The sequence below is a fragment of the Mobula birostris genome, chromosome 1 (assembly GCF_030028105.1).
Source record: "Mobula birostris isolate sMobBir1 chromosome 1, sMobBir1.hap1, whole genome shotgun sequence".
Lineage (NCBI taxonomy): Eukaryota > Metazoa > Chordata > Chondrichthyes > Myliobatiformes > Myliobatidae > Mobula > Mobula birostris.
The window spans coordinates 198400704-198544882 of record NC_092370.1 but is presented as its reverse complement, the minus strand read 5'-3'; the positions used below and the strand labels follow the sequence as shown (position 1 = coordinate 198544882).

The 144179-nt window shown below is 39.2% G+C and overlaps 2 protein-coding genes across 4 annotated transcripts; one reads left to right on the top strand and one right to left on the bottom strand.

Annotated features, from left to right (window-relative positions):
* Positions 1 to 48235: 48235 nt before the first annotated feature.
* Positions 48236 to 106537, bottom strand: exoc5 (exocyst complex component 5). Its single transcript, XM_072268261.1, has 18 exons — positions 106353 to 106537; positions 98688 to 98782; positions 92984 to 93131; positions 82844 to 83038; positions 81022 to 81086; positions 80531 to 80559; positions 79660 to 79769; positions 74403 to 74447; positions 74077 to 74217; positions 68216 to 68298; positions 63685 to 63894; positions 59882 to 60029; positions 59597 to 59705; positions 58014 to 58134; positions 56448 to 56534; positions 54613 to 54721; positions 52695 to 52910; positions 48236 to 50700 (listed from the first exon to the last, which is right to left on the bottom strand). Exons 1-18 carry the CDS (start codon positions 106377 to 106379, stop codon positions 50512 to 50514), a joined length of 2127 nt encoding a protein of 708 aa, XP_072124362.1. The 5' UTR covers positions 106380 to 106537; the 3' UTR covers positions 48236 to 50511.
* A 96-nt stretch (positions 106538 to 106633) lies between these two features.
* On the top strand, positions 106634 to 130807 carry ap5m1 (adaptor related protein complex 5 subunit mu 1). Of its 3 annotated transcripts, XM_072268248.1 has the most exons (10): positions 106635 to 106822; positions 108537 to 108640; positions 108983 to 109191; positions 109978 to 110205; positions 111710 to 111849; positions 120765 to 120850; positions 122420 to 122547; positions 123698 to 123794; positions 125111 to 125231; positions 128374 to 130806. In XM_072268248.1, the coding sequence occupies exons 1-9, from the start codon at positions 106755 to 106757 to the stop codon at positions 125191 to 125193; spliced, it is 1143 nt and encodes a 380-aa protein (XP_072124349.1). In that variant the 5' UTR covers positions 106635 to 106754; the 3' UTR covers positions 125194 to 125231; positions 128374 to 130806. The 3 variants fall into 3 exon arrangements, with proteins under 3 accessions (XP_072124341.1, XP_072124349.1, XP_072124333.1); XM_072268232.1 differs by having other exon boundaries at positions 108537 to 109191; XM_072268240.1 differs by lacking the exon at positions 109978 to 110205 and having other exon boundaries at positions 106634 to 106822; positions 108537 to 109191; positions 128374 to 130807.
* The last annotated feature ends 13372 nt before the right edge of the window (positions 130808 to 144179 follow it).

The following is a 144179-nucleotide window of genomic DNA, read 5'->3' as shown; positions in this document are numbered from 1 at the left end:
TGAAATTACAGGACTGTCTGCCCTATTTGGCGTCATTTCAGTTCAGACAATCACATTGCGTTTCAATTTGGCTAGTCTGCACAGTATTCTGTGGCAGACTAGGGGAAATATTTTCCATTAACTGGTATTATCCTTCAGCCTTGAAGTTAGTGTAACATAATCTTACTGACATATCACACACACACTTGCACTCTTCTGGAATTAAATTGAAGATAATAGAAAAAAGTCAGTTCTAGGGCTGGCCAGAATCCATTCCTAATAATAAGAGATCTCGGTGAACTCGTCTGATTGAGAGCTTTCAACAGAAGTGATGAGTACTTTCAGAGATGAAAGAAATCTAATGAAAAGTTGTGTCCAAGTGTATTTTCTCATTGCCATTATATTAAGTACATTCATGTTATTTATTTCAGTATGAATTGTTTCCATTTTAAGTCTCCAGCTCTTCAATTGATTGTAAAGCACCCATATGAATCAGTTGCCATTCTGTGTGGGCAGTGAATAAATTCAATTCTGCACATATTATTCCAAATATTTAATAAAATTAGCAAACTTTGTTGTTAAATGCAGTGAATTTCCCTCAGGCAGAACTGATGAGTGTAAACACATGACAGATTTCACAGGAATAATGTATTTTCTGATTTTTAGGGAAATTAAACAAAATTGAGTCAGAATTTGGAAGAGGCAGGATGAAATGATGCTCCGCTTCGCTTCTTAATATAGGATGAAAAACACAATGACTGATTCATTACTCCCCCACAAGGCAGGCTGAAGCACCATTTGATGAACCACTCAACATAGAAATGGTGAATTAGGAAGAACTTCAACTTCTTTTGTAAATCAAACATCAAAAATGTTATGCTTTGTTGAATCAGCATACAAATTAGCTATAATTAGACCTCCATGGCCTTGAAAAGGTAACATTGGAGATTTATTCCCTCAGAATTATAGTATCAATCTTTGAATTCATTGTGGTTTTAAAAGTTTGTTTGGCTTTCTTAAACTTTTCCTATAACCCATCTATTTCATTCTCTAAAATATTGGAAAGTTAGCTAAAAATCGGCAGGACTTCTTCACTTCTGCTCAATTGACTGCTTAGTGAATTTAATAACACAATATTGTCAGATGCTTTACAGTCCATCCAGTAGGCATCAAAACAAAGGAAAAGCACCTGCCAAAACCCAAAAAATGCTGTGACTTACTGTCGACTGCAAACTCTAGCCTAATGTTCTTAAAGCTTGCAACATGTTACAAACTTCCTGTTTAGCAATTCACGTACATTATTTATTCTCACAAGATGTTAAGTATTTAACCACAGCAGGCATTTGTTTGATTTCATTGACCAAAGTACTCTCCAATCAATGCTTCTATATATTCAGCACCTTACTTAGCTTTCCTTAAATCAACAGATTATCCTTTATTACAAAATGTCAGCTGCATTGAGAAACATAATTAAACTGAACTTCCATAATTTTGTCATCATAAATTGCATTTTGGTTATTAGATTTGGAGTTAAGATATACATACAAAATACATACAAATCAGCATCTGTAGCAAAACAAAATTTGTGGCATGTAGCTGATTCATATCCAACAAAGTTAAAATCTGCCCTGATATTTTTATTTAGTATTTCACTAAGAATATCTGTAAATTTCCATTTTTTATATGTGCAGCAATAGCACATCATTGCATCTTCCCTTTACACCGCTCTCTGTTTTGCTGACTTCTGTTTTCCTCTCTGTTGCCACCTCTGTTATGAGTTCTCCACATCACCATTACTGGAGGTATCTTTTGAAGTGAGGGCAGACACGCTTCCATGCTTGAGGTTTATTCCGCAAAACCAAATCATTCTCTTTGATCTATGCATTGGACAGCAGAACTGATATGGTGCCAAGTGTGGTATCGTCTGTCTCTGAATATTACTACATATGCCCATAATGAGATCCTAATAACTTCACCACCTCAAAAGTCAAGCTCTGCACATTGACCTCCCAGACTACAGATTTCAGCTAATTCAAGACAATGCAGTTCACATCTCCTACACAAAAGGGCAAACATTTGAAACCATATGAGTGTTTTTGACATACCCTGCCAGAAGTTGATTTTCCATTGTCTTCTTCACAACCATTGAAATTTTATTGCCAAATACTTTACCTTGATATCTTCTTTGCCATGAAAAAAAATCTTGTTTTCCTTCAATTACCAGTTGTTTTCCTTTAATTACTGGTGCTATGTTTTCAACTGCTTTCCAAAAACATTTTTTTTTAACATGGAATAAAACTTCCTTTACGATTTGTTACTGGTACACAACATGATTGAAAAGTTGCTGCTTATCAGAGTGTGGATTTGCAGTCGTCCCATTTTATCTGTCTCAAATTCTTTCCTCCTCCTTTCCCACTATGAATCTAGCTAACCAATAAGTATTAACCATTTATAGTTAACTCATCAGAAGCTGCTGTCCTGAGTGCCCAGCTTAGTGACAGGCTATTTAGATACTTAGGATATGACTGCTAGTCTTGATATCTTCATTCCATATCCACCAGTTATGTAATGAAAACTAGAAAATGATAGAAATACTTAGCAGGACAGGCAGCTTGTGAAAAGAGAAATGGAATTAATGTTGAAGTCAATGACTTTGCATAGGAACTAGAAAAGTTTGAGTCGTGGAAAAGGGGGTGAAATGGAGCCAAAAAAAAGGATGATACGAAAGGTGATCATGACAGTTGAGAGTGGGTAGTAAAGTCTTGTTAACAGAAGCTGACACTAATTAGAAAGAGTGAAGTCAACACTGAAGTTCATAAATAATACTGAGCTCTGGCAAGTGTGTAACTTGCCTAGACAGATGATGAGATACTGTTCCTTGATCTTGTGATTGATAGTCTTTGAATAGTGCCACGGGAGAGACATCAGACTGGGAATGGGATTAAAAACTGTAGAACTGGTAAACTTTATAATTTTGAGCTTCTGAGTGAACTTTTCAAATAATTTATCAGTTGATATACAATTCTTGCTTTAACAAAATTCAAAGAAAAACAATGTAGTGGTATTTTTCATATCAGTATTTCACAATCTTCATCAGATCCCATCTACTGTTAGTGTAGTGCTAGTCTTTACTTTTTCACAATTGCCACTGTGTCTGAGAACAGTGATGAATCTATGATAATCTATTTCAGCCTATCAAACTATCTGTTTGCACAGAAAGATATTGTAGAATGGGGAAAACAAATGCATTTTTTGCAACCTTTGTTTAAAATGAACTGTTGACAATACTGTAATATTTGTAATGTCTATTCAATACTGCGAATAGCGAATTTCATCAACAAATGTGTTTACAGTAATGCTAATCCTAACCACCTGTTCAAATACAGCAGCAAAAATTTCATCATATTTATGAAGCATCAGTGATTTCATTCCAGAAGCTTTGTCTTCCATATGAACAGCTGTTTTGCTGAGTACTTTGCATATAAAGTCTAAGCCAGTTTCTAATTGGACTTTATATTCAATATTGGTTACAACTAAATTGATACTTTGGAAGTAAAGAAATACTGCTAGTTATTTATAACTAATCAGGTTACAAAAGTATCTCAAAACATTTTGTACAATAAATTGCTTTGGGAATCATCACTGTTCTTCAGCCAACACATACAAAATGCTGAAGGAACTCAGCAGGCCAGGCAGCATCTATGAGAAACAGTCAACGTTTTGGGCTGACACTCTTCGGCAGGACTGGAGAAAAAAAGCTGAGGAGTAGATTTAAAAGGTGGGAGGGGGAGGGAGAGAGCCGCCGGGGAGGGATGAAGTAAAGAGCTGGGAAGCTGATTGGTGAAAGAGACAGAAGGCCATGGAAGAAAGAAAAGGGGGGAGGAGCACCAGACGGAGGAGATTAGTGGGGAGGGACGAATGGCCAAGGGAATCATGGAGGGAGGAATCCCTGCAGAAAGAGGAGACTGGGGGGCTGGAGTGAGGTAGAGATGACCTTGGTGGTAGGGTCCCACTGAAGAAGTCAGAAGTTGCAGAGAATGATATGCTAGATGCAGAGACTCGTGGTGATAGGTGAGGACAAGAGGAACACTATCCCTGTTAAGGTGGTGGGAAGATGGGGTGAAGGTGGATGTTCAGGAAATGGAGCAGATGTGGGTGAGGACAGCATCAATGGTGGAAGAAAGAAAACCCCATTCTTTGAAGAAGGAGGACACCTCTGAAGTCCTGGAAAGGAAGGCCTTATCATGGGAACAGATGTGGTGGAGACAAAGGAACTGAGAAAAAGAAATGGCATTTTTATAGGAGACGGGTAGAAAGAAGTATAGTCAAGATAGTCATGGAAGTCGGCAGGTTTATAAAAGATATATTAATAGGCAGTTTAGGTCTAGAGATACTGAGCTTGTCAATTTCATCAACTTTGCCTCCAACTTCCACCCTTCCCTTAAATTTATTTAGTCCATATCTGACAACTCTCTCACTCTCCCCTTTCTCAATCTCTCGGTCTTTACCTCTGGAGGCAAACTGTCCACCATTACCTTTTAAAAGCCTATTGTCTCCCACTCACCAATGGGTTTAAATATGTGCAGGTGATGTTAGGAGCAGCTAGGTGCCACAATTTCCTGTCCAGGACATCTTACACTTTGAACTCCAGCTGTCTCTGTATTCTATGAGCCAGGCCAAGATCATCTTCCTCATCTCTCTCTTGACTGAGCAAGCTCTGACCTGGGCACCACTAACTGGGACAATAAAACCACCATTTGCAATTTAAATGGGGATTTCAATGCTGAGATGTGCTAGGCTTTCAACAATCTGGGAAGTGGAAGGGAGGTAGGGGATTGGATACTTCACCTGCATCAAAGCTCATGCTCTGTGTTGGATGACAGCATGGGGTTCAGGACCCTCGTGACAGAGGGAAGCTTGAATGTGAAACACTACTGACCCACTACTATCACAGCCTCCCACATCCCTTGAAAGATCAGCTGTCTGCACAGGAGATGCTTAACAATCTCAAAAGTCTCATCACTCTGGCCTTCCACATTGACATGGAACGACTTTCAAGATCATCAGCCAGTTCCATTTCCAGAACCATTGCAGGCTGCAGGATCCTCATCATCAATGCCTCCAGAGCCCACAGAGGTAGGGAGAGCTCCCTTGACCTCCTGATACTGCAAGCATCGGTGGAGAATCAACTTGTGCCCTTACTACGGAGTAGCCATTCACCAACACATCAAGTGCCCACAGTGTCCAGGAGATGGTGCCACTAGGCAGAAACAAGGGGCCTTCTATCTGGTAAGCTCTCCCTGAACCCTCGTTCCAGCACCATAGCCCAATTCACTCCCTCTGTCCTCCTTAAACATCCCGATGGCTCTAAACATACAGGAGGCTGTGGTGGGTTCTGGTGCTGCAGACAACTTCCAGTAATTTTGGTAAGATGGCAGTGCATTTGATTGCAGTGGCCTCTCGAGGCCCAACCAAAGATGTTTTTGAATTTTTAAATGTCTTTTTTATAGTCACAAGACAATGTTGGACATTGAGAACTCCAAGTACTACAGGTCTGCCCCATCAGTGAGCTGCTCATTGGAGAGGAGGTGGAGAGCTGGACTTGGTGCAGACTGTGTTACTGCCTGCTACAGAGAGGCATCGGAGTTCGTGTGCTAAAGCGGTGGGCAGTTTAACAGTGAGTGATCATCTTGGACGTTTCTCTTGAATTTGTTTATCTACAAGACAGGTGGCGGGGGAACTGCATGGCCTTGGTTGCCGAGGGCTTACCTGTGGCAGCAGTCCAGTGGAGGAGACGCCAGAGGTGGCATAGCGTGGCATCCATGCTGGGTGGGGGGGGGAGCTGGCCTCTCCCATTGTTGCTGCCATCCAGTGACAAGCTGGATTGCATGCATGTATGCATTCATTTGCAGACTGTTTAGAACTGCTTGATCTTGCTGACAACACCTAAGCACCATCAATTTACGGTATATGTCACTCAGGGACTTGGGCTATATACCTGCATTTTTTTTTGTGAACCTGTTATGTTTACTTGCTATCTTATATGCACTATATGTGCCTTGTGCTGTGCATAATTTTTGTTATTGTGTTTTGCACCTTGACCCCAGAGGAGCCCTATTTCATTTGGCTATATTCATAACTATTCATGTAAGGTTGAATGATAATTAAACTCAAACTTTCTGGATCGGACTCTGTGTGTGCAGCTTGGACTCCCTACTGAGCCTAGCTCTCACCTCCTTCTACATCATGGCCATTGATGGACATCCTGTGAGGTCTGGGATGGTCAAAGACAAACACGGCCTGTTCACATGTGCAGCGGAGTGCACCGCAAGTCCATCTAATTCCCCTTGATCAACTCACCCAACACTACTCCCATCTGGGTTACCCTGGCTCTCCACTCACAACCCTCACTTTGCCCGGCCCTCTAATGCACTGCTGGGTTGGGGACCCACCTGCCTGCAACCTCGACATAGGAAACTCTCAACCTCATCTAACTCCTGCAGGAATACCACAACTTAGCCATTGCCTTCAGTAAAAGGGAAACCAGTGCCCTGCCACTTCGCAGACCACATGTCTGTGCGATCAACCTCCTCCCAGGCACCACTCCTCCCCAGGCTGTCTGTTCTCCCCCTCAACTCATGAGACCCAAGCCATGAATGACTACATTGCTGAAGTGCTTCAGTGTGGCTTCATTCAATTATCCCAGTCCCTAGCTGGTGTAGGATTCTTCTTTGTCAAAAAGAAAGATGTATCAACTACCATGGACTCAATAAAATCACTATTAAGAACTGTTACCCTCTCCCCTTGATGGATTTGTTGTTGTTTAGTCGTTAAGTTGAGTCCGATTATTAATGACGTCATGGACTCCTGCACACCAACCCTTCTTGTTGGAAACTGCCTCTCTAAGATCCCCCAAGGTCATACGCATGGTCTGAGTAATATTGTCTATCTATTGTAGCCTCTGTCATCCTTTCCTTCTTTTACCTTCTGTTTCACCTAACATGAGAGTCTTCTCCAAGGAAACCTGACTTCTCATGATGTGGCCAAAATATTTGGGCTTTTGTCTCATAATCAAGCCTCCTAGTGAGCAGTCTGGCTGTTTTTCTTCAAGTATTGACTTGTTGGATCTTCTTGCTGTCTAACAAACACTTTCCTCCAGCATCCAAGTTCAAAGGCATTGATTCTTTTGTATTCAGCCTTACGAATAGTCCAGCTCTCTCAGTCATACAACACAACTGGAAATACCATACACTTGACTTCTGTATACGGAATTTTGTATATGGATCTTCATATATGGATAGTACGTTCCAAATACTCTACGGGGCCAAGATCTTCACCAAACTGGATCTATGGAGTTCGTATGACCTGATCCGCATTCTCCAGGGGATGAGTGTAAGACAGTGTTCAAAACACCCACTGGTTACCATAAATACTTGGTGATGCCTTTCAGACTTTCCAACAGTCCAGCCATTTTCCAAGTTTTCATTAATAGGATACGCTACACATGTATGAGTTCATCTATCTCAACGTCATTGCATCTTCTCAAAGAACCCCCTGGACCATGTCAGCCACAGCTGGCGATCTTATAGAAGCATATAAAATTATGGCAGGGGTAGATAAGATAGAGGTAGAAAAGTTGTTTCCACTGGTAAGTGAGAATAGAACTAGAAGACATAGCCTTAGGATTCAGGGGAGTAAATTTAGGACAGAGATGAGGAGGAACTGCTTTTCCCAGAGAGTGGAGAATCTGTGGAATTCTCTGCCCATTGAAGCAGTGGAGGCTACCTCAGTAAGTATATTTAAGACAAGGTTGGATAGAATTTTGCAAAGTAGGGGAATTAAGGGTTATGGGGAAAAGGCAGGTAGGTGGAGATGAGTCCATGGTCAGATCAGCCATGATCTTATTGAATGGTGAAGCAGACTCAATGGGCCAGATGGCCTACTCCTTCTTTTTATGTTCTTATTTCAGTCCATCAGCGTTTCCTTGAAAGTCACCTGTACTGCAAGTTAAAATAATGCCAGTTCCACACCCCAGTCATTTTCTTCCTTGGTTGCATCCTTTCACCCCAAGGCATAACTATGGACCCAGATAGAGTGTGTGTTGTCATGGGATGGCCCCAACTGCACACCCTCAGACAATTACAGTGTTTCTTGGGCTTCTCCAACTTCTGCTCCCATTTCATCTGAAACACCAGTCTAACCACCACTCCTCTCTCCTCCCTGACCAAGTCTCCTACCTCACAGGTAACCTAGTCTGCTGCTTTGGGCCACACCTTCAAGGAATTCACAGGACACTTCACCACCACTCCCATTCTCCGTCATCCAAACACTTCTGGACCCTTTGTGGTAGAGGTGGCCGCATCTGATGTGGGCGCCAGGGCCATTGTCTCCCAGTGTGGAGTGGACAGGAAGATACACCCTTGTGTCTCCTTGTTTATTTTATTATTTAGCAATACTGTGCAGAATACCCTTTCGACCCTTTAGGCTATGCTGCCCCAGCAACCCTGACAACCCCATTTAAACCCAACCTAATCCAGGGCAATTTACAGTGACTAATTAACCAACCAGATACATTGATGGACCGTGGGAGGAAGTTGGAGCACCCAGGGAAAGCCCCTGCATTCCTTGGGGAAGACGTACAGATTCCTTACAAATGGCGCCAGAAATTAACTCTGGAGCACCCCGAGCTGTAATAGTGTCACACTAACTGCTACAGCTCTGGGAGCTACTGGAAAGATGACGCCGATAGGGGCTGATTCATTGCATGCAGCTCCAATGGGAATCATCAAATATTCCCATTCAACACTGCTACAGCTGAAATCCACAGTTACAACCATGGGTTCTTCAGTAAGCAAAGTCAATTCAATATGTATTAAAAAATTTATCATTCCTTAAAATTGATGGATCCCGGACTGCAGACTGAGGTCGCAAATGTAGGTTCCCTTTAAGAAAAAGGAAGAGAGGAAAGCGTGCCTGGCTGCAAGTAAAATTGAAAAGCAGAGGCTTTAGACCCCCAGTCCCGACTATCTGTCTGGAAAATAAAGCTATAAACCTGAGAGAAAGGTTGCTGTACCAGAAGGACATCTGGGACTGCTGTGTACTTTGCTTCATGGAAACGTGGCTATCCCCTGCTATTTTGGACACAGTGCTGCAGCTTGGTGGCTTCACTATTCATCATAAGGACAGGGTAGCTCAGTCTTTTAAAGGTAGAGGAGGTGGAGTATGCTTTATATTTAACTCATTGTGGAGCACAGATGTGGTGGATCAGTATCAGCACTGTTCACCCGACCCGGAACAGCTAGTGGTCAATTGTCATCTTTTTTATCAACCAAGAGAGTTTTCTGTCATCATCCTGGTAGTGGTGTACATTCCACCTCAGACTAACGTCAGGCAGGCACTGGAGGAGCTAAGCTCCATAATCAACAGGCATGAAACAGTGCACCCTGATGCCTTCCCTATCATTGTAGGGGATTTCAACCAGGCTAGCTTGAAGAGGTCTCTGACGAACTACCACCAACATATCACTTGTGGAACTGGAGGAGCCAACCCACTTGGCCACTGTTATACTGTCATCAAGAACGCTTACCGTGCCATCCCACGCCCACACTTCAGAAAGTCCAATGACCTGTCTGTACTTCCACTCTATGTATAGGCTAAGAACAAAGAGCTCAGCACCAGTGGTGAGCAAGAAGCAAATATCGTCAAAGGAGGCAGAGGTGTGATTATAGGACTGCTTTGAGTCAGTGAACTAGACAATACTCAGGGACTCATCTTTGAGACTGAATGAATATGCCACAGTCGCGAATACACCAGACATACACAAATCAAAAACTGTGGATGATCCAGGAGATTTGTAGTCTGAGGGCTAGATCTGTGGCATTCAAGACCAGTGATCCAGAACTATACAAGAAATGCAAATACAACCTATTGAATGCTAGCATAGGAGTGAAAAAACAATTCCAATTGAGGTTAGAGACAAAAATTGGATGTACGTTAGCTTTGGCAGTGTTTGAAGGTCATTACTTCTTACAAAGCAAAACCTAACATCATGAATGGATGTGATACTACACTCCCAGATAAGCTCAACATCTTTGCTGCATGCTTTGAAGGGAAAAATAAAATTACATCTATGCGAGTCCTTGCAGCATCCAGTGGCCTGTAATCTCTCGCTTTTCTTTCTTCAATGGCCTTCTGTCCTCTCTCATCAGATTCCCCCTTCTCCAGCCATGTATTTCTTTCATCAATCTTCTCAGCTCTTTACTTCACCCCTCCCAGTTTCACTTTTCACCTTGTGATTCTTCCTCCCCTCCCCCCACCTTCTAACTCTGACTGCTCATCTTTCCTTCTCCAGTCCTGCTGAAGGGTCTCAGACCGAAATGTAAACTGTACTCTTTTCTGTAGATGCTGCCTCATCTGCTGAGTTCCTCCAGCATTTTGTGTGTGTTGCTTGGATTTCCAACACCTGCAGATTTTGTCTTGTTTGTCTTGAAAAATTTTGTCTTGTTTGTCTTGAAAAATTATATGAGGTTTAAATTAAATATGGAAAACCATTCCACTGATTAATTACTTGAGAACAAAGAGCTAAGATTGTTACCAATCAAACAGGAAGGTTAGGAGCTTATTTTAAAATCAAACATGCATTCTGAATGGCAAAATAAATCTTCAGATACAGTGAATGGGGCAGAATTCATGGTGCCTTTGAAACATTTGAAAAGTACACTTTTAAAGATGTGAGAATAGAGGAGGAATGAGAGATAAGTCTGCAAGAAGCATTCACTGGCATAATGGATTGAATAGCCTTGCTCACTTATGTATCTACATGCCATTGCAGCTCAACTGAGCTGTTATATACTGAAACTATGAAAGGTGGACACAGCACCTCTTCAGATCTGTCAATCAATGATAAGTGAGTCATCTCGTCAGTTGTGAATCAGTTAGGATTAGATAGAAGTAGCTAAATTGGGATCTAAATGAACCATTAATCTTCTCCCTGTTGTAAATTAATTGAATGACTAAATAAATATAAACTGCAAGCAGATTCAAATGTAATCTGACTAATGGGAACTACTATACAAAACTGTACCTGGCAATTATACTTTTTAAGTGCAGCATAAGGTCGGAGGGCGAGTGACAGTGTTCAAAGAGTTTAACAGTGAGCTAATTCTAATAGCACTTCAATCGTAACATTTCTTCTTAAGAGTTGGTATTTCTGAAGTAAATTTAGCATCAATGTTGCCTGTTGAGTGTTGTTTTCTTCTCTGGTATTTAGAAATGCATTATCCAATATTTTATTCCAGTCTTTTACTGATGTTTTTATTGTTATTGTGTTCTTCTGTGCATCAGGCATATAGAGAATGTCAAAATATCAGGATGTGAAAGATGTGTGATCATTATCAGCATATTAATATTGCAGTTAATATGTGCATGCTTATTACAAGTAATGTGATTAATTTAATATCTGGCACAACACAAAAGAACATTAGATTGGACACAGTGGGAAGATTAATACCCAAAAGACTTGCTCATAACTATTAGCACTAAAAACCTTAGCTTTCTGTAGTGCTGTTTATATTAATAAACCAGCAAACTAAAGCCAAATCAGAATATTATGCAGTTCAAAGCATGAAGAAAGTGCATTTTTTTCACAAATTTATAATACTACATTTGCTTTTAAAGATCACAGATATATCTTGCTTTGGCGAATGACTTGAAGCAATCCAGTACATCTGACTGATGATTGTAAAATGATGCAAACTTTCCATCTCTTGCTCTTTGTGGCTTCTTCAGACACAGAATGCAAATAGTATTGAATATAATGCTACAAATGCAGCATATAAGGGACACAGTTCACGTCTGCAATGGACGTGCATGGTTGGAGCAGCTTGTGCTGCCTTTATCCAGTATTCACAGGACCAAGGCTGAAGAACTGCTCTCTTGTCTGATAGGCTGCTGTTGCAAACTTATGAGCCTGTCTGGCAAACTGCCCAGAACATGATTCAGTGTCTCATGCCAGCTTATTGCTTCTCATGATAAGTCCCCAATCATTTTCTTTTATTCCATTAGAAAAAAAAATCACCAAAAAACACAGGATAACAATTACATTGTTTGGACAGTTTGCTTGATAGCATAACAAACAATGTGTTAAATTATGCTTATTTGAATAGCAAGTGTTACATATGGATGGCAAAATAAATTCTGGAATTATTTTGAGACCCGGGAGCAGCTTTACTATCTTTCTCCCCATGAAAAACTCAAAAATATAAAGATCCCTCAGTATTCAGGAGTATAGGATTTCATCCATGTGCAGCAAGGCCAGCTATTAATAGATGAAGGATACACCAATATCAGTAATTTTTCCACATGTTAACAAAGTCACAGAAGGTTTTAAATGGTGACTCCACCATTTGGCAGAAACTGTGAATCACAAAATGGCTGTTCGTCATTTTAAATTCCCCCAAAATCTATGGTAGAATTAATAATTTTTTGTCTGTAAACCTACTAATGGTAAAACTTGGCAATTTATTTTCACTTCCAGCAGGAGAAATAAACAAATGTACAGCTATTTTACGATATAGGAACAAGATATCCGCAGATATAAAATTTCAGAAATTCTAATAAATAAAACAGATGTCAAGGAAACCATATTTACAGCAATTTACAGAACACAGAACATTTCCTGCCCTTCCACCTACTCCTCTGAACAATAGCAAGGTGCTCAGGTGTGAAACCAACCGCAAGAAGCATATCCATTGCTTATCATGGCATTCATTATGGCCAACAACAATAGTCTCATTCAGCCTATTAAATTTGCAGCAGTTCAGATTACATTGTTCCATCATAAATCAGGTGCAGTGCCTCACACTTCAAATCTAAAGTAAAATATTCCTTAAATAAAAATGTTTGCTATCAACACACACCCCCATGAGGGATGTTGACTGTGTCCCAACAAGAAATACAATGTGTGGAGAGAGAGAAGAACGTCTGAGATCACGGATCTCCCATCACATTCTTTCATGCCCTTTCACGAGAAAGAAATAGCAGATTGAGTTTTAGTCTGGAGTCTAATAATTGGATGGTGGGGGGAGGGGTGGGGAGGAGAATGGAAAGCAGATATGCATTTAAATGTTTCAGAGTTTACCTGTAGGAGTTTTCCAGTGGCAACCTACCTGATGGACTAGGCTGGGAAGCCTACTTCTTGACTGAAGTTTATAACAGTGGATGGTAGAGAAAATACACTCAAGCGATGACAGAAATCATGTGTGATGTCCGAATACAAAGTCATTTAAATTGTAGAAATCACCGTGTGATTGAGATAGAAAGGTTCACATGGTGATTGGAATAGAAACAGGAGAAACCAGGTGGTCTGAAGATAGTTGGCAGGTGCAGTTTCCGACTGGGACGTAGGAGAAGGAGGGTGGCAGGGCTCCGAAAGTAGTTGTAGGCATCACCAACAGATTGGTATTTATTCTATAGCTTGCTAGGCTAAGAAGAATAATTCTACTTCACCTGGTCCACTATTATAGAGCCATAGTCATTGAAAACTACAGTAGAGAAACATGCTCTTCAGCACATCTAGTCTGTGCCCAGCCATTTCTACTGTGTAGTCCCATCAACCTGCACAGGGACCATAGGCCTCCATACCCTTACCATCCATGTACTTATCCAAACTTGTCTTAAACATTGAAATCAATCTCATATTCACCACTTGCACTGGCAGCTCATTCCACACTCTCACCACTCTCTGAGTGAAGAAGTTCCTCCTCATGTTCCCTTAAACAATTCACCTTTCACACTTAACCTATGACCTCTGAGTGTAGTGTCACTCAACTTCAGCGGAAAAGCCTGCTTGCATTTGCCCTATCTATACCATTCATAGTCATAGTCATACTTTATTGATCCCGAGGGAAATTGGTTTTCGTTACAGTTGCACCATAAATAATATATAGTAATAGAACCATAAATAGTTAAATAGCAATATGTAAATTATGCCAGTAAATTATGGAAAAACATCCAGGACCAGCCTATCGGCTCAGGGTGACTGACCCTCCAAGGGAGGAGTTGTAAAGTTTGATGGCCACAGGCAGGAATGACTTCCTATGACGCTCTGTGCTGCATCTCGGAGGAATGAGTCTCTGGCTGAATGTACTCTTGTGCCCACTCAGTACATTATGTAGTGGATGGGAGACATTGACCAAGATGGCATGCAACTTAGACAGCATCCTCTTTTCAGACACCACCATTAGAGAGTCCAGTTCCATCCCTACAACATCACTGGCCTTACGAATGAGTTTGTTGATTCTGTTGGTGTCTGCTACCCTCAGCCTGCTGCCCCAGCACACAACAGCAAACATGATAGCACTGGCCACCACAGACTCGTAGAACATCCTCAGCATCGTCCGACAGATGTTAAAGGACCTCAGTCTCCTCAGGAAATAGAGACGGCTCTGACCTTCTTGTAGACAGCCTCAGTGTTCTTTGACCAGTCCAGTTTATTGTCAATTCGTATCCCCAGGTATTTGTAATCCTCCACCATGTCCACACTGACCCCCTGGATGGAAACAGGGGTCACCGGTACCTTAGCTCTCCTCAGGTCTACCACCAGCTTCTTAGACTTTTTCACATTAAGCTGCAGATAATTCTGCTCACACCATGTGACAACATTTCCTACCATAGCCCTGTACTCAACCTCATCAGTTTCATAGTTTTGTATACCTCTATCAACTCTCCCCTCAATCTTCTACATTCCAGAGAATAAAGTTCTAACCTATTCAATCTATCTTTACAACTCAGGTCCTCAAGTCCCAGCAACATCCTTGTAAATTTTCTCTGTACTGTTTCAATCTTATTCCCAAAGGTAGGTGACCAACACAGTACTCCATATTAGGACTCACCAATGTCTTATACAACTTCAGCATAACATCCCAACTCCTGTACTCAATACTTTAATCTATGAAGGCGAACCTGCCAAAAGCTTTCATAACAACCCTATCTACATGTGACGCTACTTTCAGTGAATTAAGGACCTGTATTCCCAGATCCCTTTGTTCTACCACTCACTGTGTAAGACCTACCCTGGTTGGTCCTCCCAAAGAGCAACACCTCACACTTGTCTGTATTAAACTCCATCTGCATTTTCAGACAATTTTTCCAGCTGGTCCAGATCCCACTGCAAGCCTTGATAGTCTTCTTCACTGTTCATTACATCCCCATTCTTCATGTCATCTGCAAATTTGCTCATCTAGTTAACCACATTATCATCCAGAGCATTGATATAGATGACAAACAAGAACCGGTCCAGCACCGATCACTGAGGCACTCCACTGGTCACAGGCCTTCAGTCAGAAAGACAACCATCTTCTTCCACAAAGCCAATGTCTAGTCCAATTTACTACCACATCTTGAAAGCCAAGCGATTGAACCTTCTTGACCAACCTCCCATCTGGGACCTTGATAAGTACCTTGCTGAAGTCCATTCGGACAACATACACTGCCTTGCCTTTATCCACTTTCCTGGTAACATCCTCAAAAAACTGTATTGGGATGGTTAAATACAACCTATCATACACAAAGCCGTGCTGACTATCTCTAATCAATCTCTGTCTATCCAAATGCTCATATATCCTGTCTTTTAGAATATCTTCCAATAACTCTCCCACTACTGATGTCAGGCTTTCTCAGCTCCTTTCCTCAACAGCTGAACAATATCAGTCAACCTCCAGTTCTCCAGTACATCACCTGTCACTAAGGATGATTTAAATATCTCTGCTAAGGCCCTTGCAATGTCTGCACTTACCTCCCATAGGGTCCAAGGGAACACTTTGTCAGGCCCTGAGGATTAGTCCACCTTGATTTATTTCAAGACAGTAAACATCTCCTTCTATGTAATCAGTATAGGGTCCATCACATCACTGCTGCTTTGCCTTACTTCTATAGACGCTGAGTCAAAAAATCCATTTGCGATCTCCCCTATCTCCTTTAGTTCTATGCATAGATTACTATTCTGATCTTTCAGAGGACCAATTTTGACTCTTGTAATCCTTTTGCTCTTAACATACTTGTAGGATTCTCCTTCAGCTTGTCTGCTAGAGAAACCTTATGCCTTCTTTTAGCCCTCCTGATTTCTTTCTTGTGTCCTCTGGTATTTCTTATATTCCTCAAGTAACTCATTTGTTCCAACCCACCTATACCTGCTATGCACCTCCTTTTTGTCCTTAAACATGGTCTCAATATTTCGCAAAAGCCCTAAACCTGTTATCCTTGCCTTTCATTCTGACAGGCACATACAAGCTTTGTACTCTCAAAATTTCACTTTTGAAGACCTCCCACTTACCAAGTACACCTTTGCCAGAGAACAGTCTGTCCTGATCCACACTGGACAGATGCGTTCTGATACCATCAAAATTGACCCTCCTCCAATCTAGACTCTCAACCCAAGGACCAGACATATCCTTTCCCATTATTAATTTAAAACTAATGACATTATGATCATTAGATGCAAAGCCTTTTCCCACACAAACTTTGGTCACCTGCCCTGTCTCATTCCCTAATAGGAGATCAAGTATTATGCACTTTCTCGTTGGGACTTCTATGTACTGATTCAGGAAACTTTCTTGAACATATTTGACAAACTCCATCCCATCTAGTCCTTTTACAGTATGGGAGTCCCAGTCAATATGTAGAAAGCAAAATCACCTACTATCACAACCTTATGTTTCTGGCAACAGTCTACAATCTCTCGACAAATTTGTTCCTCTAAATCCCGTGGACAGTTGGGTGGTCTATAATATTGCTCCATTAACGTGGTCATATTTTTCTATATTCCTCCGTTCCACCCATTAAGCCTTACCAGACAAGTTCTCCAGTTGGTCCTGACTGAGCACTGCCGTGACATTTTCCCTAACTGGTAATGCCACACCTCTCCCTTTAATCCCCCCTGCTCTATCACATCTAAAAGAACGGAACCCCAGAATATTGAGCTGCCAGTCCTGCCCCTCTTGCAACCAAGTCTCACTAATAGCTGCAATGTCATAATTCCATGTGTCGATCCATGTCCTGAATTCACGTGACTCTCCTACGATACTTCTTGCATTAAAATATACACAACTCAGACCATTAGTCCCACCATGCTCAACCTTTTGCTTCCTGTCTTTGTCTGAGGTCTTAACAATATAATGTTAACATAATCACTCCACTATCTGTTCTGGTACTCTGGTTCCCATTGTCCTACAACTCTAGCTTAACTTCCCATCCACACCCGTGCACACTAGCAAATCTTCCCACTAGGATATTAGACCCCCACCAGTTTAGGTGCAAACCATCCCATCTGCACAGATCCCACCTTCCCTGGAAGAGACCCCTGAGAATTCAAACATCTGAAGCTCTCCCTCCAACTCCTTAGCCACATGTTAAACTGTATAACCTTCCTATTTCTGGCCTCACTAGATTTAACAAATGTAGCGGTCCTAAGATCACGACCCTGGAGGTCCTGACCTTAAACTTAGCACATATCTTCCTGACCTTACTTTGCAGAACATCATCCCTCTTCCTACCTATGCCATTGGTACTGGCATGGATCATGACCTTGGGCTGCTCACCCTCCCACTTAAGAATGCAGAGGATTCAATCCAAGGTGTCCTGGACCCTGGCACCCAGGAGGCAATGTACTATCCGGGAATCTCGTTCTCACCCACAGAACTTCTTTTCTGTTCCGCTAACTAACTATCACCACAGCTCACCTCTTCTAACCCCTTTCCTCCTGAACTACAGACCCAGACTCAATGCCAGAGACCTGACTGTTGTGACTTACCTCTGCTAGGTCATCGTCCCCCAACAGTATCTGAGGTGGAATATCTGTTGTTGAGGGGGGTGGCACAGATGTACTCCGCACTGGCTGTTTAACACCTTTCAGCCTCCTGACTGTCACCCAGTTTCCTATGTCCTGTACCTTGGGTGTACCTCTCTATATGTCCTGTCTATCACCCCCTCCACTTCCCAAATGATTCAGAATCCATCTGGTTTCAGCTCCAAATCCTCAATGCGGAGTGTTAGAATCTGCAGCTGGATGCACTTTTTACAAGTGAAGTTGACAGAGACACTCAAGGTCTCCCTGCTTTCCCACATCCTGCAAGAGGAACATTCAACTATCCTGCTCTAGTTATGCAATTATAAAGAAGGAAACAATAAATAAACTGGAAAAAAAATCACCCAACAGCTTTTCGCCTTCTCTCCCTCAAACCTCTCCTCGCTGAAGCCTCAAAGAGCGAAAGCCCCAAAACCATCACTCTAACACTGTCCATTCCAACAGTGGCCGCTGCAACAAAGGCTACCCCACCTGCCCCGCCATATTTTAATTTGAACTTGTTAATGAACCCCAATTTCTGATTGGCCACTGTTCAAACACCAAAACTCCCATGAAGTGATGGTTTTTAATGCTCTCTTGCTGACCTGAGAGAGTCACCTCTTCACTCTCTCCTGATCTCTGAAACGCCACTGTTCAAGCACTGAATCTCCCGTGAGGCACTGCTTTTTAATGCTCATTCGCTGACCTGAGAGAGTCACCTCCTCTGTGTATTTATTGCTTCAATAATGTTTGAATAACCTTGTATATATACTGCATGATTAAGCATTCTTCTTTGTTTCAATAATTTATTACACGTTATATATAAAAGTAAACATTCTGTGAGCAATGACATTTTTCTAATCCTTTCCTGCTCAGACATATGTTTGGTGTAAGTCACTTTAAGAAGTCTGTGCTGAATCACCAACAGAATAGGAGCAGGAGTAGACCATGAGGCCCCTTATGCCCCAGCATTTCATGTGATTATGTCTAATCTGCTTCTTGCCTCAACTTTTCTGTGTCCTTTCAAAATTCCAAGTAATTTTATTATCAAAGTACAAATATGTCACCATTAACAACCCCGTGATTCATTTTCTTGCAGGCATATTCAATAAATCTACAGAATAATAACTATACTAGAATCAACAACTTTTGAGCAGCTGGTTACAGCCAGAGTGCAGAATTCAGGGAGTAGATGGGTGAACACCGAGAGAGGTAAAGGGAGAAAGAAGGCAGTGCAGGGTCCTGCTATGGCCATTCCCATCAGCAACAGATACACCCCTTTGGATACTGCTGAGGGGGGTGACCTATCTGGGTAAGGCAGCAGCAGCCCAACCAATAGCACTGCGGTTGGCTCTAAGCATCAGAAGGGTAGGGTGAAGTCAGGTGGAGCCAGGGTGAAGTTAGGGGACTCAATAGTTAGGGGGAAAAATAGGAGATTCTGCAGCAGCAAAACAGACACCAGGATAGTGTGTTGCCTCCTGGGTGCTAGGGTCCAGAATGTCTCTGAGCAGTTTCAGAATATTCTTGAAGAGGAGGGTGTGCAGTCAGAGGTCATGGTAAGTTGGTACCAATGACATAGGCGGGAGAGGGCTAGAGGTCCTGTGCGGTAAGTTTACGGAGTTAGGAAGGAGGCTGAAAAGCTGGGCCTCTAAGGTGGTAACCTCCGGATTACTCCTGGTGCCATGAGCTAGTGAAGGTCAGAATAGGAAGGTAGCGCTGATGAATGAGTGGCTGAGGAGATGGTGCAGGGGGCAGGGTTCATGTTCTTGGATCATTGGAACCTTCTCAGGGAAAGGGGTGACCTGTACAAGTGAGATGGGTTGCATCTGAACTGGAGGAGAACCAATATCCTGGGAGGGAGGTTTGCTCATGCTGTTGGGGAGGGTTAAAACTAGATTTGCAGGTGGGTGGGAACTGAAATGAAGAGGCACAGAATGGGGTGGTTGGCGTACAAGTAGAGGCAGCTTGTAGGGAGTTTGTGAGGAAGGATAAGCAGATGATAGAGCGAAGTTGCACTCAGCCAGATGGGTTGAGATGTGTCTATTTTAATGCAAGCAGTATCATAAATAAGGTGGATGAACTTAGAAAACATCAATACATGGAACAATGATGTTGTAGCCATTACAGAGACTTGGATGTCTTAGGGACAGAAATGACTGCTGAGTGTGCCGGGCTTTAGATGTTTCAAAAAGGACAGGGAGGGAGGCAAAAGAAGTGAGGGAGTGGCATTGCTATTCAGGGATAGTATCACAGCTGCAGAAAAGGAGGAGGTCATGGAGGAATAGTCTACTGAATCATTGTGGGTAGAAGTCAGAAACAGAAAGGGAGTGTTTTTTTTTCATAGACCCCCCCCCCCCCCCCCAGTAGTAACAGAGACATCAAGGAGTGGATAGGGAGGCAGATTCTGGAACTGTGCAATAATAATAGGGTTGTTGTGATGGATGATTTTAACTTTCCTAATATTGACAGGCATCTCCTTACAGCAAGGGGTTTACATGGGGTGGAGTTTGTTAGATGTGTTGAGGAAGGTTTCCTGACACAATATGTAGATAAGCCAACTAGAAGAGAGGCTGTACTTGATCTGGTATTTGGAAATGAATCTGGTCAGGTGTCAGGTCTCTCATATCAGAACATTTTGGAGGTAGTGATCACAACTCTATCTCCTTTACCATAGCGCTGGAGAGGGATAGGAGCAGACAATTTGGGAAAACATTTAATTGAGATAGGGGGAAATATGATGCTATTAGGCAGGAACTTGGGAACATAAATTGGGAGCAGATGTTCTCAGGGAAATGCATGACAGAAATGTGGTAAATGTTCAGGGAACATCTGCATGGCATTCTGCATAGGTATGTTCCATTGAGGCAGGGAAAGGATGGTAGGGTAAAAGAACCAACAAAGGATCTGGTTTAGAAGAAAAGCTTATGAAAGGTTCAAGAAACTAGTTACTGTAGATCTCTAGAAAATTACAAGGGTGCCAGGAAGGAGCTCAAGAATAAAATTAGGAGAGCTAGGAGGGGCATGAGAAGTCTTGGTGAGCAGGATTAAGGAAAACCCCAAGGCATTCTACAAGTATGTGAAGAGCATGAGAATAGGATCATTCAGGTGTGATGGTGTAAACATGTGCATGGAGTTGGAGGAGGTAGTACTTAATGAGTACTTTGATTCAGTATTCACCAGGGAAAAGAACCTTGGCAATTGTGGGGATGACCTATTGCGGACTGAAACGCTTGAGTGTATAGACATTAAAAAGTAAGATGCACCGGAGCTTTTGAAAGGTGTTAAGTTAGATAAGCACCAGGACCAGATGAGATATATCCCAGGCTACTGTGGGAAGTAAAGGAGGAGATTGCTGAGCTTCTGGCGATGAGCTTTGCATCATCAATAGGGACAGGAGAAGTACTAGACGATTGGAAGGTTGCAAATTCTGTTCCCTTGTTCAAGAAAGGGAGTAGAGATAACTCGGGAAATTATAGACCAGTGAGTCTTACTTCAGTGGTGGGCATGTTGTTGGAGAAGATCCTGAGAGGCAGGATTTATGAGCATTTGGAGAGACATAATCTGATTTGGGATAGTCAGCATAGCTTTGTCAAGAATGTTGATACTATACAGAGAGTGCAGAGGAGATTTACTAGGATGTTGCCTGGATTGGAGAGTGTGGCTTATGAGAACAGGTTAAGTGAACTTGGCCTTTTCTCCTTGGAGCGAAAGAGGATGAGAGGTGACTTGATAGTGGTGTATAAGATGACGAGAGGCATTGATCATGCGGATAGTCAGAGGCTTTTTCCATGAGGTGAAATAGCTAATACAAGGGGATATAGTTTTAAGGTGTTTGAAAGTAGCTACAAGGGGGATATCAGAGGTAAGTTTATCACACAGAGAGTGGTGGGTGCGTGGAATGCACTGCCAGCGACAGTGGGTAGAAGTGGATAAAATAGGGTCTTTTAAGAGACTCTTATATAGGTACATGGAGCTTAGAAAAATAGAGAGCTATGCAATAGGGAAATTCTAGGAAGTTTCTAGAGTAGGTTACATGGTTGGTACAACATTGTGGACTGAATAGCCCATAGATTTCTATGTTCGATGTTCAATGAAAGACCACCCAACTTGGGCATTCAATCAGAGTGCAAAAGACAACAAACTGTGCAAATGCAAAAAGAAAGAAAGAATTATAACAGATAAGTAAATAAGCAGTAAGTACTGAGAATGTGAGATGAAAAGTCCCTGAAAATGAGTCCCTTAGTTGTGGAAATATTTGAAAGATGGGGCAAGTGAAGTTGAGTGAAGTTATTCCCTTTGGTTCAAGAGCCTGATGGTTGAGGGGTGGTAACATGGCCCAGAATTTATAATCTTCCAAAAATTTCTTTGCCTGCTTTAAATACCTCCAGTGATCTAACCTCACAAGCAAAGAATTCCAGAATATCATCGATCTGTGTTAGAATAAATTCCTGTACAGTTTTGAATGATCACATCCATATTTTGAGACTCCCTCCAGTGGAAATACCTCAACATCTATCCAGACATGCCCACTTAGGATCTTATAGATTTCTTCTAAACTCTAGTGAATAATTTTTGCTCCCATTCCAGGAATTAATCTACTGAATGTTTTATGGATTCCTCACAATGTTGTATAGATACAGTATATATATTTTTTTAATGAGTGAATGAAAATTGTACAGTATGCAGTACTCCAGGAACAGCCTTAGCAATACCATCTCTCTCCATAGAGATAACAGTCTGCCTTTTGATTTCGCCTATTAAAATCCACAACTTCACACTTTCCTACATTAAATCTTATTTGCCAAATTTTTGCCCACCGCTCAATCTACCCTTACCCTTTCCTTATCACAGCATGCTCTCCCTCTGATTTTGTCTTATTATCTGTGCCCTCCACTATGTCTTTAATAGAAAGTAAATAGTTAAGGGCAGGTAGTTATAGATAAGGATAAATGTGGATGTTGTAGGAGTGTATTAAATTGGAGCATGGCAAATTATGAGAGCATTAGGCAGGGACTAAGGAGCATTAACTGGGAACAGCTATTTTTGGACAGGTCCACATCTGACATGTGGAGGGTGTTTAAAGACCAACTGCACAGAGTACAGGGCAGTTTGAGGAAAGAATATTGAAGTACAGATAATAAATTTTTATAACCCCTGTGAAAGGTTTAACACCTGATACAATGGAAAGTGTGAATGGAAATGGGAAAAATAAGGTTATATAGTGTGGGAATTTTAACACTCATAGTACTATGTAGGATTGTAGTGACACAAATGTGAATGGGACAGTGGTGGAAGACTTGCTGAAAGAAAAGTGTTTGATGTGCTTGAATGATGGTAAGAGTACAAGGATAAATCTATTTAACAACACTCTTTCTGCAATACATCATACACTGCTATCTGAGGATAGAGCAAATGTGTGTAACTGGGAAGTGTACAATGATACAACAGTGAGGGGTGACCATTTCCTCATCATCTGTACAATGGGAATGGATGTGTATCAGAGGAAAGGTTCTCATATCCAGATGGAATTTTAAAAAGGCAAATTGGGATGTAATCGATGACTTATGTGAAGTAGATTTCCTGATCATTTGGTTTCGAAGGATATCGAGTTGAATATCTTGGGCTCTGTATTCAACTCAATACCTAAGGAATCAATCCCCAGATTGTTGGAAGATAATAAAAGGGGAACTGTGGTAAAGTTTCTAGGTACGCGGATGGACAGAATGCTAACGTGAAAGGTGCACGTGAATGAACTTCTAGAGAAGTGTAAAAAGTCATTAATGTGCTCAGGTGTTTAGTTGGGTGCGATTGTGACGTGAATAGGAGGTCACATAGACAAATGTAAATTGCTTTAATCAAATCTGTCTTTGATTATGGATGTTTAGCTTATGGGTCAGCCTCACCAGCGGTCTTAAAGCCCCCAGATAAAGTTCAAGCTTTATTGAGATTATGTTGTGATGTTATTAAATCATCCCAATTTCAGCATCACTGGTAGAAATGAGTGAGCACCTTTACTTCTACACAGGTTACAATTAGGATTGGTTTATTGGGTTAATGTAAGAGACATAAAGATGGTCATCCAATATTGGCAACGTTAGTAGAGTTTTGGGAGCACTGCATTTGGAGTCGTCAGTTGGGGGTGGATGGGAAATGAATGGGCACAAAGTCTTGGGTTGTTTAATGTGGATTATGGTCTTAGTGTTTCTCTTTCTGAAGCTCACCCATGGTGTTTCCCTTTGCCAGTGGTTGATTTGGGTCTTTAGGGAAAAACAAGATGAGATGTGATTGGTTATCAGTGGCATGGAAAGTTCAGAAATATGTGCAAGGCAGATACTATGGACTCTTGCATTTCTACACAGAAGGTTCAAAAGAGCTCCATACAGGTATGTCTGCTTATGTTCCAAAGTTTCAGTTGACTATTAAGAAAAGATTATTAGACAAAGTGTAAGTATTCACGTCTGAGATGGTTGCTATCATTTTAGCCTTGGAATAGGTTGAGGGAGTACGACTTGATTATGTAGTTCTGTGCTCGGATTCATTTTCAGTTTTTATATCTATTAAAACAGGTACTTCAAATTGTAGGCCAGACATTCTTCAAGGGATTGGACAATATCGGTTGAGGCTGCAGGATCTATACCTGTGTATACATTTCATATGGGTTCCTGCCAATGTTGGAGTTAAAGGAAATGAGGTGGCAGACATAGTAAAGCCAGGAGGGGCCATGAAAAGACATGGCAAGTAGAATTAAAGAGAATTATATATATTAGGGTCAAGAAGATAACTAAGCATAGGGTAAGGCCACTCAAGATAAAAGGGGGGAACATTTATTTGGATGCAGAGGATGTGTGCAAGGTCTTTAATAGAGCACCTTTACATCAGTATTTACCAAGAGAAGGAGGCAGAGAATAGGGACATCATTGTCAAGTGTATTAATATGTTAGGGCATTTTGAAGTAAAGGAGGAGGTTGTGTTTGGTCTCTTAAGGAGCATTAAGAAGGTCCCCAGGACCTGATGGGATATACCCCATGATACTGAGAGATGCAAGTGAAGAGATTGCTGGGGTCTTGACCAATATCATTGTGTCTACTCCAGCCACAGGTGAGGACCCAGAAGACTGCCAAATAGCTAAGGTTGTTCCATTATTCAAGAAGGGAACCAAGGATAATCCTGGAAACTATAGACCAGTGACTCTCACGTCAGTGGTAAGGAAGCTACTTGAGAGAATGCTTAGGGATAGGATTTTATGAGCATTAGGAAAACCATGACCTAAATAGGGAGAGCCAGTATAGCTTTGTGCAGGGAAGTTGTGTCTTACAAACTTGATTAAGTTTTTTTGACGAGGTGACGAGGGTGATTGATGAAGGTAAAGCTGTGGTTGTCGTCTACGTGAATTTTAGTAAGGCGTTTGATAAGGTCCCTCATGGGAGGCTCATCCAGAAGATTAAGATGCTTGGGATCAATGGGGAATTGGCCGTTTGGATTCAGAACTGGTTTGCTCATAGAAGACCGAGGGCAGTGGTCAAAGAGACTATGAGTAGCAGAGTTCTGCAACAATCTGGGACCTCTACTGTGTGTGATGTAAATAAATGACCTGGATGAAAATGTAGATGGATGGATTGGAAAGTCTGCAGATGATCCAAAGCTTTGTGGTGTTGTGGATAGCATAGATGACTGGCAAAGAACACAGTACGTTATAGATCAGTTACAGATATGGGCGGAGAAATGGCAGATAGCTTTTTCCCAGGCCAAATGTGAAGCGTTGCACCTTGGTCAAATTTAAAGACAGTACATTGCTAAGGCCAAGACCATTAACAGTGTTGATGAGCAGAGGGATCTTAGGGTCCAAGTTCATAGCTCTCTGAAAGTGGCTACACAGATTGATAGGGTGGTTAAAAAGACGAAGTTTAAAGTTCAAAGTTCAAAGTAAAATTCATTATCAGAGTACATACATGTCACTGCATACAGCCCGCTGCCTGGATTAGAGGGCATGTGCTATAACGAGAGATTGGACAAACTTGTTTTCTCTGGAGTGGTGAAGACTGAGGGGAGATCTGATAGAGGTTTTATAAGATTATGAGACGCATAGATAAAGTGGACAGACAGTATTTTTTCCCCAGGATTGAAATATCTAAAACAAAATGGCATGCATTTAAGGTGAGAGAGAGTAAGTTCAAAGGCAACGTGAAGGGCAAATATTTTACACAGTAAGTGTTGGGTGCCTAGAATCCACTGCCTGGAGCGATGGTAAAAGCAGATACAGTAGAAACTTTTAAGAGATGTTTAGATAGGCATATGAACAATTTGCCTATCGTCACAATAGGTCAACGGTAGATGCAATCTCAATGGCTCCTCACATGGCTTTAGGCCACCTGGACAACACAAACACCTATGTCAGGATGCTGTTCATCAATCATAGCTCAGCATTTAATACCATCATTCCCACAATCCTGATTGAGAAGTTGCAGAACCTGGGCCTCTATCTTCCTCTGCAATTGGATCCTCAAATTCCTAACCGGAAGACCACAATCTGTACAGGTTGGTGATAATATCTCCTCTTCGCTGACAATCAACACTGGTGCACTTCAGGGGTGTGTGCTTGGCCCAGTGCTCTACCCTCTATATACACATGACTGTGTGGCTAGGCATAGCTCAAACACCATCTATAAAGTTGCTGATGATACAACCATTGTTGGCAGAATCTCAGGTGGTGATGAGAAGGTGTACAGGAGTGAGATATGCCAACTAGTGGAGTGGTGCTGCAGCAACAACCTGGCACTCAATGTCAGTAAGATGAAAGAGCTGATTGTGGACTTCCGGAAGGGTAAGACGAAGGAGCACATACCAATCCTCATAGAGGGATCAGAAGTGGAGAGAGTGAGCAGCTTTAAGTTCCTGGGTGTCAAGATCTCTAAGGATCTAACCTGGTCCCAACATATCAATGCAGTTATAATGAAAGCAAGACAGCGGCTATACTTCATTAGGAGTTTGAAGAGATTTGGTATGTCAACAAATACACTCAAAAACTTCTATAGATGTACCGTGGACAGAATTCTGACCGGCTGCATCACTGTCTGGTATGGGGGGGCGGGGGAGCTACTGCACAGGACTGAAAGAAGCTGCAGAGGTTTGTAAATTTAGTCGGCTCCATCTTGGGTACTAGCCTACAAAGTACCCAGGACATCTTCAAGGAGCAGTGTCTCAGAAAAGCATCGTCCATTATTAAGGTCCTCCAGGACCCAGGGCATGCCCTTCTCTCACTATTACCATCAGGTAGGAGGTACAAAACTCTGAAGGCACACACTCAGCGATTCAGGAACAGCTTCTTCCCCTCTGCCAACTGATTCCTAAATGGACATTGAACCCTTGGACACTACCTCACTTTTTTAATATATAGTATTTCTGTTTTTTGCACGATTCTTAATCTATTCAATATACGTATACCATAATTGATTTACTTATTTATTATTATTATTTTATTTTGTTTTATTCTCTTCTGGATTATGTATTGCATTGAGCTGCTGCTGCTAAGTTAACAAATATCACGTCACATGCCGGTGATAATAAACCTGATTCTGATTCTGAATATGAAGAAATTGGAAAGATATGGACATTGTGGAGGTGGAGGTATTAGTTTAGTTAGCCATTTGATTATGAATTTAATTAGCTTAGCAGAACATTGTGGGCCAAAGGACCTGTTGCTGTTGCTGTGCTGTACTCTTCTGTGTTCTATGTTCTAAGTCTAAGCCTGTGGGTTCTTGGACTGCTGATGAGGCTAATGCAGACTCTATCCTGAGTGGGGTAGATGGCGTTTGAGGTAAGGAGTCCCAAGCAATAGTGGGGATTGCGAGTCTGTGGGAAGGTTAGGAAATGTTAGAGTGGGTAGAGAAGGGAGACATTGAATCAAGAAGTTGGAGGGAGTAGACGTTTTGCCACTGAATCAAGACTTCACCCCGTCAGGACAAAGATAATGTGACCATTCTAACCCTCTGGCAATCCACTGAATTCCTTCTGGTATTTAAGGGTAACCATTATTCTCTTATTGTGACAACAATCTGGCATGTCAGAGTTGATGTACTCTTAGAACGTCAATGCGACTATACAGCTGAATAACAGAATGTTTGTAAAGTGCGTGAACAAGTTTTAGAAGAGTTTGCTTAGATACAACTAGTAATCTTACTTTAAATATAATGAGAAATAATTACTGTAAACTGTGCTAATCTTGACATGTTTGAACTAATGTTAACTGTCAATGATCTTTAAAGCTGTTATAATTGTTTGCTGCTCTATTGACATATTTGTGTAGAGTGAAAGGGGAGAACAAATTTGCAAGCTATTTGATGACCAGTCTTCCAGTCAATAACGTTGCATACAACAGGGCAGATTTGCTGCAAAGGTAGCAAAAAGCTAAAGTACAGTTAAAATATAAAGTATGAATCAAAATGGAAACTTTTTTTGTTCCTGTTTGAGCAGAATATAACTAAGCATACAATGAATGGAAAGAAATGAATAGTTTTGTTGCAGAATGTTCTAAGAATTTACACATTGAAAAAAGGCTTGCATCTACCACAACCTTTGAATATTTTCAGGTCCTTTACAATAATTTACATTTTTCAGCTGTGTGGCCAGTGTTGCAGCACAAGCAAGCCTTGAGTTAATTTGAACACAGCAGGGCCTGTAAACAACAAACAAAAGGTGACAAGATCATCTGTGTGCACCATGTTGGAAAGAGAAATATATTCTGTACCTGATAAAGTGGCCACTGAGCGTATGTTCATGGTCTTCTGCTGCTGTAGCCCATCCATTTCAAGGTTCGACAGGTGTGCTCATAGGCGCTCTTCTGAACATGACTGGTGTAATGCATTATTATTTCAGTTACTGTCGCCTTCCTGTCAGCTTGAACTTGTCTGGCTATTCTCCTCTGACCTCTCATTAACAAGGCAGCTTCACCCACAAAACTGCTGTTCACTGGATGGCTTTTGCTTTTCACATCACTCTCTGTAAACTCTAGAGACCGCGATGTGTAAAAATCCCAGGAGATCAGCAGTTCCTCTGATACTCAAACCACCCTGTCTGGCAATAACAATCACTCCATGGTTCAAAGTCACTTAAATCACATTTCTTCCTTATTCTAATGTTTGGTCTCAAAAACAACTGAACCTTTTGACCATAACTACATTGAGCTTCTGCCACATGATTGCATGTACAGCTCTAGATATTTGCATTAATGAGCAGGTGTACCTAATACAGTGACCACTGAATGTATTTGAGATGATGCTTTTGGAAGCCATTGAGCAATGAATCTTATGAGACTGGAGAACCTTCACCACTCAGAGTATAACTTAGCTTTACAATATTGCTTTCTTTTCCAGAATATAGTCAGTTATATAATGAAAATATATAACATACATGACTTCCACAGCTACCTCCGCTATATCTCTCCCAGCTTGCAACTGCAAGGATGTTTTCGTTAATTTCTCTATCTCCTCAGATGAGGACTTCTATCCTCAGGCCTCTTAATTGTCCTCTTTCATCTGGAAATATAACTTCCCCTCTGCTATAGTTGAAGCCCTCACACACATATGACCCCAAGATTCATTTTTTTGTGGGCATACTGAATAAATCCATAATAAAATAATAACCATAATAGAGCAAATGAAAGACTGCAGAAAACCTGGGTGTTCAACCAGCATGCAAAAGACAACACATTGTGCAAATACAAAAAGAAAGAAATAATAAATAAATAAATAAATAAATAAGCAAGCAATAGGTATAGAGAACATAAGCTGAAGAGGGCTTGAAAGCCAGTCCATAGGTTGTGGGAACATTTCAGTGAAGGGGAAGAGAAGCTGAGTGAACTTATCCGGTTTGGTTCAAGAGCCTGATGGCTGAGGGGTAGTAACTGTTCCAGAACCTGTTGGTATGAGTCCTGCGGCTCCTGTATCTTCTTCTTAATGGCAGCTGTGAGAAGAGAGCATGTCCTGGGTGGTGAGGGTCCTTGACAGTGGATACTGCTTTCCTGCAACAATGCTCCATGTAGATGTGCTCAATGGTGGGGAGGGCTTTACCTATGATGGACTGGGCCATATCCACAATCCTTTGTAGGATTTTCTGTTCAAGGGCATTGGTGTTTCTATATCAGGCTGTGATGCGGCCAGTCAAACCACTCTCCACTACACATATATAGAGGTTTGTTAAAGTTTTAGATATCATGCCAAGTCCTCACAAACTCCTAAGGAAGTAGAGGCACTACCATGCTTTCTTCATAACTGCACTTATGTGCTGGGCCCAGGACAGGTCCTTTGAAATGATAAAATCAAGGAATTTAAAGTAGCTGACCATCTCCACCTCTAATCATCTGATGAGGACTTCCTCACCGACCTCCAGTTTCGTCCTCCTGAAGTCAATAATCAGCTCCTTGGTCTTGCTGACGTTGAGTAAAATGTTGTCAACCACATTTTCAATCTCCCTCCAATGTGCTGATTCATCACCACCTTTGATTCGGCCTAAGACAGTGGTGTCATCAGCAAACTTAAATATGGCTTTGGAGCTGTGCTTAGCCACACAGTCATAAATGTAAAATGAGTACCGCAGGGTGCTAAGCACTCAACCTTATGCTGAATCTGCGCTGATGGAGTTTGTGGAGGAGATGTTGTTGCCAATCCAAACTGACTGGGGTCTCCAAGTGAGAAAATTGAGAATCCAATTGCACGGGGAAGTAGTCACGCAAAGGTCTTGAAGCTTATTGATTAGCTTTGAGGTGATGATGATAGTGAATGCTGAGCTGTAGTTGATAAAGAGTATCCTGATGTATGATTCTTTGCTGTCCAGCTAGATAATTTAGCATTATGTGCACAGGTATAGAAATATACAAATATTTAGAAGAGAAACACGAAAGAATAAAAATAAGTTACCTTAAACAGTCTAGCAGGAGGGGGTTAGCACTTCCCCAGCTATAGGTTGACTCATTATAGAATTCATTGGCCGAGGGTTAGAATGACCTCATATAGCGCTCTTTGGAGCACCACAGTTGTCTTAGTCTATTACTAAAAGTGCTCCTCTGTTCAGCTAAGGTGGCATACAGAGAGTGAGAAACATTGTCCAGAATTGCCAGGATTTTCTGTAGGGTCCTTTGTTCTACCACAACTTCCAGAATGACCAGTTTGACTCCTATAACACAGCTAGCCTTTCTAATCAGTTTATTGAGTCTGTTGGCATCAACCATGTTGATGCCATTGCCCAGCACACCACCACATAGATGATTGTACTGGTGACAACAGACTGGTGGGACATGTGAAGGAGAGGCCTGACAGATGACATGTAGATGTTCTAGGGTTGAGTGAAGAGCCGATGAGGTGGCATCTGCTGTGGACCTGTTGCTCTGGTAGGCAAATTAGAACAGATCCACTTCTCAGGCAGGAGTTAATATGTTTCATCACCAAACTCTCAAAACACTTCATCACTGTGGCTATACAGTAAGTGTTATTGGACAATAGTCTTTGAAGGAGGTTACCATGTTCTTCTTAGGACCAGTTTAAGTGAAGCCTGCTTGAAGCAGGTAGGTATCTCACACTGCTGAAGCACCAGGTTAAAGATCTCAGTGAGCACTCCAGCCAGATGATCAGCACAACTCCTTAGTACTTGGCCAGCTACCTTATTTGGGCCAGATGCTTTTCGTGGGTTTACCCTCCTGAAGGCTGCACACACATCAGCCTCAGAGACTGAAGTCACAGGATCATCGGGGGCTGTGGGAGTTTGTGATGGTTCATCCATGTCTTGATAGTCATTGCGAGCAGAGAAAGCATTGAGCTTATCTGGAAGCAAAAACCTACTGTTGTCTATGCCGCTGGATTTTACTTTATAACAGGTGGCAGCATTTAAGTTCTGCATCCTTTATTGATTCAGGTTTAGTCTGGAATTGTCACTTTGCCCATGAGATGGCTTACTGGAGATCATACCTGGACCTCTTGTAACTTTCTTAATCACCAGACTTGAATGCCCTCAGCAGATTGTGGATCTGATGGTTCATCCAGATCTTCTGGTTGGAGAAGGCTGAATGAATTTGTGGGGACACACTCATCTAGAACTGTTTTTATAAAGCCTGTGACAACCATGGTGTATTTATTCAGATCCACAGATGAGTCCTTGATCATGGTCCAGTCCACCGACTCGAAGCAATCCCGTAAGCTGCTCCTCTGCCTCTGGCAACCTCCTCATTGTTGTCCAAATCTCTGCAGCTTTGCTTTTTAGCCTCTGCTTGTATGCAGGTAGGAGAAGGACAGACTTCCTGATCAGGTTTCCTGAAACTTTTTCTGGGGCATGGAACAGTAGGCATTCCTTTATCTTAGTATGACAGGAGACTAGTGCATTTGGACTTCTGGTGCTATAGATTATGCGCTGATGGCAATTGGGCAGGGATTTCTTCAGACAAGCCTAGATAAGGTCCCTGACTATGATTTGGAATGTGGCGGGATGGACTGCTTCTTATTTGGAGATTGTATTTTGCAGTATCTCGGGCACTTGATTTTAGTCAGCCGTTGGTAGTATGTAAACTCTGATGTGTTAATAGGACAGAGTACCTGCATTCTGTCTACAATGAACATCTCAAGCTCTCCGTTGCAAGTCATTTCAACGCCCCTTCCCACTGCCTCAGCTTTCTTGTCTTCCTTGTCTGTCCTCAGCTTTCTTCATTGCTACAAAAAGGCTAAGCATAAATTGGAAGAATAGTAACTCATATTCTGGTTGAGTAGATATAACATAACAGTATAAACATTGAACTTTTCACTTTCAGGAACCCACATCCCAGCCGTTCTCCCATAATCACTGTTCTCCCTAGGTTTCTTCACTTCTCCCATCCCTCACACCATTATATACTGGCAACTTTGCTTCTTTCCTCTCAGGCCTGCTGCAGGATCTCAGCTCAATATGCCAACTTACAATTTCTCCCTCCACCAATGTTACTCGACCTGCTGAGTTCTCCCAGTGTGTTTGTACCACATTCCAGAATCTGTAGTCTCCTTTGTCTTCGTACAATAAAATATACATGTCTTTAGCTGCACTTTATATGCAAATATTATGTCTGAATGGAAGGTCAACAATGCAAAGATGTTATTATTAATTTAATTGCTCCGTTGAGTCTAGTTCATGTAATACAAACACTTACATGTAAGAGAAATCTTTAATTCCACCATAACAGCTTTCCTTGTTAACCTGGATACCACAATGAATCTGAAACATACTAGATCATTGGCATCTAGAACAGCTGTAAGACCTGTATCTCAGCTGTACCCCAGATCGGCACCCAATATGAACCAGCTAAATCTGACATTGGCCAACCCACAATGAATCCCTCCCACTCAGCACAACCCAGTGGCATAAAGGATATTGCACTTCTCTTGTACACAAGCTCCCATTTTAGTGAAAAGGCCTCAAAACGCTGAGGACCCTTCTGCTCATAAATCAAACCATACGGGTTGCCGAAAGAGGCCAAGCTTAGGCCACCGTCTAGCTGGTGGCAAATGTACCAAGCAGATTTCTGACATTCAGTAACACCGCAAACAATTACAAAGTACACTTAAGGGAAAAGTCAAACCAAAGTGAAGTACTAAAATATTTAAATAACGATAATCAAATACTTCTGCTCGTTTAAATTATTCACATTTGTTTTTGAATGAAAATATGGGAAAACTCACTGCATTACGGCCAAACTGCAGGAGAAATTTTTGAGTAGACTTCCGACTTTGTATGGGAGGGTTGGCAGAACTCACATTCCACAGCTGCTCTGAAGAATGCAGAATCTGAGAGAGGAATCACTGGCGAACAGTGACAATTGAAATTCAAGACTTACACTTTCAGACACACATGTGATCATTCGCCGTTTGCTTGGGCTTACAGATGGAATTGCCAACTGTTCCCCAAAAGAATTTTGAAAGGAAACCATTTAAATAACATAAATTCAGTTCACATAATTGCTCCTAATATTTTTCTTTCACCTTAGTCATTCTGGGTTTGCACTTCTGCATCTTTCCATTGGGTAATACATCCCTTCCACACTCTGGTACAATAAACCCACCCTCCTACATCAGCACTTACGTGATAAAGTGCCCTATTCTTTCAGTTCAACAGTACCCATGTAAAGCATTTCGGCATCTGATTTCCTTTAATCACTCTCACCGAGCTCCACTTTATCGTTCATCAACACCTATTGATGTTTTTGATCCATGCCTTCTAGATAATAGGCCATCCTTTATTTTCGGCCCCGATCTCAGTAACTTATTTCAGCCAAATGGATCTGGACGCTGTTTTGACATGTTTCGGAGATTATGCAAATTGTTTCCTCTGCAAAATAAGATTTTAATCCCCTACAACACCCACATTAGGATTTTCTATGCGAATTACAGACATACAATGACATTCATTACACTCCGTACTAATTTTCCTCCTTGAACTAGATGGCTCTCTAAAGAAATTTATCATCTGTGATAAATACAAATCAAACTCGACAACATTAATTAGCGTGTGAAAAGAGGCAGCAACTTTTTATGACATATTGACAGGACTGCTGTTTTTCATTTCATGTTCTGTATAAGCAGACTGGCTTTTCTATGCTTGATACAACAATCAGTTTTATGTTATTAAAGACACCTTTGAGCTCCAGGGGTTGTAGACTTTGTTAGCTCCATCATGGGCACAACCTTTCGCACCATCGAGGACATCTTCAAGAGGTGGTGCCTCAAGAAGATGGCATCCAAGGAACCTCACCATCAGGAATGTGCCCCTTTTTGCATTTTCTACCTTCAGGCAGGAGGTATAGGAACCTAAGGACTAAGATTCAACAATTCAGGAGCAGCTTCTTCCCCTCCATTGTCAGATTTCTGAATGGTCAATAAACTCATGAAGACCATCTCATTACTCCTTTCCTTGTACATTTTATTTATTGTGTAATTTATAGTACATTTACGTCTTTGCACTGCACTGCTGGTGCAAAACAACAAATTTCACATCATTAGGACAGTGATGTTAAACCTGATTCTGAATTCCCTAGCTATCAGCTGAAGTATTGGTATTTTCAGAGCACAGAAGCCACGGAGTAGAAAGGAAGGGAAAGTCCTTAACATTTGGACTGCACGGCAATCATTTGCCAAGCCATTAATCCTGCAAGTGTTTAATATGGCGAGCAATGTTCACCAACCAGGAATCCATTGGTTCAGGCTATTCCTAAACATTCTGGGTGTACAATAGTACAATTTGTTAAGCTAACCCGAGCTACTTTCTGGTTTGTTTGTTTTCAGTACCTTCAACTTTAGAACCTTTCATTGCTCATCTGCTCCAAAGCATGCGCTGTAAATCCCAGGTATCAGGGGTATTTATTTTTGCTGTACTTTTTTGATCCACTTTGGAATCAACTTATCTCACTAATGGTAGTCCAAATATTAGTGGGACAATGAAGGAGGACAAAACAAAAAATTGCAGGATCAAGAGGAAGAAGAGGGAAAGGAGGACTTGTGCTGGAGGCCCAGAGTCTTCAGAAGTCACTCATGGAAAACAACGGATGAAGAGTTTAAATTTTAGAGGTAGCACTGAACCCTATCATTTGCTCCAGCAAACAAGATCATTAGTCCCTCAACTCTTATGTCTTGGGATGACCCTCAGGTGCAACAGATAAAATTCTTGCAGTTTGTTTAGTTTTTTTTATATCACGTTTTTAATTGATTGCACAATGCAAGGAAGGAAACTCATATTTGTAAGTCTCATCAGCATTTAAAGAGCCATCAACCCACACTGCTTATGCTCACCAACAGCCTGGCATCTTTCTCAATACCAAAGGTGATTAATTCCTAAAAAGGTGGCTTGTTTGCTACCAGATACAGTACATATTAAAGGCACCCACCAAATAAGCAGCCAGCTATCATAATTTGTTCATCATGTTCCAAGAATTTTCCACCTTCATAACTGAACAGTTTGCCATGGATTTGTAGACAACTGTTATAATGGATATTCCCTCTGATGAGAGCTGTGATGAAAGCTGATTACCTGTTCAACGTTGTAGCCCCTATGCTTTGTGTAAAGCTCTGACATGATATGCTTTTCAGCTCCACAGATGCTGCTTGGCCCATTGTGTTTGCCCAGCATTCTGCTTTTCATTCTTGATTCCAGTGCCTGTGTTCTCCTGCCTTCATATAACACTTGCAGTCCTACAGTCCTCTAGCAGCACTGATAAAATGATCAAGAAAGTGGATTCACATTGTTTAGTATCTCTATCCTAGCATTTGTAAAGGGCACACTCTGTGCTGGTGAGGCACAGAGGTGTAGTAGTTAGCATAAAGCTATTACAGTGCCAGCTACTCAGGTTCAATTCCCACCGCTGTCTGTAAGGAGTTTGTATGTTCTCCACATGATCATGTGGGTATCCTCAAGGTGCTTCTTCCCACATCCAAAAACATACAGGTTAATTGATTACGTGCGTAATTGGGCAGCAGAGTTTCATTGGTCTGGAAGGGCTTGTTACCATGCTGTATCTCTAAACATATAAATAAATTTATCAGTCACCATAGATGCATCACGTTAGGACTAGGTGACTTGCTTAGATTGAGAGATGCTAACATTTAGCACCTTGATACCTTCCATTTTTAATTTAAAATAACTCTCCACCATTCTTCCACTATTGTAACAACATCCTGTCCCTTTGTGAGCACAGAAGCATAGTATGCATTCATTAACATGCATTCTGATTCAAATTTTGTTTTTCCTCTAATTGTCCTACAATTCTTCTAACCTTCCTAATGTTTAGGAAACAATGCTCTTTTTGTTATCTGTATAATTTCACTAATACCCTCTTTGCTCTTTTTTGCTTTCTTCTTTCCGTAGTGCGCTCTGTGATAACAATTTTATCTACGGTATTCCATCCAGGGAGTGGGAAGCGCAGAATCCAATATCGCTGTCATGATTGTACGTTCTAGTATCAATTGTTTGGCGACAATAAAGTATAAAATAAAGTAAGTAAGTAATTCCATATTTGCTATAAACTTTATGTTGTACCACTTTAACTTTATTTATTTTGTTCATCCAGAGACCCTCAGTTTCAGGTGATTAACTTTTCTCCTTTTTGGAACATTCATTTTATTATCAAAGTACGTAAGCAGAATACAACTCTGAAAACAAACTTCAGAGTTGTATTCTGCATACATACTTTGATAATAAAATGAACCTTTGAACTTTTGACCTGAAGTATCTCCTCGAGGGTTAGCCTTGCTATTTCTCTCAGTCAGTTTTTGTTCTTTTCGGTATGCGGAATCACTTGATAGTTCACAGAAATTGGTTACTTTCCATGTGGGCATTTTCACTTTTGACTTCCGGCTGACCCTTTTCATATTTTTTATTATCTCTCTCTCTCTATAGATATGTAGATAGATAGATACTTTATTGACCCCAAAGGAAAATTGTGTCACTGTAACATTACAAGTGCACAAATATACAAATATTAGAAGAGAAGCTATAAAGAATAAGAAACAAGTTACCTCAAACAGTCTAACAGGAGGGGGGGGTCATCATTTCCCCAGCTATAGGTTGACTCACAGAGCCTAATGACCACAGGTAAGAATGACCTCACAGCGCTATTTAGAGCAGTGCAGTTGTCTTAGTCTATTACTAAAAGTGCTCCTCCGTTCAGCCAAGGTGGCATGCAGAGGGTGAGGAACATTTTCCAGAATTGCCAGGATCTTCCGTAGGGTCCTTCGTTCTACCACAGCCTCCAGAGTGTCCAGTTTGTCTCCTATAACAGAGCCACCTTTCTAATCAGTTTATTGAGCATGTTGGCATCACCCATGTTGATGCCATTGCCCCAGCACACCACCGCATAGAAAATAATTCACTATTATCCAATGGTCTTTCATTGAAACTCTCTCCATTTTCCATTTCACTTATTAGATCCTGCACTGCTTCTTTCCTCAGTTGGCTTCCAAATCATTTTTTCCTATTTTGTACAATTTCTCATCCCTAAATGTCCCACCTTTTTAAACCATCCAGTATACATATGTGTATTAAGAAGTATTAGGCACCTTAAAAGCCAAAACTGCATTTATACCCAATCAACAAATAAAGCACAAGGTTAACTAGGGTGCGGATGAAGAACTAGCATTAAAGACATATCCATAAGCACAGGTGCCTGGTGCATTCTCTACACCAAGTCACCAAATCTAAAGACGTGGCTCAGCTACCTCCACTAACCTCTTTGAGTTGGCTTCATGCTAGCACAGATATTCCTTTTGTACTATCTACCTATCTCTTTGCCCACCTTCTCTGCAACATGAAAATCCACTTGTTTTTCTCCTTCCCTGTTCTGATGAAGAGTCTTTCACCTGAAGGATTAACTGTTTCTCTTTCCATAGATGCTGCTGACCAACTTAGCATTTCCAGTATTAGAGTATTCTCAACTCTTACTATTCTTGTACACAAGCATTTCTTAACTTCTTTGCAAACACATCACCCATTTGCGCGCTTCTAAAATAGTAGAAATAATGAATAATTTCTCTTTGTAATCAGTTACCCTCCATATCTTGAAAACCTTGATTATTCCTTAACCTATGCACCAGGGAAATAACTCTAGGTGAAGGGCTGCTTATATAATATCTGCACTGGGTAAACTGAAAATTATACTGTATAATAAAAAAACTTTCAAAAGCAACACATCTTGGTTAAGAAATCAATTTATTAAAAATTGGATACATTTCCCAGGGAAGGGTGAAGTAAAGATTCAAGTCTGTCACAGCGGAGCCTAGATTCTTTGGAGTTCAGATGAATGAAAAGTGGCCTCACCGGAACATGCAAGGGCTTAGTGGGGTGAATGCAGGCAGGATACTTCCTCTGGTTCAGGAATCTATTACCAGAAGTTCAAGTCACAAATTCAGGGGTGGGGGTATGCCAGACTAAGAGGAAAAAAATTCTTCAAAGTGCAGTGAATCTTGAAAATTCTCTACCCAAAAGGCTGAGGAAACAGTTATTCACTTCATTCAGAATGAAACCAATAGATCTTTAGATATTAAAGGAATCAAGAGATAAAAGGATAGGTCAGTGAAATGACATTGAGGTAGAAGATCATGATGATTTTGTTGAATGGCATACCATTGCCCCTATTCTTTGTGTTTTATATAAATATGGATAATAATAGTCAAATTAGACTGACATTAAATTCTTGCTGAGGTACTTGGGTGCATCTAAATAGGAAACATTTTCAATTGCACCTCCAGTATTCTCTGAAAGTTAACAGATTTTAAAGAATTTTAAATGTGTTGCTTTATATAATTCAGACATGAATGAAGGCGGAGGCATGATTTTAAAAAAGCACACTGTGGGTCATCCTTTGATATTTGTCACAGCCTCTAAATTTTACACTTCACACTCAAATTCTTAGCACAGTTAAGGCCGTAAGATATAGGAGTATTTGGGCGATGAAGTCTGACCTGCGATTCAATCATAGCTGATTTTTTTTCAACCTCATCCTCCCCATAACTCATAATCCCCTTACTGATCAAGAACTATCAATCTCAGCCTTAGATCTTAAATACACACAGTGACTGGCCCTCCACAGCCTCTGGCTGAAAACATTCCTCATCATCCTAATTTTAAAGGGGCATCGGCCCTCAGATAATAGACTCTCATACTAATAGAAGCATCCTCTCCAATCCTCTATCCAGACCTTCCAGTATGTGGTAGGTTTCAACAAGATCCCCCATATCCTCTGAACTTCATCAGTTTCAGGCCTAGAGCCATCAATTGCTTCATTGACAGTAAGTCAACAGCCATTATGCCAATGCTTCAGGCATATATTGTAAGTATTTAAAGTATAAACACAAGAAATACTGCAGATGCTAGAAATCCAAAGCAACGCACTCAAAATGCTAGAGTAACTCAGCATGTCAGGCTGTACCTATGGAAATGAATAAACAGTAGATGTTTCAGGCAAATCCTGAATAAAGTTCTTGGCCCAAAAAGTCTACTTGGTTATTAATTTTCATGGAAGCTGCCTGACCTGCTGAGTTCCTCCAGTATTTTGTGTGGGTTGTTAAGTATTTAAAGTTTTAAGATTAAGTTAAAATGTTAAGAACTGAGTGACTATTCCATCTTTCTGAAGGATTCCATCAATACTTATTTTTTGATCGATGTTTCCAGGTTATGAAATTATATTACTTATTTTATAGCTGCAGGAGGTACCATAGATAGTGATTAGTAGGTAACAAAAACTGGAATAGCTTTAAACCACTAGAGAAGTTAAAATTCACTCACAATAACTGCTATCTACATTATTATTAGAGATACCATAGAAATTTTAAATTTTATTGAAAAAATGTACTAGAAGTTACAGCAGTTATCAAAGTATGCCATCTATGGCTAAAATGTGAAATTACATGTGAAATGTGAATTTGGAGCACTGTGTACTAATACATGGAATGCCTACCAAACTTTGATAATCTCAAGTAATGATTACTCACGCTTTCAATATCGTGCAGCATTAATATAGCCATGCTGCATAAGTATTCGGCATATATAGAATACTCACAAATTGTTTTGTGCACATTACAAAATGGATGTTATTCTAAACTAGATAGAATTTGTACATACAAAAAATATTACTTTTAAAATCGGAAAGAACGCTGTACAAAATTGATGACCATCCTACACCTCTAATTTTATAAAAAAAAGGGAACAAGATAGAATTAAATTATTCCATATTTTCAAACAAGAGATGTTGGAAATCCAAGCAACACAAACAAAATGCCATAGAAGCTCAGCAGGCCAGGCTTCATCAGGATGAAGGCCCAATACATCGAATGTTTACTCCTTTCTATAGACGCTGCCTGGCCTGCTGTGTTCCTACTTTCAGTGCAGAGTTTGTCGGACTGAGCTGAGCTGGAGTCCAGCTGGCACCCAGTATCGAATGAAGTGATAACCCTACTTCAAGAGAAATGCAGTAAGTATAGTAATTATTCTGTATATTACACATTAGCAGTTAGCACAAATCTTGTGGCATCAGAGTTCAATCTCAGCATTTTCTGACAAAGGAGTCTTTGTACAACCTCCCTGTAGAATGCGTAGGTTTTCTCTGGGTGCTCCAGTTTCCTCCCTGAGCCCAAAGGTGTACTGAGTAGATTAACTGGTCACTGTAAATTGTCCTCTGATTAAGTTAGGGTTAAACTGGGATTGTTGGGAGTTGCTGGGCAGCATAGCTGTAAGGCCAGAAGGGCCTATTCTTCCCTTTATCTCCAAATAAATAAACAAACAGATTTTGCTTAAATACAAAAACACATCCCTGCTTGCTAAAGCTCAGGATGAACAATTATGAATGCTTCCTTCAGAAATGCAGCAAATCTACTGTATATGGTTGCAGAATATCAAGCATCACCTGCATATTTTATTCTTTCCAGGACAAAAGTGAAAAATATTTAAATACAGACCCAAAATTATATGTCAATATTTTCCTAGTGATATAAACATTTTAATAAAAATACAACTACTTGATAAATGCTTGCAGAGTAACAAGACTTCTTATATATCTTAATTTTTGACTAACACAAATAAAGCTTTATATGCTGATAAGTGATTGTAAGTGGAAGAAGCAATATTTCCTGGAAAATAAGTGTCATGATATAATTGACCAGCAAAACTGCCAGGTTCTGTTTGAAGTTCGGGTGTCTAAAGCTTTAGTAAAGACCAAAGAGACAGAATCTTCTCATTTGGGCAAGGTGCTGCATTTAAAGTGACGGTAATCCTCAAGTCAAATGAAATTCCAGCACAACGTGGGCAGGAATCTGGATGAGAACACAAGTCATTGTTATTTCCTTGCCTTAAAGGGAGAGTTATTCAACCACAAAATCATGGAACACAGATTTATTTGGCTAAGGCAAAGGGAACTCAGAGTAAATCTTCCAAGGTGCCAGTTTTAGATGAAAAGCAAACATAGACTCAAAAAGGATACAAGAGCTTATGGAGTGTCAGTTTAGGCCCATCAACACATCAAAGATCCTACTGGTTTTGTTATAAAAAAGATCTAACTGGCCTACTTATCCTTTATCTGAAGGAGTAGTGGCATGAATAGCCACTATATTGCAGTGGAATCCAACTTCCCTCTCCCATTTACCTCACCTTGTATCATAGAATAAGGGCTAAATCACAAATTGCTAACAGAGGCATTTTAGCAAATCTCTTCCAATCCATTTCAAGAGCCTTTCAGTGACAGAATCCATTGTGAATTCTCCAGATTAGAAAGATCCAATGTGCAAGCTAGGCAACTGTTCTATAATCCAGTTCTCTAAAGTATAGCTGGGTTAGTTAATGAAGGAGTACTGAGGTGCAGTCCTCTTCTGGTCTCTTACAAATATTGCAAAATCACAGTACAGTGAATAGATATCACTGTATTTTGAACATATATTTAAAACAGGGCATTTAAAGCAAGTACATGTGATTGTGTGTAAAAAAAATAAAAACCTGTTGGACCTATTATTCCTCACCTCAACGGCTGGCTTTACCTGTTAATAATCATTCACTCTCCGATCAAATGCATAAGATTTTGCATTCTTTACTACTTCTAGCATGGCATTCCATGTTCTGACAGCTCTATGCATTACGAAATGGATGGAGAACATGGTTTCAAATGTAGGCCCCCTCAGAACAAAAGTCCACAATTCCTGGAACTTACATTTAGTTCCAGGTTGTATTCTCAAATTTTGAATCAAAATTCTCACCCAAACTCTAAAACCAGCTTACAACATAGGCACAAATAATAGGACAATAGTTGAGGGAAGAGATTAGGGAATGGAGTTAAAAGAAAATTCCTTAAGTGTGATCATAAGCAGGTGACTCCAACGATAAATTTTGGTCCTGAAGAAGATTCGCGGCCCGAAACACCAATTGTTTATTCTTTTTCATAGATGCTACCTGACCTGCTGGGTTCCTCCAGCATTTTGTATGTATTGCTATAGATAACCTTGGTTCTGATAAAAGTTCAGTAACTTCAATGTATCAACTCTGTTTCTCTCCCCATAGAAGCTCCCCGACCTTAAGAGCATTCCTAGCATTTTCGGTTTTATTACCATTGCAGTCTTATTCAGCTGGAAACACTGGCTGAATAACAGAGAATCATTCTGTCCTGGTGAGTTCCTCCAGCATTTTGTGTGTTGTTTGGCAGAAAACATACAGATTCTATGTTACGGGTTCAAAGACAGAGTCTTTAATCTTCCTAGCACTTAATGAAAACTAACATCAGACAGATAGCAAGGCATTTAATAGCAGAGAACAATATGAAAGTTGATCTATCTCAGAAAGATGGTACAAAAGGTGGTACGCAGATGAGGAAACCATGTGAGACATCTTGAATGGTCAAACAAGCAAAAAAAAAGCATCTAACACTTCACATGCTTAAGATACTACAGGTGCCTTTAATCTGGAGCAATTCGCACAGAATGCTGGTGTAACTCAACAGGTCAGGCAGCATCTATGGTTAAAAATGAATAGTCAACATTTCAGGCCGAAACTCTTCAGCAAGACTGGAGAGGAATAGGGCAGAAGCCTGAATTAAAGGGTGGGGAGGAGAAGCATGAAGGAAAGGGTGATAGGTGAATCAAGGTGGGGGGGGGTGAGAGAAAAATGGAATGATGAGAGAAGCTGAGAGGTGCAAGGTGGAAGAGCTAATTGGCTGAAGGAGGAATCTGAGATTGTAGACCATGGAATAAAGAGAAGGAGATGAGGAACCTAAAAGGGAAAGTGGAAGGTGATGGACAATTCATGCAGGTGGAAGAGGGGAAAAGGAAGGGTTAGAGGCTACAGGGTTAAGGGAAAACGTTTTGGGAGGGTGAACAGAGGGCTGTAAATACCACAAATGTTGATGCCATCAGATTGGAAACTACCAAAACAGAATATGAGGTGTTGCTCCTCCAACTGGCATCAGGCCAAATGTGCTAGTAGACATGCTGTGGACAGACATGTCACTGTGGGAATGGAAAGTCGAATTAAAATGACTATCAGGAGACCTGGCTGTTGCAATAGATGGAGCAAAGGTGTTCAACAAAGCGACCTCTCAGTCTGCATCAAGTTTCACTGATGTTCAGAAGGCTGCACTGGGAGCACTGGATACAATAAATGAATTAATGAATTCATATGTGAAGTACTGCCTCACCTGGAAGGACTGTTTAGGGCCCTGAATGGCAGTAAAGGAGGTGGAATGGGGGCAGGTGTAACACTTTGCTCAGTTGCAGGGGTAAGTGCCTGGACAGAGACTGGTGGGGAGCAGGGGAGATGGAGTGAAGATAGATGTGCGGGAAATGGAGCTGATGCAGGTGCAAGCTGCATTGATAGCAGTGGAGGAGGTAATATCAGCATTTTTCTGAAAAAAAGAGGACATCTTGGATGTCAGTGGGATTCTAAAGATATCAGGCATACCTTTAGAATATGCACCGATGGAGACAAAGATAAAGATTTTAACAACAAAGCATCTGCTTTAATGGCATTCATCAGCAGAAACAATTCATGGAAAAAGGTCAGAAGTAGCTTCAATACTGCCAATACAACAGCTCATAATAATTAGTGTTAGTCAAAATAATTTAGTTTGTAGGCTAGAACTACTTGCTTCAAAAATGAAAACAAATAATCACCATTACCACAGTCTACAAGCATGTAACTGTGACATTCCAACTGCATCAAGAATATTATACAAAAGGGTGGTGTAGCAAAGGTTCACCTGATTGATTCTAAGGAATATGGGCAGGATGAGAGATTAAAACAAATTAGGATTATAGTCTTGAATTTAGAACACTGAGACATGATCTCACTGAAACATTCAAAGGATTTTTGGGGCTTTACAGGTTAGATGCAGTGAATTGCTTCTCCAAAGTGGAATGATTAGAATCCATAGTCACAGTCTCAAAATAATGGGCTGCTACTTCAGAACAGAGTTGAGAATTAATTTATTTTTCCAGGGGTTGTGAGTCTTTGGAGTTCTTTACCCAAGAGGGCTAGGGAAGCAACGTCACCAAGTATGGAGATACAGATGACAGATTGTTAGATATTAAGGGAATCAGATTATAGGTAAATTAATAAAAACTAAATATTTACCAAGTAATCTGAAAGATGATCCCGGTGAAACATGATGTCCTTCAAAGTTCTTGTTATTCAACCCCAATCCAAAAATCTTCGAATGGATTGACCATCAACAGATAGACTACAACTTAGGCTTACTTTGGTAACAAACATGCAGTTGTATTGTGAAAGACGATGTTTGGCTCCTGTGAGTAAAAAGGAAGTCTGTACTTAGAGCTTAAGTTGAATGAGAGACACATGAAGACAAGGCATAGGGATAGATAGCTTGCATTGTCATAAATTCATTTTTGTATTTACTGTGTTAGTGATGCCAGTAGCATTGCGACACACAGTCTAAAGACTAGCTTGAACTGTGTCCTTGCACCAAAAGATAGTGATTTTGAAAGATCAGCTTAGTTTAATCATTCAATCTTGAGTGTAAAACAACCATTCTATATTTCATGTTGTTAACCATTTTAGGTATCATTTTAGACAAGTAGCTAACAAGAATTAATAGTTCTGCAAATTAAGTTTTAATGACATGGACAACTCAGAACAGATTTAAGAAGTATGATTTTAAATTATTACATGGTTAATGATGTCAAAGGCAATACTGACAAATTTCCAATATGCATTTCATTACCCTTCCATCAAGACGTTGATTATTAAACCTACTTTGCAGACCTTTTAATATCAGTGAAATATTACATCTTGTAATCAATAGACTGGCTCCAAAAATACAAATGAACCTCAGTGTATTTGGCTTTTCCTTTTAAAAAAAGCTGTTTTGGCCATGTTCACCAAATCACTTTAGCAAAGTTGCTCTGGATTTTTTCCCCCCAAATGAACAATGAATAATATTAGAATTTTATAACTACTAACAACTTCTTTCAGCTAATTATGGAATTACAACAAATGCAGTTAGCCTCCTTTAGACCCCCTTGTATTCTGGCCCCATCTAAAAAATGCAAATACAATTAGTAACTATAGAAAATAATTTAATAGCAACAGCATTTAAAGAATTTTATCATTAATTAAATTAACCCAGAGGTAACGCAAGATACCCTAGACCACTTGGCATGCGCATCTAAGCCACATAATAATTGCAGAACATTTAATGTGCCCTAAAAACCAAAGGTGCCAGAAGTGGTATCAACTAGAGGAGTCCAAGCCCCAAGTTTTGCAGGGTAAGGAATAGCTGCTGTCACTGCAGTCCACTTGTGTGTTTCATGAAAGGCACATTTTAGGTAATCACATTACAGCTCAGGGAAGGAATAGGTGATTGAAGAGAATCAAGAGCAGGTAAATGGTGCAGGTGATTCCTGATGGCAACATGTTCTTCAATAAATACAGTGGAATCCGGTTAATTAGGCTATTGGTTAAATTGTGGCAGCTGCTTATTTGGACCAACTCTTAAAGAACAAAAACTAATTGAGAAAATAGCCGGGATTCCCTTTGATTACTTAGGACACTATGCCACTTAATTGAGACAGGAGACTGTTGCCGAACAGTTTCTAATCTAGAGTCAATTGCATGAACATGTAGCTGCTAGACACTACACTGTGCTTAGAGCAAGCATTTTTTTAAAATAACATGAGTTGCATGGGTTTGTTTAAAAAGTGGTGATTTATGTCACTGATAGCTGGTGAGAAATAAACAGCAAGACAATTCAAAGCTATTTTGTTTCTTGAGTTTTCAAGCACTTAGGCTTGGAGATGCCAGAAACAGCAGTGAGTGAAAATGAAACAATTTCACTACTTCAAAAAGTTAGGCACTACAAAGAATTTGAAGGTATCAACAATCATCATGAATGTTACAATGAAAATAAGATTTGGAGGATGCAGTCATCGAAAGTATTATATGAAGGCAGTCCATTGTTTACACTGGATGTCTATGCTGATTTTGTTCCTTTATAGTCAATCAAAAGAATGCAGCATCCTACAGGTAAACTGGATTAATTCCACCATCAATAATTAGGAATTAATACAATTTTATAGTTGATGTAATGTTCTAATTTGTTTTATTTTTCATTTAAATACACAATTTATTACTGAGTTAAATGGTAGTATACCTTTTAAACAATTTCTATGAAAAAGGCTACTTGGGAATCCACTTCATTGGGCCAAAATGTACAGGTCTCAATGTGTCCTAATTAAAAAGGAAACTACTGTATTCAATTCTGGCGACAGACAAAGTGAAACATTTCCTCTGAAGCAATGGGACTAATCCTGGGCAATTTGGAAGCATCTCAACAGATTTGAATGAACACTCAAATTTATTTGACAGGAAAATGGTACTGAAGAAAAGAAAGTTACAAAAAAATTGGGAGAGATAACTAGCACAAGAATAAACAAAGTCTTTAAGCCATGACTAGATTAAGGGAGAGTACAATAAAGTCTTAAAGATACACTTACAAATTCTGCAAACTTTAGCATATTGAAAAATGTAATTCAGGTGCGGATTTAATCAACCGCTTGGCATTATGTTGTCATGGTAATAACAAAGACCATGAGGGAAAAAGAAGGGCACTGGGTTACAAATAATCCTATTTGCAATGGGTTACAAATAGTTTTAGGACAAAGTGTTCAGGATGGATTTCGGTTCTTTGCGGGAATGGGACCCGTTCTTGGGATTTCAGGACTGGCCATTGTTCAGCACGCCAAGGGGTCAGCCTGAGAAGTGGCCTAGTGTTCGGAAGCCTTAAGATCTCTGGGCTCTGGAGACGGGTGGATTGAGGGTCAGTGTCACGGCAGGAGACTCGTGTGTCATTGGGGAGGCCGGAAAATCTTTTGCTGTAGGCCCAAAGACCCGAGATCTTTGCAACCTTCAGGCACAGAGCTTGTAAAAAAGCAACGAAACCAAATTTTTAACATCGTAAACCAGCGGGTCGTTATGTCTCCCGCTCGCTATGAAAATGGGGGACACCTCCCTCTCCTTTATTAGGGAGAGAGAGAAAACCTGTGGGTTGCCGAATTCCAGATGAATTGCGATAGTCTTTGGGGTAACTGCAAGGTTTGTGTTTCTGCTATCGCTTACCTCACTCTTGTGCTCGGTAGCGGGTGTGCTTTTTGTTTTGCCGTGGAGGGAGGGGGGGATTGTTGCTCGCTGCCACTTACGTGCGGGAGGAGGGAGCTGGGGGGGGGGGGAGGACTTTGGGGTTCTCACATTTAACTGTTGTTCATTCTTTGGGGCACTTCTCCATTTTCGTGGATGTTTTGTGAAGAAAGAGCATTTCAGGATGTATACTGTATACATTTCTCTGACATTAAATTGAACCTTTGAAAAAAGGTGAAGGAGTAGCAATATCGATTAAGGGTAATAATACAATGCTGGAGAAAATTTCCTGGAATGATCAAGCTATCTGTTTATAGAGTTAAAGAACAATACATATGTAATTACACCACTGGGACTATTCCAGTGATTACATGCCAAAGAGCAAATATACTGAAAAATAACAAATGCATACTTTTTTCATCATCACATCTGAAATTTAAGGTGGACTTGTTTTTGGGTGGTAAGCTGGGCCAACTGGAGCAAGTATCTATGGAACAGCTATAGGAAAGGCTAATAAACCGTTTCAAGATCAACTGGTGTGGAGCCACCTTCAATGATATTGTAACAGACCTGACTCAGGTAAACTAGACAGTAACTAAACAAAGCAAATGCGTTCCTAAAACAGAAAGAGAAAGGAAGTTAAAGCCCAAACTCTATGGATGAACAAAAAGATGAAATGGAGCTGAAGGAATGAGCAGTCAACAAGAGCTTGGCTTTTAAAATGACAACCAGGCTGATTACAAGAACTTGAAGGGAAATGAATAAAAAAAAACAAGAGGCAGAGAGCAAGGATGGGCAGCAAACACAAAATGAAGTCCTTATAAGCATGAGAGCAGGCAAGGCCTTTAAGAATAGTAGTGGAGCTAATGCGGAAACAAAAAGGATATCTAATCATGGAGACAGAAGGTACAGCTGTGATACAACCAAGAATGTATTGAACTGGAAGATGATGCACCTGCAGTCTCAAAGAAAGCTGTGGCTGTAAATACAATAAACATTCACTTCTTGCAGATAAAATGTATTCTATGTTGCTGGGGAAAGTAACTGGCAATAATCTTCTAAGCATCTATAAGATTTGGGGTGGTGCCTATGAGATAGCACCAAAATGAGATATTTTACCACAATAACCACAGATTAGCTACTTTAACCCACATGGTGGAAAAAGTTATAAAATCAATAGTCAGGAATAGAATTAGAAGCATGGATTGAGAAAGCCAATATGGATTTGTTACCAGCAAATTCTATTTAATGATTCAACTTGACAGTCTAATGAAAGAAATGTAGCTGATGTAGCATTCTGTGGTTCTCTGATTCTCTTTCCCCACATTGCACAGTATTTTGGAATACTGACAATAGTAAATAAAGAGAAATGCTTCTCTACATTGTATACAAGGTCACTGGCAGTTTAATGAAGCAGTATTTACACTTTTACCATCTGTAAAATAATTTTGCAGTTTTTCCACTTACTGATTTGACTTTTTTTTACTCTTAACTCAAGAAAAATGCTTCAAAGCATGCATGCACATAAAATAATTACAATATAAACAGTCAAATACAAAACAAATCCATAATGTACAATGTCAAAAAGTAGTATTATAAAATGTGAAAGTTACAAGCCAATTGTTTATGATCATAATGCCAGCATATGGAAGATCAAATTTTATTCAAAAAACAAATAAATAATCTACAAAATCAACTTGAGTTTTGTTGAAATTACTTTGTTTTATTTTCATGGCAAATGCGATTAAAACGAACCAACACTGAAAACCCAATCCATTTCCTCCTGCAACTTACAGTTTGAAGACTTTTGAAATTCTCATTTCATCTTTTTCCTTCAGTAATCATGCATTATTGCCACAGTGGATAACATTAACCTTAGAGATGGCAAAGGGAATATATATTTTCTGGAGCGCCACCTGCAGAGCTCGTTAATAACTAAAAATTGCCGCATTAACTTACATAAGAATGGCATTACCGTGCTACACTGCATCGTCCTCAACTACTCATCCCACTTTCAGTCCAAGAGAATATCCCAGTAACTATGTTTTATAAGCAGATGCACCTGTGTAGCTGATCCTGTATAAACAAGTATACCATTAACATAATGTTACCTCTGTGTACAGCAAGGGGAAGAAAATCCATTATACCTGGATAAAACATTATACATTTCTTAAACAAGTGTTTACTGAACTGAAAGTTAAACTTAATAGTCAGTGCTTCAACAACCTCCCTGATAGAATTTATAAACATGAATGTATCAATATATGCAAAACTTGAATTACATTAGTGGCTTCTGAGAGGTTCAGCTCTGGATAATTTACTGTTAGAGCATAAATTGTGCAAAAATATTACTTGTATTTAGCTTGAATTAATGTAGCCTCTTTTTCAATTGAAATAGTTCAATAATGTCTGCTCTTTAGTGAAGTCATGTATTTCCCATCAATTACATTTGTAAATGACTATATAACAGGGGTTGGCATACCCTGCTTTTAAAGCTTCCGAAGATCCAAACAGCCTAAGCACAAAACTCCTGATCAAGCTTTGACACTATATTCCGATTTCAGATGTCAAGGATTTCAGCTGAAGTGACGACCAAGACGCGCTGATCTGTAGTCGGACCTTAACTGCACAAAGGCATGAAGGATGTTCTTGTCAAGATTAGTTAGCTGCTCTCCAGAACAGACCTGCTTAAGGTTGTCAGGTGCTACTACCAGAAGATTACAGAGTGCATGTAGCCTGTCAAAAAGTTGCAACACCAAGGAGATCTGCAAGGAAAGCAGAAACAAAGTTCAATTATGAAAAAAAATAGCAGCAGCAATTCTATAGATAGGAAAGTACACCTTTGGTAAGAGTAGGGAGGTTGGGGAATGAATCTTCGGTAATGAACACAAGGTATAGGCTAAATTGGAAGAAGAGAATTTTTTAAATTTCTGAAAAGATTCTAGAAAATGTGATTTTCTAATTTTTTTTTACTACTGCCTGTCAAGGGAAAAATCCTACGTTATCTGGAAAAAGTATGGGTGAGAGGTACGGCAGGAAAGAGCAACAGAAGACAAATGGTGTTGTGAAAATTGCTTTGAATGGTGAAATTTAACTTTTCACGAATTGTCATACAAGTTGGAAGATATATATAGTTGGAAGATACAATAAAACTTTGTGTACCAACGTGGGTAATTTCTGAGTTACCAAATACAGAACTATCGGAGTTCACATTATTTGCAGGCTTCAGACATGTCATATATTGCTGTTTATGTGGGCTGAGTATAAAGACCAGGACTGAGCTTGGGAAAACAAGGGGGTCTGAAGTGGTGGGGGCGGATGTGCCTAGACTAACATTCAATGTCCAGAAATTCTGTTTGCCTGGCAGAAACAAATAATAAAGGGTGTCAGTTTACCAGTTTTACTATACAAAATGTAAATTCACTACATTCTTGAAAAGGATGCTTGAACAGATTATACACCAAATTGAAGTCACAGCTTATGAGGAACATGACTACTGTAATTATTTGATTTTGAAGCTAGGTACCAAAACCTTTGTCAGCTTATCATCTATGAAATAGAGTAATATATCATTTTGAAAATCTAGCACCGAGTGAAAAGTGTTTAAGATTTAAAGTACTTCAGTAGTCAACTTGCTCAGGTACATGAAAAATGCAAGTTTAAAAATGAACTGAAATGAATGCAAATACATGCAAATTTCTAAGTTATAGAATGATTGAAAATTAGGTAATGGTAAGGATGATCTTGAGGCAATCCAAATTAGAACATCAAACCTGAGTGTATTTATAAGATATAAAGTCAGGGTTTAAGGAAATAAAATTAATGAAGTGGGTTTATGTTGTCAGCAAATATTTCAGTTGTTAAGATAAAACTACAAATGCTAGAAATCTGAAACAAATCAGAAGTCTTGGTGTATGTGCTAGTTCTTTCACCAGCAGTTGAGAAGTTAGTATTTCAGCTCTAGAGTCCTCATAAATTGGACAGCTCCATTAAAAAGCTGTACTTTAACTTCACTCACAGCTACTGACTAAACAGAATTTCCTGCCACTTTAGTGTGCAAGATTAAAACATTAGTTTTTCAGCAACTGTGTATTTCCATAATTCACATTGTTTCATTTTCCTTCATTATAGTGGATATAAAACATATTATAACAAGGATAAAATGCAAAATAAAAAATCTTTCGATCCAATAATTAAAAATGTTATATTACTCTTCCTTAGAACGTCTTCAGCATTAGACTGAAATCTAACACCATCTGGTGATACAAACAGAGATACATCAATTCACTGAAAATGTAAGAGGTCTCGCTGCTATCAGTTCTGAACATGGATTTGTTGAATACTATTTAATTATTTAAGCATATTTCTATCATAATTTTAAATATGAGAACGATTTTTGAATTAAAGATTTTAAGGTAAAACATGATACAAAATATTTTAAATACTGTATTTAATTAAATGAACATTCCCCTCTTAATTTATAAATGTTAAAGACTTTCCAAAATAAAACATTCGGGTCTCTTATTTCTGAATTTCAGTATCAGTATAGTGGTGGTGATTGGTGGATAATGATTATCCCAAAAGTAAACTGAAAATAACTGAATATATTTAAGAAATGCTTACTTAAAAATCCTGCTATTGTGTGCAACTTTATTTAATTTGAACTCAAAGGGAATAATTAGTAATCAAGAAAGCAGCAAAAATACCAACAGTATTTAGTCATTAAATCAGCCGATGGTTAATAGAAGGTATACAACACCTTAAACTCTTTGGCACACTTCCGATACTCAGCTACATCACAGATAGCCAGCATGCCACCCATTGAACTGTATGTATACTGCTGAAGATGCTCATGAATTAAGCGGTGGAAACGAACTCCAAACTCTGTTAGAACAGTATCCACATTCTTCCCATCCATTGAATTTCGATTTTTTTCTACTTGCTTCCTAACATAATCACAGACTTTGACACAGGCCTATTCAAAAAGGTTGGAGAAAGTGAGATATTACTAAGGTAAAACATTGCAGATGTTCAAATCTGAGATAAAAACAGAAAGTAATAGAAATGGTCAGAGATTAGGCATCATTTGTGCAGAATTAATATTTCACATTGTGGTGCTGTCTGATCTGCTGAGCATTTCCAACATTTTGCTTTCACGTGACATTAGTAGTTTGTGTTCTATTAAGTAGTGAAAGCAAGATTATATTCTATAGTAACTGCAGTTGCTTCATTACAGTTTATCTTAAAGCATTTGTTTTCTAACTATTTCAATGCTGGTGTACAGCACATTTTTAACTTTTAGTCCAAGAGAAATGATTACAAGGTTTGATTTCTAAAACAAAAGCAATACAAGTTTAATTTTCAAATATTTAAATTAAGGGAATAAACACACAGCAGTTGTTAACAAAACATTCATCCCAAATTAACAAAGACACTGAGCTGCCTTTCAGTCAGACTCCTGCTGTGATAACATAGTGCTCCGCAAAAATAGTTGCTCCCCTAAGCAACAAAATGAATGGACATTATAGAAAAACATCATTTCTATCTAAGGATCAGTGAAAAACATGCAAATTCTGATGAGAACGTTCTGTTAGCATACTCTGCTTGGGCCTAAATCCTGACATGTTAATCTATTATCCTAGCTGAATACATTTGCCAAAAAGATATTGTAATTCAATGTATTTGATCTAAAGAGTCCCAACTGTATCAAGTATATTTATGTGCTATGTCCAACAAGCCCAGCAAGAAATTTACAATTCAGATGGCTCACAATTTTCAGAACAAAGTTTAAACTATGATAAAAATTAAATTAAATTTCCTCTCTGGAGATTAAGATGATAGATGGTAAGATCCTATAGCAATAATGTAACTGAATGTGAAGAAAATGCTAGATCCAAATAAGTGCAGTGGGGCCCGACAATCAAAATCATGGCATGTTTGTAGATCAAGTAATAGAATTACACCTGCCAGTTGGGGAAATTTTCACCAGAAACTAAACTTCTATAAACTCTTCAGCAGGCTTCCATGCCATCTTGGATTTAGGTTCCAATAGAAGAAACGCAAGTTTTGTCCTAAATTTACAACCCGCCTAAAATTTACCTCATAATTCTCCAATTATTCTGTAACAGTGGGCTGTATAAGGGAGGAAAAAAGGACTATGCCACCCATCACTCCCAAGGATGGGTGACAAAATAAAAAAAAAATTGGGCAGTGTAGTGGAATTTATATAAAGGCCTCACTCCGTTGATAATTTACATCACATTGTAATCTCTACAGATTTTTTAAGTCCAAACCTCTAATAGTCTTAAACACATATGTAACAATTTACAGTGATTGATTCCTGCTGTTTGTAAAATGGTCACCATTTTTTCTAATGTGATTTCACTTCAAGGATGCAAAACGTTTTTGAATTTTGAAGATGAAATGTTATAATATATAACTTCACATTTTTTTTCTCACCCTAAGAGCTATAAAATGTGATTGTACAAAAAAAGTTCAACACATTTGCCATAAAAATTCAGACTGAAGGCAGCAGCCAAGGAGATAACAAAATACAGATCCCCAACTCCACTTTAAATCATTTAGCTCAACCATATTGTATAGCAGTTTGGAAGAATTAAACGTAATATACAGCATGTTGGTTCCTAAAATCCATACAAAAGCTTGTAAATACGTACATTTGTATACTGAATTAACACGTTGTTTTCATCCTCTGGTTTGAAGTCTGTCTTTTTCTGTTCAACAGTCAGAATGTGCTTCATATGTCCAATCATGCAATTCAATGTCCTTCATAGAATAAAGTGGATACTTAAATTATGAGATAAAGTTGTTATTTGGTTGGTACAGGAGTAGATTATATTAAACAATGCAAAGATGCTTCATGGCAATACTACTGAATGTTAAATTTTAATATTAGCTATATTAAAGTACTTTGAAATAAAATCTATTTTCATGAACCTACATTAACACATATAATCTTACTGAAGTTACCCCAGATGGAATGTATGAAGATATTCTGTTTTCCTACTTTCAATAAAGGCCCAGATCAGTTATCAGAGGCACTGTCTGAAAGCTTGCATATAATCCGAAAGTTTAGAGCATGTCAAGAGTTTTGATAATGTTCAAAAGTTTCAGGTGGACATTGAGATTGGGTGTATTATAATACTGGACCCGTTATAATATTTCAATTGTTGAAAGTCCATACAGGAATGAATGCTGCATTCCAGGGTGAACATCAGCTACACTAAATCAGGGCTAGAGAAATCTCCTTAATCAGTTTAATTAACCAAGCAGATCAGAAATGATTCCATTCATTTGTTGTTTTCCCTAAATTAATTTGGATTTTCACCTGTTATTCACTTATTCCGAAACATGATATGTTTGCTTAGGATACAGCACGCAGGCATTTGTGTGGTTCAGGTGGGACAGACCAGTCTGTCCGAGTCCTGAAGAAGGGTCTCAGCCCAAAACGTTGATTGCTTACCATTTCCTGTCCAGCTGAGTTCCTCCAGCATTTTGGAGGTATTGCTCTGGATTTCCAGCATCTGCAGAATTTCTCATGTTTAAAATCAATGTTAATCCTGCTAGTCATTTTTTAAATACAAGGTTACAGTTATGGTAGAGTCCACAGAAATTGATATTCTCATTTCAGCACAGGTGAGCTTTAATAGACATATTTTAAATTACAATGGATATTTATAGAAAATGGAGAAACCACTTCCATGCAGATAGTTTAGTAATCAAGAGTCAATGGAGTAAAAACAACTGGAATAGTACAGAGAAAAGATGGCTTTTGTTTAAACATACAAATTCAAGAAACTGAATTGTCTCAAAAATATGACATAAGGAGATTCAATATTAATTTTTCATATTTGACTAAGAATACTTTCAGGGTTAAGGTGAAAACAGAGAAAGTATATTAACCTGTATAATTAATTAGTACTGTATTTCCAAGAGCTGAAACAGATACACCAAAAAACACTTGAGGAAGTAATTTTGTGACTGTATAAATCTAAAGCAGAGATCTTGAGAGACATCAATGCAGTATCAAAACTGACAAATCAAAAATTCCTAAAAAAGACTATTGAGAAAATTATTGGAAAATGGTGGAAGAAATTAATCTTTCCCATTACATACCTCAATCATAGAATTAAATCATTTAAAATGTCTAGTACTGTTTTTGTCCTCAAGTATAAAATGCAAAGTAATTTAGTCAATTCCAATTTAATAATTAATGCCAAAGTTTCCATTTACATCATAAGAAAATGTCCTCTATTTCCAGTCAAAGAACCTTTGCAATTTCACATTCACATTAATAACTGTAAAGAGTATAATAAAAATGTTATTTTGCTTTAGAATTAAGCAGCTTATGATAACACCCTTTCGTCAAAAGTCTGCATTTCACGGATGTCCAATGGATGATAAAGGAATGATAATGAGATGCTGTATAGTACATGAAAAACAGATTAACGGCATGCTTTAGATGGATATGTTGCAATGAATTTATATCTACCTGTCAATGCCTGTATCTAGTTTTACTTCCATCTGTTCAATCACTTCCTTCTTTTTCTGTAGGCACTCAGTAAGCTTCGGAGAAGAGCTGCAAATACAAATATTAAATAAAAGTGAATTCATTTTGTTGACAAATGAAAGTAAGTTTAAGAAACTGTAGTGAGGTATTTCAATTGCTGTTTGAATGTTTAGCACAATGACTAAATTAACATTCAAACCAGATTTTTTATAATTTTAAGATTTAAGTCAGACGCATTGAATTAGCTGTGATTAAAATGGCTCTCAATTGCATTTAGAGACACATCTCTGCTTTTTACCTGGCTCGATTTGCTCAGGCAATCATTATTTTACTGTTTATTTCACACTGTAAAAATCTTTCCTTTACCTATATTTTGCTTCAAATTGTGTCCCAAATAGCTTAAAAAGCATTTCCATTATGTCGTCCTGCTTGCATGTAAACAGAGCGAAGCAACTTTGTTCTTAATGCAAAAATGCCACATTAGCCATGCAAATGACATGTACTCAAAAGTTAGGATGTTCCATTTTAATTCTATTCTAATTACAATAAAAGAGTATTGTATGATTATCACAGAAAAAGGTAAACAGAGATGTGAGAAAGGAGGTGGCCAAAGTTGACTGGAAGGGGATACGAGCAGGGATCATAGTAGAACAGGAAATGCTGGAGTTTCTGGCAATAATTCGGAAGGTGCAGGATCAGTTCATCCCAAAGAAGATACATTCTAAAGGGAGGAAGGGGTAACCATAGCTGACAAAGGAAAACAAAAAGCATAACAGCAAAACAGAGAACATACAAGATAGCAAAAATTAGCGAGACATTAGACAATTGCAAAGCTTTTAAAAATGTGCATATTCCTTAAAGATTAACTTGAAGGTTGAGTAGGTAGTAAGAAAGACAAATGCAATATTAGCATTCATTTTGAGAGGACTAGAATATAAAAGCAAGGACGTCATGCTGAGTGTGAGGTTTATAAGGCATTGGTCAGATCACATTTAGAATATTGTGAGTTTTACGCCTTATATCTTCAAAAGGACGTGCTGGCATTGGAGAGGGCCCAGAGGAGATTTACTTGAATGATCCTGGGAATGAAAGAGTTAAAATATTAGGAGTGTTTGATGGCTCTGGGCCTATACCTACTGGGGGTGGTCTCATTGAAATCTACAGAACATTGAAATGCCTTGAAAGAGTGGACATGGAGAGGATGTTTCCAATATAAGACAGTCTTGGGCTAGAGGGCACATTCACATAATAAAAGGACATCCATTTAGACAGAGATAAAGAGAAATTTCTTTAGCCAGTGGGTGGTGAATATGTAGAAATTATTCCCACAGATATCTGTGGAGGCCAAGTCATTGAGTTGATTTAAAATGGAGGTCAATAGGTTCTTGATTAGGACATCAAAGATTACTGGGAGAAGACAGGAGAATGGAGTTGAGAGGGAAAATAAATCAGCCACAACTGATTAGTGGAACAGACTCGATGGACCAAACAGCCTAATTCTGATCCTATGACTTATAAAGGCATTGATAGAAAAAAACATCTACTTACCTTATTAGTGGCATGAGGTGGTCATTAAATTGTTTGTCAAATAAGTGAAAAATAGTATTTGCCTGTTGTACGACATCTAAAAAGTAAAGGCTTCCAGTCTTGGAATCTGTAGATGGGATTGCTGAGGAAAGAGACAACATTTTGTCATATTTAAATCAGAGGACCAACAATAATCAGAACATTGTGAATTAAATTTTGGTTGCATCATTAAGCAACTAGCTCGCAAAAATAAATTAACATGATATCCAAATACTAATAAGTGATAAATGATATGGACAACCAAATGTATTAAGTTCAATTCATAATTATATTGATAGTCAACAAACAACAATCATCACACCAGGAGAAATTTCTACCTCACCTCTTTCAATCTGTCAAAGCACTCAAGTGGAACAATTTGAAGCACAACTTCATAAAGCCATAAATTACCTACATGATGCACTAAGTTTTTACAAAGACATATTCTGATAGATAATAAAATAAGTTTCTTTTTCCTACATTGCGGCATCATTGGAAGAGAATTCAACAGAATACTGAGAAGTGAATGAGCATTCAGGTGGTGGAAGACTGGAGCTTAGAGTTAAGGACAGATAGATAACATAAAAGTGTTAGCAATCAGAGAAGTGTGGTAGAAAGGAGGAAGAACCTTAGTGAGGAAGATCAGGGTTTAGGTCTGATGCCCTCCGTTGGTCGGGGTTGACCATGGATGTTGTGTCCCAGCTGTTTACGTGATATGCAAGTCAGGGCAATACAATATTGAGAGCAAGCTGTTGCCCATGTAGCAGGCTCCCCCTGCCACACAGCTGATAAATGCAAAGGAATGGCATAGTGTGATACAGTTTGGCACCAGCAGCACAGCTGAAGCTGCCAGTTATGTTGAACTCACTGTAGGACTGCCTTAGAGAATCCAAGCCAGGATTTTTCCCTCGGTATTTACTCCCGAAGCCTTCCCCATGAGTGGGTATAGCCGCAAGGCAGTGGAGGTTTGGGTTAGAGTTTTCCTTCTCCCAGATGAGCTGCCAATCACAGCGGACAAGCCCCATCTGGCCAAAGCCACTGGCTTTAAGACAACAGTAATCTGCCTTTGCCTCTTCTCCTGTCAGTAGAAATGGTTCTACTGGCTTAGTAGCTAAGCTACACCAGAAGGATAGGAGCTGAACTTCTTTGTCAGGGGATATTTGAGACATACGCCATTGGGAACATTTAACAGGTAGTGGGAGTTTAAGCCCACTACCACCCCCAGCCATAACAACCTTAAAAAAAACCCAGGTCTAGATCTATTTTAGTGCTATTCAAGGAAAACAAACTAGAATGTATGAGAAATAGGAGATCAAATGTTCAAAAATGCATGGTATAGAAAGTTAAGAATGCAATGGCTGTTGGTGAAAAGGAGGAAATTAAGAGTCATCAGTATTGAAGTGATGGCATTAATATGAACTTTGAAAGGAAATTGGACAAACCCAAGGAAAGTGAAGAATTTACATTATTAGCTCGGAAATCAGGTGCTCATAAATTTAATGGAAACATGAAATTGAATTAATGCACAGGGAATCATATAATGAATAATTTAATAACACAATTACCTGCGAGTCCAATCTCTAGCGCATAGTCAATATGTTCAACGCACAAGTACTCCACAAGAATAGTAAATATTCGAAAAGCATTCTTTGGTAAATCAGAAGGGTCAGACAACTATAAGTAAAAAGATTAAAATGTGAGTGTGTACGGCTCAATACGTTAACTATATTGAGCCGGAATAAATAAAAGTTTGCTCAAAACAATTTCTTGAAAAAGTCTCTAAAGTGGAAGGCACAGTGACCTACTTGAAGAAAAGCAATTCATAATTCAAATCTCAAAAACTTTCTCACCCTATGACACCTCTCAAAGGCCTGTCTGGTCTCCTGCAAAAGATTGACAACCACCTCCTGTGACAGGAAAGTCTCACCATGTGTGTCAATACTTGGTCCAAGTGGTAAGTTGGTGCGTTGGCGAATTCGCTCTTTTAGATCCTGAATACTACAAAATGAAAAATCATTTCAAATAAAGCCCACAATTTATGTAAAGGTTTAAGATGCTGCTTATTTAATTGAAGCCACATGCAAAAGTATTCACACACAATGCATAATTACCTATTAAAACACATGTTTTATTGGCATCAATGCTGACTGATGTTTTGTAAAGATTTAAAAAGTTCACTTATTGAGTAAAAACAACTTGCATAACCCTTTACCGAAGTGCAACTGTTATCCTACATTTGGGTTTAGTCCTCCCACTCAGGTTATAAACCTCTACAATTCTCAGTGGTTATCCAACTGCACAATGTGACTCGCCTATGAATCATTTCACCATAATTATTCTTTATTTTAAGAAAATGGCAGGGATTTTTCCCAGAGTATTATTTCTGAGAGGATTCACAGTGTGGTATTAGTTATCACTGCAGCATTTGTTGAAACTAAATTGCTGTTACTCAGTTAGACATTAACAAATAATTAACTTTTAATAGATAAAAAGATGAAAGAACTCAGAAGCTAATGAAATGACTCCAGAAGTGACAAAATGTTTTCATCAACTCTGCTATATTACTTCAAATTAACCTGCCTTTTCATGCATTCAACATTGATGAAACTGAGGTTTCCTGGAAGCTTCAACTTGTTCTCTGTATCTTTTGTAACACTGAATGTATAAGCAGGAAATAAGGACTCTTAGTCGCTGTTGGCCCAAAAAGTCGACTGCTTCCCTGCTCACAGATGCCACAGTTTAGAGAGTGTTATGAATAACTATTCAATTTCAGGCCTGGAGGTCTTCCAGAGAACGGCACTTTTAAACTGTTGCCAATGGGTACTGGATGTGGCAAATTATTCATGAACTAAGTTGGCATTTCATGACTGGTAAAGGTGTAGTTGCTTAAGGATCAAGAGGGATGTTCAATTTGTTAAATAATAAATGCTGTTGGCTGTTAGTAAAATGCTAACATCGCAAACTGTTTTTGATCTTTATGTATGCCCGGGAAAAGGAGGAAGATTTGGTAGCATTTTGAGGAATTAAAGGCATTGCTTTGCCACAGAGAATTTGAAAAAAATCTGAAAATAATGTACCCATTTCACCTGCAGCATGCTCTACTTTGACAACAACAGTTGTGCAATATTCATTTACTGATTTATTGTTTCAAATAAACTAGCCTGGCAAAAACTGAGGAATAGTTAATAAATTTAAGTAGTAATTTAACAGTTAACTGAATTACAGTCTTAAAATTTAAATACATTTTAAAATTCTCATGACATAGTAAACACCTTCAAAACACCTCACAATTGTTTTAAATACAGAATCTCCAAGGTAACGTCTTGAGGAAGCTCCCTATAGTTTTCAAAAATGCACCACTTTAATATTGCTGAAAGTGTGTGCACATTTTGATTGTGGCTCTGAAGCTAATGCTTTAAAAGACAAATGACCAGAGTTACAGCCAGTTTTGATGACGATCTGATAGTTTTGAAGTCTAGTTAAAAATTTATTGAAACATTTTCCAACAAGGATGACAGTATGGTGCTACTGCTTGTAGAATAAATCAATAAGAAGACCGTAGTATCAAAAGGGGTACAGGGTATATGTCCAGCCACTGTTCAATGTCTTTGGAGCACTACAATGAACAACTGCAGAAGGGAGATTTAGCATCTTGCATCACCCAAATTAAAAATAATAACTTTTCACTTAAGGGAAATGAGTGCCATTCAACCGAGAGACAAAAATTAACTTGGGGAAAGTAAATTTGGTTGCATATATCTAATAACACATACACTTGAGTAAATTAGACAGCTACAAAATCAACTGCATAGAAATCACAAATTAGTTTCGTCACACTTCACAGTACTGCATTTGGAAATTATTTTTTCAAAATACTGTCCCCTAAATTTAATTATGTAATTGTACTGAAATAACAAGTACTACAAAAGGGCACAAACTGATGTTGAAGCGCACCTGCTGTGCATTCAGGTCATGGTATTTAATTAGACAAATTCAAAAATCTTCTTCATGTATAGGCAAGCTCAGCTTGTTTCTAGACTCTTCCGTGAAAACCAAATTAGATGTCAGGGCTGAAGTAAATTCAAGTCACCAAAATAATCACAGAAGTAGCACAGCAAATTTCTGCCCAGTGAAAATGAGATATCATTTCACAGCAATATTGAAAAAAAAGCTCAAAGATTTAACACAAATGTAAAGAATGGAACATAAATTTTCTCATTAGTCTAGTAAGTAATGTTCAACTTTTAATATGCGACTTCCATGAATGCAAGTGGTGTTGGCTATAAGCTCACCATTTCTTTTATTTTAAAAACATAATGTTCATTACAAGCTAAAGAAAAACAATTCCTATAAACCACCATTCTCAAAGGAAAACAAAGCTCTTTTGGGATGACCCAGTGTTTACAGCTTCCAGTAAAAAAAATTGTAACTCAGTTTAATCATCTTCAAGAAACTGTTTCAAATGGAAATTTTTGCTAGATTTTCATGAACTTAGAATGAGTAATTCATTATTGAGGCAACTGATGGAAACCAGATACTAGTATAGTTTATTTATAAATATAGATTACTTTAATTTCAATAATGCTGGTTATTTCTTCAGTGATTTGATCGGGACACGACCACGCAAGCGCGTGGATGTCAGCCAGTGAGAACAGCGAGAAGAGTTTAAAGGGAGACGATTATTCAGCATTTTGATCAAGGCACGACTGCACAAATGCGTGGACGTCGGCCAGTGAGAACAGCAAGAAGAGTTTAAAAGGACACCACTCTAAAGAGCGGGTGACAGAGTAGGAAGGCTTTGGCTCAGCGAGTCGAGGCGAGTTAGGTTGCCTGAGTAGAATACAGACAGGAAGGACAGTTTTCTGTGCTTGGTGTCAGATGTTGGAGGTCTGGGAGACTCCCAGCCTCCCGGATGGCCACATCTGCGCCAGGTGCGTTGAGCTGTAACTCCTTAGGGACCATGTTAGGGAACTGGAGATGCAGCTTGATGACCTTCGTCTGGTCAGGGAGAGTGAGGAAGTGATAGAGAGGAGCTATAGGCAGGTAGTCACACTGGGGCCTGGGGAGACAGATAAGTGGGTAACAGGAGAGTGAAGGGCAGGAGTCAGAGGCTAGAGAGCACCCCTGTGGCTGTATCCCTTGACAATCAGTACTCCTGCTTGAGTACTGTTGGGAGGGTCGGCCTACCTGAAGGAAGTAACAGTGGCCGTGCCTCTGGCACAGAGTCTGGCCCCGTGGCTCAGAAGGGTAGGGAAAGAAAGAGGATGGCAGCAGTGATAGGGGTCTCTATAGTTAGGGTATATAGTCAGAATTTTTCTACCTTGGCAGCCCTGATATCAAAATTCCTTTTGGGAGCCAGAAAACAAAATTACTTTGGTGATAAGAGACGTACAGAGTTCTAAAATGTACAATTTGGATGATACCAAGCTTAGATATCACATATTTAATGAATACTGCCTTACTTCTTTAATATGAAAGTCACCTCAAATTCAAAACCTATTTACAGCTAAGCCCCAGTGTATTTACACTGTTAATCTGTGACCCATCTAGAAGTTAGGTACCAATCAGTAGTAAAAGACCACAAAATAATAAAATGTCAAAAATACCAACAGTTGGATGAAAAATGTACTTCATTTTCAAATAAGTCACTCACCCTCCAGAGCCATAAGACCGCTTTTGATGATTTTTGGAATCATAATAACGCTGTAACACCATACTACTTCTATTCTTCAAGTAGCCCGTCTCAATTTCTATATAATTTTCCAAATAGGAAATGAAAATGCCTTTGATCATCTTAGCCAGAAATGTTTGCTTATCAGTGCCAAGGTCAAACTCTGCTAATTTGCTCGCTAGATTTGTGGTCCTGAAGGAAAAGAGACAACACAAAAAAGGTTGCGTTCATTGTTTGTTCCTAAGCACTTACCAATGGTATTCAAACAACAGCTAGACAGCCTGATTTTTTTAAAGTATCAAACCAAACTATTTTGACCTTTTTCATTCAGTTCTGAAATACCCTACCTCAAAATGACTAGCTCTACAAGGAGGGCAACTGAGATTTCAATGCAAGATTATTAATATAGCTTTGGTGGTCTTGATTTCAATCTGCACTCTATCTTTCAAGGCATAAGATATCAATTAAATCTGTTAATAAGTCCTGGAGAAATTGGATCTTTATGTTTTGATTTCTAATGATATTAATTACATAACAAAGAAATCTCAGGTAAAAAGTGCTAATATGGAAGTAGCTTACTGCCTTATTATTCTAAAAGCTTTATTATTCTGATGTGTACCCATCTCCACTAACTGAAAAAGGATTAGTAAATGCTAACCCGCATTGTAATGGCTATGCAAAATTATGTAGAGGTCTATTTTATGTAACAATCATTGTGTGCAAACAATCTTTGAAATCAATTATTTTGCTATGAAAGGATTAACCACTTGCTTGCTTTCCTAAACTTGCAGTCTAAACTGAATTGAATTTATATTTGTGCAGTGTATTTCAGGAATGCCAGATGTCATAAAGCACTTTACAACTACCTGACTACTTTTGAAGTGCAGCCTCTGCTCTAATGTGCAAAATGGAACAGCCAATTTGAACACAGCAAAACTCCATAAATATTAATATGATAATGACCAGGTAATATATTTTACCAATACTGATTGAAGACTAATCCAACTTCCACTTCCCACTGATACTCATAACATATTTTCAATTAAGCAGAAACACATTTCAACCACTCATGAGGTTTTGTATTGGTGGAAGTTACTCATCAGCATTTTCCTCTAACCTTTAAAATAATTGTCAGAAATCCTTCAGTTAATCTGCTTAATCCTCTTTTTCATGTTCTGCTCATCTGATACAATAATTACTTTTGATATTAGTAAGAGTCTCAAGGTTTTTTGTAACTGTAACCCAGGATAGTCAGTCTATTTCTTTTCAAATAAATATCAAAGGTATTACAGATGGCCCACTGACAAACTTGGGCCTCTCAAAGGTAAAATGTCTCCCCATCAAATCACCAACAGTAAGTTCATGAGTACAGAGCACTAGTTACAAATAATTTTCGAAAGTAGCGGTGGGGGAAGCAGAGATAATCAGGTAATTTTCTGCAGCACAGGGTTGACAGGGGTGACCAAAATAAAATTTGCATTTGTTCTAATTAAACACCAGGAAAAATTCCCAATGACAACAACGGGTCAACTTAACTATCACATATAAAGATTGCTTCCATGTAATCACAAATGCTACTAAACTATTACAATAACATTTCATTTAAACATTAATTATCACAAGTTTCAATTTGATTTCAAAATTACATTTTAAAGACGGGTTGAATTTCCAATTTTTTTTTGGAATGTCTTTGCAAATTGCAATACAAGGTACAATTTCAATTAGACATTGAAAACTACAGCACAGAAACATGACCTTTGGTCCTTCCAGATCATACTGACCATTTAAACTGCCTCGCCTTATCAACCTGCAGCCAGACCATAGCCCTCTATACCCTACCCATCTTCTCCTGAACATTGAAATTGAAATCACATCCACCACTTGCGCTGGCAGCTTGTTCCACACACTCACCACTCTCTGAGTGAAGAAGTTTCCCCTTATGTTCCATATAAACATTTCACCTTTCACCCCAAGACCTCTATTTGTAATCTCACCTAACCTCAGTAGAAAAGGTCAGTTTGCATTTACCCTATCTCTACCTCTCATAAAATTGTATACCTCTATCATATCTCCCTTCAATCTTCTACATTCTAGGGAATAAAGTTCAAACCTATTCAATCTTTCCTTATAACTCAGGTCCTCCAGTCCCAGCAACATCCTTGTTTATTTACTCTGTACGCTTTCAGCCTTATTTACATCCTTCCTGAAGGTAGGTGACCAAAATTACACACAATAATCCAAATTAGGCTTCACCAATGTCTTGTACAACTTCAACATAACATTCCAACTCCTGTATTCAATACTTTGATCTATGAAGGCCAATGTGCCAAAAGCTTTTTTAACTACCCTATCTACCAGTGACATCACTTTCAATGAATTACAAACCTGTATTCCCGAATCCCTTTGTTCTACCACACCCCTCAGTACCGTACCATTCACCGTGTTGGACCTACCCTGGTTCATCCTCCCAAAGAGCAACACCTCACACTTGTCTGCTTTAAATTCCATATGCAATTTTTTTTAGCCCATTTTTCTGGTTGCTCTAAATCCCGTTGCAAGCTTTGATAGTCTTCGTCACTGTCCACTACACTCCCAATCTTGATGTCATCTACAAATTTGCTGACCCAGTTAACCACATTATCATCCAGATCGTTGATAAAGATGACAAACAATAACGGACCCAGCACCGATCCCTGCACCTATACCTTTCTGGAACAGCTTTAGCTATCCTCCAATCCTCTGGTACCTCACCTGTCTCAAGAATGATTTAAATATCTCCGCTAGGGCACCTGCAATTTTAGCACTTGCCTCCCACAGGGTCTGAGGGAACATCTTGTCAAGCCTGGGGATTTGTCCACTCTGGATTGCCTCAAGACAGCAAACACCTCCTCCTCTGTAATCTGTTTTGGGTCCATGACCTCACCGCTGCTTTGACTCACTTCTATAGACTCTGTTAGTCTCCCAAGTAAATACAGAAGCAAAAACTTAATTTAAGATCTCCCACACCTCTTTTGGCTCTACATGTAAATTACCATTCTGACATTCCAGAGGACTAATTTTGTCCTTTGCAATCCTTTTGATCTTAACATATCTGTAGAAGGTCTTCGGATTCTCTTTCACCTTGTCTGTTAGAGCAACCTCATGTCTTCTTCTAGCCCTCCTGATTTTTTTCTTAATATTTTCTTGCATTTCTTATACTCCTCAACTACCTCATTTGTTCCTACCTGCCTTTACCTGCTATGCACCTACTGTTTCCTCTTAACCAGGGCCTCAGTATCTCTCAAACATCAAGTTTCCCTAAACCTGTTATCCTTGCCTTTTATTACAACAGGCAAAAGAAGCTTTATATTCTCAAAATTTCACTTTTGAAGGCCCCCCACTTACCAAGTATAACCTTGCCAGTAAACAGCCTGTCCCAATCCATATAAGCCAGATCCTTCCTGATAACATCAAAATTAGCCTTCTCTAATTTAGAATCTCAACCCGAGGACCAGACCTATCCTTCTTCAAAATTACATTGAAACTGATGGCATTGTGATCACGAGATGCAGTGTTCCCCTACACAAACTTCTGTCACTTGCCCCATTTCACTTCTTAAAAGATCAAATTGTGCATACTCTCTCATTAGGATACTCTCTCATTAGGACTTCTCCATGTACTGATCAAGGAAACTTCCTTGAACACACTTGACAAACTCTATCCCATCTAGTCCTTTTACAGTATGGGGGTCCCAGTTAATATGTGGCAAATTAAAATCACCGACTATCGCATCTTATGCTTCTTGCAACAGTCTGTGATCTCTACAAATTTGTTCCTCTAAATCCCGTGGACTGTTGAGTGGTCTATGATATAGCTCCATTAATGCGGTCATACCTTTCATTATTCCTCACTTCCACCCATAAAGTTTCATTAGAAGAGCTCCCCAGACTGTCCTGACTAAGCACTGCCATGACATTTTTCCTGACTAGCAACACCACCCCTCCCCCCTTAATGAATCCTGCTCTATCACGTCTAATATAATGGAACTCTGGAATATTGAGTCCCAACCCTCCTGCAACCAAGTCTCACTAATGGCTACAGTATCACATTTCTTGTATTGAAATAGCAGCAGCTCCTGAATATTAGTCCCACCATGCTCAACTTTTTGTTTCCTGACTTTGTCTGAGGTCTGAACATCTGTCCACACAACCACTCGACTATCTGTTCTGGCAGTCTGGTTCCCAGTAAACGAATAATCTTAGATATCAATATTATGTAAAAATAACATTTTAAGTCAAAGTGGGACAAGGTCAAACTTCAGAAGGTCAGCAAGATTCTTACCCAAAAGGTAATTAACATACACATAAGGATTAATATCCCACATCCTTCATAACCTATTTTAATGTATTTATAAGTAGTATATCAATTCCGACTTAAGAATATATTATGAAAATAGTCCATACATTTTGACTTAGGACAGTATTTGAAGTATGGCTTTATTAAATTTAAAATAGAATTTCCAATGATACCTTACCTTGTGTACAGATCATACAGGTTCTTTAAATATTGTTCTGCATCAGATCTTTTACTTTCTTCTAATCTATCGCGGATAAAACTCTAAATAGATATGAAAAGAAAGATTGTTTCCAATACTGATGGATTTCAGAGTTTACAAAGTTTCTGCCAGTTAACAATTACATTACAGCAGCAACACACAAGCTCTATCACTAATACGAAAATGAAAGAGCAATCGCAAAACTTGGCAAAATTTGAAAATTTATTTCACCTGCGAGAGGAATACGTTAAAAACTTTTGTTGATTCACAGAGAAGAGCTAGCACAGCTTTTGGCAGGCAAGAAAAACCCCTAATCCAAATTATTCCTGAACTGTCACTATTTTTTATTCCTGATACGGAAAAGATACTTGAGAACGTAAGGCTTTTTATAGCTTTTTTCTGAATCCTGACAAAAGGAAAACACAGCAAAGTTGAATCACACTAACAGCAATTTTGGCATTCTAATAGGCATATTTGCTTCAGCATCTAGTCTACCAACACACAACTCCTAAGTGCCTCATTTCATTTTCTGCCAAACCCATGACTTTGTTATCTATACATTTAAATGACCTGCAGGCTATCATACTACTTTGATCCCTTTGGAAATTTGAGTTGCCATTTCCTAATGTATATCCCATGTCCTACTCACCTGTTACTCATGTTTGATGCTCTCTGACTAATCACACTGAGAACACAATTTTTGAAAACCTTCCTTATTCTAAATTCTTTGATTGGTGTGCCCATCTCCAAGTCTAACACTTTTCCTATTCTTTAACTCTCTGAAACATAAGAGACATAGAACACTACAGCACAGAAACAGGCCCTATTGTCCATCTAGTCCATGCCAGACCATTAAACTACCTAATCCCATTGACCTACACCAGGAACATAGACCTTCAGAGACCCTCTCCATGTACCTATCCAAATTTCTCTTAGAAGTTGAAAGTGACCCCACGTCCACCATTTGTGCTGGCAGCTCATTCCACACCCTCACCACCTTGAGAGTGAAGAAGCCCCCCTCACATTCCCCTTAAACATTTCACCTTTCATCCTTATCCCATGATCTCTAGTTCTAGTGTCATCCAACTTCAGTGGAAGATGCCTGCTTGCATTTACCTTATACCTCTCAAATTTTGTATACCTCTATCAAATCTCCCCTCAATCTTCTATGTTCCTGGGAACAAAATCATAACCTGTTCAAGCTTTCCCTATAACTCAGGTCTGGCAGTATACTTGTAAATTTTCTCTGCACTCCTTCAATCTAACTTACATCGTTCCTGTAGGTAGGTGACCAAAACTGCATACAATAATCCAAATTAGGCCTCACCAATATCTTACACAATTTCAACATAACATCCCAATCCTGTACTCAGTACTTTGATTTATGAAGGCCAATATGCCAAAAGAATCCTTTACAACCCTATCTACCCGTGACACCACTTACAAGAAATTATGGATCAGTATTCCCAGTTCCCTCTGTTCGCACTCCTCAGTGCTCTGCCACTCACTGCTTAACACATACCCAGGTTGGTTCTTCCAAAGTGCAACACCTTATACTTGTCCACATTAAATTCCATCTGTCATTTTTCAGCCCATTTCACCAGCTGGTCCAGATCCAAGTATAAGCTTTGATAGTCTTCCTTGCTGTCCACTACACCTCCAATCTTGGTGTCATCTGCAATCTGCTGATCCAGGTTACCACATTATCATCCAGATCGTTGATATACGTAGGTGACAAAAAAAAACAACGGACCCAGCACTGATCCCTACAGCACACCACCAGTCACAGGCCTCCAGTCAGAGACGCAATCGTGTATAACCACTCTCAGGCTTCTTCCACAAAGCCAGTGTCCAATCCAATTTACCACCCCATTTTGAATGCCAAGCAACTGACTTTCTTGACCAACTTCCCATGCAGGACCTTGTCAGAGGCCCTGCTAAAGTCCATGCAGACAACATCTACTGCCTTGCCTTCTCAACTTTCCTAGTAATTACTTCAAAAAACTCTGCAAGATTGGTTAGACATGATCTACCACACACAAAACTATGATGACGACATAAGTCTACATCCAGTCCCCAGAGTACCTTCCAATAATTTTCCTACTACTGATGTCAGGCGCACTGGCCTATAATTTCCTTCCTTATATTTAGAGACCTGTTATCCTTGCCTTTTATTCTGACAGAAACATACAAACTCTTTACTTTCAAAATTTCATTTTTGAAGGCCTCCCACTTACCAAGTACACCTTTGCCAGAAGACAACCTGTTCCAAACTACACTTGCCAGATCCTTTCTGATACCATCAAAAAATTAGCCTTTCTCCAATTTAGAAACTCAACCCGAGGGCCATACCTATCCTTCTCCATAATTACCTTGAAACTAATGGCATTATGATCACTAGATGCAAAGTGCTCCCCTACTCAAAGTTCTGTCACCTGCCCTGTCTCATCCCCTAACAGGAGATCTAGTATTGCACTCCCTCTAGTTGGGACTTCTAAATACTGATTAAGGAAACTTTCCTAAACACATCTAACAAATATCTGAGCTCTTCCAATTATAGTCTCTCCGGGAACTCGCTATTTCTACTTGTAATCCTCAATGTCTCTACCATTTCTCTTCTGTTAGAAAGCCTATCTTTTCGAAACGAATTTTCCATGGTCCACTATTACATCTTGTTTGAAAGTTTGGACCTAGATCTCCTTCAACAATTCCAAAATAAATTGCAAACATAATGAATTCATTAGCTATTCTGGTATTCTGTTTTGTGTTACTCTGTAGAGCACCAATTTGCTTCAGCATTCCTGGAACTCCATTCCAAACACTCACAGGCATGTACCCACTAGTTTGTGAAATGGCACTTGCTTGCATTGCATGCAGGATAAATTCAGGCATTGGCAGGAGCTGGCAGTGTTTGCTCCAAGTGTTGAAAGACCAAGCAGATGTGACCACCTCTTTCATCAAATGATCTAAGTTGCTGTTTGTGTCCCTCTCTTTGTCTGACATCCCAGTCCTCTATGGCAACAAGTTGAACAGTGGTCACTGGCTGTTGAGTGTGTTACCATAGAGAAATCCCCAGGCTGGAGAGAGATGTGGGAGTCATTCAAAAGTGAAGTAATGATTTTGCAGGACTAATGTGTACCCTTAAGTGAGAGATAAGATCAGCAAGTTCAAAGAATCCTAGATGTCAAACGACATTCTGTATACGGGTTGGATAAAGAAAAAATTGCCAAATACAAAGGTAAAAATGAGGGTCATCCTTCAGAAATATATAAAGTATAACGTGCACAGAAATAGGAGGGTAAACATGACATCACCGGTAGTTAAGATTAGGGAAAATCCCAAAACACGTTATAAACACATTATGTGCAAAGGGGTACATAAAAGGGTTACTGGAGAATGAGTAAAACCCATCAGGGATCAAGGGGGAAGGAAATCTGTGCAAGGAGACAGAGGATGAAGACAAGTTCTTAAATTAGTATTTCTCATGTGCACGTACATAATAGTTTGAGAATTCCAGGAGGGATACAGTAAAATTATGTAACTTATATTAAAAAGGATGCATTGGATGTCTTAGTGGGCATATATGTAGATAAATCCCCTTAGCCAGATAAGATGCATCCCAGGGTTATATGCAAAGTAGAGAAGAAAATTGTGAGGCCGAGAGATTTTTAAATCTTAGACTGAGACTCTAGATGACTGGAGAACAGTAAGTATAGTACCTTTATTCAAAAAGGGTAGCAGCAATAACCCAGATAAAAATAGGCATGCAGATCTAACATCAATGATGGGCAATATGTTGGATAAAATTCTGAGCAGGATCCAAAATGAATCTGCTGATAGGAGTCAGAGGGCAATGACAGAGAGTTATTTTAAGTTCAAATAAACTTATCAAAGTACATACAGTATATGTCACTATATACTATCCTGAGATTTATTTTCTTGTGGACATTCACAGTAAATACAAAGAAACACAATAGAATCAATGAAAAACTGTACACAAAGATGGACAAACAACCAATGTGCAAAAGACTACAAACTGTGCAAATATAAAAAGAAAAAAAAACAAAAATAATACATATATAAATATTGAGAACATGAGTTGTGGAGTTCTTGAAAATGAGTCCATAGGTTGTGGAAGCCTGTGACTAGTGCTGTACCACAGTGCTGAGACCCGTAAGGTTTGTTATATACATTAACAATTTAGATCTGAACTTTGGAGGCAAGTTTGCAGGCAACTTGAGAATCGGTTATCAGCAAGGTTAGCTTTAAATTACGACATGATACTGCTCAGTTGGTAAAATGGCAGAGCAGTTGTAAATTAAATTTAATCCTGATGACATGAGGTAATGCACTGTTGGTGGACTAATAAGAGCAGGAAGATTGAGAGCTTCATGTTTCTAGAAGTGAACACTACCAATATCCTGTCCTGGTCTAACCAAGTAGATATCATGACCAAGGAAGCCTACCAATGCCTCTACTTCATCAGGAGCTTAAAAAAATTTGGAACATCCCATTGATTTTTATCAATGCACCATAGAAAGCATCCTATCTGGATGCATTATGGCTTGGTATGGCCATTAATATGCACGCGACCTCAAGAAACTGGAGGGAGTTGTGGACACAGCTCAGCACATCATGGAAACAAGATTCCAGGTTTGTGAATGGTCCATGAACACTACCTCACTATTTCTGCTCTTATTTTATATTTCTTATTGTAACTTACAGTATTCTTCATGAATTGCTCTGGAATTTAGAAGGCTGAGAGGGGATCTTATTGAAACATATAAGATTATTAAGGGATTGGACACGCTGCAGGCAGGAAGCATGTTCCCACTGATGGGTGAGTCCAGAACCAGAGGCCACAGTTTAAGAATTAGGGGTAGGCCATTTAGAATGGAGTTGACGAAAAACTTTTTCACCCAGAGAGTGGTGGATATACGGAATGCTCTGCCCCAGAAGGCTGTGGAGGCCAAGTCTCTGGATGCTTTCAAAAAAGAGATGGATAGAGCTCTTAAAGATAGCGGAATCAAAGGTTATGGGGATAAGGCAGGAACTGGATACTGATAGTGGATGATCAGCCATGATCACAGTGAATGGTGGTGCTGGCTCAAAGGGCCGAATGGCCTACTCCTACACTTATTGTCTCTTGCTGTCACAAAAGAAAAATTTCATTACATGTCAGTGATAATAAACGTGATTCTGATCTTGTCTATAAGTTTGTTTTATTATTTTTTTCAGGGATAAAGAAACAACCAAGTAAATTGAGTCTATATTCACCAGAATGGAGAAAAATGAGAAAAGATCTGACTGAAACACAAGATTTTGAGGGAGGTTCATAGTATCAATGATAGGGATTGCAGATGTGGTGGGGGGGGGGCGGAGAGCTTTGGGCATGTTGTCAGCACATGATTCATAAGATTTACATCTCCCCAGTACATGGTCACAAATCTTTGAAATTATCAACCCTGAAGAGCTTAGAGCTAAATCACTGTATATTCAAGGGCAAAACAGATTTACTTTACATCTTTAGGAAAGCCAAAGGTTATGGTGAACTAGGCAGGGAGGTAGAATTAAAAGTCAGGATCAACCATGACTTTATTGGAAGGCAGAGTGGGTCTGGAGCCCTATGGCTCTTCTTTCTATTTTTATATTAAAGCTGGGTTCTACTTCAGAGCAATTTACATCTTAGGCCAATATCATAACTGATTTATTCCTGGCATACAACACCTTTTAGTTCATTAGCAGGTTAATACACATTAGAATTGAAACCCATTTACACAGCTAGGGATATTTACCATTTTCAATTATTTAAAATATGTTCTGCAGTAGTAAAACATTACCTGAAGTCTTATTTCAAAAATGTTTTGAATAAGTTTGGCCATCACATTCTCTGGGCTACTGAAGACTTCTCGAACTTCTTTGTTTACTCGTTGGCATAACGTAGCTGTATCTTCAAATAGATCATTCCTGAAATACGAACCCTTCATATAAAACATTTTAATTATATTTCAAATAATGGAATCCACTGGATTAAGATATTACAGAGGAGAAGACAGCAATAAAAGAATACATTATAGGCATCATATCCTCAGCATTAGATGGATTAGTAGAAGGAAACAAAATTTCATGAAAGGTAGACCACAGCAAGACAGATTGCAGCATTTACCTCCTGGCATTGTTTTATATACACATCCACACAGTGAGAATAACCCTGGAAAAGAGAAAATATGTTCAATATTAACAAAAAAATCAGAATGATTAAACATCAGTTTAAAAAGGACCTCCGTTCTTCTATTAAAAATACACTATTCTTGGGTCTATAACTGGAATGGCTTCCTAAATGAAAACCACATTCAGAGATTGGAAGTATAAACTTGAAATACTCAAATCAGATAATATGTTCATCTTACTACATGCTGCTCATTGGGGAGTTTATAGTATTGATTTATTTTATATTTGCAGTACCCACATCACTTTCTCTTTTTGAAGGGAAAAGTATGACAGAAAAGGCACAACATAGAAACATAGAAAACTTACAGCACAATACAGGCCCTTCGGCCCACAGAGTTGTGCCAAACATGTCCCTACCTTAGAAATTACTAGAGTTACCGATAACCCTCTATTTTCCAAAGCTCCACGTACCTATCTAAAAGTCTCTTAAAAGACCCTATCGTATCCGCCTCTACCACTGTTGCCGGCAGCCCATTCCACGCACTCACCACTCTCTGAGTAAAAAACTTAACTCTGACATCGCCTCTGTACCTACTCCCCAGCACCTTAAACCTGTGTCCTCTTGTGGCAACCATTTCAGCTCTGGGAAAAAGCCTCTGACTATCCACACAATCAATGCCTCTCATCATCTTATACACCTCTATCAGGTCACCTCTCATCCTCCGTCACTCCAAGGAGAAAAGGCCGAGTTCACTCAACCTATTCTCATAAGGCATGCTCCCCAATCCAGGCAACACCCTTGTTAATCTCCACTGCACCCTTTCTATGGTTTCCACATCCTTCCCGTAGTGAGGCGACCAGAACTGAGCACAGTACTCCAAGTGGGGTCTGACCAGGGTCCTATATAATGGATAATCATGGAGGCATTTGCTCAAATCAAAACTGGAGAAAACCAAAACTGACAATCAACACTGGCGCATCACAGGGATGTGTGCTCAGCTCACTACTCTACTCTCTCTACAGCCACAACTGTTGGCTAGGCACAGCTCAAATGCCATCTATAAATTTGCCAATAACATAACCAAATTTCAGATGGTGACGATAGGGTGCACAGAAGCAAGATATACCAGTTAGTTGAGTGATGTTGCAGCAGCAACCTTGCACTCAACGTCATCAGGACCAAAGAGCTGATTGTGGACTTCAGGAAAGGTAGACGAGGGAACACATACCAATCCTCAGAAGGATCAGAAGTGGAGAGAGTGAGCAATTTCAAGTTCCTGGGTGTAAATAGCTCTGAGGATCTAACCTGCAGCTATAAAGAAGGCAATACAGTGGATATATTTCATTAGGAGTTTGAGGAGATTTGGTTTGTCAACTAAATACTTGAAAACTTCTACAAATGTACTGTGGAGAGCAGTTTGACGGGTTGCATCACCATCTGGTATGGGTGGGGTGGGTACTGCATAATATCAAAATAAGTTGCAGAAACTTGTAAAATTAGTCAGCTCTATCAGGGGTATCAGCCTCCGTAGTAGCCAAGGCGTCTTCACTGAGCGGTGCCTTAGGAAGGCAGGGCCCATCATTAAGGATCCCCACCACCCAGGACATGCCCTCTTCACACTGTTACCAACAGGAAGGAGGTACAGAAGCCTGAAGGCACACCCTCAGTGATTCAGGAACAGCTTCTTTCCCTCTGCCATCCAATTTCTGAATGGACGTTTTACCCATGAACACCACCTCACTACTTTTTTTTATTTCTGTTTTATTGCAGTACTTATTTTAACTTGACTATTTAATAGACATCTATATATATACTTCATGTATCTGTTGTTTTCCCTATATTTATTTATCATGTATTTCATTGTACTGCTGCCATAGAGTTAACACATTTCATGACATATGCCGGTGATACTAAATCTGATTCTGAATTCTGCATATGAAAGACAGTGAAGTTCATATTTTTTGCATGTTGAAGTTTCATATGATGTTTTATCAGTGAGAATCTGGAATCAGTGAAGGGAAAACAAATGAACAGATTTAATTAAATGAGAAATATGAAATAATTGAGTTTGCAGTTGACAAGATATAAAGAGATATAAAAAATGTGATCAGAGGATCAGAGATCCAGAAAATATAACTGCAGAAGCATAACAAGGATTTACTTTAATGCACCACCAGTGAGGGAGAATTCAGGGAATTGAAAATATACAAAACATTGGAAACTAAAGGAGGAAGACAAAGCAATTACTCCCCCTAAAGAGGAACACCTTTGCAAATTTGATGACATAATGAAAAATGATGAAAAACAATATTTTGCATAAGACAATAAAATGTCACAAGATGTATTACAACCATGTTACCACACAAAATTTTAACTATTGCGGCTAGAAATTTTAAGGAAGCTAATCAAATGCTTGGCCAAAGTGAGATATTTAAGGGGAATTTTGGAGGAAACACCTATGACAACTGGAGACAATCAATGTTACTGCAAATAAATAAATAACCATTCAAGAACTGGAAGGCACAGAAGATCTCATATAAAGCCGGAGGAGATCAGTGATAGGGAAAAGGTGAAGCCAGAGTGAGAAAAGGATGAGGAAACAGATGATTGCTCTAACTAAGAGCCAATACAGGTCAGTGAGTGAATTTTAGGTAAGTAGGATCTGATAAGTAAGATTCAAGCAGCAAATGTTTAGAGGGTAAAATGAAGGGAGGCCAGTCAGGAATGTGCTAACGTAGTCAAATTCTAGAAGTAAGACATAGACATGACTATTGGGAGACGAAGTAAGGCAAGGATAGAGTTGTGCAATGTTACAGATGTAAAAACAGAAATAGACAATATTAGTGGTGGAACAAATCCATGGCTGAAACTACTCTCTAATAAGGCTGCAACAACCTGGATCAATTTTAGACTATTCCCGGCAAGAAAAAACTGATACAGTTGTTAGGCCTTGATCCTAATTAAAACGACTTGTATGTTTGTGCCATCACATACAAAGATACTCATCTACTGTGTTGTATCAAGTTGTGCAGTGAGTAATCCTCAAAAATATAATGGTACCTCATCTGTGAAGCAAATAATACTTTCCATTGAATTGTAAGTGAAGGATAAGTGGTGATGAGGGTATTGTGACTCTACCACAGAATTAAAAATAGATTCAATGAATCGGCAAAAATTTAGCAAATGGGGTTTAATGCTGGAAAGTGTGAGGTCCTGTACTTCAGTAAGAATGCTGTAGGAAAAAAAGATCAAGGCATTTTTGCGCACAGATTACAATGTTAGCAGCAAATGGTTCAGAGGACAAATGGCAAATTGACCTTTATTGAAAAAAACAGCAATCTAGAAATTGGTAAGTTTGCTACTATTTTATGTATCTGCAGTAAAGGGCAAAGTTTTGGTATCCTTACCCAAGAACGAATAGTCGGAAGCAGTCCATACAAGATTCAGTAGGTTATTTGCTAGGATGAGTTGGTATTACTATCAGAAGGCTAAACTGTTGGCTCCTTACTCTTTGAAGTTTAGAAGAATGTATCAATACAAGTTGTTTTTAAACGCAAACAACAGGAATTCTGCAGATGTTGGAAATTCAAGCAACACACATCAAAGTTGCTGGTGAACGCAGCAGGCCAGGCAGCATCTGTAGGAAGAGGTGCAGTCGACGTTTCAGGCCGAGACCCTTCGTCAGGACTGACTGAAGGAAGAGTGAGTAAGGGATTTGAAAGTTGGAGGGGGAGGGGGAAATCCAAAATGATAGGAGAAGACAGGAGGGGGAGGGATGGAGCCAAGAGCTGGACAGGTGATTGGCAAAAGGGGATACGAGAGGATCATGGGACAGGAGGTCCGGGAAGAAAGACCGGGGGGTGGGGGGGGGGGACCCAGAGGATGGGCAAAAGGTATATTCAGAGGGACAGAGGGAGAAAAAGGAGAGTGAGAGAAAGAATGTGTGCATAAAAATAAGTAACAGATGGGGTACGAGGGGGAGGTGGGGCCTAGCATAAGTTAGAGAAGTCGATGTTCATGCCATCAGGTTGGAGGCTACCCAGACGGAATATAAGGTGTTGTTCCTCCAACCTGAGTGTGGCTTCATCTTTACAGTAGAGGAGGCCGTGGATAGACATGTCAGAATGGGAATGGGATGTGGAATTAAAATGTGTGGCCACTGGGAGATCCTACTTTCTCCGGCGGACAGAGCGTAGATGTTCAGCAAAGCGGTCTCCCAGTCTGCGTCGGGTCTCACCTTTTATATATTGGTGAGACCCGACGCAGACTGGGAGACCGCTTTGCTGAACATCTACGCTCTGTCCGCCAGAGAAAGTAGGATCTCCCAGTGGCCACACATTTTAATTCCACATCCCATTCCCATTCTGACATGTCTATCCACGGCCTCCTCTACTGTAAAGATGAAGCCACACTCAGGTTGGAGGAACAACACCTTATATTCCGTCTGGGTAGCCTCCAACCTGATGGCATGAACATCGACTTCTCTAACTTATGCTAGGCCCCACCTCCCCCTCGTACCCCATCTGTTACTTATTTTTATGCACACATTCTTTCTCTCACTCTCTTTTTTCTCCCTCTGTCCCTCTGAATATACCTCTTGCCCATCCTCTGGGTCCTCCCCCCACCTTGTCTTTCTTCCCGGACCTCCTGTCCCATGATCCTCTCGTATCCCCTTTTGCCAATCACCCGTCCAGCTCTTGGCTCCATCCCTCCCCCTCCTGTCTTCTCCTATCATTTTGGATCTCCCTCTCCCCCTCCAACTTTCAAATCCCTTACTCACTCTTCCTTCAGTCAGCCCTGACGAAGGGTCTCCGCCTGAAACGTCGACTGCACCTCTTCCTACAGATGCTGCCTGGCCTGCTGCGTTCACCAGCAACTTTGATGTGTGTTGCAATACAAGTTGTGATGCATACATTGCTTGAAGGGAGCATGGTAGGCCAGAAGTTGAGAGGATTTGACTAGTGGGAAAATCTTATAAGCTTTTGCCTGTTTATTCAAACTACCCATAGTCCAAAAGCATACATGACGGTGCAGATTGAGGGACCACAACACATATTTTGAAGATCTGAACATATTAATTACAGAATCAAGTATGATCTTAACTAAACGTATTTAACAATGAAGCAGATTCACGTTGAGCCAAGAAAAGCAATATTCAAGATTTGCGTATTTTAGTAATTTCAATATTGAGAAATCTGAACTTGAAATATTTTAAACTATGTTTATTAATAGCAAAACAGAAAATGAATACCTTAAAATGGAGTAAAACTGCTGCAACCTCATGCATCCTGGAAATTTCATTTCTCCTCTGTGCATTTGTAAATTCCTGAATCAACTGTAATTCCAGATCATGATATTTACCTAGTGAAAACACAGTCAGTGTCATACAACATGGAAACAGGAAGGATCCACCCAGATTGACCCTACATTAATGCTTTTTTATTCCCTGTATATTCCAATCAACTCTTCTCTAGATTTTACACTCAGCTATACACACTAGACACAATTTACAGTGGATATTTAATCTCCCAACCCACACATCTGTAGAATATGTGAGGAAACTGGAACATTTGGATGAAACTCATATCATCACAGGGAGAGCATGCAAATTCTACACAGCATCAACAGCAGTCAGAACCAAAGCCACGTTTCTGGAACTAAGGTAACAGTTCTACTAGATGTACCACAGTGCTGTCAAAAGTACATTAATTTGCAGCATATCACGTGGTAGGAATGAACTGGGTGGGAGGCTAGGATGGAAGGTCAGTGGTTGATGGCACTGTGCTATTGCTAACATAATTCTTTATTTAGTTTAGCAAGACAGTAACTACAAGATTCAAATGCAACTTTATTTTAAGATGGCAATTTTCCTGTCATTCTCAGAATATAAAATTTTGATCAACTAATGTGGTACAAAGAACATTTGAAAATTTAATCCATTTTGCAACCCTTAGATATTCTCCAACTTTTCACCAACATGCCAGTGAAGCACTTACCCATCGAAAGTTAATATTCCATCAATACAATATTCACTAACCCTGTCAGAATTTCAGCATCTAAACTGCTTTTGAAGGGAGCTTTCCTGCTATTGCACTCTAACAGAATTAATTACAAGCACTCACTTGCAATTTTTGATTTCACCTCAGCAAACCTAAGGACATAGAGAAAAAGAAATACTTCCTTATAAAGCATCCACTGTCACATTTTAATGTTTAATAAATACCAAACACAAAATATTTATTAACAAATGCCTGACAAAATCATTTATTAATACATAAAAATTTAATTATTAAGAACTGGGCAGTGAAAAATAGATTGACAATAGATTTCCACATCCATAATCAGTGCTTTTTGAAACTTTCATGGTCTCACCAGTTCAACAGTCACACGCTCAATGCATTGCACTTATTGCACTGTCCTGAGAACAGCTTATGCAAAATGGAAGAGAAAACAGCAGGCAATTAACCTGCAGGGTTACTTGGCCAACATGATTTTTTTTTTTAAAAAGCTGCTTGTTTTATCAGATTCAAATTAAGTCACCACTTATTTGTTTCAGATACACCTGACAGTTGAAAATTAAAGACTATCTTTCTAATTTGAATGTTTGCCTCACCTATCAAATGGCAGCTCTTGAGCAATGAGATGCAACTTCTGAATGATATCAGCTGCCTCCTTAATCTGGGAAAAAAACAATGTTAACTTGTTTTTTTTTAAAATGTGGAAGAAAGTTAGTTTCATTCAAGAATGACATATACAATGGTTCAAAGTAGTTCACCAACACTTTCTCATGGGTAGTTAGGAATGAACAATTAACTTAAGTCTTGTCAATGAGACCCACAACCCATTATTAAACTGTGAAATTGGCTTATTAAATTTAAGGAACCATTTCATTCCATCAGAAATTGAATTTGGAATAGTGAAGAAAACAATAATGCAATTTTATCTATTGTAAAAGAGGTTAAAAACAAAACCAAAAGATTGAAAAACAGCCTTCATTTTTGGACAAATACAATGCAAAATCCTATTCAATATTCTCCTCAAACCAGCCTTTTTGAGATTACATAACATTAGCACCCAAGTATGCCAGAATGTAGAGATGAGAAGCAGATTACTACACCAATGCAACATAATTAGTCACCTGCACTATATGGTTCCCCAGTGCTGTATCATCTGAAATATATTATAATAGTACTATATTATCTCAATTTACCATACAACTTCAAAATGCCGTTTTCAAGATTCAGAAAGAGCTATATATAACCAACATTCAGTTTTAAAAGAAACCTCAGTGGTTGTTACATTAACATCTTTTTAGTAGTCTGCATCCATCTACACACCCTACTACTTCCTGCCGGTCCTCATCCCACTAACAGCCTTAAGGTTTTGAGCAAATATAAGCAATGAATATTCCCAAGAAGGATTAATAAAAACATAATCCAACAAAGTGCAACAAAACTCCTAATAGGATCATGTTTGGGACAAGATATACGTGAACAGCTGAAACTACTTAAATCTGCAATAACTGATATGATCTCATTAGGGCTTTAAGTGCAAGGATGAGTGAAAACTGTATCGTTACATGATAACGCGTCACTATGTAAGGATGGCAGAATTACTACAAAACACTTGTTGATATCCATGTTAAACACAAGAGATTTTGCAGATGCAACACACACAAAATTCTGCAGGAACTCAGCAAGTCAGGTAACATATGGAGGGGAATAAACAGTCAACATTTTGGGCTAAGATCCTTCATCAGGAATGGAAAGTAAGGAGCAGAAGCCAGATTAAAAAGTGGAGTGAGGGGGAGTAGTACAAGCTAGTGATAGGTGAGATCATGTGAGAAGGAAATTGGGGTGTTGGTGGGGAGGAAGCAAGAAGTAGGAAGCTGGGAGGGGATAGGTGGAAGAGGTATAGGGCAAAAGAAGAAGGAATCTAGTAAGATAGTGGACCGTGGAAGAAAGGGAAGGATGAAGGGAACTATGGGGATGGTGAGAAGAAGAGAAGGGGTGAGAAGGTAACCAGAATGAGGAATAGAAAGAGTGGATGGGGAAGAGAAATTACCAATAGTTAGAGAAACTGATGTCAATGCAATTAGGTTGGAGGCTTGTCTGTCCAGGACCTCCTCCACTGCCATGAAGAGGCCAAACTCAGGTTGGAAGCGCAATACTTTAATGTTCCATATAGGCATCCTTCAAAACATTGATTTCTTTAGAAATATTTAAAGTCAAGATATATAAATATTTGAAAAACCGAGGAACTGACAATAAAGAGAGTTGTGATCAGCCATGTTCATACTGAATGGCAGGGCAGGTTTGAGAGAGAGTGGCCTACTCCCGCTCCAATTTTCTTGTGTTTTCCGATCTTCATCCTTGCAAATATTAAGCCAATAGCCAATATCCAATATCCACTTTTATCCTATTGGCAGGACCTACCTTTTCTGGGTTTGTAAAAATATCAGACTTCAACTCTCCATCCAGAAACTCATTAAAATACTTCATCAGTTTCTGTGCTTCTACAGCCCGTTGCCTTGGTGTATTTACCCCCTCCAGTTGGTCTCCAAGGTGACAAACCTTTGTTGCAACATAACTGATATGTTCATCCAGCTCCTGGAAATGCTGAAAAGCAATCTATAGGGGAAAAAAAAAAAGAGAAGTATGCACTACATAATCTACTTTTAATAATAAAGATACTAATTTCTGTGTATTTAGCTCCAGTGGTCAGTGAGAAACAAATAGCTTAAATTATCAGATTTATCCATTCAGAAACAACAAAAATACCATTCTACCAACTTTTCCTGGACTATTTTCATTAAATATCATTGCCATCTCTGCTGGCAAATAGTTTAATGTTTCAAAGCTTTAAAAAAGTCTTCACCCTGATCTTGGCATTTTTACTCATCTCCAAATGTTATACAAGTCTAATAAAACACATATTCTGTTGCCACTTTCAATGTTTATTCTAAATGTTATTCAACATGAAAACCATTAACTCACCAGCTGAGGGTAGATGATAATAAGATGTTTTTTTCATTAAACCACGTTTGACCATGAGACTTTAGAGTCTGGAGTTAATATTGATGACTGTAAGGGCTACTCCCATTTAAGGTAAATTTGTCCTATCAGTGGTACCCAGATATTTTGATAAAGGAGTCTGGCATAAGGTATAATAAGGTATAATTCTGAGAGACTGTTAAGTGACTAACCTAATGGAACTTCTTTGCTAAATTAGAGATTTGTCACCATTTATTGGCTGGGAATACTGCACGAAGTCTTCTGAGCTGAGGATGACTTGGCTATGTCTGAAAGTAAAGCTTATGTCAATTAGACAATAGACAATAGGTGCAGGAGTAGGCCATTCGGCCCTTCGAGTCAGCACCGCCATTCACTGTGATCATGGTTGATCATCCACAATCAGTATCCAGTTCCTGCCTTATCCCCATAACCTTTGATTCCACTATCTTTAAGAGCTCTATCCATCTCTTTCTTGAAAGCATCCAGAAACTTGGCCTCCACAGCCTTCTGGGGCAGAGCATTCCATATATCCACCACTCTCTAGGTGAAAAAGATTTTCCCTCAACTCCGTTCTAAATGGCCTACCCCTTATTCTTAAACTGTGGCCTCTGGTTCCGGACCCACCCATCAGCGGGAACATGCTTCCTGCCTCCAGCGTGTCCAATCCCTTAATAATCTTGTATGTTTCAATAAGATCCCCTCTCAGCCTTCTAAATTCCAGAGTATACAAGCCCAGTCGCTCCAATCTTTCGACATATGACAGTCCCGCCATCCCAGGAATTAACCTTGTGAACCTACGCTGCACTCCCTCAATAGCAAGAATGTCCTTCCTCAAATTTGGAGACCAAAACTGCACACAGTACTCCAGGTGTGGTCTCACCAGGGCCCTGTACAGCTGCAGAAGGACCTCTTTGCTCCTATACTCAATTCCCCTTGTTATGAAGGCCAGCATGCCTTTAGCTTTCTTCACTGCTTGCTGTTCTTGCATGCTTGCTTTCAGTGACTGATGTACAAGAACACCTAGATCTTGTTGTACTTCCCCTTGTCCTAACTTGACTCCATTTAGATAAAAATCTGCCTTCCTGTTCTTACCACCAAAGCGGATAACCTCACATTTATCCACATTAAACTGCATCAGCCATGCATCTGCCCACTCACCCAGCCTGTCCAAGTCATCCTGCATTATCTCAACATCCTCCTCACATTTCACACTGCCACCCAGCTTTGTGTCATCGGCAAATTTGCTAATGTTACTTTTAATTCCCTCATCTAAATCATTAACGTATATTGTAAACAGCTGCGGTCCCAGCACCGAACGCTGCGGTACCCCACTGGTCACCGCCTGCCATTCTGAAAGGGACCCGTTAATCGCTACTCTTTGTTTTCTGTCAGCTAACCAATTTTCAATCCATGTCAGTACTCTGTCCCCAATACCATGTGCCCTAATTTTGCCCACTAATCTCCTATGTAGGACTTTATCAAAGACTTTCTGAAAGTCCAGGTACACTACATCCACTGGCTCTCCCTTGTCCATTTTCATAGTTATATCCTCAAAAAATTCCAGCAGATTAGTCAAGCACGATTTCCCCTTCATAAATCCATGCTGACTCGGACCGATCCTGTTACTGCTATCCAGATGTGAACCATCCATTTTTATCACTCCAGAGGTTTATTCAGAGTCAATCACACAAATCTGGATACAGCATAGGCAGATTAGGTAAGAAAGACAGATTTCCTGCCCTGAAAGAGGTCAGTGAGGCAGATGAATTTTCATAACAACTTTTATTCATTGCAGCAGAGACTTGAAGTTAGTTTTATGAAGTGTGAGATTTTTAACCATATTTAAATTCATTAGATCCCTTTGTATTGATGGTCCAGGTCACTGGATTACCACACTACATCTTAAACTCTATGGCATATCCACAGGCTTTGCGGCTTGATCCGCAGCAGCTCACAATCTACATCAATGATTTGTTTGAGGGAATGTATGTAATCTCTTGCAAATTTAGAGGACGATACAGAAAGACTGCTGGTAGATGTGGATGTCACAGTCAAATAGGGATGTGGGAAATGGAACACAATGTGGAAAAACTTGATGTTATCTACAATGGTAGAAAAAGACAAAGAACACTTTTCAAATGAGTGCTAGTGTTCAGATGGACCTAGGTCTGCTCATGCATAATTTATTAAAAGTTAATGTGCAGTACAGTATCTTTGTAAGAGTATTTGAGTGCAAAATAGAGACCTCATGCTCTAATTAAATATGGCCATGGCGACACACATTTGGAAATGGTATACAAGTTTGGTCTCCCTCAGGAAGCATGTGTTTGCATTGGAGAGAATGCAGCAAAGCTTCACTAATATTAGATGTGAAATAACAATTGCATGAAAGGATTCCAAGTTTCATTTCTTTACAACCGAGATATTACACCAGAGATCAGGTGTGAAAATTTATAAGATTTGTGGAGTGAAAAAAATTAATTTTATATTTTGTTAATATAAACTAAAAGTACAAATTGTGACTAATCTTAAGTAATCCTCTGAAGTACAATTAAGCTTTTTCTATACCATTAATAACTTCTTATGTATAGATAACTGAGCTTTAAATTCACTGGGAGAGACAGCTTTCAAATCATTAAACATTCAACTGGCTTATTCACAACTCAAAAGAACTCGGTCGTTGTACGAGTTATTTTGCTTTGAAGAGTTAACCGCAGTCTAGTTTTCAACTATTATTAATAGATAACAAATGTAAATGTTCAGTACTGTAACAAACATTCCCTTCTCAATTCCCTTCTTTAACCATATTACATTTTGTACAGGTTCAAAATTAGTAAAACATTGGGCAGACTCATCATATCTGTTGCTTTTTATATTCACAGACAAATTCTAGATTGTGCATGGCCCACACCTGAAATGTGGATTTCTTGCATGATTCTACTTGAGAGTCTGCATCCATCATGTTGACTTGTGTCTCTTACCTTCATACATATCGGCAACACCAAACTGAAGGCGAAGAAGCAAAGTAATTGGATGAAAATTATCTATGTTCAAAGTTTATTTATTATCAAAGTATGTACACATTATACAACCTTGAGATTCATTTAACAGGCAGCCATGAAACAAAGAAACACAAAAACAAATCCACATAGTCATAGTCATACTTTATTGATCCCAGGGGAAATTGGTTTCCGTTACCGTTGCACCATAAATAATTAAATAGTAATAAAACCATAAATAGTTAAATAGTAATATGTAAATTACGCCAGGAAATAAGTCCAGGACCAGCCTATTGGCTCAGGGTGTCTGACCCTCCAAGGGAGGAGTTGTAAAGTTTGATGGCCACAGGCAGGAATGACTTCCTATGACGCTCAGTGTTGCATCTCGGTGGAATGAGTCTCTGGCTGAATGTACTCCTGTGCCCAACCAGTACATTATGTAGTGGATGGGAGACATTGTCCAAGATGGTATGCAACTTGGACAGCATCCTCTTTTCAGACACCACCTTCAGAGAGTCCAGTTCCATCCCCACAACATCACTGGCCTTACGAATGAATTGGTTGATTCTGTTCGTGTCTGTTACCCTCAGCCTGCTGCCCCAGCACGCAACAGCAAACATAATCGCAGTGGCCACCGCTGACTCGTAGAACATTCTCAGCATCGTCCGGCAGATGTTAAAGGACCTCAGTCTCCCCAGGAAATAGAGACGGTTCTGACCCTTCTTGTAGACAGCCTCAGTGTTCTTTGACCAGTCCAGTTTATTGTCAATTCGTATCCCCAGGTATTTGTAATCCTCCACACTGACCCCCTGGATGGAAACAGGGGTCACCGGTACCTTAGCTCTCCTCAGGTCTACCACCAGCTCCTTAGCCTTTTTCATATTAAGCTGCAGATAATTCTGCTCACACCATGTGACAAAGTTTCCTACCGTAGCCCTGTACTCAGCCTCATCTCCCTTGCTGATGCATCCAACTATGACAGAGTCATCAGAAAACTTCTGAAGATGCAAGACTCTGTGCAGTAGTTGAAGTCCAAGGTGTAAATGGTGAAGAGAAAGGGAGACCAGACAGTCCCCATGGAGCCCCAGTGCTGCTGATCACCCTGTCGGACACACAGTGTTGCAAGCACACATACTGTGGTCTACCAGTCAGGTAATCAAGAATCCATGATACCAGGAAAAGCATCCACTTGCATCGCTGTCAGCTTCTCCCCAGCAGAGCAGAGCGGATGGTGTTGAACGCACTGGAGATGTCAAAAAACATGACCCTCACAGTGCTCGCTGGCTTATCCAGGTGGGCGTAGACACGGTTCAGCAGGAAGACGATGGCATCCTCAACTCCCAGTTAGGGCTGGTAGACGAACTGGAGGGGATCTAAGTGTGGCCTGACCATAGGCCGGAGCAGCTCCAGAACAAGTCTCTCCAGGGTCTTCATGATGTGGGGGGCCAAAGCCACCGGTCTGTAGTCATTGAGGCCGCTGGGGCGCGGCGTCTTCGGCACAGGGACAAGACAGGACGTCTTCCACAGCACAGGAACCCTCCGGAGCCTCAGGCTCAGGTTGAAGACATTGCTAAGTACTCCACATAGCTGAGGGGCACAGGCTTTGAGCACCCTGGTACTGACACCATCCGGTCCTGCAGCCTTGCTTGGGTTGAGACGTTTCAGCTGTCTTCTCACCTGTTCAGCTGTGAAGCCCACCGTGGTTGTTTCGTGTGGGGAAGAGGTATAGTCATGAGAGCAGGGTGGGGGACTGTGAGGAGGGGTAAGAGGGGAGAGTGGAATATGTGTTGGTTGGGGGCCAACAACAGATGACTCATGAAGGGGATGAGCAGGGGCCACAATGTCAAATCTGTTAAAGAACGGGTTATGTTTGTTGGCCCTGTCCACACTGCCTTCAGCTCCTCTGTTGCCAGTTTGCCGGAACCCAGTGACGGTCCTCATCCCACTCCAGACCTCTCTCATGTTGTTTTGCTGGAGTTTCCACTCAAGCTTCCTCCTGTACCTGCCTTTAGCCTCCCTGATCCTGGTTTTCAGGTCCCTCTGTATTGCCCTCAGCTCCTCCTTATTTCCATCTCTATACTGTATACAATTGCAAGAAAAAGTTTGCAAATCCTTTGCAATTAGCCGGTTTTCTGTATTACTCATAAAAATGTAGTCAGATCTTCATCTAAGTCATGATGATAGACAAACATATATATAAGTATATACAAAAGACTATCTAACATCCAAAGTGCAGAGAATAAAACCACATCATACCCATAAAAAGACCTGCCTCACAAATCTTTTTGTTTTAAACTTTCCCCTTCTCACATTAAAACTATGCTCTATGAAAAAGAATCTGACTACTCACAAACAAAATAAAATCTGAAGAAGCTGGAAATCTAAGCAGCACACACAAAATGCTGGAGGAACTCAGCAGGCCAGGCAGCATCTATGGAAAAGAGTACAGTCAACGTTTCAGGCCGAGACACTTGGGCAGGATTAGAGAACCCGACGAAGGATCTCGGCGCGAAACGTTGACTGTACTCTTTTCCATAGATGCTGCCTGGCCTGCTGAGATCCTCCAGCATTGTGTATGCATTGCCTGACCATCTACTCTTTCTATGCCTTCACAAAAATTTATTCACTTATCTCAGCTCACCCCACAGACTCCAACTGTCCAGAGAAAACTATCTAAATTTGTCCAACTTTTCGTTATAGCTAATAAACTCTATTGACATAGATGCTGCCTGGAATCTTCTCTACACTTTCTCCAAACTTTCCACATCCTTCCTGTAACATGCACACAATATTCTGAATGTGACCTAAACAAAGAGCTTCAACATGACTTCCCAACATTCATACTCAATGACTTCTTTACCACCCTAGGTACTTGTGTTTCCACTTTCAGGGAGCTAAGGACTTTCCAGATCCCTCTGTACATCAATGATCCCAAAGGTTCAGATATGTACTCTATACCTTCATCTTAAATTTGAAGTCCAAAAAGGCAAGCATTAACCTGCTTATACCTTTCAGCAAATATTTCTAACTCTTCCACCACAATTGTCCTGGCTCATTGAGAGAAACAACTGACCAAAGACGGTATAACACTGTTAATGCTATAATCTGAGAATTTCACAGTATTAACTCCAGGCCACATATTGTTTTGGGATATTAGATCGAACAAACAGGAAAACTTATTGATTACATACCCCTTCTCTCTCAGTGAATGAATCTGTATTTCTCCATGTTAAACACCGTTTAAATCACAACTTCTCAAAGATATGCCACAATAAACAAAGCACTGGTAACTATTGCATAGTATTAATCATTATCCATAAGAAATAGTATACCATACATCTTCTCAAGCTTTCACTGCCATTCATAACATCAAAGTACGTGAGAATCAATCCACAAAAAAACCTTAAATTGGAACACAGAATATTGTGATTTTTTTTAAGAACCAGTCAAAATCTTAGCAATTTAAAATTGTTTAATACATAAATCTATACAACTTGTGCACATCTGGAAATCTGCCACTTTATTGATAAAGAATATTTTGTTAGTAATTGGTTAAATTTTAAAATGGACTTCACAACCTGCAGTGAAGGGAAACATATTACCAAAACTTTTATCTTGTGTTATCAAGACAAGGCTAAATTCTTTACTGCTTTTCCGCAAATGGCAGAATCCACTTAAACTCAGAAATAACAAAAGTATTGAACTCAGGTAGATCACTTTTTCTTAATTTAGAGATACAGCATGGTAACTGTCCCGTTTGGTCCAATAAGCCCGGGCTGCCCAATTAACTAGTCCACCTCCAATACAGCAATTCATGGCCAGAGATTCACCTGTATTTAAGACACAGTTAGAGAGAATTAAGGACTATGGGGAAAAGGCAGCTAGGTGGAGCTGAGCCCACAGCCAGATCATCCATAACTTATAGAACAGCAGAGAAGGCTCAACAAGCTGGATGGCCTATTCCTGCTCCTATTTCTTTTGCTTTATGTTCTTATGTACTGCAACTTCCATTTTTACCCCTGGAATCTCTCAAATCTCTCAAATTTCAAGCTGTGGCATACTTCTTTTACTCAATTTTGCAATATCCCCCAGCATTGTGAAAACATGCCAAGCTCCACACGTACAATGTTAAAAGCTCTACCTCATAATCAACTCTCCTTCCCTGCAGCATATCCAATTTGTCAGGCTGCTTGTCCAGTACCTTGTATTATGCCCAAACCTGGGCTATAAACATCACCCAAATGCAAGCGACATACTACAATGACTGAAACCACTAGTTTTGGGACCCACCACAAATTCTATTCCACACACTTAAAATGCTAGAGGAACTCAGCAGGTCGAGCAAATCTATGTAAAAGAGTAAACAGTCGACGTCTCTGGCTGAGGCCCTTCATCAGGAAAGGAAGATTTGAACAACTTCAGGGTAGGCTTGCCTGGAAGAGACTTCACAGTGTAGTAGTAGCACAAACTGAGGCCTGATGAAGGGTCTCAGCCTGAAACATCGACTGTTTATTCCATAGATGCTGCCTGACCTGCTAAGTTCCTCCAGCATTTTTTGTGTTGCTTCGATTTCCAGCATCTGCAGATTTTCTCGTTTTTGCTACAAACTCTATTTCTCTGTTTTCCATCTGTTCTCCACCTTTTCCGCAGTCATGCTTTAAGACTTAAGCAGTCGATTTCCAAAATCTGTGCCCAAATTTTTAACATCTAACTTAATAACTGAAAGAATTATTCACTTTTTTATTGTTCAATTACAAAGTATCTTGGGCTGCATTTGGTTATTATTGAAAATCTGATAGTGCCCACAGAACCAAGAATCATCACTTTAAGGTGAGAAGCAAAGAAATTAGACATTGTTAATCAAATAGCTAAACAAAGAAATCAATTTACTTCCATCATCTTCTGGCAACACTGCACAATCTATTCTTCCTAAGCAGTTGAGGAAGTACCACTAGCATAACATCGCAATGCTGATCTGCCACTAAAAATTCCAGAATACAAACTATTAATTTTTGTTTTAAAAATAGCAGCCTAGTTCTACACAAAATAATGTAATTTTGAAATTTAGGGACAATAAATATATATTTTAGTTTGATTCATAATCTGTCAAAGGTTTGACAAGTAACTATCATTACAAGTTTACTCTTGCAATTCATTACTGAATACAAGTGCACATTCCTTTATCCGAAATTCTGAAATCCAAACGGCTCTGAAAATCGAAGTTTTCTTCACCAACAGCTGACGTCACTCAGGTGTGACGTGGCAGCACTAGCAGAGGCTACCAGACGTCAGTTGTGGCTCAGCGCTCGTACTGGTTACACGTGCATTTGCTCGCTGATATTTTGTGTTCGTTGTTGACTTTGTGTTTAATTTCACTGTGAAAGTGTCAAAAAGTGCTGCAGATACCCCTATGGGTAACAATGAGAAAAAGAGAAGGAAGTATCTATCATTATCAATAACGCAGAAAGTGGAGTTATTGCAGAAGCTTGATCATGGTGTGTCTGTGTGGTGTCTTACTGAAGAAAGTAGTGTTGGAACTACCACTGTATATGATTTAAATAAACAGAAAGACAAGTTACTGAAGTTTTATAAGTGACAGTGACGTTTTACACTTATTCCAATAAGTCACTTACCATGTGTTTGATTCGGTTCATTTGAAGCAGTACATTTTTATGTTTTATTGAATGTTTTTGTTGGAAATAAAATTTTTTCTTGTCATTATTCCCTAAACAATACAGTTTAACAACTATTTACATAGCATTTACATTGTATTAGGTATTATAAGTAATCTAGAGATGATTTAAACCTATACGGGAGGACGTGCGTAGGTTTGGTGTGCCACCGGGTCCTAAAGTCCACTGCACTGAAACAAGCTAAATAAGGGACTTGAGCATATGTGTTTTTTGGTATCCAGGGGGTGGGGGTGGGAAAGGGGGGTCTGAAATCTGAAAAATTCTTAATTCCGAAATGCAACTGGCCCCAAGGGATTCGGAAAAGGGATTGTGGACCTGTATTTACATATCTTAAGAACAAAAAGATTAAGTGCATAAACAAAAAAAAGATTTGGTCAACAAGTCTCAAATTAAACTAACCACACATTTCACCACCAGGTCCTTCCCCCATCTGGTTCCATCTGCCATTCATCTTGTCCCTAATGATTCCCACTATTACCCTTCATACTCATCAGATTCCTGCATTGGTAGCCTTTGTGCTACTGCTATCACCCTCCTTGCCATCTTCATCTTCATATTCCCTACCCCTCGCATGAGTCCATCTGCTCTTTCTTCTTGTCTACTTCTACTTACCACTACCTGCCTCCATCTACCCATACTCAGTTCAATTATCACCTACTGGTCGTTCTCACCTTTCCCTTCTTTTTTCTTTACATAGGCCATCTTCCCTCTCCACTTTGAGTCCTAATGCAGATTTTCAATGAAAAATGTAGACAATTCTTCTCCCCCACAGATACTGCTCGGCCCACTGAATCCCACCAACAGTTTGTATTTTTGCTCCAGATTCCAGCATCTACATTCTCATGTCTGAGAGCACAGTTACTACTGACCTGATTGCTTTTCTGTAATTCTTGAACCTTCTTTGCAAACTCCTTAGCTTCTTTCTGGCACTGTTGTTCCAGCTTCTCTACCTTCCTTTGGATGCGTTCATCCAGCATCTTCAGCTCCTCGATGTGATCCACAAATTCTTCCAAAAGCCTGTGGTGCAAGATTATAGTCATCCAACATTTTCAATATGAGATTTAGATAAAAGAAAGTTACTGTTCATTTAAAAAACAATCTACTTATGGCTTCTAATACACACAGATACCATTATATAACTTGGTTTCCAGTTTGACTGTTATTAGTGGGATAATGCAGATAATGATTTCATTCATTCCACTAACCATGAGCACAGGGCCACATTACAAAGAGTTTTCGTAGACAGCATTAAATGAATTTCACCAGAAATAACAATACACTAGACTGAAATTGAGTTCAAATTTACAAACACCAATTCTCCCTTTTTTTTTACTTTTTTAAATATTCAAAATATAAATAAACAGTTCAATAAATGGTATTAGTTTATTATTGTCAGATATACCAAGATACAGTGAAAAGCTTGTCGTGCATGTTGTTCATACAGATCAGATCGTTACATAGTACATTGAGGAAGAATAAGGTATAGTATAACAATAACAATGCAAAACAAAGTAACATCTAAGAGAAGGTACAGTGCAGGTAAACAATAAAGTGCAAGATCATTATGAGGTAGATTGTGAAGACAAGAGTTCATCCTGTCAAATAAAAGGTCAATTCACAAGTCTGATAACACTGGGAAAGAAGCTGTCCTTGAGCCTAGTACTAGCATCATCTTCTTGATGGGAGAGGGAATCAGGAAAAATGTCTGGGGTAGGTGGGGTCTTTGATTATGCTGGTTGCTTTACTGAGACAGCAAGAGGATAGACAGAGCCCACAGAGGGAATGTTGGTTTCTGTGATGTGCTAAGCTGTGTCCACAACTCCCAATAAATTGAACAGCTGCCACTAATCCACCTCTACAAGATTTCCATCCTTAAACATTTGTTATAGCTCCATCTCTTGTGGCTGGTTAGCACACATTTAGATCTTTGTCTTCCTATTTCACCTCTAATCTTGATTGAGATCCTTATATACCCATTATGACATCTTTCCCTTCCAATGAAGAAAACTACTTAGTTCATTCCCTGCTCTTGCTCAGTACATAGAATATGGAGATAAGGAGCAGGGAGGACAGGGTCATATTCTGTTAACTTGCTTCCAATGCTGCTCACCTCACAAATTTCATACATCATGGCCTACTCCACATTTCAATCAACTTCTAGCATCTGCAGATTTCCTCGTGTTTCCACATTTCAATAGCCTTTTTGTAGAAACGTGCTTCAATTCTGTACCCTTGATTGAAAGCTGATTTGCTGAATTTTAACTGGCTATAATAACCAGTTTGCTCTTGGACTGTATTCCTTGGAGTTTAGAAGAATGAGGGGAGACCTCATAGAAACATTTCGAATGTTGAAAGGCATGGACAGAGTGGATGTGGCAAAGTTGTTCCCCATGATGGGGGAGTCTAGTACAAGAGGGCACGACTTAAGGATTGAAGGGCGCCCATTCAGAACAAAAATGCGAAGAAATTTTTTTAGTCAGAGGGTGGTGAATCTATGGAATTTGTTACCACGGGCAGCAGTAGAGGTCAGGTCATTGGGTGTATTTAAGGCAGAGATTGATAGGTATCTGAGTAGCCAGGGCATCAAAGGTTATGGTGAGAAGGTGGGGGAGTGGGACTAAATGGGAGAATGGATCAGCTCATGATAAAATGGCAGAGCAGACTCGATGGGCCAAATGGCCGACTTCTGCTCCTTTGTCTTGTGGTCTAACTATACCTTTCCTCTAATTCTGCAACCCACAATAGCCACTCTTCGTCTCCTGCCCTCACCAAGTACACCCAAAATTTCTGAATCCGTTTGCTTTCAAATAGACATTTTCTGATCTTTATTCCAAGCCATTTTCTCCCCAAGTATTCTCAAAGATTTCGATATTGAAATTGAAATCTGGCCTTCTGAGGCATTTAGAGGAACTTTAGAGTCAAAGTTATTGAGACATACAGCAAGAAAACAGGCTATTCAACCACCACATCCACACTAATGGTCTCTCCCAGCACTTGCAGTCTACGCAATTCAAGTGCTTATCTACAGACTTCAACACTACTTCATATACTCTTTTCAAGTAATGAGAAAAAGATCTCCTTCCATCTCCTCTGAATCTCTTCCCCTTTATTCCAAATCTGTTTTACCCTATCAACCGTCCATCGCCCAATATTTTACACCTCAATCTTGGCCCCTCTTAACTTATTCCACTCCAGGGAAAACAGACTTGCCTTCTCTAGTACTACTCATAACTGAAACACTCCATCACAGGCAACATCTTGGTGAATCTCCTCTCAGATGCTTCCTGTGGTGTGGCACCCAGAACTATACACACCGTACTCCAGTTGAGACCCAGCCAAATTTTCAAAGAAGTTCAAGCATAATCTCTCTGTTTTTGTATTCAAAGCCTTTCCTAACCAGATTATCTACAGTACTTCCTCTGCTACATTGAAGGATCTCCGGACTTGTACTCCAAGATCCCCCTGTTCATCAATGCTCCCTGGGACCCTACCATTCATAGCAAATGTCAGCTTAATGATCACTTCCAAAATGCATCACCTCACATTTAGCCGGATTGAATTTTATCTTTCAAATCTCTTACTAACTCTTCCTTCAGTTAGTCCTGACAAAGGGTCTCGGCCTGAAACGTCAACTGTACCTCTTCCTAGAGATGCTGCCTGGCCTGCTGCGTTCACCAGCAACTTTGATGTGTGTTGCTTGAATTTTATCTGCCATTTTTCAGCCAATTCACCACTCTAAAGCCAAAAACCACCCTCTATAGTATCCACAACACTACCAATCTTTATGTTATCTGCAAGTTTACTAATCATAAACAGAAGAGATTCCATAGATGCTGAAAGTACAAAGCAACACACACAAAATGCTGGAGCAACTCAACAAGTCAGGCAGTATCTATGGAAATGAATGAACAGTTGAAATTTTAGGCCAAGACCCTTCATCAGCACTGGAAAGGAGAAGATGCCTGAATAAGAGGAGGGAGAGGGAGAAGGGGCAGAGGACAAGCTAGAAGGTGATAGGTGAAGCCAGGTGATTGACGGAAGGGTGATAAAGTAAGAAGATGGGGTGTGATAAGCGGAAAAGGTGAATGGCAAGAGAAAGAATCTGATAGGAGAGCAGAGTGGATCATGAGAGAAAGGGAATGAGGAGAGTACCGGGGGAGGTGATAGGTAGGTGAGAAGTAGTAAGAGGCTAGACTGGGGAAATGAAGAAGGAAGGGGGATGTGGAAAATTACCAGAAGTTGAAGGACAATAATTTGGATGACCTTTATAAACTTAATTATCTCCCCTTGCTGCGCAATGTCGAAGAGGACCTTCCCATCACACTGATGGGCAGGGTAAACTGCATAAAAATGAAGATTTTTTTCAGAATTACCTATCCCATTATCCAATAATTTTTTAAAGATTCTCAATGGACATATTCATCTATTTTATGGTCCGGTTAAATATCTAGAATCTCCGTGGAAAAATTGACCTGGGACTATAAATTAAGAGGGTTAAGATTACCAGATTTTAAAAAATATTATTTAGCTGCACAAGCACGTTTTATTGCTTCTTTTTTTGATGAGACAACTATTCCTTCTTGGGTTACAATTGGCTTACATATGGTAGGAGAAGAGATGGCAGAAGAATTTATATATAAATGGGACTCCAAATTAATTAAAAAAGAAAACAAGCAATCCTCTACTGAGACATGTAATTTATATCTGGGAAAAAAATTAAACAATTTATGGTTCAAAAAGTAGGAATATCCTCAAAGACACCTCTATCTCAGAACAGATTAATACCCGTGACTCTGGGTAATAAATTTCTAGTCACCTGGTATCAACACGGTATCAGGTGCATTGAAGATTGTTATAATCTGCAGAAGCAATTTATGTCCTTTGAGGGACTTAATAATAAATATAATTTATCTAATAACACATTCTTCTGCTATCTCCAATTACGATCTTTTTTGAGGGACTGTTTGGGTCCATCTCTGGCTCAAATATGTATTTTTGTATTTTAGTTCAAATACGTTTGATTACAAGTCAGTAAAACTACACGTAGCCTTCACATTCAACCTATCCAAAGCACAGAATTAGTTCAGCTGAATAACTTGCATTTTCTTTAAGAAAATGAATCATTACATTAACAAGGTTTATATAAAAATTGCGACAAATACTTTGTGTATTGCACTTTACTATATTCAGGAAATGTCAATAAAGTGAGGTAGCTAACAATATTCACCAATTCTACCAATACTTCAAATTGTAATGTCCATACCGATTCATTATTCAGTCGGAGAAAACACTCAGAGGCCACGTTTTCGCTCGATTAAATCTTTATTTAATTTGATCCGAGGAGAGGTAACCACCATACACATCTGCAGCGTCTGGCAATCAACTCTGCCTTGCACGAGTACAAGGTTACATTTATATCCAAAAGGAATGGTTTCAGTTAGCACCTGTTTCCCCTGTCCACGCTTATGACAGTTTTGTGGTTAGCAATTTCATCATGGTCACAACAGCTTCACGTGCAGAGGTACAGGTCAGTAAGTACTTCTATTCTAAGAGATGAGTATGCAGTTGCAACATCCTAACCATGCCCGGTTCTTTGTCTAGTTCCCGCCCCTGCTATATTTTCCAGGTCACATACACCACTTAGCCCTTCCCATCCCGTTCTCCAACCCCCTTTTCACTTACACAGTAAATGTCAGTTTTAAATTACTAGTTAACAGAAACAGTAAACAATCACCATGAAGGCAAGGTACAGGTGAGCAGCTGAGCTAATCTGAAAAGTGCACGGTAGTACTGTACTGCTCATCACCTCAACAAACCAAGAAATTTATTACAATAACAAGTAATCTTTTCAAATATAGAGACTAACCTTCAAGTATGAAAGCAGTTTGAAACACATGACAAAATACTTATCAGTAAAAGAAATGCAGAATTATAAGTTCACAGAACACAAGTGGAATAAGCAGACTTACTAAATTTATAACATGTTTCAAGACAAGATAAACCCCAATTCTTGTACTTCCTTTCAGTTGACATACTTTAGGATAGAAATTACATGGCTCTGAAAATTACTCATATGTAGAAAAAAAACCCAAAGAAATGAAAATCAATACATCATAAAAGCATTTATTTTCCTTCTTATGAAAACAAAAACCTGTCATGGCCAATTACTTTAAATCCACTAACAAATATGCATTAGCTTCAAGTGTTCACATTTTCCAATGAGGATAATTTCATAAATAAAGATCAACTTTGGTGTTCAAATTTTAGAATTATCCTCTCTGCTCATACAACACTGAAGCAAACAATTTAACTAAACATTTTAAAAAGTTATACTAACTCAATAGCTCTACAATGAAGGGAATTTTATCATACTTCTGAACTATTCACCCACAGACTTTACTGTGTTAGTGGGCGAGGGGAATATTCCCAGGCTCAAATAACAATGTAAACATTTCACAAAATGTTTGTTTATTTTGTAAAATTTCATCCATGTCAGAGGTCAGAATATCTTTATAACTAAAAGTTCTTTAACACATCAAAGTCAAATTTAAAACTTCTGCTAAAATCCATTACCTTTTTGGATCAAAGGCTTCTGCCCCACCTTTGGAACCTCCACCTGGTGTTCTCCATGCCAGGCGTTCAATGTACTCATCAACATCAAAAGGTTCCTGAAAACAAAATAAAAACCTGCTTTACAACAACCAGCAGAAATGCATGTCTGAACTGTGAAATATTAAAAGTAATAGAAATTTTGGAACAATTAAGACAAATTGGCAGAATGTCCAGGATGCCAAAGTTAAAGAATTAAGGAACTTTCTATTTTGGGGATATCCCAGAATGAGAAAACTTCGCTCAAGCTTGAGAGCTCAGTGGGGGTTGTCAATGCTTTTTTACTGGTCGGGGGGGGGGGGGAGAGAGGGTTCATTGCTTTGCTGCTGCTTATGTGGGGGGGGGTAGTTGGGGGGTTGGGGTTCTAACTTTTAACTGTTATTCATTCTTTGGGGCACTCCTCTGCTTTCGTGGATATTTGCAAAGAAAAAGAATTTCAGGATGTATATTGTATACATTTCGTTGACATTATATGTACTTATTGAAATACTAAGACTATCTTATCCATAAAGTCTTCTTGTGACTGTAATCAAAGTCACCAGAGGATACTGAAGCTGGTGATATAGAATTCATCATAACAAATGGGCTTTCTTCTGGCAATGCTCTAGTCTCACAAAGCCAAAAGTACATCCCATTTTTATAACCATGAGATCAAAGGTAACAGCAGGTGATTCAATACAATTTCAATAGTTACAATGATATTGTTTACTTCAATGTTTTGGGTTGACAATGCTTCCATTGAATTACATATCTACAGGGCGAGACACCTCTGAATGTTCAAACATCTTTGTCACAAAGTAATTAGCACAAATAGTCTTAAAAAGCTCCTGGGGACAGAAATTCCATGACACCCAAAATTAATGTTGTCAGGGCTATCTGAGTACACAAAAAAACTATTGATTGCCTATACCTGTGACCATGTTTGTTATGCTAAGTAACATTATTAGCCTGGTCTGCCAGCTTGAACTCAAGTGACGATGGTGCAATTGACGTTGCCATGTTGCCTGGTTTGATGCAGGCCAATTAGCACAACCCCATTGTTTTAATGTTTGGCTGATGCATATCCAAACGTCTCATGGTCAGCATTTTACAAACCATAGCTCTTAAGCCTGATTTGTACTTCTGTGTCAAATGTACGCTGTAGGTACCGTGTACCCTACGCCATAGGGTGACATGTACCTCCCCAAAAAAGTAACTCATGCGTTGCGGCAACACAAACCACAACAACTGTGATTGGTCTGCTTGGTAGCATCACATTTCCTCCTACACATTTCTGGTCTGTACACTGATGCGAAATAAGTGGTTGGAGATGATGAAACAAATCGTCAAATCTACCTGACACCATCCGAAAATATTTGAAATGCATTTCCTCGTCCCTGCCTCTTATGAAGAAACTCAACACAGTGGCATAGAAACCCCACCACCAACTAGCGTTTTGGCGGTGAATTGCACAGCGACGCAAACACAACAACGCATGCTTGCTATGGCATAGGGCTACGCAGAAGTATAAATCAGGCCTACGGCGTAGCCAGTACACACAAGTATAAATCAGGCTTTAGTCTGTAGGCAACTTGTGTTCCACCAAGTGCAAAGGCACGTTTTTACCTTCAATTTACTGCTTGCAATTTACAATCCACATTAAGAACTGAAGTTTGGCTCTTCTTTGAATTAATAACTGCTATATTCACATAGCTCCAGAAAACTCCCTAACAAATCTGAAATAAAACATTCTTTCATTGATCAATGTTGTCAGAAAAGATACAGTTGCAAGAAAAAGTGTGAACCCTTTGCAATTCCCCGGTTTTGTGCATTAATTACTCATAACATGTGGTTTGATCTTCATCTAATTCACAATAATAGACAAACACAATCTGCCAAGGCTAACAATATACAAACAATTATACTGAGTACACCATTTAAACAATCCCAGTCTAGGTTCAAAAAAAGTATGTGAGCCTCTGGGGTAATCCTTCTACAAAGCTATTTGGAGTCAGGTGTTCCAATCAATGAGATGAGTTTGGATGTGTGGGTTGTAGAGGTGCCCTGCCCTATAAAAAAAGACACAGGTTACTGACAGAACCTGCTCTTCTCAAGAAAGATCTCTTTATGTGCACCATGCCTCGATGAAAACAACTTTCAGAGAAGACCTCAAAAAAAGACCTGTAGAGATGCATGGTACAGGTCTAACAAATGCTAACAAATAGCAGTGGAAAATTGTTATAGTACTAAAGCCATCTCACTTAGACAACTAGGGAAATTAATAATTAATTAAATCTGCAATGAAAGACCACAAATAAAGATGAGAATAAAACTAATAGCTTGTATTAAAAATGTACTGGATTCAAAGTACAGCAGGGAGTCTGCCTTCTGTGATTCCATACCTCTGACCTGACCCACCAGCTCAAGGACAGCTAAATGCAGGCCTGGACACTAAAGTGACTTAGATGAAGATCAGGCTACATTTTAATAGCAATTAATGCACAAAACCAGGTAATTGCAAATGGTTCACAAACTTCAGGCTGCTGAACACAATTTTTCCTTCAATATTAATCAATAAGCTTCAAAACATAGGCCTCTGCACTTCACTCTGCAATTAGATCTTCGACCTCCTCATCGGGAGACCACAGTCACTGCTGATCTGAAATAACATCTCCTTTTTGCTAACAATCAACACCAACACACTTCAGGATACTTGCTTAGCCCCTTGCTCTATTCCCTCTACCCCCTCCCCCTTTGAATGTATGGCGTCGCACAGCTCAAACACCATCTATAAATTTGCCGATTACACAACTGTTATAGACAGAATCTCGGATGAGCGATGAGGTGGTGTACAGAAGTGGGACAGATCTGTGTTGGCGTAACAACAACCTTGCACTCATGTCAGCAAGACGAAGGAAATGATTGTCAACTTTGAGAAGAGAAAGTCGTGGAACACACACAAGTCCTTATCAAATGGTCAACAGTGGAAAGGGCGAGCAGTTTTAAGTTCCTGGGTGTCAACCTCTCTGAGGCTCTATCCTGGGCCCAACATATTGTTGCAAATATGAAGGCGGCATGCCAGGGACTTGATTTTCTTAGGAGTTTGAGGAGAATTAGTACCTCACCAAGGACACTCGCAAATTTCTATAGATGCATCGTGGACAGCATTTCGTAAACACAAAATAATCTGCAGATGCTGGGGTCAAAGCAACACTCACAACACGCTAGAGGAGCTCAGCAGGTCGGGCGGCATCCGTGGAAACGACGAGTCGACGTTTCGGGCCGGAACCTGACGAAGGATTCCAGCCCAAAACGTCGACTCATCGTTTCCACGGATGCTGCCCGACCTGCTGAGTTCCTCCAGCGTGTTGTGAGTGGAGAGCATTTCAACTGCCTGCATCACCATCTGGTGTGGAGGAGGCCACCGCACAAGGTTAGAAAAATCTGCAGAAGGTTGTCAACTCAGCAGAAGGTCGTGAACCATCACGGTTATTGCCTCCCCACACAACCGAGGGCATTTTCAAAAGGCGGCAAACATCACTAAGGACCCCCACCACATGCCCTTTACTCATTGTTACCATCAAGGAGGTACAGGAGCCTTAAGACATGCAGTCAATGCCTTAGGAACAGTTTCTTCACTTCTGCCATCAGATTTCTGAACAGAATCCATGAACACTACCTCAGTATTTTTGCTCCCTATTTGCACTAAAAACATATATATTACAATAATTTATGTTATGTACTGCACTGTACTACTGCCGCAAAACAACAAGTTTCTATTAGCTCAGTGAAAACAAACCCAATTCTGATTCTGAAATCTGGCAATGCCATTATTAATGACCCTTCATGAGCTGCTGATGAAACACTTTGAATGTGCAGCCTAAGTTATATTCCCACAATGATTAGTATTTCTTAGATAAAAGGAAGTGACTTCCTAGGTCATTTCAAAAAGCAACAATACATTTGCAGGATTGGAGACAATTATATGGCTAACACTGGGAGGGTTTCAATGATCAACAATAAACCACTACTGACCAGTTCTTTTTAAAGTCAGTTAATTAAATAAATCTGACATAAACTCTTCATTTTCCATGGCAAGATTGCAACTTGCCTCTCCTGATTATTAGCCTTGGGCTCTGGTTCACTAGTTAAATTGTTCATCCCCTTATGTAGTTATATACATTTTAAATAGTGGCGGTTCACTTTTTTGTCAAATATTAAGACAAAATGCAATTGTGGTCAAAATGTACATAGTTTTGCCATGGAGAACCATTACGCATAACAAAGTTTTCAAATCCAGAAACAAAATGGCAGTTACATTTCCGGATTTCAAAAAATGGGATTTAATGATGATCTAAACCATGACCTGGGTCTATTGTAACTGATTTAGCAGTAAAGATGTAATGTTAGTAGACTGCTTCAGCCCAAAACCAAAAAGTTCAGTTAAAGACAAAAATATTACAGTTAAAAATCAAATTTCCCCACTGCCGTCAAATTTAGAACTGACCTGAAAAAGTTTAATACTACATGAGTCTATATTTCCTCTCTCAATATTGCACTAGTGTCATTATGTTTATTTTGTTGATTTATTGCACCTGCAAATACTGTATATGCTAATTTAAGTTTGTTAACTTGCGTTTATCCTCATCTTCACCCTGCAACGTACTGTGCTGCTGCTACAAGATTATTATGCATAATTATTGCATACAGTCCTGGTCGCCACATTATAGGAAAGATATTGAGGCTTTGGAGAGGGTGCAGAAGTAGTTTACCAGGATGCTACATGGATTAGGTGCATGTGCTATAATGAAAGTTGGTCGTTTTCTCTGGAGTGACAGAGGCTGACGGGGGATCTGATAGAGGTTTAAGAGATTATGAGACACATAGAGAGAGTAGACAGATAGTTTCTCTTTTTCCAAGGTTGAAATGTCCAATGCCAAGATGTGTGAGGCATTTTTTTAAAAAAAACAGAGAGTGGTGGAGTGCCTGGGGTGGTGGTAGAGGCCGCTACATGAGAGACCTTTGAGACATTTGGATAGGCATATGAACGTGAGGAAAATGGAGGAATATGGACATTGTGTGGGCCTAAGGGATTGGTTTAGTTTAATTGGCCATTTGATTACTAATTTATTTGATCTGACACAACATTGAGGGCCTGTACTGTCCTGTTCTATTCAAGGTCCATGGCATTTTACTCTGTGCATCTGTGCTGATAACAGTTATAAGCTTCTACCCAAACAAATGAAATGGTGGTTGGGGGTGGGGGGGGGGGGAAGAAAGAGGGGTAGTCCTATATTCAACTTGAATTATAGTTCAGAATCAAGTCATTGGTCCACAATTTACATTTAAAAATTAGGTCTACTTTGAACATTCAACATCATAATTTGAGAAATTTGGCAGCAAACCCCAGATTACTTTGCATATATAACTAAACACAAAAGTCCCTTCAGCGGTTCTTTGCTTTGCCACAAGGGCAAAGACAGAATTTCATCGTTTATGTTCTGATGATAAGCCATTGACCTAAATGTTAACCCTCCCACCCGACAACCCAAATGCTGTCCGACCTTAGTACACCAATTAGTGTTGCTGTTTTAGGTTTCATACTTACAGGACTTTACTTTTGTAAGCCGGGCATCTGATTACGGAACATTTGGGAAACACAGAAACCCTACAGCACAATACAGGCCCTTTGGCCCACAATGCTGTGCCAAACATGTACTTACTTAGAAATTACTTAGGGTTAAGCATAGCCCTCTATTTTTCTAAGCTCCATGTACCTATCCAGGAGTCGCTTAAAAAACCCAATTGTATCCGCCTCCACCACCATTGTCGGCAGCTCATTCAACTCACTCACCACTCTGTGTAAAAAAAACTTAACCAGACGTCTCCTCTATACCTGCTTCCAAACCTCTTAAAACTGTGCCCTTTCGTGTAAGCCGTTTCAGCCCTGGGAAAAAGCCTCTGACTATCCACACGATCAATGCCTCTCATCATCTTATACACTTCAACCAAGTCACCTCTCATCCTCCGCCGCTCCAAGGCAAAAAGGCCGAGTTCACTCAACCTATTCTCATAAGTCATGCTCCCCAATCCAACAATATCCTTGTAAATCTCCTCTGCACCCTTTTGGGAACTGATGACCAACAAAACATAACATACCCCTCTCACCTAGAGGACCATTTGTTTTCAAATACTTAAACTGTAATGAGCAATAACATCATCATTGAGTACAGGAAGGATTTTTTTTAAACTACCAACGATATCGCCAACACATTCTGCTTGTGAGACCAAACAACACTACTGGAATTCTATACAAAATGCAGTTTCCAATCCCATTGCATCAGAATAAAGCAGTTTCTACTCTAACTTTATCCACTCTGTACCTCTCAACTACTATATTTCAAAACACCACCCACACCTATAAATCTACAGATTCAGGCATACCAATAGTTTTAACAGCCTCCCATCTTCTAACCGTAAAACTATACCCTATCCAAAATCAGCTGCTCCTCCCATGTCCCAAGTTCTGGTAGGTGATCACCCCCGCAATCACTAATCTAAAGTGAATCGCAGTTCCAAAGTTTTCAATCATCTGGATTCTATCACAACATGTAAATCTAACAATGTGCTCATCCTCCCCATCTTCATAACCGCAATCCATCCTACAATAAATTCTGTTCATCTGGTAAGTCTCCATGCATACCCTTTTTACACTCCACTCCGTCAATTGACTATTTTGTTTTCCAATCACATTGGACATAGTTGTAAAAATCCTTCTTTTTAATACCCACATTAAAACCCACCCCTTTCACCAACCTCTTGATACACAATCTCTTGCCTGAACCAAGGAACCGATTTTTAAGGTCAACTTGAAAGTCATTCATGCATCTTATAAAGCTGCATTACTGATGAATTAGGTTGTCATGTTAAAAGAGGCGCAGAAGTAAGAGAAACAAGGATTGAAATGAAAATGACCACATGGAGGTTATTAAAAATTAAACAAACTTAATTATTAGTGTAACTATTTCATTATTTTGTAAATTACTAATTTCCCAATAACAGCTTAGAAATAAAATATTTCTAAAATTAACTGGATAACACCATGGGCACCAAATGTTAATAGTATCTATGTTCTCATTTGGCACGATAGAACAAATGGCACCCTGTGCATTTCTTTGTATAATTGGGTAACAATAAATCATCGTCTAATACATTTCATTCATTTTGGAAAAATAAACTTCCATACAGCTCTTCAAGGAGTGATATTGAAAATTTTCATGCATCACCCCTTAGCTTTGCAATCTCATCGCAGCAAATGACTTTGCTGAATTAATCCAAGTTCACCGAGTCGTAATTATTTACCACTCCCTTGAAAGGACAGCCAGCTAAAACTGTTTCTTTCTCAATCGATGCCGTCTCACTTGCAGCGTTTTCACAGTACATTCTAGCTTTTATTATAGATTTCCTAGAATCCCAATATTTTCTTGTTGGGTGGTTAATCATCATATCCTTTGTAACAACATATGACTCACTGAACCCTATTCCTAGGCCCAAGACATCTGGATAATAAGCAATTTTCTCAGTTTACCAACAACACCAACATCGGAGTTGAATCAGACTCGGTAACACCGAAACAACAGCCGGACCCACCTCGAACAGCTCCGCCGTGGTAGCCATAACGCCAGACACGAGAATTGTTCGTGGTCTATCCGCCAAAGCACCTACATAATGAAGAGTCCCAGAACCGCCCAAAGGATGTTGCGACTCCCAGCGGGCAGCCCGGAGTTTGGGTTCACCACTAACACTCCTTCACCCACCCACCCGCCACTCCTCCATCTTTCCGCTTCACCGGAAGTCACCGCGTTGCGCGACTGGACGAAAGGAAGCGACTGCGCAGGCCGGGCGCTCTCTGACCCGTAGGCTAGGAATGCGCAGGCGCTCTCTCCTGTCTGGGGGCTGGGGCATCGGGGCACCCGCGGGCTGTCAGGCGGCGGTTCTCCTTCTTTGCTATACGTCGCTGTTCCTTCCCAGTAATTTGTCAACTTGACAGAAATGAGTGTTCGGGCGTTTTGGCTGGTGGGGCTGGAGAGGGGAGAAGCGCCGTCAGTGAAGTTCTCGAGGTAATGATGTGCAGAATGCGAATTTGCATTTCCCCATTAACGTTTACTGTTAGAGGAGACTTCCAGAAACGAGCCTTCAACAAAATGCGTTGTACAAGTAAACACAGGCATTTTGTATTCACCACGTTCGTTATACGACAGACAGTACTAGAAAGTTGATCCTGTTCGGAAAGCATTGGATAACGATTGGAAAATTGATTAGTTCAGAGTTTAACGGCGTACTCTCTACTTACTGGGCGAATAGGGTTTGTGAAATGGTAGGAATTAAAGCAGTGCAAAATTTTCTTCAGTTAACTAAAAAGCAAACGACTTGCGTGGATACAGAAGAATGCTGAACTTTTTAAAAGGATCAGGAAGTTAGAATATGGTGCAACAAAGAAAGGGTGCATGATAATGTAGATGAATTCTTCATGCGATACAGTAAGTTGCCAAGGGAAAATAAAACTAGCAATGTGAGAATAGAATGACAATTAATGTACTAGAGAAACCAAAATTGTGCATGAATTCTTTTAAATTGGGATGGCTAACGCGGTCTGAACAGAGCAAGTCTTGTTACAAAAGCAAAGAGGTGCCAAAAATTGGAGAACGTACACTATTGCTCGGGTTTACGTACACAACTCTCTCCCTACCTTCCTTCCTTCCTTCCTGCCCTCCCACCTACTGGTGGGCTTTACAACTTCCTTCAGTTTCATCTGTCCCGTTTTCCCCCTATGCTACGTCTCATGCAATCTTGCTCATCATATTTTAACAACGTGTGAAGGTCTCTGAAAGGGCACAGTGGAGGTATATCTGTGGTGATTTGGTTGGAGAAGGTGGGGTTGTTCTCACTAGAGTAAAGGCAGTTGGGAGGTTATTAGATGGGCACAAAAAGCACAAAATATAGTGAAGTTTAAATATCACAGCTCACCATAGCTGATGGGGCAAAGACCACCTCAATAGCAGAGCAGTTAACACAACACTTATTCCAGCTCTTTGAGTTCAATTCCAGCATTATCTGTAAGGAATTTGTACATATTCCCTGTGAATAAGAGGTTTCCTCTCTCAATCCAAATGCCTACTACTTAGTAGGTTGATCGGTCATTATAAATTGTCTTGTGATTAGGCTAGGGTCAAATAGGGGGGTCCCTGGGCAGTGCAGCTCATTGGGCTGGAAGGGCCTGTTCTGTGTTGTATCTTTAGTTAAACAAGTTTAAGATTTTTGATAAGAGATACAGTTGATGTGTGGAAGAATGTTTTACACACTAATGGTAAATGCTCACTGCCTACAAGGGAGGTAGATGCAGTGAAGACAAATAATTTTGAAAGGGAAATAGATTGATATTTGAGGGAAATAAGTTTGTATGGCCATGAGGATAGAAAGGGGAAATGAGACTGAATTGGCCCACAGAGAAGTGACTTGAACTAATTGGGCCTCCTTCCGTGACTCCATAACACCTTCGAAATCTGGATATTTTCATTTGTTTCCCAGTACCAATACTGCTGTTTTTTTAAAGGCCTGTACAATGCTATATTGATGTTAAACCCAATAAAGTTGCTGCCTTTAGTTTCAAAGTTGGTAAGAAATTGCAAATGTTAATTGTATTTGGTAAGTAGGTTATATTGCACATACAATATAGCACCCTGCAGTGATGTTCCATTTTATTTGCATTTTGTTAAGTATTCAATGGCATTTATGGCAGTTATCAAAATATTTATCCATGTTTTCTTTTTATAGACAATATCCAACAGTTGAAAAAAGAGCCAAAGTTTTCAATGGGGATACCTATACAGAAGTGCCAGAAGATGGTATCTTTCTTGGTGCACTGTTGTGTGAACTTGGTATGACTGATCTGAACAAGAACTTTGTGGAACTCAGAGATAGTTGTTGCAGAATAAATAGGACATCAATCTATGAAATTGCTGTTGGAGATGGAACTCTTTGGCCTGTTCTTGTAATGACACAAAATGCCGTCCTCTTTGCTTGCCTTCCTTTAGTTGAACAGCCTTTGAATCCCCACCCACCATTAATAAACCTACATGGGATTTCTGCTGCATTTGCACTACTAACGGGGTTAATGGCCTTTCTAAATGTGTCACAGAGAAATGAATCAGATGTTGCCGCTAAGGTTGCTCAGCTCCCTGTAATGTTGATGCATGCATGTCCGCTTGGCACTCCAACAGATACTGATTTTGGATGGATGCAAACCCTCTCCGGAAGCCATGGTCCTCATAATTCAGTACAGACCCAAAAGCAGCCAGCTTGGAAACCTGGTACATACAAAGGAAAACCACAGGTTAACGTCTCTGTCACTGAACAAATTCGGTCAATGCAGTATGGCAAGAAAGATGTAATTGATGTATGGCAGGATTATGGAACTGTAACATGTAAGGTTAGTACTGTATATGTACATTTCATTGTTCAGAAATCACCTTCCAACAAAAATGTGGAATGTGTTGATTTTTTAAAAAAAGCTTACTTTTTTAGTGTTGAAGTTGTATATCTATAGTTTATCACTTTTTGTGTTTTTTATTTATTCAGAGAAATCACACGTTTGTAAATTTGATTCTTATTCTTACTTTGCTGAATCCTAAATAGATGATAAGGTAAATAATTGAGTTGTAGCTTTGTGCATTGTTATGATGAACATGGGGCTATCACAAACATGAACAAATATGAGGTAATTCTACTCAGTGACAAAATTTTTTACTTCAAAGTAAGAATTTTGAGTCTCACTATAGGACATGAGCTCATAACTAAGGTGGTACAAATGAAGTGTTATATTTCTAGTGATACTGTCTTTCTAAAGAGATACAAAATGAAGGCCTAGTTACCTTGGCAAGTGGGTGTAAAAGATCCTGTGGTTCATTATGAAAACAATCAGAGTGATGCTGTTGTTTACAACAGCAAAATTTATTTCTTGGCCAAAATCAATGGATGCATTGAGCGTATACACAAACTATATGCAAATTAGTTCCTTGCTTGTAACAGCAACAGTCATGATGTAAAGTAATTTATTAGTTGTAAGTGCTAAATAAATGTGTTTCTTTCCAACAGGTGTGTAGCTTAATAGAACTTACTTCAGGTTGTCTGCTGTCTCTGCTGTTATTATTGAACAAAAATGTTTCTGATTTCCTTAAAGTTTCGTTTGTTGTTTTCTGTATTTGTTCCAATTTAGTGCGACTTGGAAGGAATAATGCCAACTGTTACCGTAAGCCTGAATTTACCCATCAATGGATCTCCTCTCCAGGATATTCTTGTGCATCCTTGTGTCAGTGTAGTTGACTCCACTATCCTTACTTTTAATAGCGTGGATGATATGGATGATTCACTGTTCAATGGACCATACAAGTTTCCCTTCACACCACCATTAGATGTATTTAAACTCTGCTACTACGCTTCCCAAGTTAGTATTCTTGTTAAACTTGAAATAAGAAAGTATATGAATTTTGATTCAATTTATGCAGTATCTTTTTGAAAGTTTTGTGCAAAAGTCCATTTTTATAACAGCTGTTTATTTTACTTGAACTGGTTTCTAACTTTGAATTATAGTCTTGGTGTCAGACTTTACTCAGTAAGTAGCAATCTTGCTTTTAAGTCAGAGTGTCATGTGTTGAAGTTGTAACTCAGCACAAATAAATCTTGGTTGACAGTTCTATAACAGTATACAAAGACTGCCATATAATCAGAGCTGTCATCTTTTAGATGAATTGTTAGACGCCAGTCTACTTACTCATGTCAATGTAAAATTGCTCATGCACTTCAGAGAAATGTAGAGATATTCTTGTTCTTAATAATTCTCTCAACCAGCCTCACTCTTGCTTCCATTTATGAATCTTAGTCTCCTGTGCTTTCTGTATTTCAGTATGTTAATAACTTATGAATATTTTGATTATGTTGATTATTATCTCTGAATAAATAACTTGTTGCAGAATACTGGATAATCACTGGTATGTAGGTTTACTGATTTGAACTGAAAAATGCTGTCCTCTAGATGGAATACATGGGAAATCTCAAAGATTGGTTGTCAAATCTGGGCTTTGTCTCAACTAATTTTTCCACTTCACATCACCCGAATACTAAATTTGAAAATTGAAGTGCAAGGATGATTTGTGTCTACATATGCCTGACTGAATTTACAGAATTTTCACTTCATTCACTTAATGCTTTAAAAAGATGAATTACAAAAGTATTTTTAAGTTCTGGTGTTGTCCCAGATTTTGTGATATATCAATCAGCTCCTCGTAGTTTGCTCCACTCGTCAGTTTAACAGTGGCTGATCTGACTGTAATCTGAACTCCACAACCCAGCCTCACAATACCCTACCTTTCTACCCCCCCCCCCCCCCATGTCATGAAGAATCTGACTAACTGCCTTCACCATACAATGTGGGACAGAGTTGCAAAGACTCTTGGCCCTGCCTTAAGTGGGTGACTCTTTCTCTCTATAAACAGCCTGCCCAGACCTTCCAAGATCTTGGAGGTACAAGAGAGTGCTAGAACAAACAAGATGCTAGAGGAACTCAGCGGCTTAAGTGTGAAAGGAAATTGACAGTTGACTGTCCAGAAGAAGGGCCTCGACCATCTATTTCTGCTGCTTAACCTGCTGATGCCCCTCAGGGTTTTGTTCTTCACTCAAATTGCTTCTCCTTTGACTCCAGTGAATACAAACCAAGCCAGTCATAAACTGAACTGTTTTAATAAGTTAGGTTCCAGTTACAGCATTTTTATTCAGGCTTACTGCTTTGTGGAATTATTTGGATTATAATTTCATAAGATTTTAAAAAAGCAGCTTGCATTGAACAGAGGAAATCAGACTGTTGGGTCTTGTCAGATTAAGCATTCATGAAAGTGAAACACTGATCGTGTTAGAGCTCTTAATTAAATTATGCCTCATTGCTTTGTTTGCAGGTACCAATCCCTCCAATTCTTGGTTTCTATCAAATGACAGAAGAAAAGCAACAATTAAAGATTGCAGTCAATCTAAAACTTCATGAGAGTGTCAAAAATGGATTTGAATATTGTGAAGCTCATATTCCCTTCTTTAACAGGTATTGAAGGTGGTATCTTGTATTTTTAAAAAAGTTTGCTATGTCAGTGAAGGTTAATGTGGGATATATGTACAAGATATCCAGCAAATCTGTAGGATGTGGTATATAGTAAAATTGTATAATAAACTACCCATTTGAATATCAAGTGTATTATTTTATTGCTTGCCTTTCAGCAATTTTAATGTGTCTAAGGTTGGTAAGTTGGTGATGTGTGGGTGGCAATTAGATGGGATAGGTTGCGGTAAGTGAATGAAGTTCTTTGCTAGATGGAACTTGGAAGGCTCATTTTACAAAAAATGGCGGATTGGAGGATTGGCATATTGCTCATGTTGTTCCATTGTTTAAAAAGGGTTCTAAGAGTAAACCTAGCAATTATCGGCCTGTGAGTTTGACGTCAGTGGTGGGTAAATTGATGGAAAGTATTCTTAGAGATGGTATATATACTTATCTGGATAGACAGGGTCTGATTAGGAACAGTCAACATGGATTTGTGTGTGGAAGGTCATGTTTGACAAATCTTATTGAACTTTTCGATGAGGTTACTAGGAAAGTTGACTAGGGTAAAGCAGTGGATGTTGTCTATATGGACTTCAGTAAGGCCTTTGACAAAGTTCCACACAGAAGGTTAGTTAGGGAGGTTCAATCGTTAGGCATTAATATCAAAGTGGTAAAATGGATTCAGCAGTGGCTGGATGGGAGATGCCAGAGAATAGTGGTGGATAACTGTTTGTCAGATTGGCAGCCGGTGACTAGTGGTGTTCCTCAGGGATCTGTACTGGGTCCAATGTTGTTTGTCATATATACTAACGATCTGGATGATGGGGTGGTAAATTGGATTAGTAAGTATGCAGATGATACTAAGATAGGAGGCATTGTGGATATTGAAGTGGGTTTTCAAAGCTTGCAGAGTGATTTAGGCCTGTTAGCAGAGTGGGCTGAAAGATGGCAAATGGAGTTTAATGCTGAAAAATGTGAGGTGCTACATTTTGGTAGGACTAATCAAAATAGGACATACATGGTAAATTTTTAGATTTTTTAGATTATGAAGACACGTAGTTCTCTTTTATTGTCATTTAGTAATGCATGCATTAAGAAATGATACAATATTTCCTCCGGTGTGATATCACAAAACACAGGACAGACCAAGACTGAAAAAACTAACAAAACCACATAATTATAACATATAGTTACAACAGTGCAACAATACCATAACTTGATGAAGAAGTCCATGAGCACAGTAAAAAGTTCAAAGTCTCTCAAATGTCCCACATCTCACGGGGACAGGAGAAGGAAGAAAAACTCTCCCTGCCATGCCCGACCACAGTCCGATTCTGAGTCATCCGAAAACTTCGAGCCTCCGATCAGCTCTCCGACACCGAGTACTGAGCGCCATCTCTGTCCGAATGATTCGACCTCAATCTTGGTCGCCAAGAGCAGGCAAAGCCAGGGATTTTGAGGCCTTCCCTCCGGAAGATTCCCGACCGCGCAGCACCAACAGCAGCGAACTGGCGTTTCAGAAATTTCTCCAGATGTTCCTCTGTGCTTTCACGTCGGTCTCCGACGGCACCTATTTAACGGATACAATATCATTTTTCACCGGAGAGCTGTGCACGCGCCAATTGGTAGGGCATCGAAGAATGCGTAGAACAGAGGGATCTAGGAATAATGGTGCATAGTTCCCTGAAGGTGGAATCTCATGTGGATAGGGTAGTGAAGAAAGATTTTGGTATGCTGGTCTTTATAAATCTGAGCATTGAGTATAGGAGTTGGGATGTAATGTTGAAATTGTATAAGGCATTGGTGAGGCCAAATTTGGAGTATTGTGTACAGTTCTGGTCACCGAATTATAGGAAAGATGTCAAAAAAAATTGAGAGAGTACAGAGGAGATTTACTAAAATATTGCCTGGGTTTCATCTCCTAAGTTACAGAGAAAGGTTGAACAAGTTAGGTCTTTATTCTTTGGAGCATAGAAGGTTGAAGGGGGACTTGATGGAGGTATTTAAAATTGAGGGGGATAGATAGAGTTGACGTGGATAGGCTTTTTCCATTGAGATTGGGGGAGATTCAAACAAGAGGACATGAGTTGAGAGTTAAAGGGCACTAGTTTAGGGGTAACATGAGGGAGGACTTCTTTACTCAGAGAATGGTAGCTGTGTGGAATGAGCTTCCAGCAGAAGTGGTTGAGGCAGGTTTGATGTTGTCATTTAAAGTTAAATTTGATAGATATATGGACAGGAAAGGAATGGAGAGTTATGGGCTGAGTGCAGGTCAGTGGGACTAGGTGAGAGTAAGAGTTCAGCACAGACTAGAAGGGCCGAGATGGCCTGTTTCCATGCTGTAATTGTTATATGGTTAGATGGTTATAAAATTAGCTTTTTTCTCAAATGGGAGATGTAGGAAAAAGTCCAGTGGCCTAATGACACTTAATATGTACTATACAAAATGAATATAATTACAACTAAATAGATAATTGTTTAGTAATAACATTCCGAAATTTCAAACATGGCAGCGGAATGTGCGGTGACATGTGTGGCCTGCCCCAGCATATGCTGCTTGTTAATCTAATCACTATGTCTGGATCTACATGTGATTAATAGATAATCTAATTTTAATATTTTTCATCTGTTGCATAACATAAGGTCCCGGAATCTGTTTTCTTAGCAAGTTGTCTTTGAACATTGAGAATTTTTCTCTCTGGGTGCACCATGCAGACTATTTCTGTGGACTGTTTGTTGAAGGGATTTTCCTTGGGTAATTTAAATAGGTAGTTACAGCTTCTGCAAACAAACCTGACATTTAGAGATACCAGTTACATTTGCAATATTGATTCACATCCAAACCATTAAAACAATTTTAATAATTATCTTTACATTTCAATATTGATTCTATTAGAATCAAATTATTTGTAGGATTTTTCAACCATGACCACTTCTGACTTCTCTTAATCTATCAACTTCTATCATTTATGAAGAGTGGAATAATTTCATATCGTGCAGTATGTTTTAAAGAAAAAAAAGCTACTGCCAGAAATTCTTTAATTCTAACGACAACTGTGATAATTAGAAATCTAAGTACTGTAGTGAATTCCGAAGGCATTATAGAGTCAGTTCTACAAATATAACCACAACAATATTTCTTTCCCTATAACCGATATAAGACTTTTAATAGGTGTTAAATTTTGGTGCATACCCGTTACAATAGTTTGGTAGCCTCCAACTTGAAGGCATGAGCATGAGTTTCTCGAACTTGTGGTAATTGCCCTCCTCCTCTCCCCCCCCCCCCCCACCACCTCAGCCTTCACCATTCCCTTATTCCTATTTCCCTCTCACCTTATCTCCTTACCTGCCCATCACCTCTCTGGTACTTCTTCCACTACCCTTTCTTCCATGGTCTTCCTCCCTCTCCTATCAAATTCACCCTTCTGTAGCCCTTTATCTCCTTCACCAATCAACTTCCCAGCTCTTTATTTCAATCCCCTCCCTCCCTCCCAGTTTCACCCATCACCTTGTACTTCTTCCCCCCCTTCCCCCACCTTCTTGCTCTGACTTTTTTATCCAGTCGTGATGAAGGTCTCGGTCCGAAACATCAGCTGTCTACTCTTTTTCCATAGATGCTGTCTGGCCTGCTAAGTTCCTCAGTATTTTGTGTGTGTTGCTTGGATTTCCATTATCTGCGGGTTTTCCCTTGTTTGTGACAATAGTTTATCATAAGGTTTGTGGTTAATTACTGTATTTGAAATGACCCTGTGCTTTTAGTAAGATGTCTCTGCAGATATGTAAAACATTCAATAATGTTTATATAAGTTCCACATTGCGATTCATTACAGTTCAATAGGTACATTTAATGACAGAAATGTAGACAACATACATCCTGAAAGTCTTTTTCTTTACAAACATCCACAAGGTCAGAGGAATGCCCCAAAGAATGAATGACAGTTAGAAGTTAGAACCCCAAAGCCCCCTCCCAGCTCCCTCCCCATGCAGAAGCAGCAGCAAGGCAACGACCCCCCTCCCCCAGCAGCAAAAAAGCATCAGCGCCCTCCACTGAGCTCTCAAGTGTGCAGCAAAGCTTCAATAAAGACACAGACTTGCAGTACCCAGAAGTCCACTCGTTCACCCAGTAATTTGACATACCACAGGCTCTCTCTCCCCAATAAGGAAAGAGAGGTGTCCCCATTTCACACCAAGAGTGGAGACATAACAAACAACTCACTGACTTATGATGTTACAAGTCTGTTGCGCCGCTTTTTCTGACCCCTGTACCCGGAGAATCAGCCCAGAAAAGGCTCGGGTCTCTGGACACAACCAGCAGCTAGCCCACTGCTCCAGATGTTCTGTGTTCTCCTGTGACACCTCAGTCAGGGGCACCGGCCTTGAATCAGCCCATCTCCCGAGCCACGAAAAATCCGGCACCCTGAAGGTGCACTAGTCTTCCAGGCCATGTCCTTGGGATATCAAAAAACGGCTGGTCATAAGGCCCTGAGAGCAGGTCCCATTCCTGCGAAGAACCAAAGTCAGAGTGTAACTCCAGGTCAGGGTCTTCAAAAGAACCATGAAAAGGGGAGAAAAAAAGAGATATTAAAGATAGAAATAGAGCTGTTTTCAAAGATGCAAGGAAAGGAGTCGCCGTTTAGCGCCATCTTAACTTTGCTCCGCCCTCATTAAAGACGTACTAAGGCAAGAACCATTTGTTATATGAAAGTGGCTCTGTTTCTTTTGAGAACATATGAATTCTGCAACAGCTTGCTAAGTATTTTAAGTTGATCGGTATCATTTACATCGAATTAAATTCAGACAAGTATAAAATTCACTTATTTTATAAGTTATATGAACAGTTTTTTTATATTTCAGAGAACTTCTGCATGCTATGTTATTTTCTGATCTCTACAACATATCTCAGATTTAAATTAGTGTTAAAAAGTTATAGAAGAACATAGAACATAGAATAGTACAGCACAGTACAGGCCCTTCGGCCCATAATGTTGTGCCGACCCTCAAACCCTGCCTGCCATATAAGCCCCCAACCTTAAATTCCTCCATATACCTGTCTAGTAGTCTCTTAAACTTCACTAGTGTATCTGCCTCCACCACTGATTCAGGCAGTGCATTCCACACACCAACCACTCTCTGAGTAAAAAACCTTCCTCTAATATCCGCTTTGAACTTCCCACCCCTTACCTTAAAGCCATGTCCTCTTGTATTGAGTAGTGGTGCCCAGGGGAAGAGGCGCTGGCTAGCCACTCTATCTATTCCTCTTATTATCTTGTAAACCTCTATCATGTCTCCTGTCATCCTCCTCCTCTCCAAAGAGTAAAGCCCTAGCTCCCTTAATCTATCATAATGCATACCCTCTAAACCAGGCAGCATCCTGGTAAATCTCCTCTGTACCCTTTCCAATGCTTCCACATCCTTCCTATAGTGAGGCGACCAGAACTGGACACAGTACTCCAAGTGTGGCCTAACCAGAGTTTTATAGAGCTGCATCATTACATCGCGACTCTTAAAGTCTGTCCCTCGACTTATGAAAGCTAACACCCCATAAGCCTTCTTAACTACCCTATCCACCTGTGAGGCAACTTTCAGGGATCTGTGGACATGTACCCCCAGATCCCTCTGCTCCTCCACACTACCAAGTATCCTGCCATTTACTTTGTACTCTGCCTTGGAGTTTGTCCTTCCAAAGTGTACCACCTCACACTTCTCAGGGTTGAACTCCATCTGCCATTTCTCAGCCCACTTCTGCATCCTATCAATGTCTCTCTGCGATCTTTGACAATCTTTACACTATCTACAACACCACCAACCTTTGTGTCATCTGCAAACTTGCCAACCCACCCTTCTACCCCCATATCCAGGTCGGTAATAAAAATCCCAAGTAGAGGTCCCAGAACAGACCCTTGTGGGACACCACTAGTCACAATCCTCCAATCTGAATGTACCCCCTCCACCACGACCCTCTGCCTTCTGCAGGCAAGCCAATTCTGAATCCACCTGGCCAAACTTCCCTGGATCCCATGCCTTCTGACTTTCTGAATAAGCCTACCGTGTGGAACCTTGTCAAATGCCTTACTAAATCCATATAGATCACATCCACTGCACTACCCTCATGTGTATGCCTGGTCACCTCCTTAAAGAACTCTATCAGACTTGTTAAACACAATCTGCCCTTCACAAAGCCATGCTGACTGTCCCTGATCAGACCATGATTCTCTAAATGCCCATAGATCCTATCTCTAAGAATCTTTTCCAACAGCTTTCCCACCACAGACATAAGGTTCACTGGTCTATAATTACCCGGACTATCTCTACTACCTTTTTTGAACAAGGGGACAACATTCGCCTCCCTCCAATCCTCCGGTACCATTCCCGTGGACAACGAGGACATAAAGATCCTGGCCAGAGGCTCAGCAATCTCTTCCCTCGCCTCATGGAGCAGCCTGGGGAATATTCCGTCAGGCCCCGGACAACTCCAACACCTCCTGTCCCTTAATATCAACATGCTCCAGAACATTAACTTCACTCATATTGTCCTCACCATCATCAAGTTTCCTCTCATTGGTGAATACTGAAGAGAAGTATTCATTGAGGACCTCGCTCACTTCCACAGCCTCCAGGCACATCTTCCCACCTTTATCTCTAATCGGTCCTACCTTCACTCCTGTCATCCTTTTTTTCTTCACATAATTGAAGAATGCCTTGGGGTTTTCCTTTACCCTACTCGCCAAGGCCTTCTCATGCCCCCTTCTTGCTCTTCTCAGCCCCTTCTTAAGCTCCTTTCTTGCTTCCCTATATTCCTTAATAGACCCATCTGATCCTTGCTTCCTAAACCTCATGTATGCTGCCTTCTTCCACTTGTCTAGATTTTCCACCTCACTTGTCACCCATGGTTCCTCCACCTTACTATTCTTTATCTTCCTCACCGGGACAAATTTATCTCTAACATCCTGCAAGAGATCTCTAAACATCGACCACATGTCCATAGTATATTTCCCTGCAAAAACATCATCCCAATTCACACCCGCAAGTTCTAGCCTTATAGCCTCATAATTTGCCCTTCCCCAATTAAAAATTTTCCTGTCCTTGTACTAATGTCTCTGTGCACCTACTGCATTTCATTAGAAAACTAATACCAAATCACAAATGTTAGCGGTGGTGGTTGTTGGGCTTTATATAACTTCATTTGTAGTTCATGGGCCCAACTCTCTCAGCTGTGTTTAGTGTCATAATAGCAAAGGCTTACTTTTATGTATAAAGGAAAAAGGTATCAAAGATGAGAGTGGAACCTTTAAATGGTGACATTGAGGAATTGCTAATGGGAAACGAGATGGCAGATTGGTTAAAATATTTTATTGTATCAGTTAGAACTGCGAGCATCCCAAAGATATTTGATGGGCTGGTTTCAAATAGTATTAAAGAATGTTTAACAATTCCTGCCATGAGGAACAATTTATTGGAGGGAGAAACTAATGAGACAAAAGGCAGACAAGTTACCACAACTAAATGGCCTATACCTGAGGGTTATTTGTTTACACAGCTGTCCTTTTAATTTCAAAGCTGATAACTGTTTATAGCTCACATTTAACCAGGTTTATTTGAAGTCTGCTTCTCCCCTGTTATACACATAATTCCTGAAGGAAATCCTATGTTTGATGATCCCAAATGGGGTCTTGGCATTCTCATGCATGAACTGCAAGAAATTGGCTGGTAGGTGCAGCAGTTAGTTAGGAAAGCTAATAGCATATTGACCTTTCTTGTAAGAGAGTTGGGGGTTTAAAAATAAGGAAGTATGGTTAGATTTGTACATAATGCCTATGAGGCCTATGGACAGCCTTTAAAGCCTTATTTAAAAGAGGTTATACCTGTATTGGAGATGTCTTAAAGAATTTCACTAGGGTTATTTTTCAAGTAAGAGAGTTGCCCTATCTTAAACCCCTAAACAAATTAGGAGAAGGTTCTACAATGGGTCGTCAAAACTGCTGAATGCACCATTGACACCGGCCTACACATTAGCAAGGACGTGTGTACAGAAAGGTGCCAGAAAAGGACCAGTAACATGAAGCATCTCACGCACCCTGCTCATGGATTGCTTGACCCATTCCCATCAAGGAGGAGGCTGGATAGCATCTGTGCCAGCACCACAAGACTTAAAAACAGTTACTTTCCCCACACAGTAAGGCTGATCAACATCTCCACCCACTAATTGCACCACTACTTTATTATCTCCACCATTACTTTACGTAAAGCCTAGCGTCACTTTATTGGCATACAATCTATGTATACAGGTATAAGCTATCTTATATATTAATATTTATTATGTTTTATTATTTTTGTATTATTTGCCCTTTTTTGTGCTGCATTGGACTTGGAGTGATAATTATTTCATTTTCTTTACACTTCTGTACAGGAAATGACATTAAACAATCTTGATTTAGATTTATATTCTTTAGTGTTTAGAAGATTGAGTGGTGATCTTATTGAAATATGTAAGGTACCAATGACAGTAGAAGTCTAGATGTTTCCACTAGTAGGTGAACCTTGAATTAGGAGTATGATTGCAAGATAAGGGAGCAATTACTTAAAACTAAATTCCATAGGAATTTTATTTCATGAAGGGTGTTGAACCAATGGATTGTGGGGAAGTATTTAAAGAAGATACATTTTTTTTGAAAGATCAGGGAATTATGAGCTATGGAGATCCAGCACAGAAGATGAACTAAGGCTTGGGACCTTGATTTAACTTTATTAGCAAGGCAGATTTGAGGGGCCAAATGGCCACCACCTCCTTCTATTTACTTCTGTTCTTATTCATCGTTAACAGAAATCAAAAAATACTCAAATGTTTTGCAGTAAAGTAAAATTTGATTTCCAGGCATTTTAATATATCTGATTATCCTGCTCTCTTCATTTCTTGATAGGGGTCCAATTATAAACACTGATTGTAAGGTGAACCATGGGCAGCTAGAGGTGGCACGAGAGAAAAGCTTACTGGTTTGGATCATTGGTTAGCATACTATTCTATTTCACTTAAATTTGATTCAAAATACAATATTTTTACGAACTTGTACTATAGTTATTTTTAAAATATGAATTAATCTACATGGTCAGTAAATGAAATTTTGTATTTATCATATTAGTTGTCTTTTTAAAGAAATACAATTAATGTCATTGTAAATGAATTGAATCTATTAAACATCTTTAATCAGCCTTGTACAGAGGCATCATGCTTATTCATAAAGCATCCAACATTTGCTTCAGTTCCATGTCTGCTAGCTTATTTCAGCAAGCAAATTACATTACATAAATGATGGCAAATATTCTAGTGGGCACGTGGCCAAGTGGTTAAGGCGTTCGACTAGCGATCTGAAGGTCGTGAATTTGAGCCCCAGCCAAGGCAGCGTGTTGTGGCCTTGAGCAAGGCACTTAATCACACAGTGCTCTGCGACGACACTGGTGCCAAGCTGTATGGGTCCTAATGCCCTTCCCTTTGTCAACATCGGTGGCGTGGTGAGGGGAGACGTGCAGCATGGGCAACTGCCAGTCTTCCATACAACCTTGCCCAGGCCTGCACCCTGGAGAGTGAAGACTTTCCAGGCGCAGATCCATGGTCTCGCAAGACTAATGGATGCCTTTATTTTTTATTATTCTATGAGAAGTAATTGCAAGCTCTTATCAATTTAATAAAGCCAAATTACTTTGTATTGGATTGTTTAAAACCCTGACCAGATATGATAATTTCACTGAATTCTTCCAAATTTTATGTTTTATGTTTCAGTTAATTACTGCATGCTTTGTCATTTCTGATCTCTTTACAATATATTGCCGATATAAATTACAATGTGTTGAAATGCCATGCAACAGTGTGTCACTGTACCTATAATAGAAAATTAATATAGATTATAAAATAAGTTTTGATTATTGGGCTTTATTTATCTTATTTATTTCAACTGTGGTTCATGGGCCCAATTCTCTCAGATTTATAAGAGCTTTTATAGGTATATAAAAAGGAGGAGGGTATCAAGAAGTGGAACCCTTAGAAGGTGATACTGAGGATTATTACAAATAGGGAAAAAGGAAGTGGCAGGTAAGTTAAATCACTATATTATATCTGTTTTCACCTTAGAGAGCACTGCACGTATCTCAAAGATTTCTGATAGGCTAGTTTAGAATAATCTGATTACTTGTAACAATTCCTACCACAAATTACAACTGGAAAGAAGCAGAATTAATTTATCAGGTCAAAGGTTTGTTTTGTCAGAATTTCCCCAGGTGTTGACTATCCTGCTTTACCATTTTTTTTTAGTTTTTAATCAGCTATTTTTATACATTTCTATCTTGCAGAAAACAAAATCTTGTGGAAAATTGAAGCTAAGTTATTTGCTAGAGTTGTTGCATGGACTTGACACTTTATGTTATATTTTTCAAACCAATTAGATATGGAAATGCTTAAGAAAAATCAGCTCTGAATATTTCATTTTATCTTCCCAAATAAGAATATACTGAATGAGGAATGTGCTATTTAAAGTTTTTGGTGTTGGTAATTTATTGTAAATGCACTTTATTCGCTTCTTAGGTCAGAAATTCCCAAAGTCATTGGAAGTATCTTTAACTGGTACAGTAACATTCTATGGAGTTGGTGCTGCAAACCAACCAATGCAGCCAACCGATCCATTCTGTATTGGACTTACAGCATATGTTAAGGTAGACTGCTGCTTTCCATTTTCTACTTGGTTATTTAGACCTTCCAAAGGAGGAAAAGGAAATGTGTTAATTAATAACAAAGCCAAATGAACAGAAATTACTTTAATTGCTGCATCACTTTTACCTACCTTAAGTTTTGACCGACTATAGCTTTTCATCGAAACGAGTAATATTTAATTATTCACATTTTACTCATATTGAATACTTAACATAATTATTCAATTATCTTTGGCTATCAAACTTCATATTACGATTTTTTTCTGTACCATTCCTTAGATTGAGGAAAAGCAATGAAGGATATGTAACGACATACATACAAATAAATTCCTTAAAATGTTAGATTTGGTATACTTTGTTCTACTTTTCAGAATCAAACATGCAAACTATTTGGATTAAATCAACAATGCGACAAGTAGTTTTGAAGTCCTAAGTTCACACCAAGTCTTTGATATTTAAAAAAATAGAAACTGCTGGAAATTCCCAATAGGCCGGGCAGAATCTGATGTTTAACGAGGAAAGAAGCCCTGAATTTGGAACATTGGCTTTTTTTATTTATTTATAGCTATATAAACTTAGGTAAAAATTGCTAGGACTTAAGGCTAATGAGTTGAAATGGGTATTTTTCTCTCCAGGAAAATACCAATTTTTTTCTGACAGAGCCCATATTACAAAATTCAAATGGCTTTTGAAGAGAAATTATAAATTCTTCACCACAGAAGGTGATGCAGCTTCATAAAAAATGAAATCTTGAAGGAGTAATTATATTTAACAGCTTGGAAACATGATTAAGTTGGTTTGAAATCAAGAACAATGTAATTTTACTAGAAGAATCTGCTGATGGTCTAAAACTTTCTTGGACAAAGATTCCAAGAGCATTATGGCTTCAGTAAAAGATAGTACTTTAAATGTTGCATATCTAACTTACAAATCAACTTGAGAAGTGGACCTTTTTTTTCCCCTTTCTAAAGAATGGGCCATTTGATCTCTTAACAAAAATGGACACAAATTCATTTCCACAAAGAAATTTATTGTAACCAACATAACATTCATGGAAAACAAGCTAAATAACGGTTGGCAATGTTATGATAAAATGTGGTTGATTTCTTGTTCCAAAATACCTAATTAATATTTAATTTTATTATCAATCCAGCTTTACTTCCGAATCCCAGATTATACATTGACTGGTTGCTATGTGGACCAACATTCAGTGCAAGTCTACTCTTCAGCAAAGCCTAAAATTGTCACGTGTAAGTTTCAATAATGTTCTTATTGTATTGATCGAATGATGAAGATTTTGGATTTTCCTTCAACAAGAATAGGTAACCCAGCATGAGTCAATCTCATCTGCAATTATTGCCAAAAAGACAAAAACATTGACATGTTCATTTAAGTGCTACACCTGTCCCTACACCTCATCTCTTGCAATCATTCAGGGCCCCAAACAGTCCTTCCAGGTTAGACAACACTTCACTTGTGAGTCTGTTGGGGTCATCTATTGCATCCGGTGCTCCTGGTGCGGCCTCCTCTACATCGGTGAAACCCGACGCAGATTGGGGGATCGCTTCGTCGAGCACCTCCACTCCGTCCGCCGCAACAGACAGGATCTCCCGGTAGCCACCCACTTCAACTCTGCTTCCCATTCCCATTCAGATATGTCCATACATGGCCTCCTCTACTGCCATGATGAGGCTGAACTCAGGTTGGAGGAGCAACACCTCATATACCGTCTAGGTAGTCTCCAGCCCCTTGGTATGAACATAGAATTCTCCAACTTCTGGTAATTCCCTCCCCCTCCCTTTCTCTATCCCTATTTCACTCTACCCCTTCCCCCAGCTCTCTCATGGTTCCGCCTCCTTCTTCTACTACCCATTGTTTTCAGGGCTATGACAGCAATGCTTCCCCTCCCCCACCCCTTTGTCTTTTAAATTACTGGTCTTTCAACTGAAGCTACAAGCATTCTTCAAATCCTTCCCCATCTTTCATTCTTCAGTCCTGACGAAGGGTTCTGGCCTGAAACGTCGACTCATCGTTTCTGACTGATGCTGCCCGACCTGCTGAGTTCATCCAGCGTACTGAAAGTGTAGCTTTGATCACAGCATCTGCAGATTATTTTGTGTTTACGACATGTTCATTTACTGGTCGTATTATATTTCTGCCTTCTGCCTTTCAATAGGTGATGTTAGTCATCAAAAATTTAGATCCTTAAGATTTTGATGGTTACACTTATTGACCTTTACTCTTCTCTCTCATCCTAATTTCAAGTTTTTTTGAAGTTTCTCCAGATCTTCAATGTCCTTGTATCACAAACGAATTATTAACCAAGGGGAAAGTGTAGCTGATGCTTATAGCAATCTATCAGACCTGGCTGTAGTGATCACTGAGGAAGTATTAGCCCATTCCTGTGCAATTTAAGCTGATGTTTATAACCTAATCGTTGTAATTGACATTGAAATTCAAAAATTGTATATTTTTTGTTTTTCAGAATTCATTTACTTTTGCTGGATCTTTACTGTTTCTAGTGAGCTCCACCCTCCACTAACTGACTTATCATTTCACTTTTTAGCCAAGGAGCTGCTTTCTTCTGAGTACTACATCTGGAACTCCAAAGGTGATGCACCCATAGCCAGCAGATCTTTACTATCCTGAAGTAGTTTGGACAAACATACGGACAACAGTTTTAAAATGTAAATTTGCTTTATTATACATTTTTAAAACATAGGTAGCGTTTTAGTTGTGTACCAGACCAAATCTGTTTTAAAGTGTATACAATTGGAAACTACTATAGTAGTTTACAATGAAGTACATGCTTTTGTAAATATAATGATTAAAATATGATGAAACTGATTCTGAAAGTACAAAGCAGTTTTTTGCACACATGATCAGCTCTAATTTTGAGATCTCACAGGTATGCATCTCTCAAGTACATTAACACCCCTACTGATCTACTGATTCTCCAGCACCTTGAACAAGTGGCCATGATTAATGTATAAACCTTGACAATGAATATTAGGAGATAATTTATTCTATGTGTTCAATTCATATCTCCAATAACCTTGTCATGAGAAAGCAAGGAATGGAAGCAGTGTTGGGTTATATTTATTCCTGACCGTCACTCCCAATTGTAGTGATAATTGTAAATGATAAGATAGGATTAGATAAACTATTTATCCCAAAGAAAATTATTGTTGTAGAGTTCCTCAGTCAGAAATATATACTTTAAAATACAAAATGTAAACATTGAGCTACGAAAAATATACAAAATGTGCACTAAAAAGTAATAGTGCAAAATACAGATGTGTAATGAAGCCATGTACTTGTATACTTGAGGAGTTGTAGAGTCTTCGCCTCAGGGAGAAAAGATCTCCTCGGTGGAATCACTCTGTTACTAAGGGTGCTCCTCTGTTTCTTCAGAATGCCATGGAGGAGGGTGGGAGGGATTGTCCATAATGCTCCATAGCTTCTGCAGCACCTCCTCTCAGACACAACCACCAGGGAGTCCAGTCCCACCCCCAGAACAGAACCAGCCTTCCTGATGAGCTTATCAATCTTCTTGGCATCGGCTGCTCTCACCCTGCTGCCCCAGCAGACTACAGCATAGACCACCACAGAGTTGTAGAACATCTGCAGACTAGTACTTCAGATGTTGAATGGCCAGAGTCTCCTCAGGAAGTACAGTTGGCTCTGTCCCTTCTTGTACCAAGCCTCTGTATTTTTCGTCCAGTCCACGATGGTGGTGATGCTATCCATGGATCTGCAGATTTCCTAGGCTGTATGATACAGCTATGCACTGATTAAACTGACTTTTTTTTTCTCTGGTGCGCATAGTACAACTAATCAGCAGATGAGCTTTCTCGTGTTGTGTCGTGCAGCTAAGCGTTTGAATAAGCTCACTGGGCCATTACATAAATTGGACATCCTAATGTTTAATTTTAATCACAATCTCTATTTCAAACAGATCAGTGCCACTCTATATAATTGCACAAAAACATCCAGAAACAATTTACACAAATAGTAATGAGTAATCATTTTTAAGAACAATTTAAAATATTGCACACTAACAATTTGGGAAATTAGAATGTTGCAATTTACAAATTTTAGTTAAATAATTTATACAATTAATTAATTCAAGATCAACATTTTTAAGGAAAAGTAACTTACACTTATAATTAACCAATGCTCAGCTGTTTCATGTAAAAAGTAGAATGCACAGAACATTTTAACTAAAAAGAATAATGGATTAAAAATAAGTTGTAGTGTGAGCGGAAAAAAACAACCGTGACAATGTGATCTTTATATGAGATTCATCATTTAGCATCCAAATGATGTCAAACAAAAGCTTATTTCTGTTAGTTTGTTCAAAAGTTCATTTAGATATATAAGAACAGGTCAGCAACATTCAATCCTCATTTGTTTAACTTCCTCAGAATTATCTTCATGAATTTGTCATCTTACTGATGCAGCAAAAAGAAACAATTTCTGTTGATCTCAGGCCCAGACAAATACTGCACATGCCTCCAGAGAGAAATTGTATTCTCATGCCTTGTTTTAATAGTTTAGTTTTCCAATACCAGAAATGTAGTAATTTTAGACAAACTTCTTGGACAATTAATGAGAGCCAGATATGAACCATGATGGTTTTATTATACTGCCTTCTCCCAAGCTAATTAATAGAAGAAGGCTTACTTAAAAATAAGTCTTAGAGTTAATCTGTACTTCACTGTTTTTACTAAAGCATTCATAATGTTGTCAACTTTTCTATGGCTTTGCAAAATGATACAAATGTTGGTATCATAAGAATAGATACAGTACCTAGAAAGGCTATTGTAAAGGTTGATTAGAACCATGAGTCAGCATTCATGAATTGGGTCATTTTGGTTATCCTATGCCGTATTTCCTTACAACATTGTCAGTGACTTTGCTACACTGTGCCAATATTAATCCTAAATGTAAATACTTTTCCCCAACTACTTGATCAATTTCTTCAAATATTCACATTGTCGGGATCTGCTATCAAAATTTTCTTTTACAGAAGTACATTAAATATGTACAGAGTTATAAAAATGTATTCCCAAGAACCTTATGTTGACAACTTTCACCAAGTAGTTTCTACTATCTGCAAATTTACAGATTTAGCAATAGAGGCATTCATTTTCCTACCATATGAATAAGCTGAGGGCATCAGTGTTCTAACAACTTTTCAATTTTTATTGTGTATGTGCAGTATAATTCAAAGGCTCTCAGCTGTAGAGAAATGTTCAGTTTTCTGCATCTTTATTTCAACATAATTATGTACAGTAGAATATTTAGTGTAAATTAAAATATTCCTTTAAAACCTCAGCTTTTAAGAATTCTGACGGAGTCTATAATTGTGTACCATTGATATTTTTGCATTTAATAATACCAAAAAGATTAGAACGGCAAATATGTTCTCGACTAAATGATGTTCAAAGATTTCCTCCATATTTGTTACGGCTTCATTTTGGGGGAAATTGTGAACAAATGGGAAGGCCGATGCCATCTGCAGGTTCAGTTTACCCTTCAACAGGCCTCTGAGGACAAAGAAAGCAGGAGAGAAGCCCATGCTTTTTTACCTTTTGTAGTCAGCTGATCCCACTGAGTTGTTTTTGGTCATGTCTGGAAATCTACTACTTCAGAAAGATTTTTTAAAGAGAGGGTCTGTTTCCAGTTTGTTAGGTGACCTGTTTTGTGTTTTCAGTGTGTCTGGGAACTCCTTAGTGTAATTAGTGACCTTTGAACTCTGAAGCTAATCCTGAGCTGTTTTGTATTCCCTACTCATCTTTAAGGCCGGTCTTCTCTCTTTTTCAGTATCCGTTGCTACAATTAAAGAAGAAACAGCTGCATTTCAAAGGGATTCCGATTCTAGAAGCTTAATCGTGATTGACAAGCCCTTCTTATTCTGGGCAATAAGAAAACTCTGGGAGTCCTTTCTTCAGCTGAAACTTCAATCATTTTAAAAAATTATCTCATTTGGATTTCATTCTACTCCTTTTATAACTATTCTGCTATACAATTTTACAAAGTTGAAAGATGCTTAGTATTTGCAGTGTATATGAAATGCATTCATCGCAAGATTGGTGCCAGACCTATATTGTTGATGGGGAAGAAGCCAAAATCCATTTAGCTTCACAACACAGTTATAAAACATTGTGCAAATCCTGCACACGGTCTTCTGTCACAACACTGTTATCAGTGTACATAAAGGCAGCTTGCAGCATGCTATTCTATAAGGTAAAATGTCTAGGAAGTGTGCACATTAAAGCTACTGTTTTAAGTATTTTCACAGCTTTTTGTAAAGGGGACAGCACTTTGTCATGTGGAGGACTTGTAAGTAGATTAGCAAATGAATTCTAGCATATAGCCTTGTTTTTCTCAACTGTACCTTTTCAGTAATTATTGTTAAAGGTACCAGCTTTTGCCTGTACAGTTGTTACCTTATAATGTTGGTGCCAGGTTATAACATCTAAATAAGATCAAAGTAAATTTAAACTACCCTTTTTTTTATACTTTTAGCCTTTATTTGCAGTTCCTCTTACAACTAAAAATAAAGCTGAATCTTCCTGAAGTAGCCAGACATCTGTAACTAAGATAATCCTATGGGTACAGACAGTGAAAATCTAACCAATTGCAGAGGCCATCATAGTTAAATCAAATCCTGCTTTGCCTCACACTCAGGCGTAGATGTTAGTAGGGATTGCTGGGCAGTCTCTGCTGCAGAAATCTCAGCAATTTTTCATCCTTTTTCCAGCCACAGTATCTAGGGTCAATTGTAGAATACCTGTCTCCATTCCAATGAATTTAGTGTTCTGGTGGTATACGAGGAACTATATTTATCTTGTGAGCTAAGATAACAGCAGATAAGGACACTTAACACAGAAGCAAATTCCAGCTAAATTAATTTTGGAATAATTTTCCAAGAGATAAAGATAGTTAATGATGACTGTAAACCAGAGATTAATTTCGGTTCATGATGTAAGAGACACATGAAAGATCTGCACAAACAAGATTGTCAAATCATACTTGATATATGTATGATTATAATGACCAATACTTGGAAGCAAATGATTTAATTAAAAGCCTACTAATTTCCTTTTGTATAATGGAACATGCTGTGTCTTTGGCCATTGTATTAAAACTCAATATTAATTTTCTATTCACCACTAATATAGTTCTGAGCTTGAAATGATGACATACATGAATAAAGGTTAGGTAGTATGTATTATCAAAAAACCTATGGACTGCTTGAAGTATGTACTTTCAAAAGTGATGTTAATATAAAACAGCCTTATATTTTAATTACAACTGAAAAGTCTATTTTGTAAAAGAATGGTTTCTTATCCTGCCGCTAGCTCCTCAAATTTGCATCTAAGAAAATGTCTGTGATATACGCTGAGTGGCCGCTTTATTAGGTACAGGAGTGGAACACTGATCTTCTCCTGCTGTAGCCCATCACTTCAAGGTTTGACGTGCTGTGTCTTCGGAGCTGGTCTTCCGCCCACCACTGTTGTAACACATGGTTATTTCAGTTATTCTTGCCTTCCTAATGGCTTGAACCAGTTTGTCCATTCTCCTCTGACCTCTCTGATTAACAAGGCATTTTTGCCCCACAGAACTGCTGCTCACTGGATGTTCTTTTTGGTTTTCGCTAAACTCAGAGACTATTGTGCATGAAAATCCCAAGAGATCAGTAGTTTCTGAGATAGTCAAACCATCCTGCCTGGCCCCAACAATCATTCCACGGACAACATCACTTAGATCCCATTTCTTCCCCATTCTGATGTTTGGCATGAACAAGAACTGCACCTCTTAATCATGTCTGCATGCTTTCATGCACTGAGTGGCTGCCACATGATTGATTAGTTATTTGCATTCACAAGCATGTGTACCTAATAAAGTGGCCACTGAATACAAGTCTGGTACCCAATAATAGCTCCTCGCTGAAGAGAAGTAGATGACTTGTTCCCAGTCAGCTTTTCAATTAAATATTGTGAGGACAGTTTGTAAATAGCTTGTTTAACTTGTCCTTTAATCATCTTTCCAGTTTGAAGATTCTTCCTTCTATTGGTTTAACTTAAAATAAATTATTTTCATGCTCAAACCCTAATCAACCATGCCTTTCTATTTAGATGTTTCTTTTCATTTCCAATACACTGTGGAAATAATTGATGAACAGCCGTCAAGCACTAATTTTACCAATCTGAGTATTTAATTGTCTTAACATTTTATATATAAATATATATATATCTGTTCCATTTGAAAGATTAAAAGGTTATTTTAAGCCTCCAATCATGCTTATGTTCTATTTATAGAAGCTATTTTTACAAGCCTCATTTATTGCTGTTATTGCTCTAACTTTTCTTATTTTGTTCAATTTTACAATGCATATAAACAAATTCTATAATGATGACCAAATTACAACAGCAGAAATGCAGGTCTGAAGTCAACTGATACTGCATAATATTAAGCATAACGTACACTTGATGTCATTTTACACGGACTTTACAAAGTTAAGATACATCTGATGAGAATGCAGATTATCAGAGTAAATCACAATAGCTCAATATTGCAAAATAAGATGTATTTGAAAGAGGAAGACAGTTAACAAAGATGTTGAAAAACAATTAACATTGTTCAGATTTCAGGGACTTCTTGGGATTACATGTTAAATGCCCACAAATCAGATTTGCAGTAACTGAAAGTGAAACTGATACTTCCTTCACCAAACTTTGCAAAACTATCTAATTCCAGCTAGCGTCCAGTCAGTTGGTTGTATTATCAGATTAGAATACATTGTAGGGATTGTTATCTGTTCCTACAGAAAGGAACTGCTACCAAAAGAAAGCTAAATGTTGGCTGAATTCTGAACCTTTTAACCTGGCTCAAGCCTGTTGCTCCCTGTTATGCAAATACCTTAAAATCCCCCTGTTTAGTTCAGTGGAAATAATTTTTTGAATGACAGGTTTACTTTGTGTGGATTCAATTGGTGATTAATCCCCCTTTGATCTAGGGTATTTTGCTAAACTACCAGTTACCTCTTCTGACAGAGTGCAACTGAGATTAGGGAGATCATTGGAATGCTATCAGGGTGTAGGTTTATTTTCCATAACCTCTTAGAGCAAGGGCAAGGAAAGCAATCTATTTGCAGGATTTGATGCCGTGCAACACTGGCAATGGTGTCAGGAAACTGATTGTATTTATTTTAACATTGCAACTTTTTTTCAGCAAATAAGGAGATTTTTGTTAACCTTACATATCCTTGGTGATCATCCAGTTACATCAACACTCAAATCAACTAGTTCAAGGGAATAATGTTCTGTATTCATTACAAAACATGAAACTGTATAAATGTCCCTTAACCCGAGTCAAGATTTAAGCAGATTTTCCCTTCAAATAGCTGTCATGTTAATAGCAAAGTAGCATTGTGAAGATAAAGATTTTAAAGAGTTGAATAATCAAAGTCCTGTTTGAGCAAATGTTATTGTACAACACATTCCTGTTAGTGTCACTTTCTGTTTGCCTGATAATGACAGAACAATTCCATTCTTGTAATTTTCTTCAGACATCTTCTATAAGAACTGACTCGCCAACTTAGTGTTAGCAAAATTAGGTGACCGGCATTTAAAGCCACAAGGTCTTTGGAAATTAGATTTCCATATCCTGAAAGCCACAAAATCTTTGTTGCAATTAGTTATGCAAGTGTATGACTTGATACTTTGTCTAACGAATCGACATTACAGCCTCAGGGAAATATTTGAAGAACTTTATACTGTGAAGAAAGTTTTACAAAATATTTCTGTTAAATGGTGCATCAAACAAACTTTTAATTTCGTGAGAATTTTATTTAGATTTTGTGTGAATAAGTCTTATTTGAAAAGGAAGTTCTGAACACAGAAAAAGAAATAATATTTATAGTTTATTGAGTGATGAAATTGAGAGTTCAATAAATGATCCTTAATTCTAAATAATAAAATAATTGTACGTTCACTCCTTTTGCTTAGTTATGTTTTACATGGTTTTTTTTTAAAGCTGCATTCTGACAAAGGACCTTATTGTGTACATGAATTCATGGTAATTTTCTTGGCTGTAGGGAGTCATTTGGAGAGGTCACTTCCATGTTCCTGTAGAAGAACGTGGAAGACATTAATGGGAAAACTTAAGAAGAGGACAAGAGGACTGACCAGACTACTACTATGTCGACTCAGGCCTAGGGGGCTGGCGTCAGGCATGATGATGGACTCTCCACTTCTCCCTCTCCCTCATCAGTGTGTTCAGTTCATCAACATTAGCTGCGCCGCTGTCTTCTAGGAGCATGTTGACCATAGTCTTGGGAGGGCGCCCAGGGTTCATCCTCCCGTGCTTGGGCTCCCATATGATGACTAGGCTGGCAGGCAGCTCGGGGTGGCGTAGACAGTGCCCCGCTAGTTGCAATCTTTCGCCTCGACTTTAGTGGAGACCAGAAGGAAAAAACTACAGAAGGCCATCTTGTAGACAGTTCAACATTGCCTGAGAAAAGGCCAGGTTACAGTTGTTTAGTCATCCGTTCAAAATATTAGAAAACATGGAAGATATATCAAGTCATACATTTGCATAACTAATTGCAACAAAGATTTTGTGGCTTTCAGGATATGGAAATCTAATTTCCAAAGACCTTGTGGCTTTAAAGGCCGGTCACCTAATTTTGCTAACACTAAGTTGGCGAGTCAGTTCTTATAGAAGATGTCTGAAGAAAATTACAAGAATGGAATTGTTCTGTCATTATCAGGCAAACAGAAAGTGACACTAACAGGAATGTGTTGTACAATAACATTTGCTCAAACAGGACTTTGATTATTCAACTCTTTAAAAAAACTGCTCTGTTTATCCTCAAATGGTCTTTTGCATTAATTGGACAGGTTGACCACATATCCTTTGAAGAACACAACTAGGAGCAGAATAGGCTGGACAGACCCTTGAAGCTGCCGTACAAGCCAATAACATAAAAAAAAACTATCAGTTTTCAATATACTCAGTAAATGACAACCCGCAGCCCTCTGAGGTGGAGTACACACAACCAAGGTAACCAGTGTGCAAAAGACAAACTGCAAATATAAAAAGAAAAGAAAATATTAATAATAAATTAATAAGCAATAAATATCGAGAAGCTGAGATGAACATAGAATAGTACAGCACAGTACAGGCCCTTCGGCCCATAATGTTGTGCCGACCCTCAAACCCTGCCTCCCATATAAGCCCCCACCTTAAATTCCTCCATATACCTGTCTAGTAGTCTCTTAAACTTCACTAGTGTATCTGCCTCCACCACTGACTCAGGCAGTGCATTCCACGCACCAACTACTCTCTGAGTAAAAAACCTTCCTCTAATATCCCCCTTGAACTTCCCACCCCCTACCTTAAAGCCATGTCCTCTTGTATTGAGCAGTGGTGCCCTGGGGAAGAGGCGCTGGCTATCCACTCTATCTATTCCTCTTATTATCTTGTACACCTCTATCCTTGAAAGTGAGTCTATAGATTGTGGGAACTTTTCAGTGATGGAGCAAGTGAAATTGAGTGACGTTATCCCCTCTGGTTCAGGAGCCAAATGGTATAACTGTTCCTGAACCTGGTAGTGTGAGTCCTGAGGTTCCGGTACCTTCTTCCTGATGGCAGCAGCAAGAAGTAAGCATGTCCTGGGAGGTGGAGGCCCCCAATTGTGGGTGCAGCTTTCCTGCAACAATGCTCCATGTGTATGTGCTCAATGGTGAGGATGGCCATATCCACTACATTTTGTAGGATTTCCATTCAAGGGCATTGGTGTTTTCATACTGGGCTGAGATGCAGCCAGTTGATACACTCTCCACTACACATCTATAAAAGTTAGGCAAATTATAGATGTCATGCAGAATCATTGCAAACTCCTACCGTGCTCTCCTCATAATTTCACTTACATGCTGGGCCCAGGACAGGTCCACCGAAATGATAACATTGAGGACTTAAAGTTGCTGACCCTCTCCATCTCCGATTCTCAAATGAGGACTGGCTCATGGACCTCCAGTTTCCTCCTCCTGAAGTCAATAATTAGCTCCTTGGTCTTGCTGACATTGAGTTAAAGTTTGTTGTTGTGGTATCATTCAGTCAGATTTCAATCTCTCTTCTCTCATAAGTCAATTTGAATGCACAGCTTGAGAATTACTTTTTCCATGAATGTCAAGCAAGTGTGATAAATGTTATCTAACTTGCTCAATCTCTTGTATCAAAAAAATACACCAATATCACAGCACTCTCTAATTCCAACTCTGACTATTAGCTTCCTTTGTGCTCTCACATCTGAAGTTTAGCATAACTCAATGACACTTTCACTAAAAACAATCTAAATTACGGTTGGGAAAAGCTCACCCTGCATTAATTCTAAATTGGTTTCAATTGACCAAAATAATTCCCCACCTTCTCTGAAATAACCCAGATGCTTATCCATTTGTTTGTTGAGAGCAGAGTGGGAAGCTCTCGTGATTTCCTTAAAGAGTGATCCCAATCAGAGGAGCTGCAGAATAGAGCCTGAACTTTATACTTTCCCATAAAAGTTAGTCAGAACAAACTTACAGATTTTTCCCCCAGGAAAAAAACTTTGCATTTTAACCAGCATTCTTAACTATTTTTTTTTTCTAAACTGGACAGAAGTCAGCACAGTGCAGTTTTTCATTTGGTTATAATCAGTTATTCAAAATGTCAGTAAATTGTTACAATTGAAGGATTCATAAATATAGAAATAATAATAATGTCAATGGTAAATCATTCTATAATCTTTTACTGACTATTAGATAAATATAACAAAATAATTCTGATTAAAATGTCATACATTTAAACATAAAGATGACAAGCTGAATCAAGCTGGTATCAGCTTGTACAGAGAAATCCACATTTATTTAGGGGAGATGTGGAGGGAGGAATAAGCTGGCCCTCCACCCCTGACCCCAGGCAGTGACCGATAAGGTGCAGAGGTGCAAGAGCTGCTGTTGCCTGAACCGCTTTGGTTTTCAGTGCCACTTGAAAATTATTAAAATTGCTTTAAACTAATCAATGACATCTATTTAGAACATGTATGCACAATAATAAATAAAAAATCAAAAATTAAATAAAATGAGTTAAAATATAAACATTTTTTCTATCCAGTCTCCCAGTCAGCAAAACCCAATGAAATGAACAGGGGTTTTGTTCCTATATCAGATCTGGCTGGCACAGGATTACGGAGACACATTAGTACAGGATACCACAAATAAATAGATCCACAACATACTGGAGATGGGTGATTGTCTTCGGAATCATTCTCCATAATTAGAATGATTCATTATAGAACCAGCACTGGACTAATGATCATTTAAAATAATCCATGGGATTTTTAATAGTGCGGTGTTTTATCAGAATCACTTCATTGCCAGTATGTGAAACATACCAGAATTGATTGTGCTTCGTTGCCAAGCATAAAACACAGGACAATACTGTAACAGACAACACAATAGCAACCAACAATTTACAAGACAATAGTGCGAACAGCCGTGAGCAATCAACAATTAATACAAATGTAAATAATCAAACTTAAATAAATGTGAACATATGAACAGACTGAATAATTATCAACAGAACAAAAAGAGCAAGGAAGAATATTTAATGGACGTTGTGCAGGGCCAGTTTGGGTATGACAAGTGACTGAGTTTCATTGACAAGCTGGATAACTACAGGAAAGAAGCTCAGAGATGATGTGAAGTCCTAGCGACGATGGACACAGCATCTCCCTGGACTGCTAGGGAGGATGGAGTTAGCAGTAATTTTTCCCGTTCTTTTCTTCACTCATGTGGTGAACATATCTTTTAATGCCGACAACTGACAACCAATAATCTCCTCCACTGAGTGAACCACTCACTGCAATCTGGGCTTGGAGAGGGAGGAGGTGGCAGGAAACCAAACGGAGATAGAACTGGTCACAACACTCTCAATGATGGCTGAGTAAAAGTTCATCAGGATACACCCTGAGATGTTAAGTTTCCTAAACGTGTGTAGGAATAACCAACTCTACTGGGCTTTTCTAGTGTTAAGCAGAACGTGCTTATCCTACTTTCATGTATTGGTAATGGCAGTCACCAGGAATTTGAATGGCTCGACCACAGACACAGCCTAATAGTAATACTGAATTTTTGGGATTCATTGCAACAGGCAGCTGTGGAGACCAAGTCTTTATGTACATTTAAGGCTGAGGTTGATAGATTCTTGATTGGTCAAGGCATGTAGGGATACAGGGCGAATGTAGAAGACTGGGGGTGAGAGGAAAAATGGGTCAGTCATGATGAAATAGCAGAGCAGACTCGAGGGGCCAAATGGCCTAATTCTGCTCCTGTACCTTTTGGTCCTATGGCCTAATCATTAGTTTCTAAGCTAGGGTGGGCAGATAGGGGCTTTAGCCATATTAAAACAGCATTTATATTGACTGTGATAGTACAAAAGTGATGTATAGGTTGTTTGCAATGTATTATGACGTTAACATTTATTCTCTTTTTTAATTTAGCAAGATCTTTATCTTGCAACACCACAGCATGACTCTTATTCTAACAATGACATTACACTCGGAGAGCTGGTTACCATGGTTACCCTACGTGGCTGCTCTCTCCTGTCAAGTATTTATGAATATTCTTAATTGCACCTGATAAACAGAGACACAAGAGACCACTAATGCTGGAATCTGGAAAAACCTACAGAGAGCTGGACAGATGAATGGTCTCAGCATGAAACATTGATTATCCATTTCCCTCCATAGATGCTGGCTTACCTGCTGATTTTCTTCAACATTTTGTATTGTGACATTTAGAAACAGTCCAAATAGATTTAAATAATTAAGACAGTAATAAATCCACCTAAACACCTGAAATGAATAGAAATTAAATGCACATAAATGAAGTAAAATTAATAAAAATAGAAGGTCGATTTATCTTTTCAGTAAAGGTCAGTGACACTTCTCTTCGGAGTGATTCATATTACATCCTGTGGTTAAAGCTGAGGGGCTAGATGTGAAGTGCATTTGGGCTCTTGGGCCAGGGCATGTATGCTCCATCGCTGGACTCTGTGATGAGCCTGAGGGAAGAGTAAGACAGATATTACTGGCATGTGATCTTCACCTGTGACTCTCCAGTTGCAATGCACGGTTGCAGGGTCATAGCTGAGCTGAAGTGAAGGGAACATGCTGCTAAAATTTCTCCAGAGAACTGCCGACCAAACGTGAGCTCATTTAAACCCTACATTTTGACAGCTTTAAGCCCTTGTATAATAACATCCCTGGAACTTGTTTAGGGGATCTTTTCTAAAACCTTCTAAGATCATCTAAAATATTTTAGGGATCTTGGGGTGCAAGTCCATAGCTCCATAAAAGTGGCAACAAGTAGATGGGATGTGAAGAAGATTACAGCATACTTGCCTTCTTTGGTTGGGTTGTTGAGTATAAAAGTCAGTTTTTTTTTAGATTATGAGAACACTCAGTCCTCTTTTATTGTCATTTAGAAATGCATACATGCATTAAGAAATGATACAACATTTCTCCGGAGTGATATCACAGAAAACAGGACAAACCAAAGACTAACACTGACAGAACCACATAATTATAACATACAGTTACAGCAGTGCAAAACAATACCATAATTTGATGAAGAACAAACCATGGGCATGGTAAAAATAGTCTCAAAGTCCCCGAGTCGATTGACTCCCGAGTCCCCGATAGCAGTGGCAAAAGGGAGAAACTCCCTGCCATAAACCTCCAGGCACCGTCAACTTGCCAATACCTTGGAAGCAGCCCACCACAGCCGACACTGAGTCCGTCGGTCCGAAAACTTCGAGCCTCTGACCAGCCTCTCCGATACAGCCTCCCGAGCACCATCCTCTGCCGAGCGCCTTCGACCTCTCCCCGGCCGCTGAAACACACAAAGCCGAGGATTCCGGGGCCTTCTGCTCCAGAAGTTCCGGTTACCACACAGTAGCAGCGGCAGCGAAGCGGGCATTTCAGAAGTTTTCCAGATGTTCCTCCGTACTCTCACATCCGTCTCCACCAAATCAGAATTGTGCACGGTCCCCTACTTGACAGATTACAGATATCATTCACCGGAGAGGCCACGCGCGCTGCCGTCGCGCCGCCATCTTCTCCTCCTTCGGTTACACAATACTTTGGTTAATTCAAACATTTGGAGTCACGTGTGCATTTCTGGTTACCCCATTGCAGGAACAATGTGGAAGCTTTGGAGGGAATGGGCTGCCTGGATCAGAGAGTATTGGCTATAAAAATAGATTGGACATACTCGGACTGTTTGCTCCAGAACATCCAAGGCCGAGAAGTGACCTGATAAAAGAATACCATGGTGGGCAAAGACTTCCTCCCAGGATGGAAATGTCAAATACTTAAGATAAGAGGGGAGAAAACGCAAAGAAGATTTATGAAATAAGTTTTCCTACCCAGAGTGGTAGGTGCCAAGGACACATTGCCAGGGGAAATGGTGAAAGGAGAAGGAGTAGCAATGGTTAAGAGGCATTCAGACAAGCAAGTGAGCATGCAGGCAATGGAGGGGAATAGGCCACTTGCAAGCAGATGGGATTTGTTTGGATGAACATTATGGTTGGCATAGGTGTCATGGGCCAAAGGACCTGTTTCTGTGCTCTGATGTTCTATGTTTAAAATACACCAATCAGGATAATATCTTACTTTCTTTTCCTCAACATTAAAAACTTGATTTTCAGAGTTATCTTGAAAGTCATTGAAGTTCGTTTAACCATTTCTTTGAATCAGTTTAATACATTAGATAGAAGAAAGAATTATAAACGATGGTGCCCATGGGATGGCAGAATTGTGTTGGGCAGAATAACCTTTTCTCAGACTGTATGATCCTATTATTGATTAGATCTTGTGAAAAAGCTTTATTTTGAAAAGGCTTCCGAGGTAACATTTTTCGTTATTTACTCTCAATTAACATACGGAATTTTGACTTTTTTTAATTTAGAAAGAAGTTAACGCACAAACCTACAAAATATGTCTCATTTTAGCCATTGGGCATAGCGTGATAACTCCCTTAGTAAATAAAGTGAGATCTGGGGAAGTTAAACATTATGTTGTAGAAAAAGTTTCTGTTGAGGAATTAATAAATTTGTACTTACTTCTTTGGAAGGACACACATTTAAAATTATATTCAGTAAATAATAAATCAATTATGCAGAATATGATATATATGACAGAATTAAAACATTAAAACAATCCTCACTGTATATTTTCCTAACCTAACTCAATTCACAACCATAATGCAAAATTCACTTTTTGCAATACAATGCATTAGCAATTATTATTGTTAATCATTACAAAAACCAATATGCATTTATTTTGAGAGTTACTTTAACATTCCATTCAGTTGCAGAAGAATGCTTTATTTTAATAGTATTTTACCTCCTGTAGCTAGGATTTATAGATCTCCTCATTGATACAATTATTTGGATTGGCCTTAAAAATGCCACAAAGAACACCATCAATTATTATAACAAGGAAACAAGGACTCTATATACCTCATCAGATTTAATTACTTTTTAACTGATATTTGTAATAGTTTTTCATGTGATTCCTAAATTATCAGTTGTGTTATGGTTACAGTCTTACATTAAAATCACACAAGAAATCAAAAGTGAGGAGGCACCTGTGCAGTTCTATGGTGCTAATTTTACATTTGATTTCATGCATGGTGGGGAATGTAAAAACATGTCAATGGGCCATTTAAACAGTAACATAAGACCAAAAACAATCTATAGCAAACTTCTGCCAATGTCAGTAGATGGTCTAAATTTGACAGTGACTTTCTCACGTATTAAATTGGAGAACTTTCAAAGACTTATTCTGGAATACATCATAAAACCTGTTCAAGAACAAGCTCATTCACATAAACTTCTTGTTTACAATGATACCTCTCTAAATACAGTGGCAAAACTTAGTTAATTCCTTATAGAGTTGAATTGAGAATTGCTTTCTATTTAAAAATACAAACCAACAAATGGCAGGCAGGGTGTGACAAGCACTCACTTTGGCAATCTGCCTGCTTCTGATAGAGCTCTGCATTAGTCCACTGTGCCCTCTAGTGGGTTGCTTGGTTCATTGCAGTTTATTTTAAAAACTTGCATTCACGGGTTAAAATCGAAATTTTGTTTTGCAATGGTGCCGTTTTGACACTGCACTACCCTATTCAAGAATTTCTAGCTTCAAGAGAAAATATATTGTGCTGTACAGTGTCCTTTAACAAAAATACGTGAACTAAAATAAGCTGCTACCAACACCAATTAGTATCTAGAAATAGCACAGACCTTAAACTTTAAAAATCACATATTTACAAAGGATCTGATAATTCACAGCTAATAGAGTGTATCATAATTAGGAGAAATATCAGGGACTTAGTGGATCCATCATCCATTGCGGTATACATATATGTCAACTGTTGTAAGATTTTATTGTATAGACGTGGCTTTTTGGCCTCACCTTAGGCTCCTATCATTCATCTCCATAGAATGATCTAATGGCTCTGGAATTCATGACTGCTGGGCTGTAGACTAACTCTCTAGTGAATATACTGCCATCAAAATGCGCTCTTCATTGATGCTTTACTTTCTATAGAATTACAGGATCGAATATTCTGTGTGTTACAAGCAATCTGAACAGCAAAGTATTGCTGACATTTTTCTTTATGCTGGATATCGTCCCTTTCCAGCCTCTGTCTTGATGCAGGATTTCAGCTCAAAACATTGACAGTTCCTTTCCCCCCATAGATGCTGTTCAATGAGCTTTTCCAGCAGATTGTTTCTTGCTCTGGATTCCAGAATCTATAGTCTCTTGTGTCTCTATTTTTATGTGATATGGTGATTTTTAAAGACCCACTAGGTTAGGTTTCTTCCTCCTTAGTAAAGCCATAGATTTGAGTTTCTGTTTTTTCTAGTCTTGCTAATATATAAATGGTTCATTCATTTTGAAGGAACCGGAGGCCAGTTCCATGTTCTCTGACTAGGTGGAACTGAAGATTTAGTTTTGCTCTGCAAAGTCATTAATTGGTTTAGCTCAGATATTTATTTTCTGGTGCCTTTCTCCCACCCAAGTGGCCCATTCACAAGATTGTATCGTACTACTGACGGTCTCAAGTTCAGCATTGTTTGGATTATGGGGGTCAGACTACAACTTCACAGTTACTTGAATTTCCAGATCTTGGAATTAAAAGGTTAGAACCTGAGAAAATCTAAACAATCAATATAAAATAGATAAGATGAAAAAACAGATGGAAGCACATTTCAATACCAATGACTGCATCACCACAAAATTAAAATACCTGAAAGAAGATTTTAAGAGGCATTTAGACTGACACAGGGACAGGCAGGGAATTGCGGGATTTTGACCACGTGCAGGTAGACGGGATTACTTAGGTAGGTGTCAAGCTCAGCACAGACTCTATGGGCCAAAGAGCCCATTCCTGTACTATGCTGTTTTATACTCTATGTTCGATGTTCACCATATAAAAAATTATGCACAATTTTCCCGATCCAATTTACCTGATATTTTGTGAACAAGGCTGAACAATTTACCTTGTTTTGGCCTTCAAGGGAATTTTTTTTTACCAAAATGTCTACATTCACTAAATACCTGAGAGTCTATAATGTAAAAAAAAGTTTATATCCATTTAAAGTTGGTCCTCCCCAAGTACTCTTGATTCAAAACATGAACTATGCACTTTTATTCCAGTTCCTCATATAATACTTTTAACAGTAGCATTTAAACAATAGAGATACGAGATCCGAAATATCTCTCTGGAGTTCCAAAAAAAATATTGTTCAAGTATATCACTGTTACTACTAAGGATTCAAGTGCCTTTTACAAAATACATCAGGAGCTTCTGCTTTGGACCCTGCATTAAGAGCTAAAGTAATGTTGCCATTCCTCACCATGATTAGAGAGAATTGGACAGCCAGTTGTAATATCTGCACAGGAATCATTAAGTGTGATCAAGATTGTCATATCATCTACAGGAGTCATACAGCACCTGATCTATAAACGTCTATGCTGAGGTGATTCAGGTGCTAGTGTAAATATTACATGCTGCACTGGTATCTACCTATGCCACTCAGGCAGAGTACTCCCCCTCAGGGCGAAAAATTCTTCCTCAGAAACTTGTAAAGGCAATTATGTTCCCATGAAATGTAAAGCAATATAGTACGTTTTAAACATTGCTAAACTAATGCACAGAACAGCATAGGTGCACTCATTCAGAATTTTAAAATATTGCATTTATCTTTTCTTTTTGTCCCGTTTATTCTTTTTATTAACCCTATCTTTCTTTCCATCACTTTCTGTGGGTGATTTTACTTTGAATTTAATATTCTAATTTTTACATCTTGGCTGAATGATACCTCAGTCTAAATGGAGAGCCAGATGCCACCTTAAAAATGAACACTTTGCCGGGGGAAGTTGTTGCATAGATCTGTGGGCATCTTTCATGATGAATGGAAAGTGTCATTCCTTTATAGCTGTCCGAAAAATCTACCCCATCGTCTTTATAATGGTTACTTTTGATTTCATTGAATAGCATTGTTCCAGTATTAGTGAAGTTCCATTAGCCAGTGGTTTAGACAATTGAAATCAAATGCTTTTTTGACATTATACCTTTTTGTGTTTCCATAATATTCCTTTTTGGGAATATGTATAGTGTTGGCATGGCTAGCACTAATGGACTATCCCATCGAATTGTCTTCGCAGACACAAGTAATAGTACATCGAGAAGCCAGTGATATTTGACTAACCTTAACGTAAAATTCAACAGACCAATATTCACCAGTATCTGAAAAATATGCTAAAATATCAATTACTTTACAGTTATTACTTGTATTAATGAGACCAATACCATTTGCCTTTATATATACAGACATGCCTCAGTGGCTCAGGCAAGGAGAAGATGCTTTGTTAAACATGGAGATCCATAAATTTTCATACAAGAGGTAATATTCTACAGTGAACTTCCGGGAAACAACATTCGCTGCTGAAATACAGTGAATATTGCGAAGTTGCTAAACCTGTGAAGCATGAACTACACTTGGCTACTTTATTATTAGTATATTTTATATCTCTTTCTAGTACTTAAAATTAGCTACTGCAGCTGTGGAGTTTCACTTCTTTGTGTTTTGGTCAATGCAGATGTAAAAAAAGGGTTAAGACCTTATAAACATTTTATCTCCGTGTCTCAATTTCTCTTCTTGTACCTCGTTTAACAATTAATTTTAATTTTGTAATTCTTCATTCTGGTTGATGCACCTTTATCAATTTGGACTTTCAACAAATTGCCAGGCAAAGTCGGGCAAACCTAATGATTTTAGATGGTGCCAGATCATTCCTACTTCAAATTATGAGATAATGTTCTCTTTGTCTACAGTTAGCTTCCAAAGCATAGTTATGATTTGGATTTCACATTGCCACATCATCAGATGATGAATTTTGTGATTTATGATCTTACATTCCTGTTGAGTGAAAAATAGAGGCTCTTCTGTTCAGTTATAACAATGTTAAAATTTGGTTTAATATTGCCAGCATTTTACACCGTTCT

What these genes read in the sequence shown, in the direction of transcription:
- exoc5 (XM_072268261.1), bottom strand. Translation starts at nt 106,379, where the DNA reads ATGGCTACCACGGCGGAGCTGTTCGAG. An exon ending in CAAGAGCTGCCATTTGATAG is followed by an intron (nt 80,560 to 81,021) that starts GTGAGGCAAACA and finishes CTATGTCCTTAG; the next exon opens with GTTTGCTGAGGTGAAATCAA. An exon ending in CAGTTTTACTCCATTTTAAG is followed by an intron (nt 74,448 to 79,659) that starts GTATTCATTTTC and finishes TCTCTTTTCCAG; the next exon opens with GGTTATTCTCACTGTGTGGA.
- ap5m1 (XM_072268232.1), top strand. Translation starts at nt 106,755, where the DNA reads ATGAGTGTTCGGGCGTTTTGGCTGGTGGGGCTGGAGAGGGGAGAAGCG. An exon ending in ATGGAACTGTAACATGTAAG is followed by an intron (nt 109,192 to 109,977) that starts GTTAGTACTGTA and finishes GTTCCAATTTAG; the next exon opens with TGCGACTTGGAAGGAATAAT. An exon ending in GACTTACAGCATATGTTAAG is followed by an intron (nt 122,548 to 123,697) that starts GTAGACTGCTGC and finishes TTATCAATCCAG; the next exon opens with CTTTACTTCCGAATCCCAGA.